At 43.7% G+C, this 128,226-nt stretch overlaps 3 protein-coding genes, 1 long non-coding RNA gene, 1 other non-coding gene and 2 pseudogenes across 15 annotated transcripts in view; 5 read left to right on the top strand and 2 right to left on the bottom strand.

Moving 5' to 3' along the window:
* Positions 1-4,230, top strand: part of LOC108352070 (uncharacterized) — a 48,009-nt gene extending 43,779 nt beyond the window's left edge. For 2 of the 4 annotated variants that reach the window (XR_015631163.1, XR_015631161.1), the window contains 2 exons: positions 930-1,122; positions 2,874-4,230. This is a non-coding gene — a long non-coding RNA (uncharacterized LOC108352070). The remainder of the gene's footprint in view (positions 1-929; positions 1,123-2,873) is intronic. The other 2 variants (XR_015631164.1, XR_015631162.1) reach the window with 1 other exon arrangement.
* A 4,048-nt stretch (positions 4,231-8,278) lies between these two features.
* Rps10l7 (ribosomal protein S10 like 7) lies at positions 8,279-8,858 on the top strand. The gene is given in 1 exon segment (NM_001430331.1): positions 8,279-8,858. A coding segment is annotated over 1 exon segment (498 nt). The 5' UTR covers positions 8,279-8,315; the 3' UTR covers positions 8,814-8,858.
* Positions 8,859-10,379: 1,521 nt separating this feature from the next.
* LOC148002810 (histone deacetylase 1 pseudogene) lies at positions 10,380-65,556 on the bottom strand (annotated as a pseudogene). The gene is made up of 2 exons (XR_015631160.1): positions 65,514-65,556; positions 10,380-12,070 (listed from the first exon to the last, which is right to left on the bottom strand). The product of XR_015631160.1 is annotated as a histone deacetylase 1 pseudogene (transcript).
* On the top strand, positions 65,223-65,350 carry LOC120095444 (small nucleolar RNA SNORA17). The gene has a single exon (XR_015632507.1). It is a non-coding gene; the product is annotated as a small nucleolar RNA SNORA17 (small nucleolar RNA).
* Positions 65,557-66,743: 1,187 nt separating the features above from the next.
* LOC120095454 (small nucleolar RNA SNORA17) lies at positions 66,744-66,857 on the bottom strand (annotated as a pseudogene).
* Positions 66,858-72,327: 5,470 nt separating this feature from the next.
* Positions 72,328-97,380, top strand: Spdl1 (spindle apparatus coiled-coil protein 1). 3 transcript variants are annotated; one of them, XM_087571584.1, is made up of 12 exons: positions 72,328-72,478; positions 74,590-74,761; positions 78,576-78,752; positions 80,566-80,763; positions 81,235-81,384; positions 81,465-81,563; positions 81,645-81,755; positions 82,900-83,040; positions 83,939-84,048; positions 84,516-84,703; positions 93,911-94,226; positions 96,716-97,380. In XM_087571584.1, exons 2-12 carry the CDS (start codon positions 74,606-74,608, stop codon positions 96,861-96,863), a joined length of 1,794 nt encoding a protein of 597 aa, XP_087427710.1. In that variant the 5' UTR covers positions 72,328-72,478; positions 74,590-74,605; the 3' UTR covers positions 96,864-97,380.
* Positions 97,381-121,599: 24,219 nt separating this feature from the next.
* The window catches only part of Dock2 (dedicator of cytokinesis 2), a 418,958-nt gene continuing 412,331 nt past the window's right edge, over positions 121,600-128,226 (top strand). For all 5 annotated transcript variants that reach the window (NM_001419946.1, XM_087572859.1, XM_087572857.1 and 2 more), the window contains 1 exon segment: positions 121,600-121,711. In NM_001419946.1, coding sequence (NP_001406875.1) covers positions 121,669-121,711 — 43 coding nt within the window. In that variant the 5' untranslated portion in view covers positions 121,600-121,668.

The raw sequence follows: 128,226 nt of genomic DNA, 5'->3' as shown, positions 1-128,226 counted from the left end.
GTGTGTGTGTGTGTGTGTGTGTGTGTGTGTGTGTTTGAGACAGAGTCTCACTATGTAGCCTTGGCTGATCTGGAGCTCACTGCGTAGATGAGAGTAGTCTCAAACATACAGAAATCCACCTGTCTCTGCATAACCTGGTGTTAAAGTACAGAAATTAAAGTTACATCTACGTGCATGAAAATATCTTTGCATCTCTGGGCAAAAATGAGAAAGGAGGACAACAGATTTACAGCAGCAGAAGCAGGGACTAAGGACATTTTTGCCCTCAGGATCTAACACTGTGTCTGCTGTCTCCCCTCACACACCAACCAGAAGGTTGCCTTGGTGCCAAGGTCACCGGGTATCTGGGGTTCTGTATTCCACAGTTACAGTACTGTGTCCAACTGTGGCGTGTGAACACTGACAGGGACGGCTGAGCAAACAGATCATTTGTAAGAGATGTCGATGACCTCGTTATCATTATTTTACTTGCTTGTTAGTTTGTTACTATGATTCATTTATAAACTTTACCATAGATATGTATGAGCAGGAAATGTGTTTCTCTCTCGTGTGTGTATGTGTGCGTGTATATATGTGCATCTGTCTGTCAGTACTAATTATGATTTCATACATCCATTGAGGTCTTGGGATAGATTCCCCTTGGATAGTGGGGAAGTACTGAAAACCATTTTCTGTTATGAGTCACAAGCCAAGCTAGAGTTTACATCTAGGCCTCTTCAACTCCTGAGTTCCACCCATACACTCCTCTGAGATAAGGAGAAAAACATCTGTCCTTTAGAGTTCTCATAATATTTATGTAATAAACAGACATTTAAATTAAAATGTTCCAAAAGAAGGAGGAGAAAAGAAAGTCCACCAGACCTTTCCCTCTGTTCCCTTCTGGTCCAGAGCAACAGGACATCTACTAAGATGAGGCTTTGATTTTGCAGCCTGGCCCCTTAGGGTTGCTGGTACAGAAGAGAAGGCTGCTGGTAAGAAGGTGACAGGCGACAGATGGAGCCTATTGAATTGGGAATAGGATAAGCCATGTACTGCCTAAGGCCACTTGATCAAAGCTCTTTCACAAAGACTTCTTAGCTGTTCTGCGATGCTACTGAGTGCCATCCGGAACCCTGAGCTGAGGTAGGTGTATGGATGCTCTCAGGTACAGTCTTCTGCATTCCAGGCAGAATCAATGAGCAAAGGCCGGTTGTCATAGGCACTAGGACTTCTGGGTTCTTTGGGGCAGTTTTTGACTCTAAGCAAATGTGCCCATGATGTTACGCTTCCACAGGGAAAAGTCTCCCTCTTCTGGGTTTATGTTTCTTTAGGTTCTTTCTCTGGCTGTTCACAGAAGAAAGCGCTCCAGCCTACGGTCTGGAGAGGTTTTGTGTGAGTTCTGACTATTAAAGGTAGTGCTTGTTTCTCTTGACTTCACCCTTCAGAAAAGGAGCGCCCGCTACCAAGACCTCTGTGATCTTTCCACCCAGTAAAGCAATCACTAGCTCCCTCATGGCCACTTTTCAGAAAGATTGTATCCTGGGCTCAGCGAGTGGAGACACTCTGGCCTAATGGTGGCTAATGAGCTCTGACTACTCTCCCCTCGTTCCACCTGGTCAGCAAGTGGCCCTGGCTTCACTCTTTCCCTGCTCTCATGCAGAAGGCATGCCACAGCAGCTCTGCATCTGCCTGCAAGGGACTATCTAAAGGGTCAGCATCCTCCTCAGCTTTCTGACACAGCAGGGCAAAGCAGGCTGTGCTCTTCCAGACAGCTGGTTGACTAGCGCCAGCTGTGCAGGCTCCAGAGAGGGCAGCGAAAGTTTAAACGTGGGCCATGGCAGAGAGGAAGCAGTGGGAGGCTCCCTATGACTTCAAAGTCAATCCGTATATAAAAATATGGGTGACCAGCAGCTCACGTCGGAGGATTAGTAAATCCCATCCTGGAAACTGCAATTCCGTGAGCTCTCTCTGCTACTATTATTGGTTAAGAACCCCCAAAGAGAAAAAGGAGTGGATAATTAGCAAGGCCAACGTCAAGTTTAGAAACTCTGCCAAGGACCAAGTCGTTCTCAGAGTGTGGAACAGCGGTAGCACTGAGGAAGAGGAGGGACAGAGTAGGTGGTGGGATTGAAACTGCATTTCTGTTACTGAGCTTTTGAAGACACAGAGAGAAGTTAAAATAACAGTGCTAGTCCCTAATCCCAGTCTCCAAGGGGAAAGCAGCGAGGAAGCCTCAGAGTGTCTAAGGATGTACACTTGCATTCTGGGAACCATCACGTATTGAAATGATCAAAGGCATCTGCGGGGTTTCTTGGGAAGTGTGGAGGTAGCAGGTGGACTGAAGTCCTGGGAGTCGCCTCTGTTGCACACCTGCAAAGGCAAAGCTAACCCCCCAGCAGTTTTGCTGATTTCAAAGGAGGGAACATCATAGCCCCTTTAGTGCAGTTAATGGTTAACCCATGTAAAGGAAGAGCATCTATCCACCACCACGAGGTTGATACACCAAGGTCATAAGTTGGGCAAGGGCAGAGGTCCCTGTTGCATTGCTAATCAGTGAATCCCCAATACCTAACCTAGTGTGTCAGAAAATAGTTATTGTTGGTTTCGACATTGTTATTAACATATTGGAGAGGGGACTTGAAAAAAATAGTATTTACACAGTCTTCATTCTCTTCAACTAAAGATTCTTTTTGTCCATGCCGCTTTGGGAACTAGCGCTGTGCATGTGGATACGGACTAACCAAAACTAACCAAACTAAAGAAGATCTTGCTCGCCATTTCTCCCGAAACAGGACTGGAATACAGCGTAATAGCCCATCTCTCATATGAGTGACAGAGTCTGATTTGACTTCACTTGGCTGACTCCTCGTATTCTTCTCTTATTCTCGTCTCAGATGCTGTTCTTCAAGAGAATAACATGGTGCCAGAAGAGAAGTTCCTGTGTCCAAACGGCCACTGAGGAAGGAGCCTTTGTTACCATAAGAACAAAAGGAAGAGATACCTTTCTTTTCTGCTGTTAAAAGAACCTACTTTTGAGACTAGAACTCCCTCATTCTCTTATATCCAGACTAAACAGAAGGTACCGAGGACTTCGAGTCCTGGGAGTTTGCCAGTGAGCAGGAAATTTGAGTTCCAGTCACAACAGGCCGCAGCGAGTAGGCACAGGAAGAACTATGATTCTAGGATCTAGAGTGGAGGTACACAACCCTTTTCCATCAATCATCGCGTGCCTTCCGCTGCCACCATCAAGCAACGTGTTTGGTGGCCAACCCCCTCCTCTCTCAAGAGACTGTCTGGAGGCCAGTGTAGCATTGGGAGCTTCTGGGATCATTCACGTATGTACAGACAAGTTTAAATATTGAGGCTGTCTGTCTAGACAGCTCTTCCAACCTCTTTACTTCCCCATGGGACCTGCCTTTACTCTCCTTCCATCCAGCTGTGGAGATGATTGACATTTTTGGAATCCTCGGAGACATAGTGCTTTCCAAACACGGAGTCTTAGAGTGAGCAAAGGAGAGAACGGAACGGTGATTGGGGGACTTTATTTCTAGGGAGATTTCCCAAGTTAGGGACTGCTGTTACCCTCATGGAATGTGGCACAAGGAAATCAGATTCCAAAGCTAATGGTATGTCCGTTATTTTACTTGAAGAATGAGGAACATCTTTTCAGTTTCCAACTGGCTTCCAGTATATGAAGGCAAATTCTGTATGAAATCGCTAGGGTTGTTTTCCTGGTGTCTCATCAACTGGATGGCTTGAGCCACAGGAGTGGACTATCTGATATCTCTAGAGACCAATAATAGTGTTAGCAGGGTTGATGCCTTCTGGAAAATGGAAGGGGCATTCTGCTTCTTCACTCCTTGGTTATATACATGGTTGCCCTCTCCCTGGCATCTCCACATTGTATTTTCATTATGTTTACCTGTCTTGGTGTCCAAACTTCTCAAATTTCATAAGGACACTAGTAAGACCACCGACAGTCCTAATGGTCTCATTTTAATTGGAATGCCTCAGTAAAGACACTCATCTCGAGCTGCGCTTGCATTTGGAAGGAATTGGGACCAGGGCTTCCACGTATTAATTTTTGAGGAGAGGAGTATAAATGGAATATAAATTAAGCTGGACAAACTCTAAATTGGCGCTTTATAGGTTTCTGCCACTTTTATAGCCTCACATCTTCACTGTATTTACATGTATTGCTCCTGTAATATTTACTAAGAAAGTGGCTTTAATAAAATAGATTTACTGAAAGGATGGGTTTGTTTATTAATAGAAAGCTAATGCTTTTTAAAGTATCCGTTATAATGATTATTCAAATTACATCTATCCCTCATTTCTCTGCCATCTAGGGATTTGTTCATCTGCTTTAAGAAGCACGGAGAGCTATGGAAGACCTTTGGATAAATAAATTAGGATGAGATAGGATGCATTTAACCTGAAAGCTCATTGCTTATACGGATTTTAAAGAGTAAAGGCCTTGGATTGGGTACAAGGGGTTTGTCCCCTGACCCACTGCCTTCCCAGCTATGACCTGTACGATAATTAGTCTGCTGAGCAAATAGGCCAGAAACAGTAACTGGGCCCTGGTGCTCTCCTCGAACCAACATTCCAAGGACCGTTCATTGTACTACTGAACCCTGGAAGACATTGAGATTCTGAACATGACAGTCTAGGAAGTGACCATTTTGTGCACTTGCGTCCACGCCTGCCACCTGCGTGCCTGGCGTATGTGTCTGCAAAATTTGAACCAATAGGTCAGATGAGCCGCTAGACAGTGGCTTGGGTTGCCCTTTCTTGTCACAGCAAAGAGCCACTTCTTTAGGTAGTTTTGGGTGAACTTTCACCTTCTTTTCTCCCTTCCCCTTCTCCACCTGCTTCTCACCTCAGGCCTTTAAAGGGCTCGAGTGAACTGCTACATCCAAAGACATCTTTCTTTAGAGACATTAGGTATCCAAATAAATGTTTACATTCCTCCTACAGTTCTTCCCTTTCTTCTTGGTATGATGAGTTCATATCATTTACCGCATCTTATTTTTTTATGAACTATTTTCTTTTTTTAACAGTTTTAGTTCTTTGTGAATTTCACATCATGCACCCCAATCCTACCCATCTCCCCCTTTGCTTGTATCTGCCCTCCACCCATGCAACCTTCCCCACAGCAAAGAAAAGAAATCTCATTGTGGGAGCTGTAGAATGTCAGTGTGGCCCACACTATATCCTTTTGTTCACACTTCTTTGCAAATGTTCATTGCAATGACTTGTCGGTCTGGTTTGAGGCCTCTGGCTTCTGCTACTCTATCAATACTGGAACCTCACTGGGACTCCTCTTAAATATCTTGTTGTTGCCTTGTGTCATAGGATCCTGTAGTTTGGATCTGTGGGACCGGCCTCTTCATGAACTCCAGCAGTTTATTGATGGGGTAGATGTTGGGGTGGGCCAATTCTAAGCCCTAGATCTAGGCCTAATGGGTATCTAATATGGTTATCCTATTGGCTGTCCAGCTCTCATGCCCTCGGGGCTGACTCACCAGCAGCCCCTCCTAGGAGCTCTACTGTGCTGCCCAGGTGAGATGCAGGGCCTGCTCTCCCAAGGGATGCAGCAGGTGATGGGCAGAGCCAGATCTCTTACTCTGAGGATCTTGGGACAGCTCTTCTGTTTGTACTTTTAAAAGGTAAATGCTGTAATGAACTAATCTGCCATCCAAGTAACTACTTGCCTTTGGTGGCAAAGGGTAGGGGCTGGACAGCTCTTCCTCACCTATGCCACCATAATGGCAGACAAGTTGCTGGGCCAGCTCTCCCATGCTCACACCCTCGAGCTAGCTCGCCTGCATCACTATCAAAAGGCCAGTCGTACTGTGCTGCCGAGATGAAGTGCAGGGCCTGCTCTTCTTAGTGCTGCAGCAGGTGAGGGACAGCTATTCTGTCTCATGACTCTGTTGGGACCAACTCTTCAGCCTGGTGTAGATGCTGAGGGTAAAATGGAGGACAAGGGGTCTCTCCCTCACTGAAGCCACCACATAGCAGGCAAGGGGCAGGGCCTTGTTGTTGTTGTTGTCGTCGTCGTTGTTGCTGTTGCTTTCCTCATTTATTGATTTTTATTTTATGTGCATCAATGCTTTGCTTGCATATATGTCTATGTGTCAGATGCCCTGGAACTGGAGTAGCAGACAGTTGTGAACTGCCATGTGCTTGCTGGGAATTGAACCTGGGTCCTCTGGAAGAGCAGCCAGTGCTCTTAACCACTAAGCTACCTCTCCAGCTCCTTGTTACGTCTTATAATCATTGATTTGCTCAAGTAGTAACTTGGATGACAGAACTGTAGTTCATTGCAGCATTTACTTTTTAAAAGGACAAACTGTAGCCATCTGGTTTACCATCACATCAACACATACTCAGCACTCAAAAGTAATTGTGAAAAAGAAAAATCAGAGAAATTGTCTTTGTCGGGGTTACTATGGCTGTCATGAAACACCATGACCAAAGCAACTTGGAGAGGGAAGGGTTTCTTAGGCTTATACTTCTTTGACACCTTTCATCACTGAAGAAAATCAGAACAGTAACTCAAACAGAGTAGGAACTCGGAGGCAGGAACTGAGGCAGAGGCCATGGTGGGTACTGCTTACTGGCTTCCATGTCATGGCTTGCCCAGCCTACTTTCGTTTAGAACCACCTGTCCAGGGTTGGCCCCACCCATGATGGACTGGGCCCTCCCCCATCAATCACTAATTTTGAAAATGCCCTACAGGTTACCTAAGTCTGATCTTATGAAAGCACTTTCTCAATTGAGGCTCCCTCCTCTTGGATGACTCTAACTTGTGTCAAGTTGACATGAAACCAGCTAGCACAGGAATACGATGGAAAGGTGATGTAAAGGAAAGAGAGGAGGTGACGAGAAAGAAAGAACAATAGGGGCAGAAGAGACAAAGGCAGGGTGGGAGGAGACCCTGGTACTGGGGGCCCAGTGATGTCAGAATTTTATCTGAGGCATGGATATGAAAATATGGAGAAGTCTTTACCATTGCTCAAGACGTTGACCACCCCCAGTAACAAAGTCCTTTGCCCAGAAAAATCTGTTCTTTTCTCTCACTCTAACTGGTTCTCTGAGGAGGAAATTCAGCAGCTCCATTTAGTGATCATGTACTAGCATCCACTGACAAGCCATTCTGTGTTGTACAGAGATCAAAGCCAGGAAACTAATCTCTGTGTTTTTCTCACAGGCCTTTGAGCTAGGCACAATGATGTACTAACCATGGTTTGTTAGCTGGCAATTTATTGGCCTGACCCATTTTCTCTGTGTTCACCTCACGCTCTAGATGAGGAATAAGGAAGAAGATGCTTAGTGGGCCACCATCAGGACATACTTCTTTGACGGTGTTGCCACTCATGGCCCAGCTAGTTACTGGCTTTCTCAGAAACCTAACTCTGAAGGGAAGGAAAGATACCATCTGATATTAGTTCTACCTCCCAGTCCCAAAACTCAACTCACAGATTATGTGGACCTCTCTAGATAGCTGACGAATATTGAAAACCCATTCTTCAGGTATCATGCTTTCTCTCCAGACCCTTCTTGAGGAGGGTCCTCCAGCACCTCATAGATCAGAGCTATCACAGGAGGTGCAGAGAGAAGAGGCCCACAGAGATGTGGTGAGGTCATTTTGCATGGACCTGGTTCAGCCTCACTTTCGGGAGGCTTCTTGTTACAATGCACATCAAGCACACTCTAGGCAGATGTCCCCCTCAGACACGGAGAACATTACTAAGGATGTGAAAACGTTCCCAGCGTGGCTTGCTGCAGCACTTTATGGGATGTGAGAATGCCATTTGTAATTGTTAGGAATTTGGAAAGGCTTTTCAGAATGGAAGCTGCCAGTGTCTCCGGGGATTCTCGGAGCTGTTCATAGAGCAACATTTGCACTAGTCATTCCAGATGTGAGCGCCTTTCCTGGTCTATATAAGTGAGAGGGGTTGAGGGTATTTCACAGAGAGAAAACGATCTGTAAAGAGTGAGAGGCAGAGGGACGGACCTCCCCCTCAGTCCCTCCCTGTCATCATAGAAAACAGTATCTTCTCTCATCGCTAACACCCTGGCACTTACGGTAGGGCGAGCCCCTCAGCCAGATCGTGAGCCCTTTGCAGCGGGGAGTCCTGTTTATGTCTGACTCCTCTTTGTATCACTACATCACCAAACATCTTGTGCTAGAGACATTAGAAGCGGTTTTGTTTTAGCTCTTTGGTCATTGGTGCATTCCATATGTTAAAAAGATGGCATATTTGGGAACTTAAAACTCCAGGGTAGCTTTCCAGCCTCCGCCTCGGACCCTGCAGCCGCCGCGATGTTGATGCCCAAGAAGAACCGGATTGCCATCTATGAACTCCTTTTTAAGGAAGGGGTGATGGTTGCCAAAAAAGACGTCCACATGCCCAAACACCCCGAGCTGGCAGACAAGAACGTGCCCAACCTTCACGTCATGAAGGCCGCGCAGTCTCTCAAGTCTCGAGGCTATGTGAAGGAGCAGTTTGCTTGGAGACATTTCTACTGGTACCTCACGAATGAGGGCATCCAGTACCTCCGAGATTACCTGCAACTACCTCCGGAGATCGTGCCCGCCACCCTGCGCCGCAGCCGTCCTGAGACTGGCAGGCCTCGGCCCAAAGGTCCAGAGGGTGAGCGGCCTGCAAGATTCACAAGAGGGGAGGCAGACAGAGACACCTACAGAAGGAGCGCTGTACCCCCTAGAGCTGACAAGAAAGCTGAGGCTGGGGCTGGCTCAGCAACGGAGTTCCAGTTTAGAGGAGGTTTCAGTTGTGGACGTGGTCAGCCGCCTCAGTGAAGTTGGAGATTATGTTGTGTTGAATAAACTTTAAAGAAAAACGTGGAAAAAAAAACTCCAGTGTGCCTCCTGTGGGCCAGGGAATGTTAGGGGATCTTGGCTGCCACTGCACTAAGCATGGTGGAGATGGTCCTAATACCATGCAAATTGCTAACAGTTACGGCAGCTAACCTGCACCAAGTGCTTATTATATGCATCTGCACAGTGGATGCATCTAGTCTCGATTTTCCTGATAGTAACCCTGATAAAGTATTACGGTTTGCCCCCAACGAAATATTTTATTCATTTTTAAGGATTTTTATACAATGCAATTTGAACATATCACCCACAATTCTTCCCCTTAACTCCTCCTGGATCCACTTTTACCTCCCCACCTCCTCCGTGGAAAAAAAAAAAACTCTACCAAGTTCAATTTCTGTTGCTCATACAGTGTGGGTGTGGGGCTTTGTCCTGAAGTGTGGTTGACCTTACTGGGATCTTTAACTTTCCCTTCCCCAGAAGCCATGTACTGTCAATAGCTTCTCTGTTAAGGGTGGGGCTTGTGAGGCCCTCCCCCTCCCATGTCAGAATGTTGATCTTGTAGTCTTATGTAGGCAGCCACCATCGCTGTGGGTTTGTAAGTGCAGTGGTCCAGTCACGTCCAGAAGACATTGTTTTGCCCTGGTCTTCCCTACCCTCTGGCTCTTATAAATCGTGATGCATCTTCTTCTACAGTGGCCCATGAGCATAAAAAAATGATTTACTTGTGTGTGTATATGTGTATGAGTACGTGTGTGTGTTTGTGCCTGCATGGGTGTGTGCACACACATGTGTGCTTGTTCCTATAAAGGCCAGGAGGCGGCATCACAGTACCCAGAGCTGTAGTTACAGGTGGTTGTGAGCAGCCCACAGTGAGCGCTGGGAACTGAACTCTGGTCCTCTGAAAGGGCAGAACGTGTCCTTCACCAAAGAGCACTCTTTCTGCCCTCTAAGCCCATTTTTCAAACGAAACACTAAAGAAAGGAATAACTGTAGTGTGGGTTCTGACTTTAAGAGGGTCACCGCCATGACGGCGTGTCACAGCAAAAATGACAGGTATTTATACCAATTTAAAAACAGCTTTAAGCAGACCATAGCAAGACGAAAGAAGGTCTGCCAACTCCATGAGTGAAAGTTATGTGAACATGTTCCAGAGAGAGAAAAGACGCAATTTAAGTGTAATAAGGGATCTTAATCAGATGAACGGGGCCCCTCTTTTGCATAAATTTCATGGGCTTGATTCGGTAGTGTTGATGAACGTTTAACAACCCCATTTCCAGGTGTGGTTTCTGATGAATGGGGGTTTATGCTTTCTCTTACATTATCGAGTAAAATGAAGGTGACAAAGATAATGAGCACATATGTCACGAGTTGATCTGTTTGTGAAGGGTAAGCTTCTTTGCTGCACTGGGTGATAGTTTTCAAACACCGGAGTAGCACTTCTTCAAGCTTTCCAACTAGTCCCTCAAGCTTTGCATGATGTAGTTAGTGTAAAGGCTACACGCATAACCCACTTCGAGTTAAATGTGCCTTGCTCTTTTTTTTTTTATAGAGATGCGCTGTTTTCTTACAAAGCATCCCACAGAATGAAAGTATCTCAAAAAGGAAGCTAGGTCAACAACCTGCACCTACAGAATTGGGGGAAGACGGGGCCATGTAAGTTTTTCTGCTTGCCCAGGTTGGGTGAGGAGGTAGAAACAGAACCAATCTGAAAATGGCTGATATTACCCAAGCCTGAAAAGGGATCCCAGAAGACCCAGTCACCCCTTCTAAAAAAACTTGACAAGGGCATTTTAGCAGAGCTCTTAAGCAGGCACTTGGCAGTTCAGAATTTTGTACTCTGGTTTCTTTCTTTCCACTCAGATCCTATGTGGTTCAAAACTCAGACCTGGGGCAGGACGGACAAGGAAGATCTGGGAAGAGTTCTCCAGCACCACTGCCCTGGGCCCTGGCCCTGGTTCCTATCTAGTCCCTGTGGATGTTATAGTTAACATATTTTATATAAATACACAGAAGAATAGAAAATATAAAATCTGAGAAATTGAGGGAAAGTGAGGGACTTGGGGAGATGATGGAGCTGCAGACGTTGCTCAGGCCAACTTGACCTCTTCTCTAACCCCTTTGGCTTCTGGCTTCTCCTCCTTGGTTTTCTCCTCTTCTGTTGTTTCTTTTTTCTCTTTGGGATCTCTCTCTTTCTCATCCTCTGTTTTGACTCATGGATGTTTTTTGAAGTTAGAAGAGTTCTTATGACCGCCTTCTCCCTCCTCATTGGAATCAGAGAATTTTTCCTCACAGGCAATGCGTTTGTCAGAGAAGCAGATGGGGATGAGTTTGTCAGGGTCTTCCTCATCCTCATCACCGCTGTCTTCTGGGATGGCATCCTCGAGAATGGCCTGTGTTTGGACTCCAGGGTCATGGGGCAGCATTCTCAAGTTCTCAGGATCTCTGTTTGATCTTTTCCAGGTATTCATTAGTGTTCTGGTTAGGAAGGGCTAATGCGAAGCTTGAAATCTGGTCCAAAGTCTCTGTGTCCAGGGCCACGGCTGTTTCTTAAGTCCAGCACCAAGCGGCATTACGGATGGTGTAGTCACCTCCTCCCAGAATTAGCAGAGGCAAGTTGAAACTCTTCGTGAACTCCACACACTTGGCATGCCCTTTGATGGTCAGATTGAAGCAACCCTAACTGATCCCCAGCCTGGGAGTCTGAGCCGCACTATAAGACCAGACCACTGCACTAGGCTAGAACATCTCCATTACTTTGGACGTGACTGGCTTGAAGATGGCTTCATAGGACTCATCATCAATGCCATCTCACAGTGTGTAATTAACTGCACAGTACTTGCTTTTGCCACCCCCAATATCCCATAGTCCCCAGTTCCTGTGAAGTACTCTCCCGTATTTATGAACAGACACAGTCATGACCCGGTCTGTAGTATAGAAGGCCTCTTCCACACCATCACCATGGTGAATATCAAAGTCAAGATACAGCACCCTCTGGTGGTACTTTAGCAGTTCCAGGATGGCCAAGATGATATCATGGACGTAACAGAAGCCAGATGCTTCAAACTTCTTTGCATGGTGCAGGTCCCCAGCCCAGTTCACAGCAAAATCCGTCTGCTGCTTATTGAGTTTCACAGCCACCCGTAGACAACTGACAGAACTCAATAAGCCATCAAATGCCAGACAGTCCTCACCCATGTTGAATCTCTGCATCTGCTTGCTATATTCAGACATGTTATCTGGGCAAATAAGACACAAGAATTTAATGTAGTCATCACTTTGGTACTTGGTCATCTCCTCAGCACTGGCTTTGTGAGAATGATAGATTTCCATTTTTCAGTAGAGACCATAGTTAAGCAGCAAATTGTTAGTCATGCAGATTCGGTGAGGTTTCACTAGGTGCCCTGTCCATAATAGTAGTTTCCAACATCCCCGTCATTCTTGGTCCCCTGAGTCTGTGCCACATTGCTCAGTACCCAGCCCTCCCGTCAGGGCAAATGCTTTGCTTTTCTGCATCTAGACCTGGTTCTGGTGTTAGCAAAGTATAGCCAGTTATATTACTGGCTTTTCCTTCACAAACACACATACACACACGCACGCACACACACACACACACAGGCACGGAAAGAGAGAGAGAGGGAGGGAGGGGAAGAAGAAGAGGAGGAGGAAGAGGAAGAGGAGGAGGAGGAAGAAAAGGAAAATTGACAAAGTTCATGCTAAGTAAAACATAAAATATTTACTAGTTGGATCTTTATAGTAAATGTTTGCTGACACTTAGTCTATCCAGTGAACAAAATCATAAAGTTAGCTTTGATTTCTGAAGCACTGTTGATTTCTGTGGTATAAATATTTCCTCTATGGCTATTTTGAAGCTAAAACTATTATTATGTAAAGTTGGGAAGAGTGCAGTCCAGAGCCCCTGGCTCATGCTTCCACCTCAAAAACACAGCAATCATTAATCTCAGAAGCACATATAGTAGAAAAGCACAGTGAAATAATTAGGGACTGGTGGACTTGGAGTAGTTAATAGCTGTTATAGCTTAATTTGTTCCACTATAAATTTACATAATTTTGCTTTTTATAATTACAAGTCTTAATAACTACCTTGAAAATTCTTGAATTTAAAATAGTTATGTCTTGCAAGCAAAAGTAAGATGGCCCCAGAGGAGCATGCAGTGACCACATAAGAAGCACCTGTTGGCCTTTAATAATGGATGCTAGATGCTCTGTGGATGTCTATGATCTAGGCAGGTCTTTGAAAAGGATGTTCACTTCAGCTTTGTTTATAATGGACAACATATTTTAAGAGTATTTAAGCATCCACTGATAGAAGAAGATATTAAATGCTGTATATTAGAATTATGGGCTATTTCTATTATGGAACATATACTATGCTATATCATAATGTAAAATATAATTCACCGTCTATTTCGATAGACATCCAAGAGGATAGATAGCAAAAGTAAAATTTTAGAAATGGAAGTGCCAGAAAAAAATATGTTCAAATGATATAGGTGATGTTGATTTAAAGGGCGCAGGGAAAGGGGGGGTGGCTCAGTGGTTACCATGCAAAGAGTGTAAGAGGAATGGCAGGTGTCATTGACAAGGTGGTCACCACCTCCGTATAAACATTGGTAAACAGTGAGTAGGGCTGCACCACCTCAGAGGCAACTTCCACATGAGGGCCAAACTGAAGCCTGCCTGGAAGCCTAGAGATTGGTGACACAGACAATGACAGCCAATCAGGAGCTGCCACTCCTCTAAGTGGAGAGCTGCCTTGATCAAATTGGTCTGTGGCTACAAACATGAGAGAACATGTTGATGGATGTGGAGGGCCTAGTCAGTCTGGGCGGTACCATTCCTAGGCAGGTAGGCCTGGAAGAGAGCCAGTAAGAAGTGTTCCTTCATGGTTCCTGCCTCTGGTTCCTGTCTTCAATTTCTGCCCTAACTTCCCTCAATGATGGACTGGTACTTGGAAGTATAAGATAAAATAATACCTTTACTCCTCTAAATTGCGTATGGTCATGGTGTTTGTTACTGTAACAGAAATCAAACTAGGGCAGAAGTTGGCACCTAGTCTGGTACACCACATTGGTGTGATAGAGCTGACTGTATTGTTTTTAAAAGGATCATGGAGGTGTTTAAGCTTTGGACTAGAAAAGTCATAGAGTGTTCAGAACTTAATGGTCTGTTCTTCAGGAATTTGGGAAGTAAGAAAGCTGAAACAAATGAAGACAATGGAAGCCTGACTTGTGAGGCTTGAGGGGGAATAGAAAATTCTATGAGGGCCATTTGAATGATGCTTTTGAATAAGATCTGTGATTGTCAAAGAGGTCAGCACCGTTGAAGCCTTCATTAGGACAATAGATGCTGGTCATGTCGGACTAAAGATTCAGCTCTGATTAGTAGGAAATCAGAATCACTGTGGTGAGATGGGGAAGTATTTCTTCAGGGTCAGCACACAGGGTTGATCAAGGGGCCAAAGCTACACACCAAACTAGTAGCAAAACTTAGCAAATAATGTGTAAGAATTTCTTGCCTGGTACTGGTTTTGAAGTCAGGAGAGATGTAGGAGGGGCTTGTAGAGAGCGACTTAGGCTTGGCACAGTGTGGCAGAGTTAGAGTTTCTCACAAGAGGCCAGGAAAAGCTGCTAGTGGTGGTGTAGCTTTCGTGGAAGCACAGACTCCAGATTATCAGCGATAGCAGAACCCTGGACTGTCTTACAGGGATAGCAGTAGAGTGAAGCCTGCCTATACTTACCAAACAAAAGTGGAGTTTCCCAAATCTTCTGGCTCCCAAAGGGATCAGAAGTGAATCCCAGGTACTGAACCTTGAATTACAGGATGTTGAACTAAACTGCTGGACTTTGGTTTTGCTTAAAGTGGGGTTGCCTTTAAGCTCTGGCACATTATTGAAACAAGAAGAAGTATTTGACTTGTATTTTCCCACAGAGGAAAGATGAAAGAACCTCTTGATCACACACACACACACACACACACACACACACACACACACGCATGCACGCACGCACGCACACACACAAGCTGTTGTCCAGCTCATCCAACAATGGCTGTCTGCCAACAGAAAGTCCAAGAATCCAATAGATGTTCAGTTGGACTTCATCCTTGATGCTTGTTGTCTCCCCTGACCTTCAATACAGGCCTGACTCCAGAAGAAGTAGCCTCCCATGCTGGTGAAGGAATGGATTGGCCAAGGAGAGGGAGGGCAAGCAGGCAAAGAGCTCCCTTCTTCCACCTCCTTTATATAGGCTCCCAGCAGGAAGTGTGGCCCAAATTAAAGCTTCCCGCCTTAGAAGATCCCGATTAAAGGTAGATCTTCCCATTTCAAATGACTTAACTAAGGAAAATCCCTCCCAGGTGTACCCAACATTTTGGGCTTTGATTTAGGTCATTCCAAGATGTAGTCAGGATACTTATCAGTATAACTATCCATCCAATTTTTTTCTGGTTTATGTCCATTGAACCTGGGTTTTTTTTCTGAATCATCCAGTGGTGATATTTTTAATTTGCGAATGGATTTTTAGATAAATGAGAACTATGATATCTCTAGGAGATACAAAGACCTTCCTCCCTAAGAACTTATGATCCTTCAAAATGGACACAAATTCAGGATTTGGCTTCTTCACAAGAAACCTCTTTTGACATCTGTTTCTCAGAGTTTGTACCTATTCTTGTGTGCAAATGTCAGGTGACCTCCTTGCCCAGTCTGGTCCTAGTCCCTTATGCCAACAACATCTCATGCAGAATTCCCACGAGGGAGAAATGGAGTCATTTGAGTCCCAGCTCTCAGCCCTGCACTCCATCAAACTAAACAGTGCACTGAGTTGATTTATGAGATAAGGTTATTAATGCTTGTAAGAACTCCCGCTGGAAAGAAAATTATCTGTATAAACAAAGTGTTATTATGGGAATTAGGGAGAGTGCATGTGGGAAAGGTCATTAAATTTAGAGGAAAGAAAAAAGAACACACACAAACAACCTGGTATATCAGTCTTTCCTAAACCACTAAGCTCACACGAGGGAAGGTAGTGCCTTTATATCTCACAGGTCTCCCTTTATTAGTCCTTTCCTCTCAGAAGGTGACAATCTCACATGCTAAACTACTGAGTGTTTTAAATTAGGGGTAATTTCTAAGATATAACTCGTGAAGTCTCATTTTTCAAAGCCGGTCCAATTAGAGACTGCCTCATAATACAGAACAGGCATTCAAGTCCCTGGGGCGTCACCTTCTCTTCCACGAGAGAAAGTCAAATTATTGTCCTTTGCTTCATTTGATAAAATCTGATATTCTTCACTCTTTCTCTTAATGAGGGGGATGCATAGCACACAATATATAGAGGCGTACTTTATAAAAAATGCCTTACAGGCTTTTGATTAAAAAAATTAAATTCCCCTAGGTTACTAGCATGTGTTAGAAATGTTTTGTGAGTGAGGGCCAGCTTCCTCCCATGGAAAGCATATTAGTAAACAGGCCATTAAGATACTTTACTCAAGTTTAGTCCTCTGAGCCACATTACTTTATTCTTAACAAGGATTTTGACAGCTGTGCTCAGACTACTGACCTATATTGCCCCATGAACATAAGCAACAGAATGTGCCTTTGATTTCTTTCTTAGTCATACTCTAAATCTTCAACTATCGAACTTACAGACAGTGACATAACAAGTAATGTTCTCAAAGGCTGCATCTGGAGTTTATAATCGGACTTTTTTAAGTGGCTAAGATGATGGTGGGGGTTTCAGTCAGGGCCTTGACACCCTGAATTCTTGCCTTGGTTACGCAGCCACTTCCGTAACATCTCTAGGGAAATTTTGTACAAAACACATAAGGAATTTACCCACCTACCAAGGCAGAACTCATACAAGCTTGACTAGAATCCGTAGACAGATCCTATAGCCAAGTGAGACAAGTTTGAGTGGATGAGAAGCAATGACAAGGCTGACCTGTCTCTACAAAGTCCCTGCTTCTGGGCATGCTTACCTCTGCAAAGGGTATAAAAACCAAACTGGGCATTCTCAGGATCTAAGAGAAAAGACACATCCAAATAAAGTTAGTAGTTCTTACAGTTCAACAGGTCCAGGCCTGTTTCCAACTGATTGGAAAAGAAATGTACATTTGGTGGTGGTGGTGGGGATACTTTGATTCCAATTTCTAACCCCACAGAGTAACTGTTCATAGAAGCCAAATATCCTCACCCTTCCCTTGTTGCTGGTAGAGGGAAGACATGGGATGACAATCAGAAGAACCAATGAATGTTTCTTCATTGTTGGGTACTGAAATGCGAAAATCTTTCATACCTAAGTGTTGTAGACATTAATGTCTATTTTTTGGCTCCTACAGGAGACCGACTTGCCTTCTTGACATTTTCTTTTACAATAGGCATAATTCATAACCAACTGATGAGTTTGAATTCACAGTAGTGTTGAGCTGCAATATGCCATAATCCTCCAAAACTATTTACATTCATGCAAGCTGTGAGCATCTATTGTTTTGCTGTCTGGAGACCTTTAATGTTTGTTCCAGTCCTTACATCCCAGTTTTTCTCATTTTAACACCACATGCTTCCAGTGGAATTATCTCTGTGCTTAACTCAGGGTGTGTGTGTTGGGCAAGGGACACTGACACAGGCCTAGCCTATGAAAGTCCCAAATCTAATACTATCTTGTAATTAAATTGACAGTAGTGTATGGACTGACCTACTCAATCAGAAGACATTCCCTTTTTTCCCCTACAGATTCTAGAATACAGACACTCTCAGGCTGGAGAGATGGCTCCATGGTTAAGAGCACCGACTGCTCTTCCAGAGGTCCTGAGTTCAAATCCCAGCAACCACATGGTGGCTCACAATCATCTATAATGAGATTTGATGCCCTCTTCTGGTGTGTCTGAAGAGAGCTACAATATATAATATTTTTTTAAAAGATTCTCTCTTTCTTTGGATTTCAGGCTAGACTGGTCCAGTCCATGCATTGACAGCAGTTACCTTTCAACCATGGGGGGAGCTGCCAAGAATAGATAACTTAGGATATAGAGAAAAATTCAGTTTAGTGACACCATTTGGGCTGTGTGTCATGCTCTATCTAAATTCGTTACGTCTTTGGAATGTTTGATGTATAAAATCCAACAAACCTCTTTCCATACTTGACCAGTTTGAGTTGAATTTTTACCTTCTGTAGAAAAATAAATGATAATAAATACAAATTTCATTTTTAAAAAAACTGTGCAGGGCAAACCAATGAAGATGATTCTATAAATTCCAGCACTAGTAATAAAATTCAGAGCTCAACTTTATTGAGTACTAACTCTGGGGCAGGCACCATTTTAACTCAATCATATGTCTTAGCTAATTTACACTTAGCAACAAATGCATCAGGCGTGCATTACTGTTTCATCGTTCACAGATGAAGAAAGTGTACCTCGATTACAAGGTCAAGTGGACTAGGCAAGATCATTCAGGGGCAAGGGGATGTGAGAATACTAACCCAGGCGATCTGATGCCAGAACTTTGAGCCTAGCTGCAAAATTCTACTGCCAGGATCTCACTCTCCACCCCAGTGTGCTTTGCAAAGGTTTAGCCTAACTGTGACCACCTTAGAGATCACATTAATGCTTTAAAAGACAGCAGCTATGGTGTGAACGTGAAGAATCTCAAAATAAGTATGCACCTTTTAACTGGCAATGCAACTAGAGAATAATTTCTTTGTCCAGAAACATATTTGCCTGCCTTTAGGCATCAGGTATGAGCACAGCTATGCACTTTGAAGTCCCTTTTCTGTGTGATATCAGTGGGGAGGGATGTGTCTTTGTGATTTCAAACTTCTACAGCAAAATACCTTAGAGTAGTTAATTCATCAACAATAGAGACTTAGTGCTCTCAGTGCTGGGGGCTGGAAAACCCAAACACCAAGAGATTTGGTGTTTAGAGAGGACCCATCCTCACAGGTGCTTTGTTTATATATGATCACAGGATAGAAGGGACAAGTGAGTTTGCTCAAGCCTTTTTTTATAAGAAGCTAACCCCATTTGTGAGGATGAAGCCATCTTGATTTGATTGTAGTCTAATGGCCCCACCTTCTAATATTATCTCATTGGTCATTAGATTCCCAAACGCAAGTGTTGGGTAAACAAAGATATTCACACAGCATCTAGGTGGACGTCAGCATGTAGAGCAATGGGAAACTTGGCTTTACAGCTAGATTACATCCTAAGGCATCCCTTCTAGATTGCAGTTAGGACAGTAGTACATTATAACCAAGAGCAATACCCAAAAATAAATATATTTCTGGAGTCCTGACTAATCAATTCATTTGGAACAAGTTCTCAGTCCCGTCTATAGGCTGATTTTGCGTGTTGAAACCCACGAATCTGTTTGGATGTAGAGACTTCAAAGAGGCAAAGTGAGTGAAAATGAGGTCGTTGGGGTCTATCCTAATCCAATTTGACTGGTGTGACCTCCTGCCTACCCGACACTGAGGACTGAACCCAGGGTCTTGCACTTGCTCCACGAGCACACTATCACTGAGTAAAATCCCCTGGAGATAGATTAATTTGTAAGAAAAAGAGCTGAGGGTGTTGGGGGAGACACCAGGTATGTGAGGTACGTGTCATCTGAAGAAAACATATGTGGGCCCAGTGGACCCATGACTTACATGACTGTAAGGCAAGGAGACAGGCGTCTAAAGAAATCAAATATGTGGACTCCTTGATCATAAACTTCGAGTCTTTGGGGATGTAAAAAAAAATAGATATTTGTTGTTAAAGCCATCCCATCTGCTATCGTTTTGATAACCCTAGCAAATGAAGACTGTCCCAGACTTAGAGAAGAGTGTAAACAACAGCAACAATGACCACAGAGACGATGATGAAGACAAAGACGACGAAGATGGCGAAGACGATACAATCGACTTTGGAGATGGAAGCTATAAACAACGCACGTGGGTAGTGCTTACTAAACTCCAGGCAGGACGCTATCTTTCCCAGCCAGACATGAACCTAGAATAGCAATATTAAATGTCTGGGTGAAAGTGAAGCTGCAGGAGCAGGCCAATGGACAAGGTTGGTGGGCGTGGGTGTCAGATTCCTAGGGTAAACTTTGGCTTTGTTGCTCGCTGTGGGACTGGACTGGCTTTAATGATTCTGCACAAGTTTCCTCACTATGAGGCTCCCTTCGTCAGGATATAACAATTATTAGAGCAAAAGTGCTAATATAGGAGATATATTTGGCAGTTCTGAAAATGTGGGAAGGATCCAATAAATGGAAGTTTAGAGGGATGGTGCATGCCTGGGAGTCGTGGCCTAGAGCTCTGGGTCTCCATCACTGCATACTCCTGGGTGCTAGGGCCTAGTGCTTGGCCTTCTACCTGCCCTGCTGGATATGAACTTCCCTAGTGGCCGGGTAGCAGCTCAAGGCATACAGCTGAGGTAGTCTGTGCTGAGACTGTCTACAGCCCACTTAAAATCTACTCATGGGGTCATTTTTGACAAAAAGGGACATTGTAAGCCATAAATTCCAGCATCCTGTTTAGTGTCTGCTTCAAAGTACCTGACCCCCTAAAGTTTCCTCGCCAATTGGTGGGAGAAACTCCAGATGAGAAAATACCAGGGATGGAAAGGTTATCATATATACCAGGAAGGAAAAGGTTATCATACTGATAGTAAGCATTGTTTACAAAACAAAAGCAAACAAAACCCAAATCAAACCAAACCAACCAACCAACCAAACAAACAAACAAAAAATAGATTTTGAGTAGTCAAAAGCAGACCAAAGAATAGTAAATTTAGGCAGTGCATCAGAAACAACCCAGACCATCACCACAGTGAAACTCAAAAGATACCTTTAGTCAACTAAGATTTAGGGGTGGGGGCTGGAAAGATCGCTCAGCAGTCAAGAGCACTCGTTGATTTTGCAGAGGACCAGAGTTCAGTTCCCAGCATCCATACTGGGAGGCTTGCAACCACCTATAGCTCCAGTTCCAGGGACTCTGATGATGTTCCTGGTCTCTGCAGGCTCTAGGCATGCCATGATGCACATACATACTTTCATATATGTGCACACAAATAGAATAATAAACCTTTTATAAATAGATCTTAGGAGTGGATTTATTTAAGATACACTGGACTTCACACTTCTTGGGACTCAGTCACATGAATGAAATCTTAAAGTGGTTTCGGGTGCTGTCTGTGCTAAATGCAACATCAATTTACATTGCCAAGCATTAAGGACAACCTACTTTGTTAGGACAAATATTGTTTCAGGCCAAGGAACCTTCATGGCAAACTGTACTTAATAGTAAGCATTTCTAAAACCACAGAGAATAGGAAAGCTATGAATGTCATTTTCTGATTAAGTGTCTGGAGTAAGCTAGATGGGAGAAATCGCAATGTCCAACCATTTCTGCTATTGTACTTGGTCAAGTGTTTGCGAGTCTGTAAGGAGGATGACCAGAGGGAAGGGAGAGAAGAGGGAGCTTAGGGAGGAGGCGAGGAGGAGGGGAAGAGCTGAGGGAGGAGGGAGCAGAAACACGGAAGAATCAGGAAAATGGAGCAGATGTTTAAATAGAAAGGTAAGGCAAGGAAAGACATTGGAAGACAACAGATCTGAACAAAAGCCTTCACATATGAGAACCGGAGCTAGAAATGTCTCTCAGATTTACTTACCTGAGCAGGTAAATTAAACATAGTGAGCTAATAGCAATTGCAATGCTCTTTCCAACACTGTCAGGACAGCTGACAGGGTTCTGTGACATAAAATGCAGTTATTTAGCTGCTGCCAAGCCATCAAGAAACACTCAGATATCTGCTGAATTCCTATTTTAAAAAAATGTGTCTAGCATTTCTGCTTGCAACAAAACTACTGTGTTTTTTTTTAATTATTATTATTCCAAAAAGTGCAAGACTAAAAGGGGCAACTGACTCAAAGGAAAAAAGCAAAACACCTTAAAACAGAGTGCCCCAAGTCATAAAGGCAGGGGGAGCAAAGTGACAGCTCTGGGCTAAGTCTAAGTGTGTTTGTCTTGCACCGAGTTCTTTAAAGGGAAGTTCTTGCTGTTAAGGCAGAGCTCTCATGGATGGGCGGGAAGGGGCGGATCATTCCCATTCTGAGGCTGTTCTGCTTGGCTCCCTAATGGGAAGGGAGGCTAGCTCTGGTGTCCATTGGCCCTCACTTCACAATTGGGTAAGTTATTCTATTAATAGTCTCAGAGCACCATACCGCCTCTCTTTCGCACCCTTCCTTCCCGTGCGAGGCAGTCGTGAACGCCCATGCTTTCTTCTGAAAGTGGGAATTAGAAAATACACTTGGCTGCAGATTCCAGCCTTCTCCCCCAATCAGCTCTGTCACTAATAACGATGACATGTTCATTCCCATCTGTCCCACTCCCGTGTCATTTCTCAACTGGTAATGAATGCAAGAGGAGAAGAGAGAGGTGTAATTAATTAGCTCCTGAAAACTCCAAGAGGTTGCCAACCATTAAACACTGGAAATTTTTTCTTCAAAATGCCTATACTGCCGACTTCTATCAGGAAATGGAAGACCTGGCAGTGCCGTGGTAATATCTACATGCAGTACTGGCCAAAGATGAAGAAGAAATCGTCATCTTTTGATGGGTCATGGAAGATTCAATTTGTCATAATCTCCCGACCCCTGCCCCTTACTGCTCTCATCCAATCATTTGATTCAGCCATCTTTTCCTGGCATTTAAGTTTGAAGGTTCTTTTGTTGTCATAGAAATGTCCCACTTTAGAAAAGTGAGTTTTCTACAAGCTAATGCAATCTTGGACGTTGGGTGAACCATGAGCCACCTTCTGGAAGAATCCATGAGAATGGAATGTAGAGTCTGAATCCGTCCGTACATCAGCTCGAAAAGCCAATGTGGTGGTATTACGGCTCCCACCTCGGTGATGCCCTGGACCACTGTTCCTTCCTTTGCCTCCCCCCTCCATGGTACTTCTAACATAGCAAATACCTAAATCAACAACATTTCCCCTACTTTTGGGTAAGACAGAAGCTACCAGATAAGACAAAGCCTACTTAAGCCTCATTAAAAATTTCTTACATCTGTCATGTATATTTTGTGTCCAGATCCTCCTGTAGGTTGTGCCTCTCTGGCAAGAGCAAGTTTGAGAGTTGGAAACTTTACTGAACTGCTGCTTCAAGCAAAGTTCTTGTCAAATGACCCAGGTAATCTCCAGAATAGTCAGTATTTCCTTTGAGAACAGCCCCCACCCGCTCATGTCACGTAAAGTCACGGGGACTGGGGCCCAGTTTTCACAACCGAAATAGCTATGGACCAATGATGCTCTTCTCAAAGACAGAATTTTTGTTTTATTGCTGTGGATCAAATTACCTTTAACACGACCAATAGCTAAGAAAGAAAAGGATAATAATTTCATTCTCTCCATGTAACTCAATCACATTACAGAGAAATGGCTAAGATCAAACCTAGCCCAGGTCCTCACCTTTTAGGGTAGCAAAATGACTAGTCTATCAGACAGTTGTCTGGCCCTAGGATAACAGCTGATTTGGGGGTTTTATTTAATTGATCAAGAGCTCAGAAATATCTTTGCTCTTGTGATCTAGAGGAGTAATGGGTTAAGAACCTAATCTTATTAATTATTTCTCCTTTTTAAGGGTGCTTTTGCTTTGCTTACGTTCAACCTAGCATTTACCTTCTTCGCACACCCTCGCGTGATGACTCCTAAATAAAGCTCTATTCCTGTCTCGCCTTTCTCTCTGGTGCAGTTCTCTGTGAGACTGTTAACAGAGTGACTTGCCCAATTATGAAGTGAGGGCCGACAGACATTAGAGCTGATGTTCCCCCTCTTGCTCTCGCTCCCATCCTGTCTTCTGAAAAATGAAGCCTTTCTAGACCGACCCTTGGAAGCTCTCTGACGACACTCCCCCTCTGAAGCTGCCCCGAACTATACTTGGAATCCTGGCCACCATGATATCATTGACTTCGGAAGGTAAACACGGAGTAAACGTAAGTCCAGATTTCAATCAAGGAACTTAAGAAAGGGCTTCAGACTCGAGTCTTTGGCTTTGCGTCTTGCTGTGAGTCAGAGTCACAAGGTTCCCATTAAGGTGTATGTGAACTGTGCGTTACTCTGCACCGAAGTTGATCTGTAATGTAATGCTGTCAAGCAGCCAAGTTCTTCCAGCCTTCTCTTGGACCCATATTCAAAACATATCAGTATCTCATTAGCCCTTTCATTTGTAAAAAGCTTTGCAGTTTACCCAGCAAGCCATCGTTACAGAGATATTTTGTTTTAGGGTAAAGTAAAACCGGTATTAAATAAGTGTGTTGCTCCTATTGTATTAGTACGTATCAGGTTGTCACATCCATCTGGAATGAGTTGCTATGGAAAAAAAAACACTAAATGTACAGAATTATGCACAGAACATGCTTTGATATAGAACAAAGTAATGGGGGAGGCACATTCAGGGAAATTTTTTTTCATAGCCTCCACTGCTGTCCGAAACTAGGGGACAGAATTCCTTAAGCCAGGTCAGTGAGCAGGAAAGAAACTACTCATATAAGCTCAAGTCATGCGCTCCTGGACAGAGCGGGCAGCAAATCTGTTACAGACCCTCTTCCTCTTGCCTCTGGCTTCCCTCTTTTAAGTGAGTCCCTGAAGAATTTTAGGCAAATATATTTTGAAAAGGCACTCAAAAGGTTTAATAGCTGAAGAGGAGAGTTGATTGCAAATTCCCCTCCCCACAGCTCCCTCTTATTCTTCAAAAGTCACTTCTTCAAACGATAGCTTGTGAAGACGTCCCTCGTCACTAGGTCATCTCTCACCCTGGTGTGTCACCACCTTCAAAGATGAATGACCTGGTAAGAGGATGAAAAACATTGAGGTTCAAACACTCCCGAGGACTGATGGCTCCCCACTGTAGCTAGAAGGTATCTTTCTCTTTTCTTTCCAATCCTGGTGCTCTGTGCAGAAAGGACAATGATTCTTTCATTGACTCCAGAGGTGAGAAATGAAGAGTCAGGACTGAGAAAAAAATGGAGCCAGGACATATAATCACATGCTCCTTAGGGGGAAATCAAACAGATGAACACCCAGAAAAAGAAACTCGCTGCACAGAACAAAGAATTCACTAACCTTGCTCTATTAAGAAATGCAAGAGTGTATGACTGCATACAGTCACAATAGCCAAGCTATGAAGTCAACCTAGATGTTTGTCCTCAGAGGAATGGACAAACAAATCACATTGTATATACACAATGGAGTACAATTTGGTCATAAAAGGGCATAAAGTCATGTGATTTGCAGGAAAACCAATGAAACAAAAGATAATAAAAATAAGACATGAACGCAAAGACAGGGATCCTATGCTTCTCTTATTTGTAGATGGTTTTTTCAAAAAAAAAAAAGTCTGAAAGCAGAAGAGTGACCAATAGAAAAGAAACGGGGTGACGTAGTCATAGGGAGGGCATGGGGGTATGGGGGGAATTCTCACAAAGCAGGATAAATACATTCATGCAAATGATAGAGAAGACACTTATTCTGTACAATCAATAACAATAAATAATTTAAAATTTCAAGCGTGTATTATTGAGAGACCTTCAGAAATTATTATGTGTTCTCCATGGTTACTGAAAAAAAAAAGAAATAAAATGGCATTGACAAGTTAGGGGAGAGTCTGCACTAAGTAAAAGCTCTCTCTAGAAAAGTGTCCCTTTTTTCTCAAATGGGTCTTTAAATACAAGGGCTTGCAAGATGCGTTGAGTGGGTAAAGGTCCTAGCTACCGTTCTTCAGACCTGAGTTCAATCCTTAGTACCTGTGTGGTAGAAGGAGAGAGGCTACTTTTGCAAATTTTCCTCTGAACTTCGCATACATGCTATGGCACATGAGCACCCCAAATGCACAACATACATGTGTATGCACATACAAAATAAATAAAATACGCTTTTAAAAGAAAAACAATTAAAATACAGGTCAGATGTCCCTCACCAAAGAAGCTGAAGTGTGAAATCTCCCAAAATGTGAAACTTGTTGAGTATAAACAAGGCGTGGTTGGAGCACTTACTACTTCAGATTTTCAGATTTTCTGGTCCTAAAGATTTCAGAGGAGGTAGACTCAGCCTGTGTTAACAAACCCCCCAACCTCTGCTGTAAACAAGGGGATGGGAGAGACAGCAGAAGGCGGCACCTCTCTCCCTCTGTCCCTCTCTCTCCCTCTCTCTCTCTCCCTCTCTCTCTCTCCCTCTCTCCCTCTCTCCCTCTCTCCCTCCCCCCTCTCCCCCAAAGCATTTCATGAAGCCTGACTGCCAGCAGGTGACAAATGGACTGTCCTTGTGTGCGCTGCTCCCGGCAAGCCCTGTTGTGTCTCCTCTTACTGTTTGCACATGCCATGTTTCCTCTGCTGGGCTGACAGTTTCTGAATGCAAGCACTGTTGGTTCACTGTGGCAAGGTCATACAATGGAGACAGTGTTGGGGAAGATTTAGTGCCTGTAGTCAAAATGGAAAGGAAGCTACGTGTGGTGGTATATGTCTGCAATTCTAGCTCTTGGGAGGATCCCTGTAAGTTTGATGCCACCCTGGTCTACAGAAAGAATTTTGGGTCAGTTGGGACACATAACAAGACTCTATCTCAAAATGCCACCAACAAATGAAGGCCAAAATCTCCTATGGCTAAATTATTTTTGGAAATCTCTAAGAAAGGGACCATATGGAGACCATCGCTCACTTCATTCAACATGGGTTTGTCTAATGCCATAATGGATCCATCAGTGGATCATTCGTCTAGAGGTTTATATCTATCCTTTTTCACTGGCCACAAGTTGGCCCTATGATTAGGTCTATATTATAAACATTAGATTCTCATTCAGAGTGCTTCTCAGCTATGAGAATCTGATACTGAATGAGGAATAAAAACATGTATATCTCTGGTGGCATGTTTACTACAGTCAGAGCCCTAACATGAAAAGGAATCCAGGCTAGCGATTTTGAACGAGAGGTGATTTAATACAGTGAATGAGCTAGACATTTATTGGGAGGCCAAAGGAGTACAAATGACAGGAGGCAGGCAAGCCTAGGGAATAGTTTAGCAACCTGAATCTCTACTTGTTTTGGGTCATGCACACCTTCTATCTTTCAAGAAATGTGCAGGGCAGCCTGTGTGTGCTATGTACATATACCACAGTAATAGTGGACTCATAGCTGCGCTGACATACAGGTTCATACCTCTCAGAACAGTGGGACACGTTTCTCCTCTGCTAACAAGAATCAAACATGGATGGTTTCTAATCAAACACATTCCCGGTGTGTGCAGGTAGAAAGGCTGATCAGACTTGCACTGGTTTGGGGCACATGGGCAGTAAGGCAGAACTGTTGTCAAATAAACTTTAAGGATAAAACCCTGTTTCCCATTTCTTGGGTACGCATTACTGGAATTACCTATGATTAAAATCATGAGAAATGATATGTGCAGTAGAAAATAATCATACCTATCAAAACAGAGACCCACCCTCATTCCACTACTTAGTAGCCTCAATTGTCTTACTCTTGAGCCCCATAAAACTCTTGAAGTCTCAAACAATAATCAGGGCCTTTGCCTATCTTTGCTCATGTAACCTACTGCTGCCTTACAGGACATTCAGGCCTTCTCTGCTGCTGTGGTTTTACGTAATCTCCTTGCCACTTTGCAAATCTGTGTGGTCTTTGGTTTCATTTTCAAGAACCTGGCAAGATCAGATTCCGACCACAACCACCAATGACTGCTCAAGTAGCCTTGTCATCTGGAGCTTGAGACTCTGAGAAGTGTTTATAGATACTGGAGCTGGACTGAAGGAGAAGACCCGATATTTCCTAAAGCCAGACACTTGGGGCAGACACTTAATTCACACAGTTAATGCCCAGATCACTAAGGTGCCAATGTAAGATAGCGCAGAGCCTCTGTGGGGTACACCGCATGATTGCCACTGGATTCTAAGAGAAAGGATTGCATTGTTGAATGGTGAAGACATGCTGAGTTAAGTCTCAGTCCTGTGAGTCCAGTGGGAAGGAAGCTGAGTAGAGCTGGAACGGACAGAGAACACCCTCTGCCTCTGACCTCTTCCAACTTCCTGCCACAGCTTCAAGTCGGTTTAATCTAGCCTGAAGCCCCTGAGCAATGAAGTCTGTGGAACAGAGTTTCCAGGCCCCTGCTCCCAGAGCAGAATGCAGAAGTTGGGCTCCATCATTCTGAGGTACGAAGTCGCTGATTCAAATGGAGAGATGGAGTTTCTGACTCATCTGCTTGCTGTACCGAACAGCCACAGACCAGGTAATCTGTACAATGAAGATACTTCCTACAGTTCCACAGGCGGAGAAGGCAAAGATCTTTGAAGTGCCTACCTGTGAGGTTGTATCATGGTAGAGAGCATCAGATGGGAAGAAAACACACACAAGAGAACTTGCTTGATAACAAAGCCAATCTGCAAGAACCAATGCACGCCCAATAATGGCTTTAATGCATCCAGGACAATATGGCCCTCGTGACCGAATCACCTCTAACACGGTGACAATGACAGTTTCAATGCCAGCCTGGAAGGTGTATTCAAGCCACAGTGCTACCTGACTTAGATTCTTTTTCTTTCACGCTCTTTTGCCATAATTAGATTCTAGTGAGTTAAGCATGCACATGGCATGAACTCACCTCCTCTTGTCCGTCACTTTGATCGCTCATTTTCCTAATGTCCTGTTTGCAGCACGCAGCTAATGTCGAGTGACAGACGTGTCTTTTGATACTGATGGGATGATCTCCGATTATTAGCCCTCTTAATGGCTACTGAGGACGAAGTTAGAGAAAATGTACAGGAATCTACAGTAAAGTTGCTGTAGTTCATAGATGCTGCAAATGCACCAGTCAAACAGTTTTAGGGACTTCTGTCCCCAGATAGGTCGTCTAGCTTCAAACATACTGTAGCAAGAGCTATGCTTACATAGCTTAAGAGTGACATCCAGTGGTCTGTTGAGGCAGGCCAGCATAGAGAACGGTTTAGTAACCTCAGACTCATTTGGGTTAGAGACAAACCCTTTTACTTCCTAGCTTTGTTCTAATGATTCAACTGACAGTCTAGCTTCTTCGCCTGCACGTACTATGCACCAATACCCTTCCTTGATCCGTGCACCTAGCGACTTCAGGTCCTCACCTGCACATTCTACTCCGAACGATGGAATTAAGTTTCCCCTACCCTACTAACATCCAACTAGGATAGATCCTACTTAAACATATTCTCAGTTATGTTCGGGTACAAGAATCTGAGGAGAGACCTAGTCTGAACTGGTCCATGGTATATACACAACAAGGCAAAACTTCCCTAAAGTGAATTTTTTTAGGCAGAAGTTCCTAATGACCATCTTAGGCCTCTGAAGAATTGGGCATGCGTCTGATTTAAATCATGCATTGTGGTACAGATGCATTGTGGGTATAGACATGTATGACAGAAAAAGATTTTATGACCAACCTGTCAATAAAAACAGAGGACCACCTTCTCCGTGTCCCTAGTACCCAAGCTCCTCCTCCCATCTGTCAAGCGCTTAAAATGAAGCTTCAAAATCCCACTAAAATCAGGGACTAGACAAGGCTGCCCACTCTCTCCCTACTTATTCAATATAGTTCTTGAAGTTCTAGCCAGAGCAATCAGACAACAAAAGGAGGTCAAGGGGATACAGATCAGAAAAGAAGAGGTCAAAATATCACTATTTGCAGACGACATGATAGTATATTTAAGTGATCCCAAAAGTTCCACCAGAGAACTACTAAAGCTGATAAACAACTTCAGCAAAGTGGCTGGGTATAAAATTAACTCAAATAAATCAGTTGCCTTCCTCTATACAAAAGAGAAACAAGCCGAGAAAGAAATTAGGGAAACGACACCCTTCATAATAGACCCAAATAATATAAAGTACCTCGGTGTGACTTTAACAAAGCAAGTAAAAGATCTGTACAATAAGAACTTCAAGACACTGAAGAAGGAAATTGAAGAAGACCTCAGAAGATAGAAAGATCTCCCATGCTCATGGATTGGCAGGATTAATATAGTAAAAATGGCCATTCTACCAAAAGCAATCTACAGATTCAATGCAATCCCCATCAAAATACCAATCCAATTCTTCAAAGAGTTAGACAGAACAATTTGCAAATTCATCTGGAATAACAAAAAACCCAGGATAGCTAAAGCTATCCTCAACAATAAAAGGACTTCAGGGGGAATCACTATCCCTGAACTCAAGCAGTATTACAGAGCAATAGTGATAAAAACTGCATGGTATTGGTACAGAGACAGACAGATAGACCAATGGAATAGAATTGAAGACCCAGAAATGAACCCACACACCTATGGTCACTTGATTTTTGACAAAGGAGCCAAAACCATCAAATGGAAAAAAGCATTTTCAGCAAATGGTGCTGGTTCAACTGGAGGTCAACATGTAGAAGAATGCAGATCAATCCATGCTTATCACCCTGTACAAAGCTTAAGTCCAAGTGGATCAAGGACCTCCACATCAAACCAGACACACTCAAACTAATAGAAGAAAAACTAGGGAAGCATCTGGAACACATGGGCACTGGAAAAAATTTCCTAAACAAAACACCAATGGCTTATGCTCTAAGATCAAGAATTGACAAATGGGATCTCATAAAACTGCAAAGCTTCTGTAAGGCAAAGGACACTGTGGTTAGGACAAAATGGCAACCAACAGATTGGGAAAAGATCTTTACCAATCCTACAACAGATAGAGGCCTTATATCCAAAATATACAAAGAACTCAAGAAGTTAGACCGCAGGGAAACAAATAACCCTATTAAAAAATGGGGTTCAGAGCTAAACAAAGAATTTACAGCTGAGGAATGCCAAATGGCTGAGAAACACCTAAAGAAATGTTCAACATCTTTAGTCATAAGGGAAATGCAAATCAAAACAACCCTGAGATTTCACCTCACACCAGTGAGAATGGCTATGATCAAAAACTCAGGGGACAACAGATACTGGCAAGGATGTGGAGAAAGAGGAACACTCCTCCATTGTTGGTGGGATTGCAAACTGGTACAACCATTCTGGAAATCAGTCTGGAGGATCCTCAGAAAATTGGACATTGAACTGCCTGAGGATCCAGCTATACCTCTCTTGGGCATATACCCAAAAGATGCCCCAACATATAAAAAAGACACGTGCTCCACTATGTTCATTGCAGCCTTATTTATAATAGCCAGAAGCTGGAAAGAACCCAGATGCCCTTCAACAGAGGAATGGATACAGAAAATGTGGTACATCTACACAATGGAATATTACTCAGCTATCAAAAACAACGAGTTTATGAAATTCGTAGGCAAATGGTTGGAACTGGAAAACATCATCCTGAGTGAGCTAACCCAATCACAGAAAGACATACATGGTATGCACTCATTGATAAGTGGCTATTAGCCCAAATGCTTGAATTACCCTAGATGCCTAGAACAAATGAAACTCAAGACGGATGATCAAAATGTGAATGCTTCACTCCTTCTTTAAAAGGGGAACAAGAATACCCTTGGCAGGGAAGAGAGAGGCAAAGATTAAAACAGAGACTGAAGGAACACCCATTCAGAGCCTGCCCCACATGTGGCCCATACATATACAGCCACCCAATTAGACAAGATGGATGAAGCAAAGAAGTGCAGACTGACAGGAGCCGGATGTAGATCGCTCCTGAGAGACACAGCCAGAATACAGCAAATACAGAGGCGAATGCCAGCAGCAAACCACTGAACTGAGAATAGGACCCCCGTTGAAGGAATCAGAGAAAGAACTGGAAGAGCTTGAAGGGGCTCGAGACCCCATATGTACAACAATGCTAAGCAACCAGAGCTTCCAGGGACTAAGCCACTACCTAAAGACTATACATGGACTGACCCTGGACTCTGACCTCATAGGTAGCAATGAATATCCTAGTAAGAGCACCAGTGGAAGGAGAAGCCCTGGGTCCTGCTAAGACTGAACCCCCAGTGAACTAGACTGGTGGGGGGAGGGCGGCAATGGGGGGAGGGTTGGGAGGGGAACACCCATAAGGAAGGGGAGGGGGGAGGGGGATGTTTGCCCGGATACCGGGAAAGGGAATAACACTCGAAATGTATATAAGAAATACTCAAGTTAATAAAAAAAAAAAAAGCACATATCAGGACATCTTAAAACAAAATGAAGCTTCAAACAATAACTGTAATACCTGAGTATCTTCACTCTCATGGCCCATCTTGCAGGATATTCAGACCTACTCTATAACTTTTCTTTGAGTCAGGATTTCTAGGTGCATTAGCAGTGTGTGTGGGCTTTTTATTTGAACTCCTTGAATAAGAGGCCCCAAACTTCGAAACACCTGACCCTGACCACAACCCCAGCAACAAAACATAATTTAGTCACATCTGTAATGCATATAGAAATCTAATCCCCTCTCAATCATTAACATAAAGAGAAGACCATAATGTAGGAAAGGCTGAGCATTAAATCGTTAGACTTACTTTGGAAATTATCGAAGTCATGATGCCTGGCTGTGGGAGACCTCATAATTCCAGTTCATGTGTCTGTTTTTCTCTTTTAAATGAAAGCCTCTCCTCATTCCAGTGACGTTTGCTGAAGGCACAAGCTGGTGGGCACAGAGGGAAAATGGAGGACAAGTATGCTCAAGACTACACGCCCAGTGTACATGCAGAAGGGAAGTGAGATCCACAGGGTTAGTCTAGGAGGAGTAGCCAGCTCTAGACCTGGCTCTCCTCACCAGAAGTTCAATTATTTACGGCTCAAGCGAGTGTGGAAAAAATCTGCCTGGACACAGGTTGGAATTAATATATGAGTGTTCTCATAGACAGAGAGCCTGTCTGTGTAGGGTTCCACGTAGCACAACATGTAGAATTGAGTGAGTCTTTGAGAATGGTCCCGGGAGAGGCAGCTAGCTACTCTACAAAGATTCCAGACAGCAGCTAAGGCAAGGGAGCTTGAGAGCAGGGGAATGTCAGCCAGGGTAACTTCAGCTTCGGGATGGTCCTGCATTCAACAATGTGCTTCAGGAAGCTCAAGGTGATTATCCCAAGTTGACTGGGGAGTCAGTGCCATTCTCATATAGACACAGCCTCAAAATATAAATAATTAAATAACCAATTCCATGTGTGTTTCAAATCTCCCTGTTCCCTTCTCTCAGCTACAAGAATCAAACCAATAATTCTCAAACATCTCATACTTAATGTCTACAAGGGAATCTTTGCAACTTTGTTTAGATAGGTCTTAGACTGAAAAGAGCACTGATTCAGAATTCTGTGCTTTGAGTATGTTTGCTGGCATGATGGAATTCCCAGACAAGCCCTTTCTCCCATTTAATAATGTTTCCCAGAAGCAAATCAGCAAAAGTGCATTTACTCACAAATACAGAGCAATCCCTGCAAAGGAAACTTCGAGGTGGCTACAGTTAGGATTGTTGAGACAGCTCTTTGACTCAACTTGATCAAGGAGCAGGTAATAATAGTGAGGAGTAGTGTGCTTAATGTAGCCCTCATCGTCAAGATGTGGTAAGAGACTTGGGCCAGCTTCTTTCTCTATAAGCAAATCATACAAGGCAATGGGAGTTGATCTTCTACAGCAACTGCAACAAAATAGTTTCCACAAAGTCTGCTTGCCTGGTATATCAAAGTGATAGGCGGAGTTAGCCTCCCCTGTGGAAATCTCCTTGTATGTTTTAGAACATGTGGAAACTGCAAGAGAGAGCTATAAAATCCATACATGCTTACAAGGTTAAAATGCTCCTGCCGATGAGGATGTGGAGCGTGGTTAGCGAACTCACCTTCTAGCAAGGCATTAGCTTATTTCTCAGGAGAATGGGAACTTTCAGAAATCAAAGGAAGAATTCTCAATGTTCACACCCTTGTGTTTGTTTGTTTTTGAGACAGGCTTTCTCTGGATAACAGCCCCGGCTGTCCTGGAACTTGTTTTGTAGACCAGGCTGGCTTTGAACTCAGAAAACCCCCTTGCCTCTGCTTTCCAAGTGTGCCACGTTTTAAGGTCACTGAACAGGATGATGTATGCAATAGAAATGGAAGTGTCATGACATACAACTTTCTGTTTTGTTTTTATTGACATGACCTAGCAATCACTGCCTGGCCAAGATGGGGTAAGGTAGATACTGCAGTTCAAGTGGAAAGTTATTCAATAGCATTTTGTCTTGAGTTGTTTTCCCCAAACATGCTCTTGTTTCTAAGACATATTTTAATAGGAAACAGATTACATCTCGGCCTAATCTGTCCAGGCACGAACTCTCACTTCTCACACTCTCTCCAGTTTACCAGCCACAGGCAGCCTGCCTGTGTGTTTTGTTTACTTAACTTTGAGCATTCTTCTACCAAAAAGGAGACCACCAAAGAGGAAATAAACCCGGGGAATCCTCTAGCGCTTGAAAAACCTTTGTTTTTAGGACAGCCTCTGTTCCATTGGCTCCTTCTCACCCAAGTCCACTGCAACTCACTTCCTCTCTCCCATCAGGAGGACCCGTCCCCAGGGCTGCAAGGAGGTCAATGTTAACTTTCAGGAACTGACTTCAGTCCAGTGATAAGACTTTTGAATTAATTTCTCTCTTCATGTAAGGTGAGAAAGATCATTACTTAAACATGGAATAGAAAGTTAAAATGAAGAAAAATGTGTTTAACTGAGGGAGTTGCATGGTGTGTGTGTGTGTGTGTGTATTTATGTGTGTAGACACATATAGGTATGTGAATAGATATATATCAGGCTTTGAGATTTCTAACAACCTCTCCCTAATACTCTCAATTTAAACTATCTACTACCAGTTTACCTAAGGGACAAAGAACAAAATACAATATAAAAATTTATTAATGACTCAGCAGAGAATAGATTATATTGAAGTATATTTTCCAGGAAAGCAAGATTTAATTCTCCAACAAGCACGGGCTAGAAGCTTAAATTCTGTCTTTTCTGAAAATTATTATTGGATCAGATCCTTATAAAAATGATCTCATTTGCATATCCAAATGAAGATCTTTCATGTAGTTCCCGAGGAAGAGAAGGGTTCATATTAGTATGATTTCATATTCTTGTAACATAGTCCCTGTTCACTCCATGCCTAGGGCACTCAAAGATGAATCCCTGCTTGTATTTTCAGTAAATCAAGCCAGTAGTATTTGACTGTTCAGAAACTTTCAATTTCTGTGTTCAATTATGGTACCCATCTAAAGGAAATGCTTAACACAGGCATGCATGACCTTGAACAATGGTATTTGTACTGAGCATTGTTTGAAAGTGACTGTGTATAGTGGAGGAGAGAAAGGCGGCAAGTTTTATCAAAGCAAAAGTGAGTTAATGTTTTTATGAAATGGAGAATTTAAGCTGCTGATGCCTTCGCAGTACTCTAACAAGGCAGAGATCAACCTGGATCCTCTGATCACACACACAGCAAGGAGCTCTGCTGAGAGTCTGAATGATCCAGAGGACTTAGGTGTATCAAGAGATGGCACTCCTGTCCTCACTCATCATCCGCTGAACCTCATACACAGGCTGGCTGCATCCCATAAGATAGGTAACATGCAAAGCTGATAAGGAGTAATTGGGAGTAGAACTACTTGTGGCATAACCAACTGCTCCTCGTACATGACCAAGGAAGAGTGTGAAACAGAGGCTGAGATCATGGTATTAAAGGACCGCCCATGCTGAAGGATTAGACAGCTTTTGAGATCCACAGTTCAACCAGTCATAGAGTGCCATTGAGGAAGTCAAATAACTGAGCAATGCGGCAAGCATCCTCCTATTTAAATTGCCACGATCTGGCATGTTTTGGACTTTTGACCCAGGGAGTTCTTTTTAGGCCTCTACTCTACATTAAGTATTTGCACATAGAAATACAAAGACAAGTAATCAAAGCTTTCCAATGTACTATTGTTTAGGATAAACATATTGGAGCAACTTAATTATGTATAAACAGAAGGATGTTAAAGTGTGTTGCATTGGGAGCTGAGAAGGTGACTCCGTGGGTAACCACACTAGCAGCATGAGCTTGGTCCCTGAGTTAAAATCCTCAGCACCCATGTGAAGCCCCAGCAGGTCTGTGAGAGTCTGTACCATAGCACTCAGGGGCGGTGGAGGCAAGCAGATCCCACAAGCTTACTTGACAGGCAGTTTCGCTTCCAGTTCAGAGAGAAACCATTTCTTTCTTAAAGAAGCAAAGGGAGTAACAAAGCAAGACATACATGTGTGCCCCCATACCTATGGATTTATCACACACACACACACATACACACACATACATGCATACAACATACACACACTTATATACGAGCAAATGTGTACATGCACACATGCACACACACGTGCATGCAACATATGCACGCTGATGTATAAGCATGTGTGTGCATGCACACACACACACACACACATGCAAACACACACATGCACACACACCAAAATAGAACAAAAACCAAAAGACTGTGGTACGCTTACACTAGGAACAAATGACAGTGTTTGAAACAAAGCCGTGAGAACTACAGTCCACTGCTTACTAACGCTTTAAACTTGCCAAAATTTAATCACCGCTTATCTAGTGATTCAGCTTTGCTCCAATGTAAAACAGTAGTGAAGTCCCATTGTTTGTAGAGCTATCATAAAACTTAGACAAGTTACTCTCCATTGAGGGCCAGAACATTTGACCCATGCCAGATTCCTGGTAGCATGGTTGCTATTTTGAATACCCTGCTGTGTGGTATTTAAAAAGACTAGAGTTCAGTTGTAACTTGTCATGAAAAAGAGCGCTTCAAAACATACTGAGACCAAAGAAACGACTGGGCAGCGGTATATGAGGGTGTGTCTTAGTGATTGTCCTACTGCTTTAAGGAGATACCATGATTACAGCAGCTCTAGTAAAAGGATGCATTTAACTGGGGCCTGTTTACAGTTCCGGACGTTCATTATCATCACCATTAGGAGCATGACAACACACAGGCAGAAATGGTACTGGAGAAGTAGTGAGAGTTCTACATCCAGATTCACAATAGAAAGAGAGAGAGAGCTGGTGGGCCTGGCTTAGACTTCTGAAACCCCAAGGCCTCTTCCCCCACCCCAGTGACATACTTCATCTACCAGTGCTGTACCTTCTTCAACAAGGCCACACCTCCTAATCTCTGTCAAGCAGCACCACTCTAATGACCAAACATCCAACTATTAGTCTACGGAGGCCATTCCTAGTCAAACCACGCATTCCACTGTGTCTCCCCATGGAATTGTAGTCATACCACAATACAAAAGTGTATTCAGTCCAACTTAAAGCTCCTACAGTCTGTAACAGCCTCAACACTATTTAAAAGTCTAAAGTCCAAAATCTTTTCTGAGAGTCAAGGCAATATCTTAACTGTAACCCCATGTAAAATCAAGGCTAAAAAGGCAGATTGAGCACTTCTAACATACAATGGCACAGGATGCACTTTACTATTCCAAAGTGGGGTAACGGGAGCATAGCGAGGAAATACTGGACAAAAGCAAGACCCAAAACCAGCTGGACAAACTCCAAACTCTGTATCTCCATGTTTGATGTCAAAGTGCTCTTCAGATCTCCAACTCCCTTCAGCTTTGTTGATTGCAAAATACTTCTTTCTCTTGGGATGTTTCCACTCCCTGTGAGCAGCTCTCTTTGGCCGGTATCCCAAAACTCAGGCATCTCTAGCGTCTTGGGGTCTGCAAGGCAATTCAGCCTTCACATTCACAGCTTCATGCAATGGCCTCTCTGGGCCATTCTGATACACACACCTGGCCTCAACAGCATTCCTTAGCCACGGAGGGAGAATCCACAATCCCTTTTTGACTCTAAAGCCAGAAGCTCATGGCTGCCAAGTTCATCTGTTTGCTGGGGCTGGAACACAGCCCCCTTGCTCAAAAAACATTTTTCACCAGCTTTCTGTTTTCAGTGGTTTCCTTCACTGCCTAAGTGTGGCTGTCCTGGAAATCATTCTGTAGACCTTGAACTCAGAGATCTGCCTGCCTCTACCTCTGCCTCTGCCTCTGCCTTCCAACTGCTGGGATTAAAGATGTGCACCACTACACCCAACCCTAAGCTTTCCTTTAATTCCTTTTCACGAGTTGGAAACTTAACTGGGTGAAGTCTTGCCCTGAGGTCACCATGCTCTTTATTTCCTCTAGGGATCAGGTATTTCTTTAAACTTTTTATCTCCTTAAATACTGGATTAAACCTCATTATACTTCTGGTGCTGCCTTTCTCTTCAAACCGTACATTTTGTAACTATTGTTCCTCACCCTGCTCCTTTCCCTTATAGATTTGCATAAGCATGGCCACTAATAACCAAGCAACACAGTCAATGCTAGGCTGTCTTGAAATCTTTGCCAATGCTGTTAATCTGAAACTCTTCAATTTAGCCTCAAGCAGATTTTTTGGACTTGAGCAAAAAGAAGCAACATTCTTCACTAAAACTTCACAAGAACACTCTCTAGGCCATTTATAACATTTATATTTATAATATTCTCCTCTGAAACCTCTTGAGGAGAGCCTTCATAACCTCTGCACCACCGTCTTCCTTGTTCCTACTAGCATGGCCCCTTAGGTCAACAGCTATCCTAATTAACGTCTCAAAGTCAACATCCTGACAACAAACAGTCTGGTCAGGCCCTCACGGCAATATCATGCCTCCTGGGGCCAACTTCTGTCTTAGGCAGTGATCTATTGCTAGGAAGACATACTAGGACTGTGGCAACTCCTATACAAGAAAACATTCAATTGGAGGTTTGCTTAAAGTTTCAGATGTTTAGTCCACTATCATCATGGCAGGGAGGATGGCAACGTGCAGGCAGACATAGTGCTAGAAAGGTAACTGAGAGTTCTACATCCTAATCCACAGGAAGTAGAAAGAGAGAAAGCCAATAGGCCTAGCTTGGGCTTTCAAAAGCCCAGTCCAAGTGACACACATCCTCCAATAAGGCCTCATGTCTTAATCCCTGTCAAGTAGCATCACTTTCTAATGACCAAGAAGTCAAATATGAGACCATTCTTATTCAAACCACCACAGGGTGATATAAATATTAAGTTCTTGCAAGCAGATTTGCATCTGCATAAATGCATAGAATATAAGTAGAAAGAATAGGAGAGATCAAGAGTTATCCCCAGAGAAGGAAGTGGAAATAATGAGGGGAGGACATGGAAAGAGTTCCTCCCTCTCTTCTCCCATCTACTTTGTCACTTGGGGATTTGTCCTAGGAGGAGTAGTGAAGTGGAAACTTCTGGTTTCCTTGGAAGGTTAGTTGTGTCAAATGGTGTTTTCCTGTGTTTTCACACAGGTGGAAGGATATTTTGCTAAAGCAGATATATGAAAGGATGCGTGATGATAAGAAGGAATATAAAACAATAATCCAACAGACGGTGAATGACACTGGATGGTGAGAGACCAAACCTACTCCATCTTGGGACTGGACTCCATTTCTAAAGAACCTGAGAACTTGACCTGAAGCTGAACCCAAGCTACACCTAAGTTCCGGGAAGAACCAGATAGTGTGTGTCTGGCCCATACCCCAGAGTTACTCCCTAGATCTTTCCAAGCAACAGCCAATCAAGAGAAGCCTGATGGTTTCAGATCTACTTCAGACCATTTGTGATTGTTCTCGGTTTTGCTTCAGAGCACCCACCTGTCGGCTTACAATAGTCATTCAGTTAGATGCTTGCCAGGCTGGAACCCCCCATGCACCTCACCTGCTCTTATTTCCTATAAAACCTTATCCCACTGATGTTTGGGGCTGCTTCACCAAACTGCATCAGGGTCCGTGGTATGGAAGCCCAAGCTCGAGTTTGTAATCAAGAGACAGACCCTAGTGCATCGGAGTCAGCTCCTGGTGGTCTTCCGGGGCTCCTGAACAAGGCACAGCATGGTGTTAGTATGCCTTGCCTTCCTTACTGGACATCATCTGTCATGACTTCATAGAAAGAAATGCACCCAAAAACTTCTGGTGGTGTTCTGGTGGCTTCTTGCCGTTTCCGACGATTCAAGACGATCGGTTGAGTGAAGTCGAGGTTTCTGGGTGTGTCAGCTGATACAGACTCACCTAGAGTTTTGCTAAGGCAGACTCATGTGGTGTTTTGCTGAGGCAAGACCCGTGGGAGTGTGATGTTTGGAGGGGGTATAAATAGGACTCGATGGACAGTAACTGTGGGCTTGCGTAGCTAGCTTGGCAACGACTCTTCGGTCTTGTGTCTGCCTTCACTGATCTTCATTTTGTTGAGAGAGGCACAGCAGGGAACAGGGGGTCCTGGTCACTCCTGCTAACTCCTGCTGATTTGGTGGAGGCCCGACTATTTCTGTTGGGTCACACCACCGATGCTGATTTGCGTTTGTTATCCCGAAACTACTGAACTGGACTGCTGGTACCCTGACAATTGAAGATTGAAATCTACCCCCAAGGAACTAGTTCTAAACAGCTTCTTCTGGATCAACTGTGGTTGCTGACACATGAATGGTGTTTGCGAGTGAATAGAGCTGCTGCTGCTATTTTGTGTGTACTGAACTGTTGATAGCCTGACAATACAGACTGGATTTGCTCCAAAGAGCTATTCCTAAACAGGTCCACTTCCTCCGTATCCTAATAACCTTTCTTTTACACTACCTCTGGTGGCTGGGGGACTAGAAGGGAGGTTAAAGCTTTCGAGAACCCTTATTAAAAGTGGGCTTTGAAAAATGTAAGCCTATACAATGGCGTACTGTTGATGTGTTTTAAAGATAATAATTTTGTAAATTTAATGCATAGACAAATAATGAAAAATTAATAACTAAAATTATTCTGGACAAGCAGTTGTTTACAATGGAACAATCAGATAACTGCCCGAGATAAAGGGAAGCTGTGGTTTTCAATCTGTGTTCGAGGGTCAGACACAAGCAGGATGGGGATGAATCAGGTTGTGTGCCTACTGTAGAGGTTTAGGAGGGCCTCACTTTCAGGGCCATGCTGTGCAGGAACTTTAGACCTATCATTGAACTAATATGGCCACAGTCAAAGAGCCTGCTTATTAGTTGAATATACAGCATAAGCCCAGAGTCCTGAAATGCCCAAGATAGCCTTCTTTCTCCTCATATCCTTCTTAAATCACAAAATGAGCAAGAATTTAATCTTCTTATATCTATAATGTCCCATGTGCTGTCTCTTAAGAGTATACCCTACAGAAAAGTCTTATGTCCATCTTAGCTGTTCACTTTTCCCTTTGGGAATGTCTCCTGAGAAAATTCAAGCAAACAAGCAAGAAAGCAAACAAAAAATACAGAGTTGAGGAGAGTTTTATGGGTCTTTTCAAATGCCTGAATGATAAGCTTTGAAGTATCAAAGGATCTTATATGAGATTTATCATCCCCCGTTAACAAGTATGATTTTAGTATAATCATTTGTAAAGTTAAGTTTGCTTTAAATATGCATTATATAATAGGTCAATAGAAAGGGGAGGGGATAGGGGATTTCTGGATGGGAAACTGGGAAGGGGAATAACATTTGAAATGTAAATAAAAATATCCAATAAAAAAGATATATACACATGAGAGCACAAAAATAAATATGTCAACAATTGGTACATATAGGTAAAGTGTAAATAGGTTTCCACTGTAGTATCTTATTTTTTCACAGTTTTTCTCTTTATTGTTAAATAAAAGCAGAAAAGTAGGCAAAGGGAAAACTATATTATTGACAAAGAAGTGGAAAACAATACTGTCTCCTCAACATAAACCAAGTGAACTCTTTTAGACAAACAGGGTTTGAAAATGAATGTTAGCACACCACTGTCCAAGAAAAAAATTGAGCTGCAGCACAGAGAAGATATCCTAATGCAATTGGCACCGAAAGAATTTATTCTCAGCAGAAAACAATACAGCAAGTTTCTTAAGTGGAAGGAAATTGATACCAGATCAGATGGAGCTATGAAGTCCAAGATATAAGACAGAGCCATGGCAAACATGAAAATATACCACAAGTGTGTGTGTGTGTGTGTGTGTGAGAGAGAGAGAGAGAGAGAGAGAGAGAGAGAGAGTCTGTGTGTATGTGTTTGTATGTGCATGTGTCTAAAATAAGAACATAAATTTGCTGTAGTTTTAAACTATATAAACTTAGAATCTCTCACATGGTCTACTAACTTTCCTCTCTCTTGTTTTATCTTTTAGATGAAGTATTTTTTATTATAATATTTCTCTTCTCTACCTTACTACAATATATTTTTAACCTAAAATGAATTTCCTGGAAATTACATTATTTTAATGTGTTTAAATCTAATATAAATGTGTAATTTGTCATATTCCAACTCAATTCATGATGTGAGAATACTTGGCTCCACTTACCTCTCTCTTGCCTTGTTATTTTGGTGCTCTATCTCTCTCTGTCTCTCTTTCTCTCTTTGTCTCTCTGTCTCTCTTTCTCTCTTTGTCTCTCTGTCTCTCTTTCTCTGTCTCTGTCCCTCTGTCTCTGTCTCTCTCTGTCTCTGTCCCTCTGTCTCTCTGTCTCTCTCTCTGTCTCTCTCTCTGTCTCTCTCTCTGTCTCTCTCTCTCTCTCTCTGTCTCTGTTTCTCCCACCAGCCCCCACATATCTTTGCCTTGTACTCAAATCCACATTCCACTGGACGTATCTGCCCATTCTGCTGCTGGGTTACCCTTTCTCCTACTGATTTCCAGGAACTTTAAAAATCATTCTAGCTTTTGACATTTTCTTCTTATTCTGCTCTTTATTGGTGAACTACGACAAGCATGTCCATCCAGACCATGCCTCTCTATTAAGAGCAGCTTTATTGAGGCATACGTGACGTATGGTGAACTTCACACACTCCCTAAGGACAGTTCAAATGAGCTTTGGCGTGTCTAGGCCACATTAAACCATCAGCACAGATACCCAACACGTGGGGGGAATTCTCTGTGTTCCCATCCTGCCTCACCCTCTTAACTTCCCAACCCCATTCTCAGGCACCCACGGTATGCTTTCAATCACGATAGATGATTCTGTTCTTCTAGAGCATTGCATGAAAGGAAAGTACAAAATGTACTCATTTGGGGCCTGGCTGTTTTACTTGGCAAAACTATTTTGAGATTAAGCCATGCTGTGGCTTCATTCCTTTTTATTGTTCTACTAACTAGAACTCTATTGCATTCACACAGTAAACTTGGCTTATCTGTCCAGGTGTTGATGGGCATGTTGACTGCTAGCATTCGCTATCAACAGCCTTGTTAACTTTAGCCACTCTAGTGGCCGGGAAGTGGCACTGCAGTGTGGTTTTCTTTTCTTCTTTGCTTTACTTAGCAAATCTGTCTGCCCCTCTTGCTCGTTTTAAATTTGGTTGTCTGCATTCCTACTACAAACCACAGGAGTTCTTTGTTTATTCTTGATATAAGTCCCTGTTATATGGAAGCTTAGAGGATATTTTTCATGTCCTGGTATTTCTTTCAAGGAAAATGACTTTGGAGGGTTATAAAGATGGCTCATTGGTTAAGAGAGCTTGCAGGTCTTCTAGAGGATCTGAATTGAGTTTCCAGCGTGCACATGGGAGATCACAGCCGCCTGTAACTCCAGATCCAGGAGATCTGCATCCCTCTTCTGGCTTCCACGGGCACCTGCACTCATGTGTATGCGTATATGAGATGCATACACACAATGGGGGATAATCTTTAAAAAACAGAAATAAACGGGTTTTTTATTTTATTTTCTGTACATCTCAGCAACAACTCATGCTCTGAGAGTCAGCTCAGGGCATCTCACACCCTGAGTTGTTTACGCTATTATGTGAACTAGGATTAGTCTTCTGGGTTTCCACCAGCGAACAATGCACAAACTATCTCCCCGATGTCAAATAAAAGATCTGTTAAGAACATCGTAAGACCCCCCCCCCTAGATTGTTGTTTTAAAAAAAAACTGCTGGCTTTATACTGGAACCCTCTCAGAAAACAGAGTTGCCTCACACAAAATCTGCAACTAATTTAAGGTTAAAAAGTTATTGGCTCCAATTAGTAAAGTGAGTTCATCATCAAAGTATCACTTTCAGAAGGATACGAAGAGAAGGCGCTCTAAATTCAAGGCTGCCACTGACACTTCCAGTCACACAAGGTCCACGGGAAAGCATTTCATATCAATACCAGGGTCCTGAAAAAAATCTCATCCATAACTATCACTGATTTTCATATATATATATGAAATAAATTTCATGTATATATATGTGTGTGTGTGTATGTGTGTGTCTATGAATATGTGTATATATCATATATGTCAATTTATTTAACTATATTGTTATATAAATTTATATATATACATATATATGGTGTCTGTGTCATTTATTTGGGAATAAGGAGGCATAGAAAAGCCCTCAGATTACATTTGCCATCCTGTTTTTATATAACACATTGGATAGGGTATAATGGAAAACATCACATCAGACAGTGATGAAAGAATTGATCTCTTATCTTCTGAACTTTAAAAGCTGAGAATTGGGCCCAAAGAATAAAACAAGATTTCCCTCCTCTCCCTCCCTGTACTCAGACTACACAATGTTCTTCAGTGATATTCTCAATTAAAGAATGGTTCGAATCCATGATGACTAAACGTATTGTGTGATTCCCAGGCTGGATTCTAAAGAGGAAGTTGTGGGAAAAAACTTAGGGTTTTATTTGTTTTATGCACACGTATGTAGCATTGCTTCCTGACTGTTTTGTATTGCTGTAATAGAATTCCTGGCATAAGGAAAAGTGGTGAGTAGGCATGGCTGTGTACAACTGCAGTCCCAGCTGCAGATACTTGGGGTTCTGAGACAGGGGGATAACTTGAACCCAACAATTCGGGGCCAACCTAGGCAAACTAGACAAACTGCATATTTAAAAAGGAAAAGATCTCATCCAAATCAGAGTTCTGGGGTTCGGAAGCCAGGCTCAAGACTGCTGAGGACCCCTGGCTACATTATGTATCAGAGAAGCAGGTGTGTGCAGAAGAAACCAAGATCTCTCTCTCTCTCTCTCTCTCTCTCTCTCTCTCTCTCTCTCTCTCTCTACACACACACACACACACACACACACACACACACACACACACACAGAGTGAGATCTCACTTTAACAGATCCTTCTGAAGATAAGTAAGATGATCTCAGGATACTTAAGCTACTGCCTAGCACCAAACAATAACTCCTTCCTGGGGTGATGACTCATCAGTTTTAGTGAGGATGAACAACACTTCATTTTTAATGTGTATTACTCTCATCACATGTGGAGTGGCATGTATGCTGTGATGTATATATGAGGTATATAAGGGTTGGGAGACATTTGTGGTATCAGTTCTCTCCTATCTTTACATGGAGATAAATTGTTATGAATTTCAAGGGAAGATGTCATGACACAGGGAAGCGAGTCTTTTCATTCAGGAAAAGTGTGTGTGTGTGTATGTGTGTGTGTGTGTGTGTGTGTGTGTGTGTGTGTGTGTGCAGAAAGGCAAATGAAGTAACCAAGGCCCAATGTAAACTATTTCTGAACCTAGATAATGGTTGCATTTCTCAAGCACACATTTTTAGGTAGAACTATAAGAAGAGCGAGGTGGGTGCCTGGCCACGGTGGTGGCAGCTTTAATACCAGTGCTCTGAGGAGAGAGAAGCAGGCAGATGTCTGTGAGCTCCAGGTTCATCCACTGACGCCAGGGTTTGACCTGCCCCTCCAGGAAAAAAATGAGAGAAAGAAATGCTCACCCTACCAAGTTGAAGTCAGGAAAAGACACAGTTTAGTCACAACGTTCTGACTTTATGTTGTACTTTTGTCCACCCTGAAGAACTGATCTTAGGTATTGGTGTGAAACTAGGTTTTTAACAAAACCAAACCTAAGAGTGATTGAGCTCCTGTACATCTGCATTTGTGACTCTACTCGGAGAGCCAACACTTCTCTCCGACAAACAGATGCTGCTGGGTCTTGGGAATGACTCAGGACTTTGGGCATTGGTAATTTAATCTTTATTTTGTTCTCCGGGATCCCTTGTGATCAGTGCTAATAGTCTGGGACAAGAAAAGAGGAGGTGGTGACTCACATCTATGAGTTCCAAATGCAAGGACTCAGCTCTTTGTCTTCAAGCAGCCAAATTCCTCTTCTGGGATGTGCCTCTTTGGTGAAATGGCAAACAATTTTAAGATGACGAATATTTTTTAATGTAGCCTGTTGCAAGGTTTTCTGACACAAGAGCTCAGGCTTGGTGATTGCAATGTTTCTTTAAGCTCTAGCAAAGCACCTGTACATATACCCTTAGTATTTTAGATGAAGTTTAAATTGTGTTTTAAATGTCAGCCCTCTGAAAGAGCTTAGACACACTCTGTGTAGTTCGTGTCATGAAGTTAGATCTTTCCTTGGCAGCAGTCAAGGTGGGGATTCTTAGAACATCAAGATAAGAATCTCTTCTGTGTAGATTTTTAGTTCCCTTGGGGATTCAAAGATCAAGTTGCCTGGAGACCCCATGGAATTCGCAGAAAAAGCAGCTCTAATCTTGACATCTGTAATTAACATTTTATCTTATTCCGAACATTCAGGTTGCTGGCAACTCAGCTGCTCTTTGGAGCTGAGTAATGATCTTCCCACAGCAGAGCCCACACGAATCTTCATCCCGAGTGTGGGTGGGGTGTGTGGAACTCTCTCGGGGCCTTCTGTCTTGGGCAATGTGTCATGCTCTTATTCCTGTTACGCAATGCTTACGAACACCCAAGTTTCCATTCACTCACTCTCCCTGCAGACTTTGTAAGCTAAGCGAACGTTTGCCAAGCTCCTGATGCCTTCTCTATCGGGGTAGCAGACCGACGCATACACACGTCGAGGGTGCAGGATCAACTGGAGGTTGTGAAAAGACGGTGGAAAACACTGTTCTGGGAAGTGTAAAAACACCGAGGCAGTCTACAGAATACAGTTAAGAGTTATCTCCGCCTTGTTGTTCACTCAGGCAAAAGTAATTTAAATCAACCAGAACAGGACACACGGTTGTGACTAAGACACAATCCCATCACTCCAATACTCTCCCATACACTTACAACTGTGGCCGGGAATGCACACGTGCCTGTAGTGTGCCAACCCATACTATCGCCCAAATAAAAAGAGGTTCCCTCTCCGTCTCCCCTGAGAAGGATCATTTGTTGACTTGACTGAGTAGCAGTGTCTAGACATCCTTCATGGATTCGACAAATCTTTCCTGAAGTTTCTGGGGCCCAGTAACTTCACGAGGGGCAACATAGTAAACAGTGGAGAATGGATCCCACTATCTCCAACAAGCCAGTGAGGGCAGAGAGGGGACAAAGATTGAAATTAATAAAGTAATGATTAGAGGGTAAGTCAAGAGGGAACCAGATGAGTGTGCTTTCATACAATTATTGAGAAGGCACTACATCGAGGGTTCGAAGAACATTCCAGCAGTAATGGCTTTGGGGCTGGGACTGGGTCATAAGTGTTTAAGCTACGGCAACATATTTGAGTTTTAGGTTTCTTTTTTCCTGTTGGCCATAAGGAAAAAAAAATCTCCTTCATTTAAGTCGAGCGTTCATGATCTAGCTCTTGAAAGTTTGACTCCATATCACATCCTCAGCTTCTACCTACTGCAATTTTAAGTTTCATTTTTAAAAAATGCTCTTATATTACCCAAATTCGTTTTGGAGATTGAAGGGGCAAATCTAGACCCATCAGCTATTAACTAATATAAAAATACCTGCAGGAACCAAGCTGGCCTTTCAGACAAAAATAATGAGTTCATTGCTGTGCCAGCTGCCACGGGCTCACACATCTCAGCTGCTATCCGCAACCCACGTTGTCCAACAAAACGACCGAAGTTCAGGTGCAGGCACCTTTCCACTCAAATCAGCCCACAGTTCCTGTGCTCAGAGTTAGGGGCAGACATAGTTCTTACCAGGAAGCTTGTCTATGAGATGCTGCAGCTTATTCATCATTCTATACCTCATAGTGCATAACCCTTGTGATTTATGATTGGAGTCAACAGAGACGACTGCCTGCAGGTGACCCCATGCAAGGTTCTGCAGTGTGTAAAGCAATCGCTAGTTGTGCAATCGCGTGATAACCATTTACCTTCCTCAGATGCCCATTTCTTAATATACGAAAGAAGAAAATTTAAGCACAGGAACTCTAAATTCTAATCCTAGTCTTCTAAGATCCCATCAGACTGATTCAGACAATATGTTTTTCACAAGGTAAGATATCAAACACTTGCTTAAATGTGGGGAGGAACCACCTCTGGGGATGCTGAGTTCTGTATCCATTGGAAATCTGCTTCCAATGGCTTCAACCAACGAGCAAGTCAACAGTAGCCTGAAGAGACACATTTTTCTTTTTCTCATATAACGTCAGCTGGCTTTGCCTCAGCAGCACCACAATATCAGGGTTAGCGCATGTTTTCATAATTCAGCAGAAGACTGGGGGAGAGGGCAGCAGTACCGGCCTGGTCTGACCTATCTGAAAAGCAGAGCATTTTAAATCTTTTAAAATTTTCTTTTATGGGTTGGAGGGATGGCTTAGCGGTTAAGAGCACTGACTGCTCTTCCAGAGGTCCCGAGTTCAAATCCCAGCAACCACATGGTGGCTCACAACCATCTGTAATGAGATCAGATGCCCTCTTCTGGTGTGTCCGAAGACAGTGACGGTGTGCTTATATATAATAAATAAATAAATCTTTTTAAAAAATTTTTTCTTTTTCGTGTATGGATGCCTTACTTACATGTGTATGTCTGCGTACCATCCTCCAAAGTCAGAAGAGGGTGTTGGATCTCTTGGAACTGGAGTTACATAGGGTTGTGAGTTGCCATGGGAGTGCAAATTTAGGACTTCTAAGGGGAACCCTGAGCCATCCTCAAACCCCAGAATGACATTTTATAGAAAATCCTCTAGTAGCCAACTCCTCATATGTCACCTGGCCAAGTCTACATCCAAGGGCAACTGCAGACAGTCTTTCCTCTGCAGCCTGAAGAGTGGAGATCTCTCTCGGTTTCTTCAATATTTCTTGGGTCAGTCAAGCAACGTGTCTATTACAGCCAATTCAGTTCTCTATGTCCACACCCACTTGCATTTCAGCGATGAATCCTAGCAGACTTACTCAGGCTCTTAATAAAGACATAGAACCAGAACCAAATGGCAAAATGATTGAAATTTGTGAAGAGACGAACCAGGAAAGCCAAGGCCAACCGAGTTCATCTGGGGCTTCGACATTTGCTGTAAATAATGAGGCTAATAGTTGGCTGATTTTTTTTTTTTTTTGGTTCTTTTTTTCGGAGCTGGGGACCGAACCCAGGGCCTTGCGCTTCCTAGGTAAGCGCTCTACCACTGAGCTAAATCCCCAGCCCCTAGTTGGCTGATTTTTAAAAGACACGTTTTACGATCTTCACAGCAATATAACTTATTGAATAATAATCTTAGACTGTGGTAAGTTTTAAAGAAGAAAGTAGGTCACTCTGAATAACTCCCAATGTGTCTTATCTACTGTAAGATCCTCTGGCCCATTTTTTTTAAGATTTATTTATTCATTATATGAGTACACTGTTGCTCTCTTCAGACACACCAGAAGAAGGCATCAGATCCCATTACAGATGGTTGTGAGCCACCATGTGGTTGCTGGGATTTGAACTCAGGACCTCTGGAAGAGCAGTCGGTGCTCTTAACCACTGAGCCATCTCTCCAGCCCCATTTTTCTTTTCTAAGCAGTCTGTGGATTCCCTTTCTTCTGCCCCTTCTGATGTTTGTTTTCCTCTGTTGAACCTATCTGTATTCTTTCTCTTCATGGTCACTGTGTTATATCCACAGACAGTGCAAAGAGCACAGACTCAAGCCAGACTGTCAGCTGTGACCCCGAATTTACCATAGGAGATAATACGACCGTGTATGTGGAGGACGATTGTTGTGAAAACTGAGCTAATTCTTATGATGTGTTCAGTGCAGTGCCAGCCAAGCAGCGGCCCTAAATAAATGCCAGCTATTTTTAGTATGTGGAAATATGTCAAGCAGTTTTATTAATCCTAAATGGGTGGGTGGGTATTAACATCTTTTAAATACTTGATTATATAAATAAATGGCCCATCATTAATATCCCTGAAAATAGATCTCTGACTCTATCCTAAGGACCTAGTCCCCAGTGTAATTTCTGGGACAGAGGATGTCCACATTTAAGGTCCTGCTGCCCCTCTCCACACTGCTTCCATAGAACTTGCTTCAATGTATTCAGATGCCTGTGTTTTGTTTTCAGTTCTTTTATGGTACTAGATAATAACTTTGCCAAGTTGGTCAGTCCTTTAATTTACATTTCTTTGGTCAGTAGAAAAGAAGTCTATCTTTTAACATGGTTTTAACCATGCCTATTTTTAATTATTTAATGATACCCTTCAGGGCTTAACTGTTGGAAGTATTACTTGGTCTATATGCCTTTTAAATTGAAGACTCCAGTGGAAATTTGTTTCACTTCATTTTTTATTATTCTCATTGCTACTGAACGTTTTACAGCTTGAAGGAAATATATAGCCAAGAAGAATATTTGTAAAATATGCATCTCCTAAGACATGCTTATTTGAAAGCATGTGGGCGGGGGAGAGAATACTGAAGAATGTCTCATTTAATGAGACTGGATTAGGGAACCACCTATTTGATTGTTTTTATTTTCCTCGCGGTTTTATTTGCCTCATTATTATTTTGACTTGTCCCAAATCATTAGGGAAAAAGAGTGAATGAACCTCTCCCGTTTTACACATTTGGAGGCCACATAAGTCACATAACAATAGCCTTTTTACAATGCTTTGCAGGATCATTTCTCACAATGCTTTGCATGGTCATTTCCCACAATGCTTTGTGGGGGTCATTTCCTCAGCATCAGCATGTAACCAGGCTCTTTATCCTGAAACTCAGTTCTCACATGAAGGGTAAGGGTTACTAAAGACACAGGGGGAACAGCTGCATCTTTGAAATGCCCTTCCTGGGTGTTCTTACACAGGCCAGCATCAGAGCTTCCGGAAATGCCAGGTAGTCAACATCACCTTATCTAACTGTTCACCTGTCTCTCAAAAACATAATTGGAGTGGGTGAGCACCTATCATGCCAGCTACTGTGACAGAGATATAACACCGAACTAGGCAGGGTTGGGTTGTAGCGAAGTTTGTGTTACAATGGAGGATACCAGTAAGTATATAAGTTAATACAGTGCAGGGTGGTCTCTACTGTTATTGAAAACAAAACAACGTATGAGGAGAGGGAGTGTGTGAATGGGCACCTCTTAATATGAGGATTTATGATAACTTTCGTCTATCACTTTTATTAACAATAAAGTAACTGTTCTAGAAGCATTGTAATCTCCCAGTTTACCTCAACTTGGTGCTGGATCTTCAGCTTTTAATCCTTGCTCCTTTTCATCCCAGTTTCATAGACAACTGGTCATGTGGAGTACTAGCAAGAGAAGAAGTAGCAATAGAAAAAAGATTTTCTTTCTCCGCATGGATAAGCTAATATGTGTATCATATGCACAGACAACACTCAAGCTGTGGGGTGAAATTTGAACCAAGGTGGTATTAACTGTTGACTCAAGCCTAACACATTTTCACCTAGAGTCTTCAAGACACTCAGCCCTAGTTCCACAGAAGCATCCAGTTCATTAGACAGCATCAGCAATGGTAAGGTGCAGCTACGATGGCTTGTCTTAGGGGCTCCCGGGCTTCCTGCTCATTCCGTCACTCAGGGCTTTGAGCCAAAGGAAGGTCTAGGAGTGGGAGCTGCAGGAACCCACTGATACTTCAGAAGACACTGAAATGTATCTAGTCAAGAAAGCTGAGATCCAGCCAGAAGCTTGTCCAACAGCCCCTCCTCTTTCAAACGTAGCAGTAACAGTAACAACAAAGAAAGCACATGCCTGGCAAACATAAACAGAGTCTTTGGCAGTTAAAAGCCAGCCCCGCATCCCTGGGAATTCAAGTATGCTCCATCAAGAACATCAGCCTTTTCTTCTCTATGCCCACACTGACTAGCCTGTGAGCATCACCCCCAGTGCGCTACTCCCTGTTTAAGAAAGTAGGGACTCCCTTTCTCTCATGCATTTTTTTCCGTAAAGAGAAGTTCTACATGTTTCATCAGATTTTCCAAGAAGACTGTGAGCCAATAAAGCTCAAGAACAACTATCTTTCATCAAGTATCAACTCGCTTTAGACCGTTACATAGATCAGCTACTTTTGCCAGAGGCTGTTTAGTGGGAAAGTCACAGAACAGATCTCCCAACAGACCCTAGCCCACTGCCATGCTCCTTCACGGTCATAAAGTCCCTGTGTCTTCTAAGTTCAGTACTTTGGAAAGAATGTTAAAAGCCTCACGTTTATTACATAAAGATCTGGCTTAAGCATTTAAAAAATTACTGTAATGACTGTGCTGTCTATTCACTCATTAAAAACCCACCCAAACCTGATGGGTTATTTCTCCACCACTGACGAAATGAGCCAATTTAAGCCAGACTAAATTATACTAAAGGCAGGTTTATTGGAAAGCTGCTGTCAAGTGGGTGAGTTCACTGGCCCCCAAGTACCAAGGCCAGGAGGGAAGTGACCATGGGGAAAGGACGGTGGGGTAGGGAGGAAAGAAATAGAGAAAGGGGATCATGCACAGAGAAAGAAGAGAGTGAGAGCAAAATATCTAGATTACATAGGGAAGAGCCTCTGGGAGAAAGGCAGCCCAGCCCCTGGGCTAGAAAGTTCAGGGTTGCAGGCAGGATATGCCAGCCAGGGACTGAGAGATGCTGGGAGAACCTGGAGGTCAGGTCTGGTTTGGTTATGTAAAATAGGAACCTCAGTCCCTTGTCCACAGTTCAAAACCAAAGAAAACCTAATGACTTAACGGTGATACTGGCTGGCTGTCTTAGTTGGGGTTTTACTGCTGTGAACAGACACCATGACCAATGCAAGTCTTTTTTTCTTTCTTTCTTTCTCTTTCTTTCTTTCTTTCTTTCTTTCTTTCTTTCTTTCTTTCTTTCTTTCTTTCTTTCTTTCTTTCTTTCTTTCTTTCTGTTTGTTTAAGACAGGGTTTCTCTACGCAATCAGGGTTTTTCTGGAACTAGCTCTGTAGACCAGGCTGGTCTTGAACTCACAGAGATCCACCTGTCTCTGCTTCCCAAGTGCTGGAATTAAAGGCATGTGCAACCCCTGCTCGCAATGCAAGTCTTATAAGGACAACATTTAATTGTGGCTGGCTTACAGGTGCAGAGGTTCAGTCTATTATCATCAAGGTAGGAACATGGCACCATCTAGACAGGCATGGTACAAGGGAGCTGAGAGTTCTACATCTTTATCTAAAGGCTGTTAGCAGACTGCTGGCTTCCAGGCAGCTAGGATGAGGGTCTTAAAGCCACAGTGATACACCTGCTCCAACAGGGCCACACCTTCTAATAGTGCCATTGCCTGGGCCGAGCATATATGCAAATCATGACACTTGTTTAAAATCCTCTAAGGTCAGTATCATATAGGTCATGCTCAGTTGAAGCATTCTTTTGCCTAGCTATTATGCATCACTTTTTGTTATGGCTGTTGAGACAATGTGTCACAATGTAGCCCAAGCTGATCTCAGACTCAAAATCCACCTGCCTTAACCTCAAGAGTAACTAGGTTTACAGGCTCCCAAGAGTAGCCAGCCTACATGACAGAGCTTGAGAAAGAGATTCCACCTCATGCTAGAATGAGTGACAGGATCACATTGCAAAGGGACCACGTATATGAAAATCATGTTGGCCACCTTCAACTGCTCTACTACAGTTGCATACTCCAGAATTTATGACTGAAAAAAAATTGTTGTCTGTGATTTGCTGCAGAACATCCCAGAAAAATATTGGTGGGGAAATAGGTGGAAGAAAACTATAAAGGTGACCATCATCAGAGGTCAACAAGGGGCACGTGGAGGTCACCACGTTAGCGTCTCTGCGTTTGTGTGCACAGGCAACTTTTTAAAAAAATTCATATATATATATATATATATATATATATATATATATATATATATATATATATAATGAGTATACAGTAGCTGTCTTCAGACACACCAGAAGAGGGCACCAGATCCCATTACAGATGGTTGTGAGCTCCCATGTGGTTGCTGGTAATTGAACGCAGGACCTCCGGAAGAGCAGTCAGTGCTCTTAACCGCTGAGCCCTCTCTCCAGCCCAACGCAAGTAACTTTTAAAATAAACCCTAAATTATGATAATACTGGCTCCAGTCCTTACCATGCTGTTTTTGTCTGGTTTTACATATGAATAGAATGAGACGAGGGGCCGTTATTTACAAAGGCTTTATGACTATCCCGATGCAGCCTTGCAGTGTGATATAACTGTATTATTTACCATACGCCAGAGTCTTTCCACACACTGCTGTCTCATTGGATCCTCGCACTGCTATGAGTCAGGAGCTACTACTTTTTTATGCCTTGGGTAAGAAACACTAGGAAGCTGTACAACATCACAGAATAAGAAATGAAAGCCCGATTTGGATTCAAGAAATGGGATTCCAAGGCCCCCTGGTCTGTAAAGAGAAAAACCAGGATTGGAACAGCTGTTTACAGCAGGAGCTCATTGTTCATAGGGCCAACCTGGAGCTCTGAGAGCTCACCTTTCCTCCGTGGCATTCCTCTAGTGATGACGGCAAGCCTGTCTGGATTTCCACTCCCTGTATTGCGGGTTGAACTGATCATTAAACTCTTAAAGGAAATCAGGTATCTGAGTAGATTACTAACCATTTCCTACATAAGGAACAACCCTATTTTTCTTTCACTACATAATACACAGTGTTTGTGCTTGCTCAACCATGAGGCAGTATGAAAGATTCACTCATCTTCCAATATCAATAATATTTTAAGTTAGCAATGATTTATAGAACTATTTTTGCAAGACTTCTCGAAGAACCCAAATCTCATAGTAAAGTTTTCCCTTAAACTTCTCTTCAAACCATCTCCAGAGTGAAGACATTTACGTTAGGCTAAGAACTGCAGAGTTGCAGAAGCACACATTTTGTAGGGGAGAAGCAAGAAGACTAAGAGAAAGGGAGAGATTTTTGACTGCCTATGATTGTCTCTAGGAACAAGCCAAATGCAGCCTGGGTTTCGTCAGTTGCTCTTGATTCTGAATGGAGATGCTGTGTGCCTCTTCTAGACACCTGCCTGCCTGTGTGTCTGAGCAGAGATGTTCTAGCCTGAAGCCATTGCTAACCATCCTTGCTCTGAAGAAAAAGAGATTCCTTAAAAGAGTATGAAAGTCAGAGAGAGAGGATTTTACTGTGCCATGTGAAGTATTACCAACCCAGGCTGAGATCCCCCTTATCCATTTCCATCAGCCCAGGTCATTGCAACTGCAACTGTGGACTGTGGATGCAGAGTAGAGAGCGGAGGGAGGGAAGGAGCCCAGGGGGAGGAAGGGAGAAGGGAAGACAGAGGAGGAGGAAAGGAGACAGAACATAATACATACATACACACACACACACACACACACACACACACACACACACACACACACACTGGCAAATTTCTGACTTCTTAACAACCCAGGTCTCAAACTTAGTCAAATGCAATAACACATAAAACAGTCAAATATTTAATTAAAACCACTGGAACTTGACCCTAAATACTTGTAGTTGCATTATATCAGGTTTCCCAGAAACAGGAGTCATAAAGCACGTTGTTTATAAAGAAGTATTTCCTCCCCACCCAAGTGAACTCTTTTCTTGGTAACCAAGCAGCTGTTGCCAGCCATGGGGGAGAAGGGCATGTGGGTGCTCACTGTCTTGCCTTTCTGTCCTCTGAAAGAAGGCAAAGGTATACCAGCCTTCAATTCTCCCATCTTCAGGCCCTCAGAGAAAATCCAAGTCCATTCAAGCACATTAGGCTGAGCTCATTTGGCCATACCATTTGAAGGGGTCCTCACGGAAAAGAAATTGCTGGCTTTTCTACTTTAAAGTCGGCGCTGTTCAGCCTGGAATGTACTCTAGGTCACAGCTCTCAGCATATGCCCCTTGCAGTCATGACCACCAGACATTTTTCTTTCACTGTGGGAAAGTGTCAGGCCCTTTCTCTCTTTGTGTGGATATTTGAGTCACAGGAAATGGACTTTACATCCTACTCGGGAATGAATGAGGTGTGAGAATTTCACAAAAATGTTTCACATCTTTATCAGGCCGGTTTGCTGTTGTTGCTTTTACTTAGATACTCAGACATTCTAACAATTTAAAAATCGACGTGGATCCCTCAGGGGAAAACCAGACACACAGGGAGTGAAAAGAATAAACGGAGGAACCATCAAGAGTTATGCATCTGTGATGCCCATCCGGAATGTGTACAAAAAGGAGAAGGCCAGAGCCATCACGGAAGAGGAGAAGAACTTTAAGGCTTTCGCCAGCCTTCGCATGGCCCGAGCCAATGCCCGGCTCTTCGGCATCCTAGCAAAGAGGGCGAAAGAAGCCGCAGAGCAAGACGTTGAGAAGAAGAAGTAATGCGCAGCTGGAGAGTTGTAATAAATTTTCCATAAAGCAAAAAAAAAAAAGAGTTATGCATCTTTCCCTAATATGAGCTAGGAGGCTTTCACCACTCAGAATCATCTTCATACTAAAAAAACAAAAATTAAAACAAAAACAAAAAACTACTGGTGTAATGGCTGATAATTCATGACAAAATCTTGTTACTTAAAAGTTAAGGTTATGACAATGTTATAATTCTTATTGTTAATAATGGTTAGTGAACTCAACCACAGTGGGGACCAGAAAATAAACCCAAAATGGTGTCTACTGTGTACTACAGACCATGAAGGATAGTGGTCTTGCTTAAAGTCAACTGATGACTTTAGATCTCCGTCCTGACATTAACCCACAATGTGATCAAGAATGAGTGTTTTGCCTCTGCTAAGTTGCTTCATATACACAACAAGGAGCCTAGCTTTCAGCCTGAGGACCCTTCCCGTGTTAACATCTGAAGTCAAGTGGCACAGATTCAGCAGGCGAGCGCCTTGCTAGATTGCCCGGGCATCGGCAAACACTTCAGATTCTTTTCAAATTATTAATTTTGTTCTTTGCGTGTTGATGAGCTCGTCCTAATGACTGCTTTTTTATTCAATCAGTGAAAACATGGACAAAGCAAGCTGACTTGACAACTATCCTGTTGGGAACAAATGTACTCACGCTCCAAGCAGTCTAAGTTGAAATAGGACAGAAATGACAGTGAGTTCTCTCCTCAAGTGGTTATCAGATAACCTGTAACAATGCAAAGAACTCCATTTGTATAGAAAAGAATCCTAGACTCAGTATTGGGGGGACAATGGAGCAATACAGTAATCTAATCTTGCTTCACAGCAGGGCCGGCATATTCGAATGCATATAGGAACCCATGCACATAATCTAATTTTCTCCTTACATCCTACGCACTACACTGAAAGGGTAAGCCCAAATATAGCGGAGGAGGCAGTGGCAAGTGGACTGGAAAAAGTACTTGGAGCGCAATAGCGAGAGCTAGTAAGCGTCTGTCACAGCGAATGCGGACAATAAACTGGAAACGTAGACTCTGTGTGCGCGTTCCCAGTTTTCTAATTTTGCTCAAAGATTCTCCTCCCCCTTGCATCGTGAATGGGAGAATAGAATAATGTGAGATTACTATGTTGCACAGTTCTCAACATACATAAAATATTCAATTCCATTTCCTGTAAGACAAATTACATAGATAACTAGTGAAACACTGAAGCATGAGGTTAAAATATCAAGCCAGTCTTGGAAGGGATTGTCCATTGTCCTAAAACAATGTATTTACATCCAAGAAGATGGATTTTAGAAGCTTCTGCAAATCACTTCAGGTTTGCTCATCTATGAAGATTGAACATTCTTTTTTTTTTTTCTTTTTTCTTTTGTTTCGGAGCTGGGGACCGAACCCAGGGCCTCGCGCTTGCTAGGCAAGCGCTCTACCACTGAGCTAAATCCCCAACCCCGATTGAACACTCTTAATGAGAGATGACCAGACTGTCTTCCCCAGATGCACAGACATATACCTCTTTGCTTTTCAGAGTTGGCATCCTAAAAGTTTTACTAATGCATGCAAGTTTCCTGAATCTGAACTCGGGTTGAGCAATTACCCCAGGTTAGAATGATATGGTGGCAATTCTCTTGTGGTCAGAGCTGGGGCACTGGAGCTGGAAGCTATGGGTACAACCATAGCCCGGACTCAGGGCAAAGGTCTTCACCAATTCTTACACTCTATCTACATGCACAAGACCTCACCATTCCTGCACTTCTTAAGAATATGAAACTAGAAGTATTCATGGGGGATTTCAAACTTATTTTTAATTTTCAAAGTGCTGAACTTTTGCAGAGGGTGTGAGATGTTGGGGGAGGTGATCTAGTGACTAAACCTAGGCCTTCTGGATGCTAAACTCACTCCTGCCTTATTATTTCCCCGCATTAGTTGGAAGCGAGCAAGCTTCAACCATGAATGACACAAAGCTCTCCCCGACATCAGCTCAGCTGCCAACCTTCCCCCAGGAAAAGAGGATGCTGGTTAAATTTGATTTTTATATAGATGGTAAACTAGTGTTACCCATTCCAAACATTGTGTGGAAGCATTATAAATACACAAAACCATACTTTGTTTAGCTGTATTTTATTGGACAAGCCTTCAGTGGAGATTAAACAAAAGGATTGGACATTAAAGCTGAGAAATCTTAAGGAAACTGAATGTTCCACAGGTTCTATAAAATTACTGTTGAATAAGAACTTTAACCATGTGTAAAGCTCTTAACTGCCAGGAAGATACTAAGGGACTCACATTGCGCTACTTCTCTAAGTGATCTGTGGGCAAGGCAATTCTCCACCACTGGCTGAAAGTAGTCACTTGGGGACGCGTCCCGTATGTGATGATTCAGAATGGGAGTTTTTGTAAGGGCAATGCTGATGAACAGTTAGTCTGTGAACCACTGAGCCACAGAGGCAACGGAGCTCTTTGACATGGTAGAGGATGCATGGAGCCCAATGGCATGGTAGAGCATGCATGGAGCCCAATGATGTGGTAGAGCATGCATGGAGCCCAATGACGTGGTAGAGCATGCATGGAGCTCGATGACGTGGTAGAGCATGCATGGAGCCCAATGACGTGGTAGAGCATGCATGGAGCTCTTTGACGTGGTAGAACATGCATGGAGCTCTTTGACGTGGTAGAGCATGCATGGAGCCCGGTGACGTGGTAGAGCATGCATGGAGCCCAATGACATGGTAGAGCATGCATGGAGCCCAATGACATGGTAGAGCCTGCATGGAGCCCGATGACGTGGTAGAGCATGCATGGAGCCAATGACATGGTAGAGCATGCATGGAGCTCGATGACGTGGTAGAGCATGCATGGGGCCTGATGATGTGGTAGAGCATGCATGGAGCTCTTTGACGTGGTAGAGCATGCATGGAGCCCAATGACATGGTAGAGCATGCATGGAGCCCAATGACATGGTAGAGCATGCATGGAGCCCGATGACGTGGTAGAGCATGCATGGGGCCTGATGATGTGGTAGAGCATTCATGGAGCTCTTTGACGTGGTAGAGCATGCATGGAGCTCTTTGACATGGTAGAGCATGCATGGAGCCCGGTGATGTGGTAGAGCCTGCATGGAGCCCAATGACATGGTAGAGCATGCATGGAGCCAATGACATGGTAGAGCATGCATGGAGCTCGATGACGTGGTAGAGCATGCATGGGGCCTGATGATGTGGTAGAGCATGCATGGAGCTCTTTGACGTGGTAGAGCATGCATGGAGCTCTTTGACGTGGTAGAGCATGCATGGAGCTCTTTGACGTGGTAGAGCATGCATGGGGCCTGATGATGTGGTAGAGCCTGCATGGAGCCTGATGACGTGGTAGAGCATGCATGGAGCTTGATGACGTGGTAGAGCATGCATGGAGCCCGATGACATGGTAGAGCATGCATGGAGCCCGATGATGTGGTAGAGGATGCATGGAGCTCGATGACATGGTAGAGCATGCATGGAGCCCAATGACATGGTAGAGCCTGCATGGAGCTCGATGACGTGGCATGGTAGAGCATGCATGGAGCCCAATGACATGGTAGAGCCTGCATGGAGCTCGATGACGTGGCATGGTAGAGCATGCATGGAGCCCAATGACATGGTAGAGCATGCATGGAGCTCGATGACGTGGTAGAGCATGCATGGGGCCCAATGACGTGGTAGAGCATGCATGGAGCTCGATGACATGGTAGAGCATGCATGGAGCCCAATGACATGGTAGAGCATGCATGATTGCTTCAGTGTAAAGTTCTCAAACTGCCACGCATGGAACTCATGTGGGGATTTGCAACACTTACCGACATCTGGCAGACTCTGATTTACTTAGTATTGGGTACAGTCTGTAGGCATGAGGAGTTGCCAACTCTCTAATGAAGGTATTTATACGGTGCAGCAAGGTTTGGGAGCCACTCTCTTAGGACGAGAGCTGACCAATGACTTTTATGGGAGCAGAAGTGAAACCTAACCTTCTAACCAGGTTATGAAACAAATGAGATAGTATTTTTTCAAGCCCGTTTTCCCTACATTGGCTAGAAAACTCAATTTTTATGAACGGGGTGTCGTTTTCGAAAATTTTAACATGGCGCTGTTTGTAGGATGCATGTTAGCCCTTTTGCCAGGAATTCTATGGTGCGAATGATAGTCACACAAGATCTTTCCACAGTGAAGCACCTTGAGTCACACGTATATAGCGACGGCCATATAACAATATCTGTGATTGAACACATGCACAGCAGAGGGCCCATACAGTCAGGAAGGAGTTGAACAAGCATAGTCACCAAGTCATAGTGCAGCCATCATAAGGCCACAGTAACGCATTACCCATGTGTCTGAAGTGACGCTGGGGAAAACAAACCCATTCTGTCTGTCATATAAACGTATCACACATTCAGTTATGTACAGTGCTTAATATGTGATGATAATAATAAATGACCACATTTTGGTTTATGTATTTACTATAATACACGATGGTGGTTTGAATAAGTTTCGTCCCCATAGATTCATGTGTTCGAATGATTGGACATAGGGAGTGCCACTATAGGAGGTGTGGCCACTATTGGAGGAAGTGTGGCTTTGTTGGAAGAAGTGTGTCAGTATGTGGGTGGGCTTTAAGGTCTCCTATGTTCAGGCCCTACCCAATGTGAAAGAGAGGCTCCTCCTGGCTGCCTTGGAGAAACAGTGCCCTTCTGCCTCCTGCCGTTCAAGATGTAGAACTTTTGGCTCCTCCAGCACCATGCCTGCCTGCATGCTGCCATGCTTCCCGCCATGATGACAATAGACTGAACCTCCGAGACTGTAAGTCAGCCCCAATTAAATGTTGTCTTTCATAAGAGTTGCCTTGGTCATGGTGTCTCTTCACAGCAAACTAAGGCATACACTTTCTATAAGTATTTTGGAGTGCACTCCTACTTACTAAATAACAATGACGACAATAAGGACAGGTGTTGGAGAGCTGGTTACATATGCACACGCACACACACATACACACGCATGCACACACACACAGACACACACACATACATACACACATGCACACACACAGACACATACACACGCTGCACACAGACACACACACACACACAGAGAGAGAGAGAGAGAGAGAGAGAGAGAGAGAGAGAGAGAGAGAGAGGGCTCAGCAATTAGGAACACTGGCCAATCTTCCAGAGGTCCTGAGTTCAATTCCCAGCAACCTCATGGTGGTTCATGACCAGCTGTAAGGGTATCTAATGCCCTCTTCTGGCATGCAAGTGTACATGCAAACAGCACTCCTACATTTAAAAAAAATCATAAATAAATAAGTTTTATAAAACCCTAACAACAGGCTTCCGGACTGGGTGTGACTTGGCAGATGCACCAGCCTAGCACACACAAAGCTCTTGCTTCAGCCACCAGCACAGAAAATTAAACTGCTTGGAAGTTACTGAAAAACAGACTGCCCACGGCTCTGTGCATCACCTGTTCCCCGCCCTCCCTCTTCCTGAGACAGGGTCTCGTTATGTGGTTCAGGTGGGCCTAGACCTTGTAAACCTCCTGCTTCAGTTTCCCGAGTGCTGAGACCAGAAGCGTGTTCTAAAACTATTGACGTTACGTGCTGACATCAAGAAAGCACATCACACGATTGACCTGGGTGATGTAAGTTGCCTAACTGCACTCTGCGGTCTTCATGCAGTGACACAGTTAACACAGTTCTCTGAAGGTGTTTATACTGCTAAACAGTTCGTGACTGTAGATTCAAGAAAACTTGAAAACTACACACTGACTTAGCCAGAAGCCGTGCTTCTTCCCGGGTGGAGATTGCACCAACAGGGACATCTCACCACCAGATAGACACGAAAAGATGACAATGTCAGCCTCCAGCTCAGCTCGCAAGAAGACAAAGCACAGTGTGGGCGTTGCAAAGTTAAAAGCAGCGATAAGGGACAGCAACCTTTCTTACAGATTGCTAAATGCACACGGATCCTGGGACTGCTTGTCCTCTAATATTTAAAAGGTTACTCACCCTCAAGAGGTTTCTTAGCCCTGAGCTAACCCAGAGCAAAAGGAGCTTAACTTTAGTGCCAAAGCTCATAGATCTGAATTTGCAAAGAAGCACGCATTGTGGGAGGACACGGGCCCTTTCCCAGCTGCTTGGGAAATCTGAGCGCTGGAAGAAGATATGAATGTCAGAGAAGATACCTGATGAGTTCCAGAACTTCATTTCAGGGAACTATTTCACAAGACTGGCCAACTTATCGAAAACAGTCACATACAGCCAGCAGCCCACAGTGTACCGTGGGTGGTTGATGGGATTCATCTGCAATGAAGCAATGGTCTCAGCATCCTGCCAGGTAGTGGGGTTAAGTACAACCAGTAAAGAATGACCGGAGCAAAGAAATGAACACATCTACTTAACAGGACTGTTTAAAACGTTATCAACGAGGCAGGAAAAGGGAGAGTTTAGATGGTCCGCGCCGCCGTCCACAAAACAACGCTTCCTCGTTTTCATAGTGTGAGGAAGGTTTGGAAACAAAATAACATAATCATTTAGAAGTAAACTGACCTTTCTCTGTTATTTCCCACAGCTGTTTTTGTGCCTTTTTACTTACTTCATTGATCATACGGTAAGTCAGGGACCTTAAGGGCTCTGAAACGACATACTCAAATATTTTCTAGTTGAGAAAATGAACAGGACATACATCGGATTTGTTTGAAGAATGTAAATGAGCCGGTCATGACCTCGATAAAATATTAGAAAACTTTAAGTTCATTGGGTCAGCTCTTCTCCTAAAGAGATCATAATACACAGAATTGATATTTACACAGTGAGCCTATACCTTAGCCAAGGATTCATTGCTTTATGGGCCTTTCCAACAGAGCTAGTTTGCACACTACATTCTCTGCTATGTTGAAAATGCTTGATAGAGCTGGAAGTCCAGGCACAGTGATAGAGTGCTTGTCTGGAGTGTGAGGGACCCTGGGTTTCATCTTCAGTCTACCAAGAAATGAGGAAGGAGGGGGAGGAAAGGAAGAAGGAAAGAAAGGGAGGAAAGGAGGAAGGAAAAGAAGAAAGGGAGGATTGTTGGAATTGTAGAAATAATGTCAAAATATAAATTTTTAATGAAGAAATGTTGGTTTAAGTAAGGGGTACCTATATTGTTTTGATGAAGGAAGCAATTAAACTGCGGGGATCAAATGCCCCCACATACTTACTTGAGGTATAGACCAAAGGCTACTTATGTAAGCTAATTAATAAATGTTCAGCATATATATCTTTTGTGAGAAGCTTTGATCTCTCAGAGATCTAAGAGGTTACAGATTCTCATCTAAACGAATTAATCTGCATTTAACCTTAGTGATACATATTTTTAAAGTTCTTTCGTCAAACTTAAAGTCCTGTCCCAGTCACTATGACGATTACTGGGGAGTGGGGGGAACTGCTGTGAGCAAAATAGACAAGGCTCCTCTCTGGGTTCGAAGTCTCACGGTTTAGTGCTGAAGGCAGATACAAATTACCACAGACAATTCATGTTCTAAAGGGAAGGTGCTGGGTGCTATGAATCATACACAGGAGGTAAGCCCTAGGCTGAGAACCCAGGAAAGGCTCCGAGTGATATTTGGACATGGAAAAAGAACAACTGCTACTTACTGATGCTATGCTAGAAGCACTCCCTTGATTGGGTTCACAGCTGCCTGTTATGTTGGGTGCTTTTATTATCCCCAGGGGAATGGATGCTTAGGAAGGCTAGCCCTTGTGATGCAGCGTGCACCGCAGCGTCAGTGTTCAATCCACAACATCTCTTTATTATTTTTTATTTCTTTCTACGTTATAGCATCTACATTATAACATCTCTTCCTATATTATATTCTTATCCACTGGTCATCTGGCCTCGTCAGTGACAAAGGACAAGGCAAATGAATTAAATAGGAGAGAAAGACAATTCCAGTTGAGGTAGAAACCATGGTCAGGTGGCTAACATTGCATGTTTTTGGGGTGTGTGTGTGTGTGTGTGTGTGTGTGTGTGTGTGTGTGTGTACATGCACATGCGTGCACAGGTACTTGCCTAATCTAAGAGACACCAGCAAGTTTCACTTGCTAGGGACACGTCCCTCAGCATAATCTAGCTTCTACCACCGAAAGATGCTTTCTTCGCATAAAATATTTGCCAACACTGCCACCTAGTGCCAATAGGCAGGTGGTTACGAACTGAATTACAAAATAGTACTAGGTGCTTGCCTGGTAGAGAGCTGACTTCAATTTTCTTGTCTAATGCCTATACTTCCCAATGGTTTTCCCTATAAATAAAATACATCATCAGGCCTTTAAAGAACAATAGAAAAACAAAAAACTCAGAATTTCCAAAGTGATCATAACCAGAGGCATCACCATCCCTGATTTCAAGCCGTACTACAGAGCTATAGTGATAAAAACTGCATAAGAACACACAGGTTGATGGATGAAATCACAAAGACCCAGAAGTAAATCCACACACCTATGGACACTTGGGTTTTTGACAAAGAAGCCAAAAACATACAATGGGAAAAAGAGCATCTTTAACCGATGGTGCTGGTCTAACTGGATCTCTGCATGTAGAAGAATGCAAATAGATCCATATCCATCACCCCGCACAAAACTCAAGTCCATGTGGATCAAAGGCCTTAACATAAAACCAGATACACTAAACCTGATAGAGGAGAAAGCGGGAAATAGTTTTGAATGCATTGGCACAGAATTCAGGAGACGACTTCCTGAACAGAACACCAAATGATGCGGGGACAAAGATCAATCCTTAATAAAAGGGACCTCATGAAACTGGAACGCTTCTGTAAGGCAAGGGACACATCAAAAGAACAAACAGACCTGCCCCTAGAGGCATTGCAGGTGTGGCTGCTGTGTCCCAAGTGCGTCAGAAGGTGGCAGAGAGGAGAGAGGCTATGTTTATGCTCAGTGTTCTGACCGAGGAACATCTGATTAGCAACCTAACATTCCTTGAAAATAAAGGGGGGCGGGGGTTGAGATCATCACTAGTCCAGCGCCAGGGAACCTGGACAGGGAACTAGCCTGAGATCATCACCAGTGGCACCAGGCAGACCGGGACAGACTCTCTTGTTGACGTCTGAGGGCTGTACAGAACTGACCCCACCCCTCACCTGGGGCATCATGGGAGAGCTGTCCCAAAAGGCTGGAGGCAGGAATCCTAACCCCGCCCCTCTGCTACCGAGCTGTTGTACACAAGCCTTATTGGAGTAGGTGTGGCCTTGTTGGAGGCAGGTGTGCCTCATTGTGGAGGCAGGCTTTGAGGTTGTGTGTGCTCTAGCTACGCCCAGTCACGCAGTTTCCTTCTGCTGCCTGTGGATCAGAATGTAGAACTCTTGGCTCCTCCAGCACCACGTCTGCCTGCCTGCCGCCATGCTTCCTGCCATGACAATAATGACCTAAACCTCTGAGACTGTAAAGCAGTCCCAATGAAATGTTTTCCTTTATAAGAGTTGCCTTGGTCACAGTGTCTCTTCACAGCAATGAATCCCTAACTAAGACAGTGAGGTAACCCAAACCCAGAAAGACAAACGTGGTATGTACTCATTTATAAGGGGATATTAGTTGTAAAGTAAAGGGTAACCATGCTATAATCCGCAGACGGAGAGAAGCTAGGTAACAAGGAGGGTTCGAAGGAAGAATGCATAAATCTGTGAAGGGGAAATAGAACAGACATCGAGAGTGGATGGGGAAGGGTCCTGAATAGGGGGAGGGGCAGTGGAAACAGGAGGGACCAAGTTGGGGACAACAGAGAAAATACTGGGAAAGCTGAAAGGAATGAGGGGAGAGGATCACCTCTGGGATGAGCTGGAAACCCAGTGCAATGGAAACTCACAGTAAGCAACAAGGGTAACCCTAGCTGAGACCCCTAGCAAGGGAGGATATGAAGCCTAAACCAACTATCTCCTGTCATCAGGCAAAATTTCCACTAGAGGGACTGGGACACCAACCCAACCCCAAAACCTTTGACCTACAATTTATCCTGCCTATAAGTGTGCTGGAGTAAAGGTGGCACATAAATTGTGTCCGTGGCCAACCAATGACTGGCCCAGCTTGAGACCCATGCCAGGATTGGGAGCCCAACCCGAACACTGCCTGGAGGGCCAGGAACCAGAGGCCAGAGAGCGCAAAGACTTCGGGTAGAACCGAACGTAACCAGCAAATGAAGAAAAAGTCAGTGACACGATTCCTAATGATACTCTGCTCTACTCATAAATGAATGGCTAGCCCAAGGGTCACCCTGGAGCTTCATCCAGGAGCTGATGGGAACAGAGGCAGAGACCCAAAGCCAAGCATTAAGTGGAGCTTGGGGAATCCTGCAGAGGATGCAGGGGCGGGAAGAGATTGTAGGAGACAGAGGGATCAAGAACACTGAGCATAAACATAGCCTCTCTCCTCTCTGCCACCTTCTGACGCACTTGGGACCCAGCAGCCACTGCAATGCCTCTAGGGGCAGGTCTGTTTGTCCTTTTGACGTGCCCCTTGCCTTATAGAAGCGTTCCAGTTTTATGAGGTCCCATTTATAAATTCCTGATCATTGTCCCCGCATGATTTGGTGTTCTGGTCAGGAAGTTGTCTCCTGAATCCTGTGCCAATGCATTCAAAACTATTTCCCACTACCAAACACATTACCAAAACCCCTGACAGAATCACCTAACCTGAGCCCACAGTGGCTCACAGAGACTGAACGGCCGAGCAGACCCTGCAAAGGACCCTTGCACATCACAGTCGTGTAGCTTGGTCTTCGTGTGGGCCTTAAAACAGTGAGAGGAGGGGCTGTCTCTGACCCTGTTGCCTTCCTTTGATACCCTTTCTGCATCCAGGGTATCTTATCTAGCCTTAATAAGAGAGGAGGTGGTGAGTCATACTGCAACTTGGTATGCCATAGGTGGCTGATGTCCACGGAAGGCCTGGCCTTTTACGAAGAGAAACAGAGGAGGCATAGATGGGGGGAAGAGGGGAGGTTTGGGAAGGGGGGTGAGAGGAGAGGAGGGAGGGAAAACTGTGGTAGGGATGTAAAACACACACACACACACACTCAGAGAGAGAGAGAGAGAGAGAGAGAACTAGGCCATCTGAATATGATGCTGTCTTCTTAGGTAGCCATACTTCAGCCCACAACAAAGGGAATTAACAAAATCTATTTCCTTGAAAGTCCCAATGTAGAAAAAAAAAATCACACTACCTTGACATTCTTCAATCATCTTTCAACCAGTTTCTGTAATCAGGATGGTGAGTGCCTAGAGGTAAAGGTATACGGAAGCTGGAGGGCAGAACTGGCTATAAAGACTCCACTGGGTGGAACATGAGTGGAAAGGTGGGTTGCTTATAAAATACACAATGCTTCGGGCAGGGAAAAGAGCAAGTTAGCTAATCAACACGCTGTACTGAGACGGCATGACACTGCTGAGTGAAGGCTTCGTCTACTCAGACAGAAGCAGAACACAGCAGTCGGGCTCGTTGGGAGTTAACATTGGTGCAGGAAGAGACTGCGTGCCGGGCCCCACTCTCTTTATTACAATTAAGCAGCCGAATCCGCCTGCTTGGACAATTATTCTTTCTGATAACTGACATTGGGAGCTATGACAATTAGATTTCCAGTCTGTCTCATGTTTCTTATTATATCCGTTCTCAGCCTGTGGGTTGCAACCTGTTCGGGGCCAAATGGCCCTTTCATAGGGGGTCACCTGAAATGTTGGGAAAACAGATATTTACATTACAATTCCTAACAGTGGCAAAATTAGTTACGAAGTAGCAATGAAGTAAATTTATGGCTGGGGGTGGGGTCACCCGAACATGAGGAACTGTATTAAAGGCTCTCAGCATTAGGTTGAGAACCACCGTTAGGTCTTTATTACCTCTGTATTCCCCACAGGACAATCCCCATATCATGCACCCAGACAGTCATTCTCTTTGCTTTCGGCTATTCTACAAGCTTCAGTGAACACAACCTTTGTCATAACTCCTAAAACGTCATCTCTCAGTCCACTCTGTCCATCATGGAACTTTATCAATCAATCCTTGGTGTCTCAGAGTCCTGTACTTGTGTTTGCCTGGCCCCAACGAAGTCTAACTTACAGCCCTATTTAATGATGGGAGAACAAGGACATCAGAGACATTCTCTGGGCAAGAATCATTTGGCAGGTGTCTCTTCCACTAAACTGTAAACTTGTTGAGTACAGAGCCTTTCCTCTGTAGTGCCCTCAGCAATCATGAGATAGGTTTGCATTAAAATAAATGCCTTTTCAAGGCATTGCAACACCCCCCAGACCAGCATTTCTAACAGGTGAGTTAGTATGTCACACTGAATGGTGACGAGCTTGTTACAGCAACCAGCCTGCACTTGCATAACTATAGTATTAGGAACTTTAATGGAGACAACCGTGGATATTTTGTTGCTTCTCAGAATTCAGAAGCCTTTCCTATGCCCTGTGAACCCACTATCATGTGAGAAGGAATGCACCCTCTCTGATTTAAAGTGAAAATGACAGACACAGAAGACTCCGCCCCGGCCTAAACCTTTGGCATGTCAGGCATGCATGCGGACCCCAGTCTCTTTTGAAGACCTGTTCTTCTAACTACTAAAGAGTACAAGTTAATCTAGGAAGCGATCTAAAATCGTTTCACTTGCGACACCTAGTGTCCGGTGGTGGTACTGGCTATACTCTATCCAGGGCATCCCTAAACAAGGACTTTTAACTATGTCAAAAGGATAAAAACCACAACAGGTTTACTTTAAAGATGCTAACTGACTTTTATTTATGATGCTAAGTTACTGCATTCCTCTGGATCAGAAAACATTCTAACATCTCCTCTCAACAAGATCAGGAAGTATTTGCAGACAGGAAACAAGCAAGGTGGAGAGACTGAAGAAATAAAGTTTCATAGTTTCATAGATATGAGAAACAAAGTTATAAAAACAAGGTTTTGAGAAATACTTCTGGTGGTCAGGATGCCTATGACAAATCTGTGACCTTTCTGAGAGATACATCTGACGTCAGGATGCTCAGTGATATGAAATAAGTTCTGGTCAACAAGATTCTGACTAAGCTAATTAAACAAAAACAACTGTTCTCGGAAAGACCCCCCTACCCCTCCCTGTGGTAAATTCCGAGAACAACTGCAAGATGTCATCCTGACCCTGCTCGACTACCCAGTTCACCCCCACCCCCGCAAGGGATGTGCTAACTTAGCCCTTTCCCAGTGATTCTCCAAGACCAGGTTGGATGAGGAAAGTGACTAATTGAGCCGAGAACAGCCCCTTGAGCACGCCAGCCAATACCTGACCAGATCCTTTGTCCTGTGTACCACCAATGAGAATAGGCCAGCTAACCCTGTTGCTGAAATCTGCGCTCTGTAATGAATAAAAGTTGTGTGCTTTTTGGGTTCGGGGTTGCCTCTCCCTGCGTGGATGAACCACCCCATTTATGTGGATTAAAAAACCTCATGCTATTGCAGCGGTCACTTTGCCAATCTGTGCTCTGTGGGTGGCGCTCCTGAGGTAAGGCCACTATGGGGTCTTACAACAAGACCTCTTCAGCTCCCAGCTCAGCATCCACCTGATTTGAACTGTCTGGTCACTGAAGATGGTCTTGAAGCTCAGTTATTCATGTGCCAGTTAGCACAAGTGATTCCATATTGCTTTCATGTGGATGACCAGTGTAGAAAGACAAGCCCAAATCAAAGTTCTCCTATAAACTGTGTTTAACAATTACAGAGAGAGTGGCTTTTAAGACTCCGTGAACATGGTTCTCTCTCCCAGTCCATTTTTCCTTAGTTCTGCCATCTTCTAAGACCTTGCTTAGCGCCAGTGCATCTTTTGAATATCCAGACAAAATACGCTTTTCCTTTTACACAGCTCCTTCTATGTAGGGATATATATATATATATGGTTGGGGTTCAGGAGTCCCCCCAGAAACCACACAAACGCCAAGCTCAGTCAGACAGGGATGGTTTATTGAATGCACACCCTAAGACTGATCTATCAGGTCTGTAGCTCAGAATCTGGCAGCTGAGGCTAAGACTCTGAGAATTTCTCAGGGCAGGCTTATGAAGGAAAAAGTCACAATGAGCTCCTGTGTAGGTGCTGGGAGTGCTGCCCAGTGGTCAGCTCTGACTCAAGCCATTTCAGACATGACAGTTTGTGTTGACCTTTAATTTGATGGGTCCTATGTAAAGCTTTGTGGAACTGAAGATTAACAGTTGTCATACAGAACGTAACAAGGTATGTGATGGACATGACCTTGCCCTGAGGTAAGTTGTTTTTCTGTGTCAATGAATGGCAGGCAGATCACAGAGACAATGTGGAAGACTTGGCAGGCGTGAGGCAAAATGAGAAATGGTGTGACTTACCGGCTCTTGAATCAAAGAACGAAACAAGGAGTTCACAAAGATCTTCGTTACATGCGTTAACTAGTCATGACTGGCCAAGGCTAGAGGTTATCTTCCTGACTCCTGAGTTGAACAATCTGAGAATGGTAGAAGAAATAGGATTTGCTTCATTTAATCTTTCTCACGATTATATCTGCTTGACAGATCACTGTTTATCTTAAAAACCAGCTCAGTCCTTTAAAGTCTGGTCTAGCTCCATCAGAAATACCGGTCTATAAGTGAAAAGGCAGGAGGTCAAAGGCTATGGTACATCAAGATATTAAAATTTAATGGAGACATTCAACTCTACCAAATGCAGGAAAAGGGGAAAGTAAACACTGACCTCTGGACATTGAAGGTTAAAAATCAACGGGGTACAGTACAAGTTTGGCCTGCATGATAAAACAAGGAAGCAAACAAATAAAAACAAAACAAACAAACAAACAAAAACCCGCTGGTGATCTGTCAAGAGACAATTCACTATACTGGTTTAAGACTAGACGACAGGTGGAATACAAATTAGTAAAAGAAACGAATCCCAGGAGTCGCGAGGAGGGGCTGGCGGATCTCTGTTGAGTTCATCGCTAGTCTGGTCTGCAGGGAGAATTCCAGGACAGTCAGGGCTACACAGCGACCCTGTCTCAAAAATCTAGATGAGATGACGATGATGATGAGGAGGAGGAGGATGATGAAGAGGAAGAAGAGGAAGAAGAGGGGGGGAGAGGAGGAGGAGAAAATTGAATAGTGAAAACCTTCTTAGACGTTTTGTTATGTAAAGAAAAACATGGGAATGTGGTTGACTGGCGTCGGAGAAGTTTTCGATTAATTTTTGCAATGAGTCATTTCAACACCTTCATCTACTGACGGGAAAGATTCAACACAGTCAATCACGATAAAGAAGCAGCCAAGTGCTTAGATAAAAAAAAAAAAAAAAGACATGATGCCATGTGCCAGTTGCTAGAACTCTCCAAATTTCCAACTGTTTAAAAGTGTAAAGAATAAGTAAAATTACAAGGGGTTTCTATTTAGACACGCATGCTCTCGAGCTGTCCTGCAGAACCGGCTGGGTTTGTTTGAATAGCAGTCCTAACACTTTGACTTTGAATTACTAGGGTGTTCTTTGGAGGTGGCTTTAATTTCCTCTGCGGAAAGTGCAAGATGCCGCGGAGCTGGCAGGGTGGATCGGGTCTAACTGGGAAGATCCGTGTGGAATGTGGCACAGTGCTGGCCCGGGTTAGACTCAACGCCTTAGCTACTAAAGGCGACTGCAGGCGGGCCAGTGTGGAACTACTATTACCTTCAGACCCGGCGACAATGGCGCTGCTAAAGACCACAACAAATAAATACACCTCAGAAACACAATTCACTAAAAGCAAACACTTGGTTAAAAAAAAAAAAAAAAAAGTTTCCAGGGAATCTGACAAGCAGAAACGCCAAAAAGCACAAGTCGCGCAGCATGCACATGCGCAGTCGCTGCAAGACACGCCTCTCGTTTGCCCCGGAGGCGCGGATTGGACAACACATCTCGTGAGAAACCCGAGTTCTCGCGGGAACAATATTCAAAAACCCCGGCGCTTACTGAACAGACCCTCGGCCGAATGAAGAGGGCGGTATTTCTATGCTGAGGTAGATTTAGTGTCACGCGTCTGGGCGCCCAGTGCTCTCCGGACAGGCCTCCAGTTGCAGCAGCCAGGAAACGTGGGGAGAGGTAAGGGCGAGCGGCGGGAAGGGCGAACCGGGCGGCCGCAGGCGGAACGCCTGTTGTCCCGGAACCTGAGTTCTCAGGAGCCTCCTTCCGGGTCGGTGTAGTGTTTGGTCGGACCGCTGCGCTGCGGGTTTGACTGCGTACGGGTAAACACGGTGCTGGGTGATCTTGATATTTAGTTCTGTGACCTCCGAGTCCTGAGTTCTCTAGTACCGTAAGCCCTGGCCAGTGGTGCAGCCCGAATTAACTGTTGCAAATATGTAACACACGGTGGAGGCTTATTGTAGCATCTCATTCACTTATTTTTTACTTGTTTAATTGTTTTGTTATTTATGTATTATTCACATTACATCCCAATCTCAGCCCCCTCCCTCCTCCTCTCCCAGTCCTGTCCCCACAAATTCCTACCTCCACTACCCCCTCCGTCTTTTCTCAGAGAAGGGGAAGTCCCCCTCCCCCCAGTACCATCCAACCCTGGGAAATCAAGCCCCAGCAGGGGTAAATAAGCACTCCCAACTAGGCAGTCCAGGTAGGGGAAGGGGAATCCAATGCCAGGCAACAGAATTAGAGACAGCACCGCTCCGATTGTTAGGGGACCTAGGTCCAACCCCTGTAACCTCCTTGGTTGTTGGTTAAGCCTCAGTGAGCCACCCTGGGCCCAGGTTATTTGACTCTGTTGGCCTTCCTGGGGTGGCCTTGACCCCTTTAGCTTGCTCAATTCTATCCCCTATTCTTCCCCACAAAACTCACAGAGTCCCGCTGGATGCTTGGCCCTGGTCTCTGCATCCCTTCTATCTGCTGCTGGATGAAACCTCTCAGGAATTAGTTCTGCTAGGTTCCTATCTGCAAACATAGCACAGTAGCATTAGTAGTGTCAGGGGCTGGCTTGCTCTCATGGGATGTGTTTCAAGTTGGGCCAGTCAGTGTTTCTGCTCCGTCTTTATCCCTGTGCATCCTATAGGCAGGAGAACTTTTGGGTTCAAGGCTTTGCGTGTTGATTTATTGATTTTTGTATTTGTTTATTTTTTCAATGATTAGAGGTTGCAGTGGTAACATTTTGGATGTTTTGGTTAAATGTTTTCCCTGGTATTTATTTGTGAAAATGTGACTCCCAGAAAGTTTAAAATTCCTTTGGCTCACATGGCATTTCTGTTGATACCTAGACAGAGGCCCTTTACTCTACTTATCTTACAGAATTTATAAGATAGATGAAACAAGATGTTTGCAAAACTTTTTTACGATGTAGCCAGTTTGGTGGTGGAAATGAGCTTTGAACCCAGATGGCTAGCTCACCCATAGAGCTTCCTCTCACTTTAATACCATATACAGGTTGCGTTTTTGAGACGTTGGAGTGTAAAGTGATTGGTGCACCAGGCTTTGGACCTCCACTCTGATTTTTATGTCATTTTGCCATATCTGTGTAGGTTCTCTCAAACCTATCCCAAGCAAGCTTTTGGCTCACTTCTCCAGCAGAGCATCTTGGGCCAGGACTTGCAGTTTCCAGTTTCTCACCTAATTTGCCTTAGTATCGTTTGCCATGATGGTTCCTTTCCACCCCCTGGAGGAATTTTGTCCTTTTGGCTTACTTCATGAGTCATGCCTGAGGGTACTTTGGGTCTTCTTCATAGCAGTCTTCAATTCCGAGTCTTGTCAGCAATCCTGCTCATCTTCTAGTGATGAAGAATCTTAAGGGCTTAATGTTGTCACTGTCCATATTCAATTGCTTAATTAACCATGTCATACTCAAAATATGAATTCTTGCTTTCTTTCCTGTAACGTTCTGTACCTCAGTGCCTCAGCTGAGAGTAGCTCCATTCTAGTAATTGCTCTGGCCAGAAGCCTTGCATTAATTTTTCTTTTTACCTCCCAGAATTCATACCAGAAAATCGTATTGACTTAACCTTCACAAATTTTACTGAGTTTGGCCATTTCTTGATCCCTACTGTGCTATCTCTGAGAAGAGGAATTTTCGTACAGTTCAGAAATTGAAATCTAATATCCCTTTGGTTTTATATGACGGTACTGTCAACTATTTATGTTTCTTCTCTTGCTCTGATGTCACTACATTTAGTTCCAAGTTCAGCTCAAGTAGTTGTATTTTGTCTTTCCAGTAGATTGAAAACAGAAAACATGGAGGCAGATATCACAAATCTTCGAAACAAGCTCAAAGAGTGTGAAGACGAGCGACTGAAAGCTGCACAGTATGGCCTACAGCTATTGGAGAGGCAGACGGAGTTGCAGAGTCAGCTGGATAAATGTCATGAAGAAATGATGACCACAGCTGAGGTAGGAGCCATGCACCTGTTTACAAGGAAGTGCTTAGGACCTAAAAACTTGTTTGTGTGGTAACTCCATACTCTTTTTACCCACCCTAGCTGCATTGAGAAGGGGAAGAACTAAATAAATGTCCAGTGTTCTTTCCAGCAGTTGGGTGACTCTGAGTTCAGCTCGCTTTCCTGGCTACATTTCCATGGCCAGGTGCTGTTCAGCCCATGCTCTGCTTTTCTTACCTCACTCCTTTTATATTTCTAAACCTTTGAGTGCTGCATGGCATTTCACCAAGCCTTGAGTTCTCCCTGAAGGCTAAAGTAGTGTGTCCAAGTGCCTGCCATTAATGAACATCTCAAGGTTGACACAACTCATTCTCTGTCTGCTAATTGGATGTTCACTTGCTTTGGTAAATGGATTGGCCTTCATCCAGTTGCTTGAGCCTAAAGTCAAGGGGTCCTGCATTTTGTCCATCAATAAATCTAAGGACTTGACTTACATCTTATTTAGGTTTCTGTTACTGTGATGAAACACCATGACCAAAAGCAGCTTGGGAGGAAAGGGTTGATTTCATCTAGAGAAGTCAGAACAGGAACCTGGAGGCAGGAACTGATGCAGAGGCCATGGATGCTGCTTACTGGCTTGGCCAACCTGTTTTCTGATACTATCCAGAACCACATGTCCTGGGGTGACACCACCCACAGTGAGCTGGGCCCTCTTACATCCGTCATTAGGAATAAAATGCCTCACAGACTTGCCTACTGGTCAGTCTTGCAAAGGCATTTTCTCCGTTAAGATTTCCTCTTTACACATATATCTAGGTTTGAGTTAATTTGTCAAAAAACAAGCAACACACCAAAAGACCTGCCTGAGATACTGCTGCTCTAGCCCAGACCATAGCTGTCTTTCCACTGGACAGCTGCTGTATCCTTCTAACTGGTGGCCAGCTTTCATCATTACCGTTCATACGTCACATATCCAAGAGGTCATGAGAAAATAAACCATCTCCTTTCTTCCCTTCTGAAAGCCACATGGGGCTTTCTGTTGTATTTTTGGTATAGTCTGAGCTCTTTACTAGGTTTTGTATATTCTCGTGTTCTGCTCTCTTCCTAAGGGGGCAGCACATTTCAAATGTGTTTTCTGTAGTCTTTCCTATACTGGCTTTATATTGGATGTTTCTCCTGGAGTTACTCGTCCACTCTTCTTGACTAAGTCCTCAACCACAGACTGTCAGTCACATGTCCTGTAAGCATGGTGGCTAACACTGACTGTATAATGTAAAACTGCGAACTCTCCTGCCGATTATCTCCAGAGCTGCAAGCAGTGTGAGAGGAAATCTTGTCTAGTCTTACGCACTAACATACACCTATTACCTGCCACACAAATGGTTTTAAAATTACTAGATCAGTTTAATATTAAATGTTTAGAGTTTTAAAACTGAAGTTCGGGATTATCAGTATAGCAGGTGGACATCACTAATGACATGTTGTTTTCCCAAGAGCTGCTGTCCTTAGTAAGTACTCCATGCCCAATCACAAGGCGAAGATCATATATCTCAGAATGGAGACAAAGTCGGTGTGCAGAATTATATGGTAACACTGTTAAATACCTTTTTAATAGACGTATACATCTTAGGAACCTTTTATAGTAGTTTTTGCAGTAGTTTTCGGGGTTAGTTGTTCCTCCCCCAAATCCCTCCTCTACCCTGCTTTATCTCATTAAAAAAAGAAAAGAAAAGAAAAAAAGAAACGGAACTGCAATACTTTTTAACCATGTCTATAGTTATTTTGTAAATGAAACAGTGCTCTGAAAGTATTCAGTATTTTTCCTCTTACCCATCCCACTGTTTTTCAAAGCAGTCAAGGAAGAACATCTCATTATCAGATAGTAATGCTTACCAGGAACATTGGAGTAGCGTGTCCTTTAACTTTGGTACGGTGTCCTTTGTTTTGTCTTCCCATAGGGATTGATGGACCGTCATGCTGTGAGGTTCATCCTTCCTTGACAGAAAACTGCAATTACTGTCCCTCCAGCACGGACTTGACATACTTCTCCTATCTATAGTTGTTCATAGATAACACATGGACAACTCTAGATATTTATATGAAATGATAATTTATAAATCTGTAATGGTTACGTCCTGCTTGGGTACCTGAAGCAGATGTTGCTCCTCTTGATGTCTCGTGAGGTCATTAGTCACCTAACACGATGTCAAATGCCTTACACAACACCTGACACATTTCATCTCATCACATGGATATTATACTGCCTCACATCTAAGAATAGTGACTGTAGTATAGAGATATTTGAGAGAAAAATGACACATAACTTTTTAAATTGCTTTTTTATCATTGGTTATATCATTAGTCTCTTATTCTGTCAAATTAAAAATTAAATTTTATTCAGTCAAATACTACATATTGGGCATGGGTGAGCATGGTATGTATAGGGTTTGGTACTGTTTATGGGTCCAAGCATCAGGCGGGGGTTCTGGAAACATATTCCTGGTAGATAAGGTACAAATGACATCCAGTGCTGAGCTTGGATGCCTGGCACAAGGTGATCTGCTGAACAGGATTCCCTTGTAGTCTGTGCGTCACAGCATCTGGCGTCCATGAGCATTTGCTCCTGCTGCTTGGAGAATGCGCTCCTATACCTGTTCCCTTAGAAAGTCTCTTCTTGGGTTGGGGATTTAGCTCAGTGGTAGAGCGCTTGCCTAGCAAGCACAAGGCCCTGGGTTCGGTCCCCAGCTCCGAAAAAAAAAAAAAGAAAAAAAAAAAGAAAAAAAAAAAGAAAGTCTCTTCTTAACTTGCCCCTGTCCTCAGTACCTGTCACTGTGGCTTAAGGTTGCTGAGTGTTTGCTTTAGATGGTCTTGAGGTTAGCTTTTGGAGTAAGCACAGAATGGATAGTTGTTGGAAAGGAGGGCTGAGTTTCTCTGAGGTGGTTATAGTGTTTCTGGTCTGTTGATACCAAAGGCCCCTTTATTTTTTCTTGTTGTCTCTCAAGTGGATTCTAATTATGGAAAGATTCTGTTATTGTACTGTTGTATTAAATAAGAAATAACTTACTGTTCTAATAATCAGCCAAATTCTTAGTTTGTGATCAATGTGCAATAAAGCTTACTACCATGTTAAATCTTACAGTTACACTTACAGTTATTTAGCCAAGAGCAAAACTTTTTCAGGAAATCCTTAACACTTTGCAGTCTGTTCCTTCTGGATTTGACATTCAGAGACTGACTCCTCCATTACTACTTGCTCTGCTGGCTTTCGGGGCAACAGAGACCACAGGTTGGAAGGCGAAGTCAGTAATTTCCTAGGACCAGTGTCTTTCCTTCTTTCAGCTTGAGCATTCTGAGACCCCTGCAGATCCAAATCCACCTTTTGGGGTTCATTAGACTGGTTACAGGTCTGGGCTCATAGGTCCTGAGTATAGTTCCCAGACACGGTGGAGCATGGTCCTATTGTTATCCAGCTCTGGAGCGTCAGAAGTAGGTGGATCCCAGCTCAGCCCATGGCAGTCCCTCCTGCCTTAGTTAGCAGGCAGGTTTCAGGTCAGTGAGAGACTCTGTCCCCCAAATAAGGTGGTCATTACCCGAGGAACAACACCTGAAGCTGTCATCTCTCCTACAGTAACATACATATACATGTGTGCTTCCCCATGTGAACATGATGTAACCCTGCCCCCAACTCAAAAAAGTAAACGAAAGATTAGCTATGTTAGCCCCAACTTGACAGGTGGTTGTTCCTTGGAAAGCAGCAAATGAACCAACCAGCTTAAGGTGCTAACTGGTAATATCCAATGATTTTATGCATTTAAATGTGTTTTCAGAATTATAACCAAGAGAAGTATGCCCTTCAAAGAGAAGTAGAGCTCAAGAGTCGGATGTTGGAGAGTCTAAGCTGTGAGTGTGAGGCCCTGAGGCAGCAGCAGAAAGCGCAGCTGGAGCAGTTAGAAATGCAGCTGCACAGAAGCCACCGGCAGGAAGTGCACGGCCTGAGAAACAAGGTTTGGATCTGTGTTCAGAGTGCAATTCCCTGTGCTTGCACGGTTATCTGTAAGCATTGGGTGCGTGGGGTGCGTAAGTTCTAGCTCTACAAAACAGCTAAGTTTCTCTATGTAACGCTTTGAGTGGAAATACCGAGAAACAAGCTATGGCAGGAATTTGTATACATGCTAGGCTTCTAATTACAGGTAATAATTTATTTAATTATTTAAATCAGGTAGATGAATATTGGTATTTGAAATAGTTGTAATATTGGTGACCAGTGTAGCCTCTGTGTAGCATGTGGTGTGGTTCACCTTGCAAAGTAACTGGTCCTGCAGCCGTTCCTGCACTGAGTTATGTGCTGATGTTCTGCACTACACAGCATCCTGCCTGCAAGGTAATGTGCTTTAGAAGTGGAAGGAAGAAATAAGGATGATCCAGTCCTCAAGGACTCTGTGGGGGAGGTAACATTGTCTCCATTATGGCAGACAAGGATGCTAATGTCTAGGCAAACTGAGAAAATTGAACCAAAGAAGAACCACAGATTGTCAGGAAAGCCTGGGACTGGCTTCGTGCACTTGGTGCATTCTGGGTACAGAGTAAGCAGCTGTTCAGTGAGTCCATTCACTCTCAAACCCCGGCTGCCCAGTGCCTTCAGTTTGCATCTGAAAAATGTAGGGCTTTGCTTACACGTACGAAGTTTGTAGTCTGATTTTTTTTTTCAGATCCTACTCTGAAAACTCAATAAGATTTTTAATGCCTTATTTTCTCCGAAGTCTGTTTTTCAATTCTTAGTATTTAGTAGTATCTCTTAATATTTTTCCATTTTAAATAATGGTATCAGTGAAATCATATTAAGTAAATGATGCTTTTGTGGATCTTGCCTGTGGCTCTGACAGGTAGTAATCTTATTTGCAGCTAATCAGATCTGAGACGTGGATAACTAGAAATGATGTTTTTCATTTGCACATGGAACTAGCGGTAGCCCTAATTACCTAAGTAGATATGATAAAGGAAATGTTTGGGGACTAGGTAAAGCAATGATAATTATAAAGATTATAAGAAAAATAAATTTTTTTAAAATTGTGGTATTGCTGATATTCTCAAACATTTGTTTCTAGTATCTTCAAGGGTTAACTCATATATTTTTCATTTCTCACATTTAATCTCTCATTGAGCTCCAGGGAGTTGACCTATAAAATGTTATGGTAGCTCATGTCCCTGGAGTCCAAACCATCTCCACCATCATCACACCACTGTGGCTTTCTAGTCAGGTTACCAGCTTGCTCCATTGTTACCCATGCTGCTGCTCCTCCTCGTCCTCTTCCTCTTCCTCCATCACCTCCTTTTTCTTCTCCTTTCCTCTTCTTCCTCTTCCTCATCTTCATCTTCTTCCACCTCCTCTTCCTTCTCCCCCTCCTCTCCTTTTCTTCCTTTTCCTCTTCCCCCTTATCCTCCTCTTTGCTGGAGATGAGGAGCACTTCCCATTCTACACAGATACCTCATGGTTAGCTCTCCCACCTTGAGTTGCTTCTAAGAACACCAGGTCTACTTGGATGCTGGTGTGGGTTACTCCTGAGTTTGTTGAAGAGTCTTAGTGGGTGGGGATGTGACTTGGTGAGAGATGGGTTAGCCTGAAAACCCAAGAGCCTGCCTTCAGTTCCCAGCGCCACCGGTTGGGAGGGAGAGTTCCTCTGCTTACATCACTCAGACCCAGCAAGTTTCTGTAGAGTAGCAACTGGAAAGTCAGGTATGGACTCTAAATATGGCTTTCGGAAAGGAAATAGCCTTTGAGTTTGGAGTTGTGAATCTTTGTCTCTTTTCTGGCTTTAGTTAGAGAATCTGAAAGTGGAATTAGACGAAGCAAGGCTTAGTGAGAAGCAGCTGAAGCAGAAGCTGGATCACCAGGGGGAGCTTCTCTCTCACAAGTCGGAAGAGCTCCGGCTGCTGTCTGAGCAACGGGCACTCAGCAGTGTGTCGTCAGAGCTGCTGTCTCTTCAGACCGAGCTGACCGAGGCAGAGGGTGTGAAGGTAACACATTCCGGGTGTTTTCTTGTTTTACTTCAGAGTATCTCTGCACGTTCTTGTAATTGTTCTTAAGATCTAGGCTGAGGCCTGAAATGGTTTTGATGCTGCAGAACTTTCAGATTGCTTCATCCATAAAATGATTTTCTAATTTATGATGATGTGAGGCAGGTTTTAGATTATGGAAACTCTGGGGTCATTATAGGCTTTTATTCTTATCTGAGTTTGGATCCTAAAAGCCCAATATAAAATATCAGCACATGTCAGTATGGATTTTTATTTCAACTGAAGATAATTAAAACTTAAGTTCACAGGAAACGGGAGGCACTTCCAAAGTATTTTTGTTGGCTCTCTGCTAGAAAAAAAAATATATTTGGCAACCTTTGAATGGTTTTGTTTTAACGTGAGTTGGGAACCAGTAATAAATACTGAATCAACTGCTGAGTGAGAATTCATGTCTGTGCTCCTGTTGAACAGAACGCCCTCAGAGAAGAGGTGAACGAACTACAGTGCAAACAGGAGCAACTAGAATGTCTCAACGCTTCCTTACTGCACCAGGTAGACCGGCTTAAAGAAGAAAAGGAGGAGCGAGAGAAGGAGGCGGTCTCTTACTATAATGCCTTGGAGGTAAGACAAGGGTCACCACGCTGGTTAGTAGCCACGTGCCCTCCGTTACTGAAACTGAAACTGTTTTCTTTTCCACCCAGAAAGCTCGTGTAGAAAATCAGGATCTCCAGGTGCAGCTGGGCCATGCACTCCAGCAGGCGGCGGATCCCAACAGCAAAGGAAACTCTCTGTTCGCAGAGGTGCTTGCCGGCCTCTCCTGACTGAACTGACTGCATCGGCAGTTCATTTAGTACAGGAACAAGCCCATTAATGTCTTCCAGGTGGAGGATCGAAGGGTGGCAATGGAACGCCGGCTCAACCTGATGAAAGACAAATACCAGTCACTGAAGAAGCAAAATGCCTTCACCAGAGATCAGATGAACAAGATGAAGGTATGGCTGACTGGCAAAGGCTTCCACATCCGCAGTCCTAGCACTGCGCACGTCTGTGCAGGAAATGTTTCCTTCAGACAGTGTACACGCGATTACTTGTAAATTGCGTGATTATTTTTTATTTTAAAAAAATCTTGGGGCAGTAGCTTCTGAGTGCTTCAGTGGTGTGGTTCCTCGCTGACTCGGCCAGGTAGACAGTGAGTCTTGTCTAGTTGGAATGAGAGAGTTGATTTTTTGCCTCTTGAGCATAACCCTGCTTCCTGCTTCACCTAGACTTACTCTCTCCCCGTTCTCACATGAAGAACTATTGAAATCTGCATCACACTTGCCCTCCCTGCTGTTCGTTTACTCAGTATAGACTGTCTGAAGTGGGAGGCTCGCTCTTCAGTTCCTCATTCCAGTCAGCTGAGCAGCTATGGAGAAGCTTGTAGCGCTGAGAAAACACAGTCCTATCTGCACCTGACCTTTGGCTCCGACCCCTCCTTCCTTCTGCCCGATGCGGCTACAGAAGTAATGGGTTGTGAGAAAGGCTCCCTCCCGTTCTCTGTTCACAGTGTTTACAGAGCAATGAGGAATTAAGTAGCCGGACTTGGGGGTTAGATGAGCTACTCGAGGTGTGGAGTTAGGTTGTGTGTGCAAGTGGGACAGCAGTAGCCGCCACAGGCCTCTTGGAGTTGTCGTGGACTTCACACATAGTAAAACATATTCCCATCTTTGTCATTTATTTCTGTAGGTAACTTAACAGTTGCCCCCACTTAATTAAAAATTTTAGGAAATTCCCAGTTAGACTCATGGTGGTAATTCAGGCGATGACTGGCAGGCATGATGTGGCCAGGCCCATGCACCATTGGAATGGCACGCTGCCAGGCCACAGCATGTAGTCCAGGGTACATTACAGACACATAAATACTTGTGCTGAAGACTTCAGATAAGTATAAAAATAGTCAAAATAAGTACTTCAAAGTTACATCCACAGCAAAGTGTTTAATGCAAATGTTTTCAGATTTTGAGATAAAAAAGAACTACTTACTTTCCAACATGAATTCAAATCTTGGAGCACAAAACAGTAATTATACCAGAAATATGTTTACCAGAATCTCAATTTTGATTGGGGGTGTGTGTGTGTGATTTTTTTTTTTTCTAGTTACAAATTTCCACGTTGCTGAGGATGAGGGGATCACAAACCGAATTTGAGCAGCAGGAACGGTTGTTCGCCATGTTAGAGCAGAAGAATGGTGAAATAAAACACCTTTTAGGGGAAATTAATAAACTGGAGAAATTTAAGGTATATGTAACATCTTTCCAAAAGCCAAATTCTGAATTGAATTTCTCAAATTTTTAGCTTCCATAGTTTATTATGTAATCAACTTTCAGTTTCAGTACAAATTGACCCAGTGTTTAAATTCTCTTGAACTAACAGCAGTCTTACCTCAGTCTTGGATGTAGGATGTGAAGTCAGTTCCAGCAACATTTGTCAAACATGGTCCCAGGGAGACGCCAGGTTTATCAGCTACCTCAGAAACCACGCTGCTACGTGTGCATTCGTCTTCCACATTTACCTCTGCAGAGCCCTGTTACGTTATTCAAGTTACATTTCTTCACAACGATTAGTTATTTTACATGTTTCTTTTCTCTTATCTAACACACACACACACACACACACACACACACACACACACTGTATTTATTTTGAAATTAGGAGGTTTGGGGTTTCTGCAGCCTATAAAATTGCTTGGAAGGTTTTGAATAAATTTACCTCCCCTCCAAGAGAATACAAAGACTTCTCTTCAGTTCTAAGGATGGGGGTGGGACCTCAGAAGTAACTTAAAGGATTTCCTCTCCATGGTTCTCCATTTCATGACCTCTAAAGTACAGAACTGAACCTAGCAGTCATTGCTTTTTCCATTGTAAGAGCTAGGAGAGGGAACAGTGGGACTGGTGTGGTTGACAGCCTTCGTCTCAGAATTAAACATGCATTTTTGTGCCCGTGTCAAATCGAGGCACTTTCCTTAAGTGAGAAACGGGACCACTGGTTCTCCCCACTCCAGAAGGCAGGTAGTTCAGAGGGCGGTGGTTAGCATGGTGGCCTCCAACTGATAAGCACCTCCTTCGTGGTGGCTGCAGCTACCATAGCAGACCTCATCTGCTGTGTACTTAGTGTAACGAGTGTTTTCTTTCACTAGAACTTATATGAAAATATGGAATCCAAGTCTTCCACATCAGACAGTGCTTGTGCTCTAGAAGACAGCACCTATTACACAGATTTGCTTCAGCTGAAGCTTGATAAACTTAAGTAAGTGTTTGCGAGTGGGAATGCACAGATGAAGGGGTCTGCTTGCTTACAGTGGTATTACTCATTTCTTTTTTGTTTGTTTTTAATTGTCAAAAAATTTCAGGAGAAAGTCAATAAAATATCTTTGTGCAGCATATGGGTTTATATAAAGTATGTACTTTACGTTCAGTGTCTGGTTGGAAAGTGAAAGGGATTCTAAGTTCCCAATTAGAATTTAAGAATAAATTCCAAATAATTCAAAACTTCATGCATGTGTGCATTTGGGAAAAATATTTTCTCTTTTCTCTAAAGGATTTATAGAGGTCTTATGGAGGTTGCATTGTTAGAACTTATTTAACTGTTCGGTTTTCTTTTCTTTATTGCTAAAATCTCAGAAAAACACCTTTTTAACACACAAAGTTTATTCCATCATGTCTGTGGCATGTATTATCTTCATATTCTCTAATTATTCTTTCCTGTTCCTGTAGCAAAGAAAATGAAAGCACGAAGGGTGAACTGTCCATCCAGAGGATGAAGGCATTATTTGAGAGCCAGCGGACCCTGGATATTGAACGGAAACTGTTTGCAAATGAAAGACACCTGCAGCTCTCAGAGAGTGAAAACCTGAAACTGAGAGCTAAGCTAGATGAACTCAAGCTGAAGTACGAGCCTGAAGGTGTGTTTTGTAGGCTCTCATTGTTCAAATCATTTGTAGCTTTTTACCCAGGTCACTGTAAACTAACTCGTTATTGCGTTTCTGTGGTACAGTGTAGCCCTCAAATGTGTAGGGAAATTAAGAGAATTGGTTACTACATAAACATGAATGTAGTCATGTTTTCTCTTAGGATGTCTGAGTTCAACATACTGTACAGCAAGGACTTAAGTTTTTCTCCTTTAAGCATCTCAGGGTGTCCCAAAGAGTTTTGAAGTAACTTGGAGGAAGGGTCTCGCTGTGCAGTTCAGGCTGGCCTCATATTCATAATCTTTATTCTGCCTCCTGAGTGGGATCATAGATGCGTGTGTGTCATCATGCCCAACTCAAAGTTTCATTTTCTTGAAACAACTGATACTAGGAGCTGGCCCAGTTAGGTTTGTTTGTAGAGGAACTAAGCAAGACTTAGGTTCAAGGACTTACTCCTGCCTTCCTCTCTCTCTCTCTGTCTCTCACACACCTTCAGCCCACCCTTCTCCCCCTCTGATGGACCCCTGGAGGTTCCAGGACTGATGGACTATTTTGCATGTTAGGATCCAGGCTCCTTAGATGTTGTCAGCTGACATTCTATTGACCAGAAGTTAGTCATGTGTCCCAGGACTCACCACCAAAAATGCTGAGATATAGTTTTAACCTCAAGCGCTATCCAAATTGAGAGTTCTAATTGTTTTTCTTCTGACACATAGCAATTGGACACAATTATTAGGGTGCAGTGTGATGTTTCCACTTATTTATGTATTGTATAATGATTAAATCAAGATAGTCCATCTCTGTAGAAACGTCTCAGAACTACTCATGATTTCAGTTGAATATCTTTATGCCTTTATCCCTTTGAAGTAGGGAAAACTCCGAAAGTTTCTGACATTCACAGTGCATCATTGTTGACTGTTAGAGCTCCCAGCTGAAGGAGATCACATGATATTTACTTTTTAAACATGTATTCATTCTTGCACGTGAGTGTGTACCTGTACATATCTGTGCTTACACACCACAGCATGTGTGTGGTCATCAGACACCAACAGTGTAAGGCTGGTTCCCTCTTTCTACCTTCAGTTCCTGGAGCTCGGAATCACGTTCTCAGGTTCCTGAGGAAAGCATCAGCGAGTCATCTCAGTAGTCCCTATTTTGCTCTGTTATAAAATGAGATTGTTGGAGAGGTATTTGCTTTTGGGTTTTTATAATTTGTAGACACTAAGGTTTTATAGGTGTGTAATTTGCTGTCCTTTCTTCCTCTGAGTAGGCTCTCTTCATCATTCCCTTTGCTGTTGCAGGAGTTTTAGGATGATATGCCCTCATGTTTATTCTTGCTTTGACTGCTTGTGCTTTGAGGTCTCCTCTAGAAGACCTCACTAGGTCTTCCCTAGTTCAGTCATGCAGCGATCACCCTGTTCTCTTAGCACAGTTAATTGCAGAAATCCCCCTTTCCCCATTACATATTTTGACTCTGTGGACATTGGGGCTTTGTGTTGGTGGGTTAGTTAATTCCTAGCTTTCTGTTCAGCTCTGTTACTCAGTGTCTTTTCTACTGCTGATTTCCTTGGGGTCAGTTTGGGTTTGTTTCTGTTCAGAATTGTTTTTTCCATAGTATGTGATCTTCATGTGCAGTAGAGAAAATGGGAGTTCTACAGCTGTAGGTAGATAACAGTCAGTTTGTAGTGCACAGTGTTGCTGATTTTGTCTGATGACATCCATTGCTGTAAGCAGGGTGTTGGCCTCTGCAATTGTTGCTTGTCCTGTTGTCCCTCTAATACAGATTTGATGGCACCTGCATGGCGGGCTACTGTGTATATTCATGCTACAGGTCTGGTCTGGGCCCCTTGATCATTCTTTAATGTCCCAGTCTCATAGTTTTGATGTGAAGTTTATTTGACTTGACATAAATATCTCACCTTCTCTGGTGGATTACATTTTTATTCATTCATTTTTAGCTTCTGCACATCCTTGCAGATAAAGTGAGTCTCGTGCCAGCAGCATCATTTGCTCTCACTTTTGTAACCTGTCAGCTACTCTCTGTCTTCATTAGATTATGTGATCCATCTGCATCCAGGGCAATTACTGATCGCTAAGACCTTGGTGCCGCTGCAATGCTGGTTGTTTGCTGGTTGTTAGGCCTTTTCTTCCTTCCTTCTCTCCTACTGTCTCCATTACAGAGTAATGTTTCTCAGTTGTTATATTTGGTTCCATGCCTCAGATTTGAACTTTTTTTACTTATAATTACCTGCAGCTTATAAAGAACATCTTAATATTTAAAACAAGTTATATTGAATGGAACGGTGACAGTTTTAAATACAAAGGAAAAAACCCTTTACTTAGTTCCATTTCTCTCCTTGCTTTTATTTTTGTTGTCAAAAATTCAAATCTTTTTATATTCCTTATTATAACAATTGATTGGAATCGTTCCTTTGTTAGTATTGTTTTTAAGTCTTTCTGCTGAGGGCACGGAGGCTGTGGCTCTCAAGTCCAGAGTCCAGGGTTCTCTCTACCATTTTAGGTGTTAGACATGAGGTGCTTCTTCTTCGCCACCCAAGGTGTCCCCACCCAAGGTGTCCCCACCCAAGGTGTCTGTATGTCCGTGCATACGGCTGTGTGTCTGCATGTATGTCTGTACACCATGTGCACACTGTGCCTGTGAAGATCAGAAGACGATGTCAGATAACCTGGAACTGCAGGTAAGGACAGATGTGAGCTGCCGTGTGGGTGCTGGGAATTGAACTCAGGTCCTCTGGAAGGGCAGCCAGCGCGTTTAACCACTGAGCCATGACCGTCCACCCCACCTTCATGTGGTGTCATGGCGCACATTAGCATCTTCACCCTTTCCTTTTGAGCATCCGTTAGCTTTTTTTGGAAGACGGGTCTAGTCAAGTGGATTCCTTGTCTGTGGGGTTTACTGTACTCTGAAAGTCTGCTGCGGGGCTGCCGTGCTTTTGACCTTCCCATCCTTTTACATATCTTGGGTTTATTATGTTTTCTGTTATTCCTTTGAATAAACTTTAATACACTTTTTGTCATTCTCTAGTTCTCTTCTGGTACCAGTGGCAGACGTTCCCTTTGGATGCTGTCTCCTAAACTACTGATGTTTCTTCCTTCTCATTCATTTTCTTTTTTTCCTTTATTCTCCAACAGCCTGTCTTTAAGACTCACTATTCTTTATTCTGGTTGATATCATCTACTTGATTTTTCATTTACTGTTTGTTTTTTCTTATGTTTTTCATTATCTGACCTGGCTTGAAATTCTCTGTTTTTTGGTTTTGTTTTTTTTTTTTTAAGACTTATTTATTTCATGTATGCAAGTACACTATTGCTGTCTTCAGATACACCAGAAGAGGTCATCGGATCCCATTACAGATGGTTGTGAGCCACATGTTGGTGCTGGGAATTGAACTCAGGACCTCTGGAAAAGAATCAGTGCTCTTAACCGCTGAGCCATCTCTCCAGTCCCCTGATTTTTCTTAAAATGGCTAAGTTGTTTGTCCACCAGATCACTCACATGCCTGTCTTAAGTTCTTTCATTGGTACCTTGTTTCACCCTTTTTGAGGCATTCCATCCTTGGCTATCTCCGTCCCTAAATGTATCTCTGGATGATGAATTAGGTGTTTCTTACACTCATTGCCATCCGTCTTTGCCTGAGACTTTTGTTTGATTATTTTGGTAGTGGTGTAGTTGTTTGTTTGTTTGGAAACTGAGTGGCCCACTTTTCAACTTCAGCATTTAGAGGTCACTCTGAGCACAGGTTAGCTGTCGGTTTTGTGATGGCTCTGTGTCCTATACAGTATCCACCCTGGGTGGGCCCATGAACAGTCCATAAGAGGGCACTCAGGACATGGGAGAGCCAGTCACACACTCAAGTCCAAAGGCCATGTGGCCTATGCCTCCGGCAGTGTGGGACCTAATGTAGTCTGTCTGGAATGTTTGGCAGGGACAAAGGGCTACTGTCACACTCTGGATCTTAATTCCTGTTGGCCTGTTTTCCTCTCACTTGGAGTGTGAAAACCCCCTGGTAGTCTCCCTTGTGGGACAGTGTGGGGTTGTAAGGAAGGATGTGAGTGAGGATGACAGGGAAGTCAGATGTCTCTATCTTCACGTCTCTCTTTGAGCACAGTCACGTGATTCTGTGCATGATCCCATAGTGGCTGGGGGCAAGGGGATCACAGGCATGGAGAACCTTTTATATATAGTTCAGTTGCTCCGTGTGTGTGTGTATGTGTGTGCGTGTGTGTGTGTGTGTTGGCGGAGGTCCAGAGTCTTCACCATCTTACTTTTGAATTTTGTTTTGCAAGCCCTATGAAGTATTTTTGAGTACATGGTTATTCAGACCTAGACAGATAATGGAAATAAAGATTCTACCATCTTCTTCCACCTTATATCGTGGATTTCCTTCTTTCCGTCCTTCCTCTCTACTTAACGTTGATATGGGATCTCACTATGCAGACCTGGTGAGCATAGAATTCTTCGTATAGTCCAGATGTGAATTTGAGAACCTACTGCTGATGCCTGCCGAGTGCTGGAATTAAAGGTGTGCGCCATCTCAAGAGTTCTGTTTTTAAGGAAAAACATTTTGATGAGAGAAATATACTAAATCTAATTACTCAGGAAATAGCTTATGTATAGAATCTTTGTAACTGCTATAAACATTGGGTTTTCTTGTGTGTAAATTGAAAATTAGAAAGTCTGTGTTAAGAAATATATGAATGCTGTGTGTGGTTCTGACCTATCTCCTTCTGAAAAGACTGTGTTAACATGTTTTAGTTTAAGGATTCTTTGTGTGTGTGTGTGTGCGCGCGTGCGCATATATGATATATATATATATTACATATTTTTATTGGATATTTCATTTATTTACTTTTCAGATGTTATCCCATTTCCTGGTTTCCCCTCTTGAAACCTGCTATCCCATCCTCCCTCCTCCTGCTTCTATGAGGGTGCTCCCCGACCTACCTACCCACTCCCAGCCCTGACTTTTCCCTACACTGGGGCATTAAGCCTTCCCAGGACCAAAAGACTCTCTTCCCATGATGTCCAACAAGGCCATTCTCTGCTACATATGCAGCTGGAGCCATGGGTCCCTCCACGTATACTCTTTGTTTGGTGGTTTAGTCCCTGGGAGCTCTGGTTGGTTGATATTGTTCTTCCTATGAGTTGCAAAACCCTTCAGCTCCTTCAGTCCTTTCTCTAACTCCTCCATTGGGGACCCTGTGCTCAGTACAATGGTTGATTGTGAGCACACCTCTGCATTTGTCAGGCCTCTAGCAGAGCCTCTCAGGAGACATCTAATCAGGCTCCTGTTAGCAAGCACTTCTTGGCATCTGCAACAGTGTCTGTGTATGGGATGGATCTCTGGATGGCCTTTCCTTCATACTCTGCTCCACACTTTGTCTCCATATTTCTTTCTATGAGTATTTTGTTCTCCCTTCTAAGAAGGACTGAAGCATCCACATTTTGGTCTTCCTTCTTATTGAGCTTCATGTGGTCTGTGAATTGTATCTTGAGTATTCCAAGCTTTTGAGCTAATATCCACTTATCAGTGAGTGTATACCATGTGTGTTCTTCTAAGACCGGGTTACCTCACTCAGGATGATATTTTCTAATTCCATCCTTTTGCCTAAGAATTTCATGAAATCATTGTTTTTTAATAACTCAATAGTACTCTGTGGGACAGTGAAAGATGGCCTGGTTCCCAGTTGAGGCTGTTTGAATCCTAAAGATCCTGAAAGGGATGGTATGTGCTTTGCCTCACTCCCAGGAAACCAGGCCGGTCACTAGCCTGCAGTCCTCCATAGATTTGTGACCATTAGTCATGTAAGGGCAACGCCCCAAGCCCCTTCACAGGTAGTGGACGAGGTCACATAGGCTCAAGACAGATCTTCATTACAATGAGATACCTAAAGGCCTGGAGGCTTAGCCACACACACAGTTAATCCTCCAGTACTCCATTGTGTAAATGTCTCACATTTTCTGTATCCATTCCTCCACTGAAGGACATCTGGGTTCTTTCCAGCTTCTGGCTATTATAAATAAGGCTCTATGAACATAGTGGAGCATGTTAACATGTCCTTATATGTTAGAGTGTCTTTTGGGTCCTTTGATGAGTATGGAGTGTCCTTTATCTTTTTTGATACTTTTGGTTGAAAGTTGATTTTATTCAATATTAGAATGGCCACTCCAGCTTGTTTCTTGGGACCACTTGCTTGGAAAAATTGTTTTCCAGCCTTTTACTATGAGGTAGTGTCTGTCTTTGTCACTGAGGTGTGTTTCTAGTATGCAGCAAACGCTGGGTTCTGTTTATGTATCCAGTCTCTTAGTCTGTGTCTTTTTATTGGGGAATTGAGTCCATTGATACTAAGAGAGATTAAGGAAACGTGATTGTTGTTTCCTGTTATTTTTGTTGTTAGAGGTGGAATTATATTTGTGTGGGTATCTGCTTTTGGGTTAGTTGAAAGATTACTCTCTTGCTTTTCCTAGGGTATAGTTTCCCTCCTTGTGTTGGAGTTTTCCATCTATTATCCTTTGTAGGGCCGAATTTGTATAAAGATAGTGTGTAAATTTGGTTTTGTCATAGAATATTTTGTTCTTTATGTTAATTTATGTTAATTGAGACTTTTGCTGGGTATAGTAGCCTAGGCTGGCATTTGTTTTCTCCTAGGGTCTGTATGATATCCGCCCAGAATATTCTGGCTTTTAGAGTCTCTGGTATAATTCTGATAGATCTGCCTTTATATGTTACTTGACCTTTTTCTCTTGTTGCTTTTAATATTCTTTGTTTTGTGTATTTGGTGTTTTGATTAGTACAGGAAGAATTTTTTTCCTGGTCCAATCTATTTGGAGTTCTGTAGGCTTCTTGTATGTTTATGGGCATCTCTTTCTTTAGGTTAGGGAAGTTTTCTTCTATAATTTTGTTGGATATATTTACTGGCCCTTTAAGTTGGGAGTCTTCACTCTCTTCTATACCTATTATCCTTAGGTTTGATCTTCTCATTGTGTCCTGATTTCCTGGATGTTGCAGGTTAGGAGCTTTTTGTTTTCTATGGTATCTTCTGCCCCTGAGATTCTCTCTTTATCTCTTGTATTCTGTTGGTGATGCTCGCATCTGTGACTCCTAATCTCTTCCCTGGTTTTCAATCTCCAGAGTTGTCTCCCTTTGTGTTTCTCTATTGTTTCTACTTCCAGTTTTAGATCCTGGATGGTTTAGGTTCACATGCTTGGTTGTGTTTTTCTGTAATTCTTTAAGGGATTTTTTTGTTTCCTCTTTAAGGGTTTCTACCCATTTACCTGTGCCCTCTTGTATTTCTTTAAGGGAGTTATTTATGTCCTTCTTAAAGTCCTCGATCATCATCATGAGAGGTGATTTTAAATCCAGATCATGCTTTTCTGGTGTGCTAGGGAATCCAGGACCTGCTGTGGTGGGAGAACTGGGTTCTGGTGATGCCAAGTAGCCTTGGTTTCTGTTGCTTAGGTTCTTGTGCTTATGTCTCACCATCTGGTCATCTCTGGTGTTGGTTGGTCTTGCTGTCTCAGACTGGAGTCTGTCCCTCCTGTGATCCTGTGATCTTAAGTGTGTCAGCACTCCTAGGAGACCAGCTTCCTCTGGGTGGGATTTGGGTCTGGAGAGCGGTGCTACTGGGTTAACTCAGGTGCAGATGGAGACCAGAAGAATCCTGTCCCTGGTTGCTCTGTGGTTCCTAAACCCCGTGGTCTCCTCTTTGGCTAGTTATTGGAGCAAAAGTGTTCATCTCACCTGTGAACTTAGGAGTACAGCACTCCTCAGAGACCAGCTCTCTCTGGGTGGGATTTGGGTCCAGAGAACTGTACCTTTGCCTCAACTCTGTTTGCAGTCATCTCTGAGAACTATAGTGAGTTTCACCACTAGGGGGAGATTGTTGACAATAGGAAGATTTTTATTTTTTTTTTAGTTTTTTTTTTTTATAGTTTTAAAAAGGCTTCTTTCTCTTTGACTCCAGTAGGCTCCCCTGATTAAGAATTACCCATTATGAATTTCAGTGGTCTGTCAACCCAGCAAAGACTTGAGGTGGTGGGGGTCAGGGTGATTCAGAAGCACAGTGTGAAATAAAGGTGGGAGCTTGCCGGTCTGAAAGCAGCAGTGTGAGCGGGAAGCGTCCTGCTGCAGGACCTCAGACTGCTGGTGTTCTGGTATTGAAAATGAAAAGGCACCTTAATGTGTAGGTGGGAGAAAGGCATTAAACAGAGCGAGTCACTGAGCGGCTGTGGGACCCTCACAGCGGTCAGGAGGCCATGAGGCCAGATGCTCTGCAGTCGCTGCTGTGAGGCAGGATGTGGTTGCAGCTGGGGAGACATGCATCGTAGAAGTGGCAAGAGTCTGAGTATATTCTATAGATGAGTCCAGGAGGCGTACATAACCAGTATTCGTAGTTCCATCTGTCCTTTTCATTTCACCTCTGTAAGACAGTACTGAGTGAAGCAGGCTTGGCATTCTTAAATTTAAAGATACTGAAGTGCAGAGAAGTTACTGCCCGAGGTCACCTGGCTGCAGTGTGAGACTTGAACCAGAACTCCTGGACTCGGCCACAGATGCTGTACCTCCCAGAGGTTCAGGAAGATGTCCTGCTTTCACCTGCACATCCTGGCCATTCCTGGGCTTTCTGCATTACAGAATTGACAAGGAGAAGGTTACAGATAGTCTGATAGGACAGAGTTGCTGGTGTGTGGGGCCACAGCTGGAGTTGAGTGAGGGTGAAGCCTGGAGTCCTTTCCTGGACCCCAGAGACAGAACAGTGAAGAGTGCATGTCAGAGAGATGGTGAAGACAGGAGGAGGAAGTGGAAGTGAAGATGACCAGGAGAGTGAGGGGGCAGGAGGAGAGCCGAGAAAATGGGAGAACGAAGGGGGCTGGAAGGGTACTCAACATGCAATGTGTATTTATATGAAAATTTAACTTAAAAGTGTATATTTTGGGGTTGGGGATTTAGCTCAGTGGTAGAGCACTTGCCTAGGAAGCGCAAAGCCCTGGGTTCGGTCCCCAGCTCCGAAAAAAAGAACAAAAAAAAAAAAAAAAGTGTATATTTTATCAAAGAGAAAAGTGTATCTTCAGAGAACCAAAAAGGGAAGTGAATTCGTGTATAACTCACTGAGTTTTCTTGGAATGTGTCTTTGTTTTTATTCGATAAGCATATATTTTATGCTTGTTTTTTTTTTCAGAGAGAATTGAAGTACCTGTACTCAAAAGGAGGCGTGAGGTGCTGCCATTGAATATAAACACCCCAGAAGAAACAGCTGCTGCCAGTGCCACTGGGGAAGACGTTTCTAGACTTCCACTTGAGAGGAAGGAGGAGTCCTGTCTTGATAACTTAAAAGATAACACGGTGCAGTGGAAGCAGCCAGCCAGCCTCTCTCCTCATAAGGGCCTGCCTCTGGATACACAGCCGAAGAAGGAGAAGTGTGTGACGCTTGTGGCTAGTCCAGCCAGCACTGAGGTCCTACATGAACAAAGTGGGAACACCCCCAGTTCTCCCAGGTCAGTGTGTCTTTCTGCCTGGCCACCAGCAGCCTTCTCCGTCTTTCCTTTCTCCCTGCCTGCACTGTGCCGTGTGGCTCTGTCTCTCTTCCCACCACTGCACTTGGAGCTCTGCTGTCTGAGTGACCTTCCTTTGGTTCTTGTCATAGAGTCAGGTAGACTAAGGTGGCTGCAGGAGGAGAGGGCTGTGAACAGCAAGTGATGCTAGGCAGTCTCACTTCCCCAGCCCACAGAGCAGAGACAGCCCAGCCCTCTGTTCCAGAGGGTCTTGCTGGGTGGGGTAAATGTTGTTTTTCTCTGTTCAAGAGAAAGAAAAACCAACTTTCTCAAAGAGCTCTCCAGTAGTCTTAAACATTTAGGCCTAAGATTTTTGGTAAGAACAGGTAAAAGTTTTATGGTTTTTCATATTTATACTAAGCCTGCAGAAATAGGCTTTGATGCCTGCTTGACGTTTTTAAATATCAAAGCTAATTAGTTTCATTTTTATTTCAAAACTTGAAAACTTCCAGCTTTCTGTGTAATTGAGTTTGTGACTAACAGAGAGCATCAGAGGGTATGTGAAGGAAATATCGTTCCAGGGCTCTGTGCCTGGCACCTGACAGAGGGTCTGGACACATGGCAAGGTCAGTAGGACAGTAGTGAGTGTGGGCCTGACCTGGATGTCCAGCAGCACGGGCATGGGTGGAGGCTCTGTGGTCTGAATGCAGTGGGACTTTTAGCCTTGGAGGCGACAGGGCTGGGTAATTTGGAGAAAGAAGAATACAAGTGGAGAGGCTCATGCTAAACTAATTAAGCTGGTCTCAGACCAACAATATATGTTTCTCTCATTTGTGACACCCAAATTTTATATGTGATTAAAATCATATATGTGCATGTGACACGAAAACAGAAGCAAAGTCGAAAGGGACGGGCACAGGAAGGACAGGCAGAACACATACACCCACACACTTGTACATACACCCACACACTTGTACAAGAAGTTTTAAAAAGTGAGTCAGGAAAATGAAGGAGGCAGACTGTGTGAGGAGCTGAGTGATGTCTACACGCAGCGCAGTGACGAATGTGTTACCGTAGACCTGCATGCACTTACAGGTTGAGCATCTCGATGAGCATTTGCACCATGAGATGAGCTCTCTGCGAAGTGTGTGAGTCTCAAAAGAGTGAGTGCAGAATCAGACATTTAACTGAGAGGGAGACACAGCCCCCCCATACCAAAGGGCCTCCTGGTGTGCTTCATGTGATTTTAAGTTCCCAGTGCTACTAAACAAAGTATTCACCCGTTAAAACATCAGCTGCTAGCTGCTATTAAACATTATTTTTAAAATAATGTTTAAGTCTATAAGACACATGAAATTAAAACAGTATTCTAGTGAATATCTCCCCCAGCCTCAAACATTCTGAGAGGAACCCAGCGGGCACTGCCTGTGACATGTCTGTCTCTCTGGAGAATCTCAGATGGCCATGGCGCCTTGTTGTCTGCTGTGCTCGTTTGTCTCCCTGCCCTTTGTTGTTGAGCAGCAGTACACAGATGCATGCCACACCACTAATGCTCTCCATTGTACACTGGAAAGTTTTTGTCTGATTAAAACCCACAGCAAAACTAGAAAATATTTCAGAGCATTTGTTTTTAAGTGTGTAAGTCCATCTACTAAAAACATTTCCAATCCAGCTGGAGAGATGGCTCAGAGGTTAAGAGTGTTGGCTACTCTTCCAGAGGTCCTGAGTTCAGTTCCCAGCAACCACATAGTGCCTGTGTATAATAAATCTGGTGCCCTCCTCTGGTGTGCAAACATACATGCACATAGAGCACTGTATACATAATAAATAAATAAATACATCTGTAAACAAAAATTGCCAACCTTATATCATTTCTGCTTGTTTAGCTTAGACACACAATTCTGAGTTAACTTAGTCACAGTAAAGGTGGGCTTAGCTACGACTAGAGTACGGCCTGCTTCAGTCAGATAATGAATGCTTTCCCATGAAGAGTCTTTAGACCTTTCAAGCATCTGCACTGTTTGTTACTGCTTGCCTGATGGAAACTCAGTTTGGAGAGTTTTGTTGATTGGTTGTTTTTTTCTGCTTTCTTGACTGAGACAGACATGTACTTGGGAAGCCTGAGGTTCTGTTTTTTTCATCTTTGTGCTTAACTTTTTGAATGTGTTATCAACCTTAAAATATTGCTTTAGCATTTTGAATTTTGTATTCCATGTTCTTATGGTGAGTATCTCCTTTTACTTAATACTTTAACTTTGGCATCCTTGACCTTTTATCAGACTTAAAGATACTTATAAAACATTTTTTAAAAGTTAAGTCTACTGATAGAAAAACTCATTTTAGAGTCAGCCACTTAGTATCCTAATGGAATCTACTAATAGTTCTTGTCCTGTGTATTTAAAATAACACTCCCCCTTTTGGACGCCCACTCTGTTAGGCACTTCTTTTTCTTGACCATACTTGAATTCAGAATATCTTCTTAATGTTGGTAGGTTAACTGAAGAATCAAGGCTTCCAACAAAAGTGAAGGAAAGAAAAGAAGCTACAAGCAAATTGGAAAAAGGAGCTTCTAAGAAATCACACACCATCATGTATGTGTCCTCGAAGTCAACCCCAGAGATGCAGTGCCCACAGCAGTAGTGAGGTGCTGCGTGGTGGCCTTGCTAATCGTCATTTCTATTGGTGGGACACCCTTGTGGAGCATTTGCATAAACCAGTGCTAAGACCTAGTATGTTCATGCCTCGGTGACCAAGAATTCAGATGTGGCTGTGATTGTGACCCAGAAGTTCCTTAAGTGATGATCCTGCTCAGAACTATGAATCACAGGGAACAGACCATCATCAGAAGAGAACGTTATAATTTAAACCTATTTGCTGTGTTGGATATGGAATTTGAATGTTATGTGATTAAATAATCTATCTTAAGAACCAAAAATTAAAAACTAGGACACTTAAAATTATTTATTATAGTTTTCTGTGTACATCTTATTTAACTTAGATTTTCCTTGTCTTGTAAAAATAGTGAAAATGGCTTGAATATATATTAACTACAAAATGTTTTTAGAGTTTGAAGTATCTATTTTAATTCATATGTGTAACTTAGGTTTTCATGACTCAAATTTTAGAATGTAAAGTAAAATTGCAGCAGTCTCTTCTATTTGTGTTTTTAATTTTTTATAAACAATAGGATACTAATGAAAGAGAATGAGAAGAGAAATGAACTTTAAGGATTCTTACTTCCTGATAACATAATTGTATATATATTCTTTTAATTTATCTCTCATGTAACTTTACTTAAAATTACATGGTCACACATATAGTAAAAGGTACTTGAGTTTAAATTTGCCAAGTATTTTTAAGGGATTATAGATTTGTCTCTAACTTAATTTCATGAATACTTTCCTATAGGTAGGTGAATTCAGCCTCTTCAGAAAACTAGCAGGGTATATATAGTTAGAGGAGAGGAGAGGAGATTTCAGTTCAGGAATTAGCTCACAGGCTGTGAGTCTAAATATGCAGTGGGGCTTGGCAAGCTTGAGAAGAGGTAATAGCAGAGTCCTAGTTTTGGTCTCTGTGCTGTGGTTGGCACCCCATTGTATTTAATAGTTTTATTTAGGTCTTTCTGGGCCTTTTGGTCAGCCTTAAAGATGTTTATCATATATTGAAAATTTTTAATCCTTGTCAGAAATCACATTCATACTTTCTGGCTGTCCTCAAAATCAATCCCATGGACCCAGCTGCCCACAAAAATTGCTCAACAGATTGGGAGGCTCGCCCTTGTTAGAAAAGGCAACCTCTTAGTTTTTCATCCAAAAACAGTGAACACTGTATATGCTTAGGCACCATTTTCTAGGCATAAAAATAGTTTAAATTAAGTCTATTAAAACATGTTAGGTTACAGCAAATTGCCTCTAGCATCCAAACAGATTGAACAGTAAACTTGCTATAGCATACTTTAGGAAATTAGAATATTTATGTTCAGTATCTATCACAAAAAATAGCTAAAGGCACTACGGAATACATAACAATTTCAACCTGAGGATAGTTTCCAATTAGAGTCCGTTTAGATGACATGTTAGAGAAATGCATCAGTTTCTTCCAACAGTCTTAGCTGGGTTTCTGTAACACAACACTATAACCAAAAGCAACTTAGGGAGGAAAGGATTTACTTCAGCTTACAGTCGCACACTACAGTCCACCATGGAAGTCGGCAGGAACTTGGAGTCAGGAGCTGCTGCTGAAGCCAGAGAGGAGTGCTGGCTACTGGCTTGCTGCTTCTGACTCCCTAGCCTGCTTGCTTACAGCACCCAGGGGTGGCACCACCCACAATGAGCTGGGCCCTCCCACATCAATCAAGAAAATGCACCACAGGCCAATCTAGTAGGGCCATTTCTCTTCTGTCCCTTCCCAAATGACCCTGACTTGTGTCAGGTTGATATAAAACTAGCCAGCGCTTACGTGAACATCTTCATAAACAAAAGAGAATCAGTCCCTCAGAGGTCATGAGAAGAGATGGTTGTGGTAGTACCAGAATATGTTATGGTTAGCTTTTGTGCAAATCCCCCAAGGCACTCTGCACACGTTACTACATTTGACTGGACATGTCAGGTAACTATGCGCAATAGTTATCTTCATGTTGTAGATAAGAAAAGGCGACCAAGACTATAAAAGCTTGCCTTTCAAGGTCAGAAGTAATGACAATGGATGGGATTAGTCAGCCTAAGCTAGAGTGCTGGAGAAGCAAGCTGCCTAGGTTGTTTTGTAAATTTCCGAAGACTTGGGGAGGATGGTATCACAGGAGAATATTCAGGGCGTGACTGCGAAATGTTTCAGGCAGCTTTATATGTGAATATGATGAACTTGATCATTTCCACAATCCCATTGATTGCTACCTGGCTCCCCATGAAACCCCACAGTTCCCTCTCCCACTTTCATGTCTTTTGGGGTGTGTAACCCACTGAGTTTAGAGTTGCACGTATGAATACGGGTGATGGCTTATTTACCAAAGCACGAACAACTTACTGGTGGTTACACCGCTGAAGAAAATGCCCCACATACTCCCAGCGGCCACTAAAACATCAGTGGGGGCCACAGTGTCATGAGACCCTCTTCCATGACCAGACAACAACAAACCCAGGGCAGTGCAGGCCTTGTGCATGCAACCATAGCTGCTGTGAGTTTATGAGTGGGACAGCCATGTCTATTCTGTAGCACTCCTCCACATCCTCCAGTGGTGATGTGCTTTCTGTCCCCTCTTCAGAAAGTGCTCCCAGAGCCTTAGAACGGGTTATATCTATCTCGGCCGAGCCTTCAATGGCTCTGACTTAGCCAGTTAGGAGTCTCTCTCTCCATTAGCCACTGCCTGTTGCAAAGAAGCAGCTTCTCTGATGAAAACTGACCCTAGTCATCATCTGAATATAAAGGCATGTATTTAGAGGGCACTCTGATGAAAGTTTGCAAATGAGCAGTAGTAGGGTCTGTGACCTTCCCATCCATGAGCTCTTGGTTACAGGATGAGGCTTGAGCTCTCTCCATTTAAGTGGTCCTCAAATCCTATAAAAAAAAAAAAAAAAAAAATGGCCGCTTCGTCCCGTAACCCATCACACCACTATTGTACCATTGGGCACACCTTGCTTGGCTAACTATTTTAAATTGCAGGATCTCCACCGATAGGGAGGACCTTTGATGGCTTTTCTTCCCTGGCAGCCTGCACAGCACATTCAGGCATGATAATGGGAGCCAACAAGATGAACCTTCCAGCGGGGCTACAGCTCGGATTCTTATGTCCTGAAACCAGTGTGTGGTTTCTTCAGCAGTCGGCTCTCGCTTTGCAGTTCTGTTAGCCAATCAAAAGCAATGCCAGCAGTCTGTATTGAGTGTGAGGTCTCCCTGACCGAAGATTCATAAGGAGGTATATCCCACGCTTGGCACTGAGATTCTCCGTTAACCTCATGACTTCTTGAGGGGAGTACTATCTAGCCACATGTTAATATATATAATATTATAGTAATATATGTTGTATTTATATAATATGTATATATACATATACATATAAACATGTATGTGTATGTATATTTAATAAGATTAAAATAGATGAATGAATAGATACCATTAGGTTTTCTGTTTTGTTTCTTTGTTGTTGTTTATACATCCTTGGTTTTGGCTAATCTTCCCACATACACTATTCTCTTCCCTGTCCCTCGAGCACTCCCATCCTTGCTTAAAGATCTTCATTCCTAGTGCTCACAGCCTGTTCATAGCCTAGGGACGCAGTCAGTCCTAGTGTTGTCTAGCCAGTCTCAGTCACCCGTCATCGGCAGTAAAGATACTTAAAGAGCCAAATGAATAATAGAAAGCATAAACGGGTAATTTAGTACATGTGGCCACATTGGGGAGAGGACAAACGTATCTGGGGATGCCCTCTAGGGTGGTTTAAAGGAGAATTCCTCCCCCCACCCCCACCCCCGCAGGCTCATAGATTTGAATATTTGGTCACCAGGGAGTGGCACTGTTTGAAAAGATTTTGAGGTGTGACCATGTTGGAGGAAATGTGTTGGCTTTGAGGTTCCAAAGGCCCAAGCCAGGTCAAGTGTCTCTTGTCAGCCTGCCCGCCTGTGGATCTGGGTGTCAGCTACTTCCTCAGCACTATGTCCTCCTGCCTGCACCTCCCACAGGACAGTGGACTGTGATGCTTTGTATAGTCTTTGGCCCAGGCTAAGGCACCATTAAGAAGTATGGCCTTGTTGGAGTAGGTGTGTTACTGTGGGTGTCCTCCCAGATGCGTGGGAGCCAGTCTTCCCCTCGCTGTCTTTGGAACAAGAGGTAGAACTCTCAGCTCCTCCTGCTCCGTGCCTGCCTGGATGCTGCTATGTTCCTGCCTTGCTGATAATGGACTGGACCTCTGACCCTATAAGTCAGTCCCCGATTAAATGTTGTCCTTTATAAGAGTTGCCTTGGTCGTGGTGTCTGTTCCCAGCATTAAAACTCTTAAGCCAGGAACTATACTTCTGAAACTGTAAGCCAGCCCCAACGAAGTGTTTTCCTTTATAAAATTTGACATGGTCGCAGTGTTTCTTCACAACAATAAACACTGACTAACACAGCCTAAAGGTCTTTTGAGGGTCTTGAAGTGAGGTTAAAGTTTAAACAGAGGGCCAAAGAAGGGGTATACGTATCTAAGCAGCCTTGATGTCTCAGTTAGGTTTTTAACGTTAGGTTTCACAGTGACTCACCTACTCCAACAAGGCCACACCCCTTAATAGTGCCACTCGCTGGGTCAAGCACATCCAAACCATCACCCTTGGTCAAGGTGCGACCTGCCTTTGACCCATCTTTGCTTGGGCTTCAATCTCATCGTAGTCCATCGAGTTGTTAAATCTATGAAGTCTCTTTCTGGTACATGAATTTTTCCTGTGCCTGTGGCTTTTTTCCTTCACTCAGTATGAGGTTCCTAGGGAAATTCCCATAAGTGAGAGAAAGCGGGAGGCCACTTGCTTCAATAGTCTGACGGTATTGAGAGACGAGGGTCTCTTCGGAATATCTGTTTCTGCCAGGGTTATTTTACCCTCCCAACCCCCACATTCAAATCACTATCCCTCCCTCCTTAATGTCGCCATCCTCCCCCAGTCTTCTCTGTATCTCTGAATTCTATAAGCTTTCTAAACTCAACACGCTGAGAAGTCAAAGCCACCCCTGACTGGGTTTCCTCATATGGCATAGCATTGTCCAATTTCATCTATTTTCCTACAGACTTCCCAATCTGGATTTACTTTACGGCCAACTAAAATTCCACTGTTTATGAACCACAGTTTCCTTATCCGTCCATCTATTGATCTGTCCATCTGGGTTGATCCCATTTTCTGGTGATTGTGACCAGAGCCATACAAAAATGGCCATGCAAGACTCTCTATGGTAGGATATAGAGTCCTTTGGGTGTGTATCAAGTAATGATATATGGTAGTTCTCCTTTTAGCTTTTTGAGAAACCTAAGTACTGATTTCTACAGTGGCTGCAGGGACTGGTGCACTCCTCCCAGCAGAGAACAGAAGCTCCCTGTGACCTCAGGATCCGTTTCCCATTGTCCCCTTGAAAGTAGATACTCTGACTGGAGTGCTGTGGAATCTAACATAGTTTTAATTTACATCTCCCTGGTAGCTATGGGTTTTAAACACTTGCTAAAATATTTCCCGGCCATTTATATTTCTCATGAGTACTCTCTGTTGAGTTGCTTTGCCCATTTTTGAATTTTTTTTGTTTTGTTTTCTTACTGTTTAGTTTTGTTCTTTGTATATTCTGCATACTAATCCCCCACTGGAGGTATAGCTGGCAAAGACTTTCTTCCATTCCACAGGCGATCTCTTCAGCTAACTAAGTTTCTTTTGCTGCATAGAGAAGCTGTTTGTTTTATGAGGTCCTTTTTGCCAGCTTCTGGCTTTAGTTCCTGAACCACAAGAATCCTGTTCAGAAAGTCCTTACCTTGAACTCAGGGTTGAAATGTCCTCCTTCCCTCTTCCCCAATAGTTCCAGAGTTTAAGGTTTATGTTTAGGCCCTCCTAATCTATCTGAGGTTGATTTTTATGCAGTTAAAGATAAGAATCTAGTCTTTTTTCTCCTACACGGTGATGTCTGATTCCCAGCATCATATGTTGAAGAAACCATCTTAATATCCATTTTTTTTAAAACAGCTTTGTCAAACATTAAGTAGCTATACCTACTAGTAACTATAGCTATAGACTCACATCTGAGTCCTGATTCTAGTTCGTTAATCTACATGTCTGGTTTTGGGTCTGGTACCATAGCTGTGTTTATTCCTAAGGTCCTGTGTTACACAGCTAGAAATTGAGTGTGGTTTGACCTCTGGCTATATTCTTTTTTTTTCTTTTCTTTTCTATTTTTCGGAGCTGGGGACCGAACCCAGGGCCTTGCGCTTGCTAGGCAAGCACTCTACCGCTGAGCTAAATCCCCAACCCCCTCTGGCTATATTCTTATTGCTTAAGTGTGCTTCAGATATCCCGTCTCTTTTGTGCCTCCATATGAATTTTAAGATTTTTTTTTTCCGAATTCTCTTCTCATCTCCTGAGTTGAGTTTCTTCCTTCATTCAGCTGTGTGTTTGCTTCAGGAATTCCCTAAGGGGTTCATTCACGTCACCTGTGAACTCTGTGGGCATATTTATAGTCATTCGTTTCTTCCTCTAGAGTTTCATCTACATTGCTCTTATTAGGAATTATTTTGGAATTGGTGATTTTTGGAGGTGTCTTAGTTTTTCATGTTTCTTGTATTTTTGTTTCGGGGGGGGGCTTGCTCATCTTGAGGTTAGATTGTTATTTAAGCCCTCCCCTTCCCCTTCCCCCTCCCTCTCCTCCCTCCCCCTCTCCCTCTCCTCCCTCTCCCTCTCCCTCCCTCCTCCCCTCCCCTCCCCCCCCATTGTCTTTCTTCTATGAGTGAATGCATTTGTAGTGTTCAGGAGAGACTAGCTTGTAGCCACACTGAGGTGATAGCTTCCTCTGTTAAATTGCCAGGCCCCATCCCCAGTCCTGCCTTAGAGGTGAGTACTATCTGCAACGGTAGCCACGAGCCATTAGGAAGCCTATTACAAAAATGGAGTAGCAGCTGTTTTCAAAACAATCACTCCTTAAACACCCATTGCTTTAAGGAGTAATGGGACCCTGCGTACTAATATATCAGTTACTGTGCAAAGAAAAATTGCAGAAAGCAATCACAGTTGGACTAGTGGTTAGTATTAAGTTGCTGGAGAAGAAGTCAGGGGTGGGGTGGCACACATAGAAGGGTAAATGCAAGAGACAGAGATGTGGGAGTTTGGATTAAGGATGTGGGGACTGAAATCAGAGGGATGGAAATCTGCATTCAGATAACTGAACAGTCTTAACCCTCAGCAGGCTGAGTGCAAAGACTGGTAAACAAGACCAGCCTTTGTTTTGAGGGGGTAAAAGAAAAAGGAAAGAGCTGTGGTTTGCCCAGAGTTATCTGTATTTTGATGCTGATTCCACTGCCCCAAGGAGGGCTGCCTAGTCACTTACTCAGGACTCAGGTGACTTCACCAGAACCTTCTCCCCACTGAATTTGTAAATACAGGTGAGGGGCAGGTACAGGATAGAAGGAGGCCTGCCATTGGAGGAGAAGGAAGGATGGGCAGGAGAGAAGTTTGAAGGAAGAAGAGGGGTTGGGGATTTGGCTCAGTGGCAGAGTGCTTGCCTAGGAAGCACAAGGCCCTGGGTTCGGTCCCCAGCTCCGGAAAAAAAAAAAAAAGAAGAAGGAAGAAGAGGAGACTGGAACAGAAAGGAGGAAAAGAGGAGGGAGAGGGAGAGAAGCCATGGCAGGTGACGTGAAGATTCCGCTCTGTGTATTTACAGGTTGTTATTAATGTTCTTAAAGGATGGATGTGTATTGGGATTTGTATGTTTAGGTGGGCAATTATATCTTATCAATTGGGCCAAAGGTTATTGTGTGGTCTTTCATGTGTAGATTTAAGTGTAAGGGAGTATGGGGCGGCTGGTCTGGGCCACCACAGAGTTGGGATGTGTGTTTCTGGCATGGAAACCTGCCTTGGGAACTAGATAGGTAGAGAGATTGCTGCCAGGCTCAGAGAGAGGCCTTCGGCAGTGTGATATGGGATGGAGCAAAGTGGGTGAGACGCTTTGCTGACCGAGACTTAAGATATCCAGCAAATATCTTGGGGCACTGTGGTGCTGAACCTAGCGGGGATAGAAGACAACCGTACTTTTTTTTTTTTTTTTTTTTTTTTTTTTTTTTGGTATTTTACAACAACAGGAAAGGGTATGAAGAAAGGAAACTCGGGGGTGGGGGGGAGATGTTACTAGGCATCAACAATATATGTGTGTGGTGGGGTCGGGCACAGGCTGGCTGTTGCGCTGACCTGTATTATATAAGCAGGGATATGCAGGAGAATGAGAACTAAGGAGATACGTGTACGGACGCCAGTGGCCGGCTCGGGTGTTTGGATGCCATCCTCTGTGCTGTCTCCACTCTGACTGACTACACTCTTGGTTTTCCCCCATCAGTTTCTTCCCTTGGGGATTCCCAGAGCCACACCCATTTGAAATCCACTCCTGGTGAATTCCTGGCTCTGCTCTGGGGGCTGAGATACATCCTCAGTCTGCTGCTGCTGCTGCTGCTGCTGCTGCTGCTGCTGCTCCTGCTGTGCTGCTGCTGCTGCTGCTGCTGCTGCTGCTGCTGCTGCTGCTGCTAAGTGAGCTCCTGATTCACTAAGCTAGACTAAAGGAATAGGACCTATGGCTTGCGAATAACAGTCGGGTGACCCAGGGACAATGTCATGCAGCTTGGGTTTAGGAGATTCTTTTTTCCAACCCAAAATATATACAAATTAAACAAATGAATGGACATTGTAGAACAGGACCAACAAGAGAACCTTACACGCCCAGCTTCTGGCTTCTCCTCTAACACCTTCGGAGACAGAAACCACCAGGTGAACAACAGGAATAAACTGAGTGTTTGCCATAAGCAGTATGGGGGTTTGTTTTTGGTTTTGTTATTGTTTTGTTTTTGGAAAGCCTGAAATTCTAATGGAAATGGGACTCAGAAGAAAGTCTTTTTTGTTTTTCTTTACAAAATAGCTTGGCCATTTGACAGTCCCGGTGCAAATGTAACCAGGGTCAGCATTTACAGAGGGATTTGGAGCCAGTTTACTGTTTAAGAGAAGCTGGGCCAAATCAGTAAAGCTGCAAGCAGGAGAGGTGCACCCCAGGACAGAGCATAGCAGTCAGTTGTCCAGTGACAGATGGCCAGCCCTGAAAACATACATACAAGTAACATTATATAGTTCCACAGGTTATATTTAGAATTATATATGTATATACAAATATGCATAAGCATGCAATAACAATGAAAAAAGCCATGAATGTGAAGGAGATAGGGGAGGGGGTATATGAGAGGGTCAGAGGGAGAAAACGGAAGGGAGAAATGTTATAATTAAATTACCACTTCAAAGATAGATAGGTAGATAAATAGATAGGTAGGTAGATAGATAAATAAGTAGACAGAGATATTAAAAAACAAGCTGGGTAGTCACTTGTAAATAACATGCAGGACTCTAAGTGCAATTGCTGATGTGAACAGAAAATAAAATGTTCTTATTCAAACATCTGTAAGTAAACCTACCAAACCTTTATTCATTTATTTGAAATAAAACCTGCTATGTAGCCCAAGCTTGTTACAAAGTCAAAAACCCTTCTGCCTCTGACTCCCGGATGAGACAGATGTATGCAGGACACTTAGCCTCAAAACTTGTTTTTCTATGTGAAAGTGTGAAACAAACTAAAACTCCATTGTGGGAAACAAACTCTCCCTCTATTATGACTGAAAAGGAGAACTCCTCTGAGCTGACCCCAGAACAGCAAAACATCTAGTATAGGAAGAAGGGAAGGAAGGAAGGAAGGAAGGAAGGAAGGAAGGAAGGAAGGAAGGAGGCAGGCTGGGGACTCTGTAGGTAAGGGCACTTGTGAAAACCCAAAGACCTGATTTAGATACCCAACACCCATGTAAAAGGCTGGGCTTGAACATACACATACCAATAACCCAAGCACTGTGTGTGGAAGAGACAGGAGGACCACTCTGACTTTCTGGCCAGCCAGCTTAGCCAAGAACACAGAACTCCACACTCAGCAAGAGACTCTCTTCCAATGGAATAAAATGAAGAAAGAGGAGAATGCCCAGTGAACCCTGGCCTCGGTGTACACACACACACACACGAACATGCACCCCACCCTGCACACATACAATTATAGCACACACATAAAAGACAAAGTAGTTGTTTGGGTCAAATGTTACAGCCCTAATTTATTAAGTCTATAGTGGGTCACTAGTAGACACCTACAACTTAGATAGCAAATAAGTTATGTTCTGTTTTCTAAGTGAAGTGTGAATGGGAGGGAGCTAATGTGTCTCGGTGTACGCTACACATCTTAAGTACGGCATGACTTAACCTAATGGTGAACATCGGGCATCTTAGATTATATATATATATATATATATATATATATATATATATATATATATATATATATGTTATATACTCAAATCTAACCTCGGTAGAAAATGTAAGACCTGGGCGACTTTCACTGGGCATAGTGTTTAGCTGTTACTTTTAAAAATATCTTGTTTGTATTTTTGAGATTCTGTTTATGTTTATTTTACATATATGAGCATTTTACCTGCACATACGTCCGTGCAGTGTCAATGGAAGCCACAAGAGGATGCCAGGTGCCTTTGGAACTGAGGTTATAGACGGTTGTGAGCTGCCATGTGGGTGCAGGAACTGAAACTGGGTCTTCTGGAAGAGCAGACAGTGTCTTAACCACTAAGCCATCTCTCCAGTCTCACAAATCTCCATTTTGCGTAGTGATAAGATGTACACCCAAAGTTAAATCTGCAAAACAGTAGCTCTTATTCAGCCTCCTCCTCTCTCACAAGGACCCACGTTTGATTTGATCTTATGACTCCTCCCCCTTTTTTCATTCCTAAAACGCATAGGTACATATTCACAGCCTTTCTTAGATAGAGGTTCAGTCCCAGCAACATCTGAGAAAAATCCTAAAGAGGGCCATGGATCCAAAAGTCCATTTGTCCCATACAATCAGTCAGTTGACTGGCAAGGACTTGTAGAGAGAAGAATCTGCCTTATGGAACCTCGTGAAAGTGACAGAGGGCTGACAACAGTAAGCAGAGCAGAAGGAAATCGGTCAGATGGATGTGGGCACTTAGGTCAGGTGCATCACAACTCTAACTGCTTCGTGTAGAAATAAAGCAAGAGCCACCAACCACTGAATCCAGGAAGAAATCACCGGAGAAGCGCTTCAAAGAAGAATTTAAAAATGCTTTAAGATGAATGAAAGAGGAAATATTAAAACCAGGAGCTATAACACACCGAAAATGCTCCAGGGGAAACCGACAGCAGCGAATATTTGCGTTTAAAGAGAAAGTTCTTGTGCTAGAGAGAAGGCTTGGTGGGTTAGAGCAGGTTAGGACCAGCATTCCCAGCACCCACAAGGCATTTCACAATTATCCGTAATTCCAGCTCTGGGGGATCTGACATCTGCTTCTGGCCTTTGCGGGTACCCTATAGGCACACATGTGGTGTAGACAACATACCCTTATATATAAAAATAATTTTTAAAGGGAGATCTCAAATCAATAACATGACTTTACATGTTGAGAGAGAAGGAGAGAGGAAGGGAAAGAAAAAGACAGGATTTGGGGCTGGGGATTTAGCTCAGTGGTAGAGCGCTTACCTAGGAAGCACAAGGCCCTGGGTTCGGTCCCCAGCTCCGAAAAAAAGAACCCAAAAAAAAAAAAAAAGAAAAAAAGAAAAAGACAGGATGACAGACAAAGAGACTGAGGCAGAGAGAACTAGCTAGCTCACCGCTCTTCAGTCAGTAATTCCATTCAGGAGGTTACATCCGAAGGTCCCACTCCCTAATGCTATTCATTGGGGGTTAGGACTTCAACAGAGGAAGGAGGGGCACTCAGTCCATAGTCCTGCCCAAGTGATCTGCAGGTCAGAGATTTATCAGCATCCTAATAACCTTGGGAACAGAGGACCAAGACCAGAGAGGACCCTGAACCTCAACATCTCAAGGTCCCCGCCATGGTCAACAAAACTATTTATTAAAGACTGTACTTCGATGTACTGACAGAAGGGGGTGCCCTTGAACAAAGAACCTTGGAAACAATGCTCTAGATTTTCATGACTTCCATAGGCAAAGATAACTAAAGCTATTGTTCTGCGAAGGGAAGAGAAACAAGTTTACAACTGCCAAACCCCTTGACTCTGATCCTCTACAAAGCCAGGCAGAAGACAGAGGGGGCTAACTATGTGGCAACACACCAAACTGGGGGAAAGGGATCTACCGGACATGTTGAACACCCTTAATCAGAAAGTTTAAAACCCCAGGTAAATAATCCAAGATGTAAAACTTCGGGTGTTGGTAGAGGAACAAGTAGCAAGTCCACACCTGATGTCAGGCAGCAGAGCCCAAGCGTACTAAACTCACTGTAGAGTGTTACCCTGAAATTGTCTGTACATGGAACATGAATGTATTTTCTGTTTAGATTTGGGACCCATCTAAATGCTGATCCTGTCAGCGGAGCAACTGGGAATATGAAGAACCGAAAGATGGGCACAGGTTCTGGGCCAGCCTGAGCCACAGTAAGACCTTATTTTAAAGGCAAACAAAAATCTCCTCCTGTCTGTGTGAATGGTATGAACATTTAAAAACAATCGTTCACGTTTCTCATTTGGAGCATTTTTAGTGAGAGATAGTGTGTAGCGTATCTTCAAACTTAATCTTCAGAATCTGAAGTCCGAAGGTCAAATAGGTTATAAAGGCAAAAAGAAGACGCCCATAGCAATTTTCCTCCAAAGCGTATGGAGGAAGGTATTACTGACAGGCAGAAAGGAGATGGATTTTGATCTTGTCTTAGCTGACTTTATTTGGGTTGTCTGACTATATTTGTCACCTTTAACTGTTCGTGTCACACCAACTCTTGAGCTACGAAGTGTGCTTTCCAGTGATAAAAATAGTGCTTCTTAATTGATTACTTCACTCCGGGTTATCCACCGTCCAAAAGCATTAAATAGAAGCTTTCAGCACTATGCAATCTGTAGGTTTTCAGTTGTGTGCTGTTGTTCTTTTGAGTAGCGCGCTGAAGTTGTGTGTTAGCTCATTGTCCCGAGTGGGATGAGTGTTGTCCTGCACAGCGTATCTATGTACACGGTGTACACAGTCTACCCAGGAGTCACTCCGTAGCTATCATGGGTATCAGATTTAGGGCTGTGATACTGCAATGCTTGTGTTCAGGTAAGCCTTGGTTTACTTCCTAATGGTTGAGAATACTAATGTGATGTAATGGCGGCTTGGAGGGGGTCTTCGTCAGGGTTTCTATTCCTGCACAAACATCATGACCAAGAGGCAAGTTGGGGAGGAAAGGGTTTATTCAGCTTACACTTCCACACTGCTGTTCATGACCCAAGGAAGTTAGGACCAGAACTCAAGCAGGTCAGGAAGCAGGAGCTGGTGCAGAGGCCATGGAGGGATGTTTCTTATTGGTTTGCTTCCCCTGGCTTGCTCAGCCTGCTTTCTTATAGAACCCAAGACCACCAGCCCAGGGCCAGCACCACCCACAATGGGCTGAGTCCTCCCACCTTGACCACTAGTTGAGAAAATGCCTTACAACAGCCTCATGAGGGAATTTCCACAACTGAGGCTCCTTTTTCTGTGATAACTCCAGCCTGTGTCAAGTTGACACACAAAACCAGCCAGTACAGAGGGAGAAGGCATGGGAAGCCACATTGACTTGGATGCTCTGCTTTATCACTACAGGAAACAGGAAACAGGCAGCACGTGGAGCTCAGCTTCAGGTACTCATCTTAGTCAGGTAAAGGAGTGGGGAGCTATTGCAACTGGTTTGTTCCTTCGTTTGTTTGTTTTTTTTTTTTAAGAAATTATATTGCCCCTGCAGATTGTATTGTTCTGAAATTTTCTATTTAATATTTTTTTGGACCATGGGAAATTCAAAAAGCGAAATAGTAAATAAGAACCATTACTTTTGTCATTGGAAAATCAACCTCATAGCTCAGGAGTAGACATGGTAAGACCAGTTAAAGGTCTCTCAGCATCCAGGGACTGCCGACTATGGATTGGACCTAGGTGGTGGGGTGCAATCATGAAATAAAGACACATTTCAGAGACGGTCTCAGTAGAGCTGTCCACAGTCTTCCGGTGCCATTTGCCCTGTTCTCTACTCAAAGACCACCTGGAGTATGCCAGTCATAGAAAGAGTAGGGTTTATTGCTGGTCACTACAGACTACAGAGAACCTGGGTATCTGAGCAGAGGTTTGTTAAAGGGACTTTATTATAGGATTTAATTTTTATATGATGTAGGGTTGTCCTTAAGAAAGCATGGCAGGGCAAGAGAGATGACTCAGCAGCTCTTCCAGAGAACTTGAGTTTTGTTCCCAGCCCCGACACATAGGTCCACAACTGCCTATACCCCACCCCCATCTCCAGAGACTCCAATGACGTCCTCTGGTTTCTGTGAGTACCCTACACTTATCCATGGCATTCACTCACACAGACATACATATAAATAAAAAATAAGGGGTCTGGAGACATGGCTCAGCTGTTAAGAGCACTCGTTGCTCTTGCGGAGGACTCAGGTTCCATTCCCAGCGTCCCTGAGGTGGCTTACGACCATTCTCAACTTCAGTTCTAGGAGACCTGATGCCCTCCTCTGGATTCCTTGGGCACTAAGCATGTACATAGTGCACATACATACATGCAGCTAAACACACACACAGAGAGAGAGAGAGAGAGAGAGAGAGAGAGAGAGAGAGAGAGAGAGAGAACAAAACAACAACAAAACAGAGTTAATTCCAGGACAATATATTTAAAAAAAAATCAAGTCCCAGTGGAAGACTACTAGAATGAGGTTAAAGTTGAACTTGACTTTTTTTTTTTTTCCAATCTTTTTGACAGGGTCTCACGGTGTAACCCTAGCTGGTCTGTAAGTTACTATGTGAACCAGACTGGCCTCAAATCACAGAGGTCCACCTACCTCTGCCTCCCGAGTGCAGGGAGTAAAGGTTTGAACCCTTGCACCTGTTGACCTTGCTTGTTTTCTCAGTTGGCATTCATCACATTCTCCAGGCAGGGTGATATCTGGCAGTTCTCTCATCCACACAGTGCTTACAGTAAGTGGTCACACCTACTTATCTAAGGGCTTGCTTTTGTCTTGACCCGTCAGGGTAGGAGTGGCCTTTTCTCAGGTTCTGAGAAAGTGTTCCTGTTCACTAGAGCTGTGAGCCCAGCAGCGAGGCCCACCAGCATCATTTTTACTTTCCAGTGCCTAGGGTGAGCCTCAAATTCCCCTGTGGCCTTCAAGACTATACAGCAGTGGTTCTCAGCCTTCCTGGTGCTGCGACCCTTTAAGTTCATCCTGTCTTAGTTAGGGTTCCTATTGTTTCCATGAAACACCATGGCCAAAAAGCAAGTTGGGGAAAGAAAGGGTTTATTCGGCTTATACTTCCAGATCACAATCCACCATTGGAGGAAGTCGGGACAGGAACTCAAGCAGGGTTGGAACCTGGAGGCAGGAGCGTATGCAGCAGCCATGGAAGGGTGCTTCACCTGAATTGCCCAGCCTGCCTTCTTATAGAACCCAGGACTACCAGCTCAGGAATGACACCACCCATGATGGACTGGGCCCTCCCCCACTGATCACTAATTGAGAAAATGCCTTACAGCTGGATCTCCTGGAGGCGTTTTCTCAAGGGAGGCTCCTTTCTCTGTGATGACTCCAGCTTTCGTCAAATTGACACACAGAACCAGCCAATATAACTCCCAACTGAAAAATTATTTCATTGCTACTTCACAATGGTAATTTTGCTATTGTTAAGAACTGGAAGGTAAATATCTGAGATGCAGGATTATCTGATATAAGAACCCTGCCCATAGGTTGAGAACTGCTGCCCTGTCACATTCCCATAACAATAGCTAGCTCCTTTCTGGTCCTCAAATGCTCTAATCTTGTTTTACCACCAGGACTCTTATATGTGTGGCTCACCTCCCGGTCATCCACCTCCCAGGTATCACTTCTTAAATCACTTCTTGAATATCACTTCCTCAAAGAGCGGTTCCCTGGCCTCTCCTTTTTCCATTCATGTCAGGACACCCTGTCATATTTCTACTCTGCTTTCTTTAGCCTTACTTAACACATGTTGCTTTCCCACCGCTCTGCTGCCACATTCATGAGAACAGGGCTGTCATTGTTCCCTAAGATAGAACCTTACTACCTTAACTGGTTTTTCACAAGATGGATTCTCAATAAATGAGGATCAAAGGGTATCAGCTTGGGAGTAAGGGACAGGGAATGAAGGTTCAGAAAGCTAACAGTTACAGCATGGAGCGCACACAGACTTGTGTGCTGGGCCTCTTGGGAAGGAGATCAGCCCATGTGGTGGGAGGATTCTGATCAGAACACGGAAGCTGGCTCATGAGCTTTAGGCCTTCCTCTGCACATGCGATTGCTGTGGGGTGACTCCTCCTGCTCTGGGGTGACTCCTCCAGGACCGAGGCATCTGTGGCCCTTGAAATTTGTTTGCTCCAGAATACATACCTTGTACACTTGTAGGATGTCAGAGGAGCATAAATGTGAATGGTGGAGTAGTGGGAAGGGAGTCCAGCTGACAGCCCACATCTTGTTTTCTGCTAGCAATGCCTGCCAGTCCTATTGTAAAGCCCTGGCCAGAGCTTCCGTGATAGTCTCAGTTATCTGAACCATCGAATCCATGTGGGCTTTAAACAGGCTCACAAAGGAGTTCGTTTCCAGGTAACCAAGAAAACTCCAGCCGTGTCTAAGTAGCTGTGTCTTCTGTCAATCAGAATGCCCATTTGTACTTAAATGAACTCCGTGAAGATTGCTCATACTTTCCGACTATTCACAGAATCGTCTTTAAAAATCCACCACGCAGAACTCACTATGCTTCCACCACACTTCAAGGTTTCCAACCTGTCTTTGATTAAAATAATTTGCTTTATTAAATAAACTTCGGCTTAAACTGTGTCTCTGTGTGTGCATCCTTTCCCTCCTAGAAGACAAGGATTGTAAGAGGCCCAGAACAAGACGACCTGACTGAGTAGGCTTCTCGCCCAAAACAAATATGCCCCAGTAGACAAAAATATATTGTTCTCCCTCATTTCCAGTACATCCACCAGAGGTCAAGAATCCATGTACTCATTTGAGGACTAGGTAGGGAACTTAAGTTAGCCAGCACACTCGGTCTGTGCTCATGACGAAAGATCAAGGAGTGCTCTTTCTTCGTTTGGACCGTGCTTAATATAATCCATTTTACCACAAATTCCAACTACATGGAGATTCCATCTCACCCGGAATGGCTACCATCAAGAAAGGAAAGGCCGGGGCTGGAGAGATGGCTCAGCAGTTAAGAGCACCTGACTGCTCTTCCAGAGGTCATGAGTTCAATTCCCAGCAACCATATGGTGGCTCACAACCATCTGTAAAGAGATCCGATGCCCTCTTCTGGTGTATCTGAAGACAGCTAAATAAATAAATCTAAAAAAAAAAAAAAAAAAAAAGAAAAGAAAAAGAAAGGAAAGGACAAGTGCAGAGAAGATTCCAGAAAGAGGAACCACCATTCACTGTTGGTGGGAGTGTAAACTGGTGTGACCATTATGGAAATTAGCTTGGAGTTGCTACAAAAACTTAAAATAGAACTACCACATGACCCAGATATATGACTTCTGGGCATGTACCCAAGGGACTGACTCTACATCCTACCACAGGCACTTGCAGGTCCACATTTATTTTTTTATTTTTATTTTTTAAAGATTCATTTATTTATTTGATGGATATGAGTACACTGTAGCTGTTGTCTTCAGACACACCAGAAGAGGGCATCGATCCCATTTCAGATGGTTGTGAGCCACCATGTGGTTGCTGGGAATTGAACTCAGGACGTCTGGAAGAGCAGTCAATGCTCTTAACCACTGAGCCAGATACACATTTACTGTTGTTCTATTTATAGTAGCAAGGAATTAGGGTCATCTTAGATGTCCATCACAAGAAGGGGTAATGAAAATGCAAAACATACATAATGGAATTTCACTCAGATGCAAGAAAAATGCAACTTATTAATTGCTAAATTTGTGGGAAGGATAACAGAACACATGAGGTATCAAAGTAGGAGTAGTTACAGGTCATGGAAGGATATAAAGGGGGAAGTGAGGAACTTGGAGATAGGGGTAGACAGGAATTTGGGGGGGAACCAACTCAAACTCAGGGTGTCTAAAATCCCCATGAAGAAACCTGTGACTTTGCAAGCTAAGTAATAGTAAAATAATAAAGGGTAAAGAAATATTCTTTCGGGGACTGGAGAGATGGCTCAGAAGATAAGAGCACTGACTGCCCTTCCAGAGGTCCTGAGTTCAAATCCCAGCAACCACATGGTGGCTCACAACCATCTGTAATGGGGATCTGATGACCTCTTCTGGTGCGTCTGAAGACAGCTACAGTGTATCCACATACATAAAATAAATAAATCTTTAAAAACAAAAGAAAGAAATAGTCTTTCATCGTGAATGGACATCTAAGCCTCTTCACTTATGTGCATATGCACACCTTTCCTATCATGTCTCTTCCTAGTCTCTTTTATTTCCCCATTTTTGGTGGAACACGAGCCCCAGTAGTGTTCCATTGTTTTGACCTTAAGAAAAGCAATTATGTGCACCAAAGAAGCAGGGCCAGCTGAGTGTAGACTCAGTTCTGGGGAAAAGGAGAGTACTGTGCACGGGACAAACCAGTGTGTGTGCTCTGGCTGAAGGATGGCTGCTAACCCTCCCTCCGTGACTCTGTCACAAGGCAGGCTCCACAGTTATTTAGAAACCAGAAAGGGCAGAATTTAGGTGAAATCCCTCCACTGTTGAACATCGGCAATTACAAAAAAAATGTTAAACACTATGACACTCCCAATATGACTGTTCAAGAGGCCACCCTCCTGTTCTGCCTTGCACTGCTAGCGTTGGGATTTGTTCAGTATAAACGTCTCTAGGTGAGGATTTACTCGTTGCCAATCATACACCGAAAAGGGTGATGTCATCACACACAAAAAATTGAGACTCAGCTGTGGGGCGGCAGGCGGTGAAAGGTACCCTGATTCCTGTTGGAGATAGGTCGAATCCCCCGAAGACTGCAGGCTCATTCTTATTCCCCCAGAATATCAGGGCCTCACGTGGCTGCGACCCCCAAAGACCCCTGTAGAGAGGTTTGAGACAGACCAGTCATGTAGGGCAGTGCCTCAAGCCCCTCCTCCATAGGTGAGGACATGACCATAGGTCACATAGGCTCAAGATAGATCAGTTGTAGAGACAGGACCAGGCCCCCTGAATGTGTAAATGAGGTCTTCCCAAGCTCTCAGGCCACCAGCTGTCAAAACTGTATTTAAGAGTCGTGGTCAGAATTAAAGGTGTATAGGAATTATCCCATCGTCTGAGAGCTTCTGTCATAAGAGCTGTAACACCACTGCTTGGGGAAGAGATCTGCTCTCCCGAAATTGCTGCCAGAAGCTCCCCTGCACCCCTCACTGGCTAGTCAGTCTCCTGCTGCCTCAGTCTGGCTCGGTGGAATCAGTCCCTCCTCCCTGCCTGAGTTCTTTCCCCCTCGCCCCGAACCCACGCACCTAGCCCCGCGAGAGGTCGCTGTGGAGACACCCCCCGCCCCATGCACAAGAGCCCCACACTCAGGAACTTTGCAGGAAGAGAAAGGTTGTCCTCCAGATGGACTGGGGGAAGTGAATAGCTCTGGAGCGCGGCTCTTGCAGGTACCATGGGAACAGTTTAGGAGATAGAGAACAGGCCAATCTGGAGAAATGGCGCATTCTCTCTGGAGGAATGGTAGAACATGCAGGCTGTAGAACTTTGTGGCATGTTCTTCATAGAGTCTTCAGAGAGTACTATCTGGTTACTAGTTAAGGGTGATTGTGTATGTGGTATAGGGAAAAGAATGGGATTAGAAATGTCGGAGGAGACAAAAAGTCAAACTCTAGAGGGGAATTAGAACCTCATCATGGCCTCTGTGTGTGTGTGTGTGTGTGTGTGTGTGTGTGTGTGTGTGTTTGATGTTCTAATGGGTATGGGAGATTCATTGAGAAGTATTAGTTAGGACTTTGGCAGTTTAGTCTTACAACTGAGAGAAACCCCATTGCTACCCTATGGTATGCTCAGTAGCAGTAAGTTTTAAAAATGCACTGAAGGGCTAGAAAGATGAACTAGCTTCTCTTCTAGAGAACCCTCAGTTCAGCTCTCAGCAATCACATAGCAGGTCACAAACACTGTAACCTCAGTTCCAATAAGACCGATGCCCTCTCCTCACCCCCATGGGCCCTGTGTACATGTAGTATACAAACATATATGCAGCCAAAATACCCACACACATAAAATAAACGATGAGGAAGAACAGCAATTAATGGTATAAAGTAAGTTATTGTCTTAGTTAGGGTTTTACTGCTGTGAACAAACACCATGACCAAGGCAACACTTATAAGGACAACATTTAACTGGGACTGGCTTACAGGTTCAGGGTTCAATCCATTGTTATCAAGGCCAGAGCATGGCAGCACCCAGGCAGGCATGGTGCAGGAGGAGCCGAGAGTTCAACATCTTGTTCCAAAGGCAATAGGAGAAGACTGGCTGCCAGGCAGCTAAGATAAAGATCTTAAAGTCCTGCCCACAGTGACACACTTCCCCCAACAAGGGCACCCCTCCTAATGGTGCCACTCTCTGGGCCAAGCATATTCAAATCACCACAGTTGTTGATAGGCAGGAAAGCTTTCAACCCTTGGCCTTTTCCAATCCTACATTGGCTTCTAGATATTGACTGCAACCATAAGGCAGAATTACATGCCTGTCATTATGTAAGTATTTTCACAGTATCCCTGAATTTGCTTTCAAAGACTGAAATATTTACTATCTTGGCTATTTGCAGAAATGTTTGCCAGTCTCTCATGTGTAGTGTCAAATTGTTATACTGTTATGATGATTGAGACTTGACAAGGCTTTCCATCAAATATTCACCAAGGTGTTAGTACAAACTTTATAGATGTGATTTTCACCTACCATTCATTAGGCCTTCAAAGAGATAATTCTCAATGATCTAGGTGAGTCTGACCCAACTGCCAAGGACTGGCCTCAGCTAGGTCCAGGTTCTGAGAGAAGATGTGTTTGAGAGCCATGAAACAAAGGACTGCAAGTCAGATAGTAGATCCAATCTGACAGCCTATGTTCTGCTGAGATGGCTTTCTAGGTTGAGTACTGGTGTGCTCTCCCTCTCCCCCTCCCCCTCCCTCCCTCCCTCCCCCTCCTCCTCCCTCTCTCTCTCTCTCTCTCTCTCTGTCTCTCTCTCTCTGTCTCTCTCTCTGTCTCTCTCTCTCTCTCTCTCTCTCTCTCTCTCTCTCTCTCCCTCTGTCTCTCTCTCTCTGCCCTAGACAGCTTTTTTCTTTTTTCTGCTTGAGACAGCTCTCTCTACTAGTAAAAATTCTAAAAGCTCTCTACATAGCTCATGGGTTTTCTGACCAAAGAAAAACTGCTGTAAAAAATTCATGGATCTTCCTACCACGTCAAAAATCCTGTTAGAAAAAAATTCTAAAAGAGCTGTGTTCACTTTTCAGACAAGACAGGCTTCTCTAGGTAGCTGCTAGAAAACATTCTAAAAAAAAAAAGGTGTGGCACTCTCTAATTTCTTGGGCAAGATCAGAAATTCTGTGTTTGCTCTCCATGGATTTTCTGACTAAAATCAGAAATCCTGTTAGAAAAAGAATCTTGAAGAGCTGTGTTTGCTCTCCGGAGATCTCCAGACAGCTCAGATCTCACTAGAGAAAAAAATTCCAAAGAAATGCTATCTCTTTCTGCTAGCTCATCTCACAAAGGCCAAAAAGCCCAGTTTTTTAAATTTACACATCAATGGGGCTATTTATTCCAGTTTTCCTTTTGATTATCCTATGAAGCAGCATCTCTCTAACCAGCCCTTTGATTCTTAGGAAAAGGACAGCAAGTACACTTATTTTTTTTTTAACATTGCAAAAGAATTCAAAGATCTGCCTGCCTTTGTAAATTTAGCCCAGTGGGACCATGTCCAGAGATTACCATTCTCACCACACCTGGACCTAAATTAGCTCTGTTCCAGGTTGACCCTGAACTTGGGATGTCATTATTTGCAAGGTTAAACAAACAAACAAACAAACAAACAAACAAACAGAACCTTAACTGTGTGCTCAACACTCCCTAAATCTCCTTCCTTGGTATCTTTCTGACAAGCTGGCTCATAGAGCTGTCGCCTCTGTTCCTTTGGATCTGTGAAGCCCCTTATGCAATTCATGTTGCATCCTTATATTTTTTCATAGTTAGAAGTTATATATTTTTGAATTCATATTTTTAGAGCTCTTTCCCACAGCCTTACGGGCTCTCCAGAAGGTCCTGGTGTTTATCATTTTGCTGAGATGTGAACCACACCTTCACCTCCTTCACTCATCTGTCTCTGATTATCATGGAGTCATTAACATTAACAGGCAGGACATTCATTGGAGGAACATGAAGCTATGTACATTATTATACAAACAAGTCTTCTGCCCTCAGCAGCCATTGGCACTCCCGGAGGACCATACCTGCTGGCCCTATCCCAGGAGCAGGAAGTATGCCATGATAGCACTCCTATGAGTTCAGCACCCAATCAGTGCACAGGCTTTAAAGACAAGCCTGGGGGTGCTTGACAAAGAAGAAATTGTATCTCTTAGCTCCTGCTTGGCTTTTCAACCTGCTCCACAATCTCAGATCTATATCCTTTCAGTTTTTTTAAAGTAAATGGGAATTTTAAAGGGATTAATATACACGTAGTTTATATGAGAAATGAAGCTTTCTCAGTCTGAAACGCAGATTTCAGACTTAATAGATGTAATATTTATATGTGCATGAGTGTGTGCATGTGTACGTGTGTGTGTGTGTGTGTGTGCGTGTGCGTGTGTGTGTTGTGGTGGTGTTGGTGATTGAGAATTGTCCCCATAGGCTCACAAATTAAAAGGCTTGGTTCCCAATTGGTGGAACTGTTTAAGAAGGATTAGGAAGTGTGGCCCTGTTGGAAGAGGTAGGTCACTAGGGGTAGGCTTTGAAGTTCAAAAGCCCACGATATTCTCAGTTAACTCTCCTGTCTCATGCTTGTGGATCAGATAGAAGTGCTCTACTATAGCTCCAGCCCTATGTCTGTCTTCCTGCCTGCTGTCATGGTCTCTGCCAGGATGATCTCTCTTGAACTGTAAGCCCTACATGAAATGCTTTCATTGTAAGTTGCCTTGGTCATAGTTGATGTTTTGTCACAGCAAATTTACTAAGCCATGAATACGTGCACATTCTCCTGGCTTCGATCTTCTGACAAAGCCATAATGCAGTTGCTTAATGATGGTGGTGTGGAGTACTGTCCTCCGGATCCTCCAACTCTTACCAGGGCCATTAGAGCAGTTGTAACTATTCCAAGAGACCATCAAGATTTGGCCTGTTGACAAGGGACTGTGGGGGAGTCATTAGAACCCCTTCAGGGATTTTAGCCATTCCTTTCTGAGTCTTTCTGGCAGCTGCATGTAACTCTGTCCCAGGTATACATAGTCACATAGTCTGAGATGTGACAGAGTATGTGATGGGAATTAACATAAGAGGAGACTACACTTATGCAGCTATGAGGAAGTTTTCATCCAGGTTGGGGTGAGACATTTTAGTGATGGAACTATTTTTGGGGTTCACCCATGCTCCTGTAAGTAACCTCTCAGTTGTGTTCTTATAAGCAAGTTTAACAAAATCTTTCATTTTTCCGACCTAGACTTGAGAGGAATTATTACTAAGGTTTGTCATTAGAGCCATATCTGAGGCGAGCTGAGGGATTCGTGTGCTCCTAGGAAAAAAAATTCACGTAACAGATGCACCCAACTTGTGCTGTCAGAAACTGAAAAAAGGCAATAAATTAAAATGAAAGAAAATTGGTATTTTGTGAGAGCTGTCAGTGGTGATTTTGCCTAGTCTTTCCTAATGTGTCTGGGGTAGGACAAGAAAGAGGTTGTGGGAAATAATAATAAAGAGGGAAAATTCAAGGAGACTTAGATCATCGTTAACAGTAGCCCTGAGAGATATTTTCCTTTTCAATAGAATCTATTCCAAGAACCAACTTGGGGTTTTGTGGGGAAATGTTCGTCTAATTCATCCTGGCTGCCTCTTCCCCAGCCCACGCTTGCTGGTGGTGAGGATGCCCTTGACGTCCTGGTGCTGTTGACCAATGGTCTGCTTGAATAGTGCTGGATGGGAGTCTCCTGGGCTCTCAGTGGCACAGAAAGAATGCTAACCAAAGTGACCTCATCTCTATCGTGTCACCACTGAGCACAGGTTCTTTTCTAATCCTCATGAAAAGCAGGTGAAGCACGGGGAGGGGGGTGGGAGGGGGGCACTCCTATCCCATCTTCCTGATGAAGAACCCGGATCACAGAGGATGAGCCCCAAAAGCTTATGCTTAGTCACTAAAAGGGTTCAGAAGACAGGGAAACTCTGTACATGTGGTCTGAGTTGACTTTAAGTACCTGTCTGCCTTGTAGCTACTTGCCTGAGGAAAAGACAAATGAGGGTGGTCTCCAAATTTTTCGGGCAGTCTTCTAGCTCTTGGCAAAAGAGTGTGCCCCTGCTCAAGAAGAAGGGGGAGGAGGGAGTGGGAACCCAGAGGAGGGGAAGGCGGACCTTGAGAGAGAGTTTAAAAAGAGGAAGGAAGTGGGGCCCTGCAAGGCGCCTAACCACCCCAGCCAGCTTCTTCACTAGAGGACAGGAGGCTCTCAAGGCTCCGGTCTAGCCATGGCCCCCTGGCGCAAAACTGACAAGGAGCGGCACGGAGTGGGTAGGTGTGGGCATTGGGTCTGCGCTGCAGAGGAGGGCAGGTGGCTGGAGGGCTTCATGCAGGGAGATGTGACAGAAACTCAAGCATGGGCGGGGACAGGGAGTACCATGCTAACTTATGGTCTGGGACACAGGGCTTCTCTCTGCTGCAGTCGCTGGGTTGAAGGAGAAAACAAAGGCAGAGAAAGTGTATCTCTCCCAAGTGCTCCCTCACACATCCTTAAGATGAAGTATCCTTGTTGACCTTGTACTATTCAGCCCTGTGTGCCAGACTTTGCTTTTTACACAGAGCATTCTCCATTGGCCAATCTTCAAGCCATCATGGCTCCCTCTCCCATCTCCAAAGCCGGCTCCTTTGCTGGTTTGCTCTACTTGTTTGCTCTGAGTCAGGTGACCCCTGATCTATCTGCTCTAACATCCCAGGTATCCAGTTTGGAGTCGGGCTGAAGCCAATGGGGGTCCTTCATTAGAGCTTGTGAAGAGAATGGGTCCTGTCAAATTATCCGAGGATCGCCGTGAAAACGGCCTCATCAGCTTCAGCTGTCTAAGCTCCCAGAAGCCTCTGCTTCAAATTGGGGGCGGAAGTGGTGGCTGGGGGAAGGGAGGTGTCAGGTAATGTGACTCTAAGTGGCACCAGTGATGCAATCCTGCCAACTCTAAGTGAGAATTTAAAGGTTGATTGGGGGATTTCCACACTGCCAGATCGCAGACCTCCCCAAGAGGTCAATAAGCCAGGCCTGAGGCAACTCAGAGGTGGGAGTGATAGATTCAGGAGTGAGTGTGTGTGTGTGTGTGTGGTGTATGTGTGTGCGTGTGTTCCTGAACCACAGTTTGTGATAGATTCAGGAGTGAGTGTGTGTGTGTGTGTGTGGTGTATGTGTGTGCGTGTGTTCCTGAACCACAGTTTGTGATAGATTCAGGAGTGAGTGTGTGTGTGTGTGTGTGGTGTATGTGTGTGCGTGTGTTCCTGAGCCACAGTTTGTGATAGATTCAGGAGTGAGTGTGTGTGTGTGTGTGTGTGTGGTGTATGTGTGTGCGTGTGTTCCTGAACCACAGTTTGTGATAGATTCAGGAGTGAGTGTGTGTGTGTGTGTGTGTGTGTGTGTGTGTGGTGTATGTGTGTGCGTGTGTTCCTGAACCACAGTTTGTGATAGATTCAGGAGTGTGTGTGTGTGTGTGTGTGTGTGTGTGTGTGTTTGCGCGCGCGTGTGTTCCTGAGCCACAGTTTGAGAGTGGCTACTTTGGGGGTTCTCAGATCTATCCATTCACAAGTGAGCATTTGGCACTTTGAGGCACTTTGAGATGAAAAGTCCCCACCGGAGAACAGACAAATCATATCCACAAGGGGTCTCAGGTTCTCTGTCTATAAAATGGGAAGTTTGAACTTGACTCAATAAAGGCTCCTTTAAAACCTTAAAGCCTCTCCAACTCCGGCCTATCCAGCTGGGGTACCCTGCTAGCAATCTCCACATGAACAGAGGAACAGTGAAAAGGGGCAGGAGGTATGGGCGGAGCAACCCTTGTGTCCTAGGGCATGAGAGCTGGCCTGGGGAGGCATGCGCAGAAAGGAAGGGCTCTTAAATCTGCTGTGAGAAGAGGCAACAGTGTAGTGCAGGGTAAATGGAAACCACACTTTGACCACACCCGTCTTCCCCTACTCGATGACAGGTTAACTATTTCCTATTCCACAGCATTCCATTGTGAAGGATGCTGGACATGGTGGGCACAAGGGCTTGGAGGGAGGCAAAAGTGTGAGGACTGCTGGGCCTTCTCTGGGTGCCTTTCTACATGATTCATTCTTTAGAATGGGTGCCATTAGCCCCATTGAAAGGGGTGCTGATGTCTCCTGTCAAAGCTCCTTTGGTGCCAGAACCATCCTTAGCCACTTTGAGGTCTACTGGGCAGCAGGCAATTCCCTACCAGGTTATTTCCCATTCTTGCTGCACCCTTGACACAGGACTCCATCAGAGATCTAAGAGAAGGCCTGGGGTAGACTCCTTCCAGGCAAGGCAGTGTGCTTAAGAAAGGCACAGCTTCTGCCTTGAGGAGTTTAGAGAAGGTTAGAAGGGTGGGTTGTGAAACCAAACTCAAGTTCAAATCCAGACTTGTTTCTTCATCTATAATGAGGTGGAGATGATGATGATGATGATGATGATGATGATGATGATGATGATGATGATGATGATGAAAGTCTGATGATATTGTTCTGGGCACTACCTGGAGTCACAATTGTAAAGCAACTGGGAAGACTCCTGGCCAAAATCAAGGGACTTACCTTAAAAATGAACAACTGCAGAATCAAGATGGACACAAAAGGATACTCCCAATGCCAATTTTGGAACAGTTGTGCCTACTAAGAGGGTAATGGTTTAAGTTTATAGGACCCCTTCTTGTCTTTGACTTTGGAACATCTATGTGAGGGTGTATTATTATTATTCCTACTTTATAGATGAAGACTCCCCCCGCCCCCAGGTTCTTTGTACCTTGGTGATAATGAAACTGGTTCTTCCATCCCATTGCCCTCAGACTCTAAAGTACTATAGTCAGACATTCTTCGCCATACCAGGAGGTCCCTCGAAGGGGTGTGCCATGGGTACAAGTAGAAAGCTTGTGAGTAGCAATTGGATGAAGCAAGAAGTCCGGTTTGGTTTTAGTAGATGTTTGTAGAGAAAAAGTTGGGGAAAGGAGGTTGCTTAGAGTAGGAGGGGCTTGATTGGACTTCCTTCTGTGGTTCTGGTTCTATGGATTTTTTGAGTAGGAATATCCCATATAAGAAGCCACTAAGATCATTGGAGAGCTGGGCAGGGATTGGACATGGACTAGCAGGGCAATGGATCACAATTCTGCATGTCTCTAACTGCCTACTCAGTAGGTGCAACCCAAATCCACTCAAAATTAGCATGACCTTTGACGTTTGCAATCTTGATCCTCTGTGAGACTGGCCAGTGATGACCTTGGAAGTGGTATGGTAAGGGAGGAGGCAGAAAGACAAAACGGTACCGGTTGGGCTTAAGTTTATTAAGGGTGAAAGCAAACCTGTGATTGCAAACTAAGTAGTTGATTGGTTGAGGTACACGCTCATTTTGCCGCTCACAAAATCCACAGAACCTCAGCTCCAAGGTGGACTTGATCGAATAACACTCATTCCCGATTAGTTTCTTTCCTGTATTTACCGGTCACAGTTTGCTGCCCTTGGAAGCCTCCACCCAGAGATGCTGTGAGTTGGAGAGGTCGAGCAGCCCATTCTATCTTCCGTGCTGCTTCCTTGGCAGGTACGCTCTGCCTCCTGATCTAGGCTGCGCAGAAGTTCCGCCCACCAGGTTCTTTCTGCAGCCATCAGGACTGATAAAGGGAAAGTGGAAGGCTTGGTCTTTCCCTTTAAGAACACTTTTCTGAAGATACAACTTCACACATTTCCTCTTAGAACCTTATTGGCTAAAACCTAATCACATGACCAAACCTACCTGCAAGAACTGGGAGATGCAGTTCGTATTAGAAACAGCCATGGACCTAGCTAATATTCAGTAATTTCACTCATTTTTCCCCATGTTTCTGGAAACTGAAGGCCCAACCTGCCAGGAAGGATGGTTTCTTCTGTGGCCTCTAGTTGATTGGCAGATGGTCACGTCATTGCCTTTTTCCATGGTTGCTCCTCTCTATAGCCGTACCATTGGCATCTCCTTGTCTGCTCATAAGGACCCTGATCAGAATGGGTTAGGGCCTCCCCCAAGGCCTTCCTATTCATCTCCTCAAAGTGCTTGCTGCAGATATGGTTCTATTCCAAGATAGGAGGGACTGAGACTTTAGCCTTTACACTTCAAGGAGACATAGTTAAGTCCACAACAGATCGCATGCGGTCTCTGCCACACGGTGGCCAGGGACTAAGTCAGTCCTCAAGGCAGGAGTCTTCTGATTGAGAATTATGGTGGAAAAAAATGGAATGATATTTCCTCTAAAGTGAGGCCCTTAGGCAAATTTGTATGGAGCCTCACTTATACTCAGCGGGAAGGGGGAAAAAAAATCTCTGTTTTTCCCTATCTTGGAGAGTGCCCTGTAATTTATACAAACAAAGGGCAGATTAACAAGAAAAAGAAATGAGCAGAGGGTTATTAGAGTGTACATCATACTAATGCCCGGGGCACCCAGGAAAGAGCAGCTCAGGGTGGCTGTGAGTGTGCCCTTATATGGCAGCCTAACCAGGGAGAAAAAAGTCTCAGCCAAGTGCCAGGATAAAAGCAATGGGTGTGGGCTTCCAGCAGAGGCTGACTCAGGGAAGGGCTCCCTCAATCTATCTTGGAGTTTACTTCCTGTGGTTTGCATGGCCACAGAATGCCTCTTTGAGGGAGGATTTATGGCTTTCCTGTTTCTAGAATTACCTAATTTTTGTCAGAGAAGAGATGACCCACAAGAGTTTCTCTGTGTAGCTCTCAAGTTTCCCTCTCTTCTAGCTTAAAAAAAATGGGAGAGTGGCGTGTTTTGATGTGGCATAGTTTGATCCTTTAAAGGTGAGATATTTGTCCTTTACAGTTTGTCTCCAGCTCAGGGGTGAGGAATCTTTCCTGAGCCTCTTTTTCAAGTGCTGGTGATGGCTGGTATTTGAGTTTGTTAGTCTGTTAGTCTCCTCCATCTTCACTCAACATTTCCCCCAGGTCAGTATGCCCCTACCTTTCCTTTATGAGAACACTGAGTTCTACTGGATTAGAGGAAACCCTCTCTAGTGACCTCACTTTAACTCCATTACTTCCAGAAAGCCAGTGTGTTGACATAGGTTCACGTTCTCGGATACTGAGGTCACTCTGTTTCTAAAGGGTGGGGGCCAAGGTTGAAGTCATGGCGGGCTCTACAGATGCAGAGAAAGGTCGGTCTTCTGTGTCTCAGCGGGAAAGCTATGAAAGGGTTCTTGCCTACTTCCTAGTTCAGGGATGTGGAGACGCTTATAACTCAGAACCTTGGACAGAGCTAGTTTACGCGGGAATTTTCTTGTATTCCGGGCTCTTTCTGTGAGGAACAATATTTATTCAAATACTTCATTTTAGATACGTGTGGTGTGTGGCAAGTGATGCACTTTTAAGGCTCAAGGGAATCACCCAGAAATCCAGGAAGTCTAGCAAAAAGACTGCTAGACATGCAGCAGTTGGCCTCCCAAAGGGTCTGAACTTGGGCAGCCTTGGAAACCAACGCCTCCTCTCCTGGCTTCCTTCCCAGCCTCTCTAAATACCTCAGCCCTCCTCTCCAGACTATCCTGGTCATCTGAGTCCATCACTCTTTCTCAATCACCCCACCATGACCCCTGCTTGAAATCTGTATGGTTTCAGTCATCCATAGACTCTTCTGTGTTCCAAGAGGGAAGATCCAGAGTGGGGACCCGTTTCACCTTTTTAAGATGGCCACCCATGAAACAGGCCATGATTTTGAGAAGGAGCAAGGGAATCTGTATGTGTGCGGGGGGTAGGGAATGGAGTGGGCATGGGGAGAGATTAAAGAGGAAATAGAAGGGTAAAATATTGTAATTGTATTTTAATTTCAAAAATATAAGAAAAAACAAAGACAAATCTTATACTAGCACAAGAAATGGTTATTACCTTAACTATCGTACTTGGGAACTCAAAGAGTTTATTTCGAAGTCTGTACTTCACAGAAACAAAGCCCTTTTATAAAATCACTCAAAGCAGCAAAAAAAAAAAAAAAAAAAAAGTAAATACTTCCTAAGGAATATTTTAATTTTAAAAAGACCACTCAAGTCACTGCTAACCTACATACAGGTTCTCCTCTACTCGGGGGCGTTGTCCTGGTCTAGTTCAATTTGCTAATGGCTATATTTGGGTCACAGGACTTGTCACAGTACCCTTCTAGGTAGAGGTCTGTGGAGGGGACCATGCCATCTGCATGGGTGGCATGCCTGCAACAGGCTTCCCTAATAGTGAGAGCGAACACTCCTTTAGAGGAACTGGTTCAACTGCCCTAGTCATCAAGGCAACAAGAAACACTGTTTACTCGCTTGCCGGCTCACTAGTTCGTCCTTCCCTTGTTTCTTGCATAGTTGTTGGTTGTCCCCCAAGTCCCAGGCACCGTGTTAGTCACCAGGGGCTGCTAGAGTTAGCCCTAAATGGGCCCTACCATTTAGGAGCTTATATTCTGGTAATGAACCCTGTGGGTCAATCAACAAGCATACAGTTAGAAACTATGCGCTGTCCTGCTGAAATAAATGAATACTTATCTATGGGGGAGCATGTTATGGAGAAGGGTCTTAACATGGATCGTCTGCAGGTCCCTGAGCAGTGGGAACATAGTTCTAAAGGAAATGCTTGCAGGCATCCTGGGACACCTGTCTTTGGAAGAGAGGCCAACTGTGTCTTTGGACCTGTCCCAAGATACTCATTTGGTGCAACAAAAACACGAGATTGAAAGCTTAGTTCCTTCCCAATGCTAATTTTTTGGTCCCTGGCCTCTTCCTTTGTGATGTGTCAGCAACAATACCCTTTGGGTGGGTTGATTAAGTCCATGTAAAAGCCTACT

This window comes from Rattus norvegicus, chromosome 10 (genome assembly GCF_021556685.1).
Source record: "Rattus norvegicus strain SHRSP/BbbUtx chromosome 10, alternate assembly SHRSP_T2T, whole genome shotgun sequence".
In the NCBI taxonomy this organism is placed as follows: Eukaryota; Metazoa; Chordata; class Mammalia; order Rodentia; family Muridae; genus Rattus; species Rattus norvegicus.
The sequence above is the reverse complement of the archived record's forward strand: the minus strand, read 5'-3'. Positions and strand labels throughout refer to the sequence as shown.

What these genes read in the sequence shown, in the direction of transcription:
- Spdl1 (XM_087571584.1), top strand. Translation starts at nt 74,606, where the DNA reads ATGGAGGCAGATATCACAAATCTTCGAAACAAGCTCAAAGAGTGTGAA. An exon ending in CTGAAGCTTGATAAACTTAA is followed by an intron (nt 84,049 to 84,515) that starts GTAAGTGTTTGC and finishes CTGTTCCTGTAG; the next exon opens with CAAAGAAAATGAAAGCACGA. An exon ending in AACACCCCCAGTTCTCCCAG is followed by an intron (nt 94,227 to 96,715) that starts GTCAGTGTGTCT and finishes TAATGTTGGTAG; the next exon opens with GTTAACTGAAGAATCAAGGC.